At 43.8% G+C, this 144,179-nt stretch overlaps 1 protein-coding gene across 5 annotated transcripts; it reads left to right on the top strand.

The window, feature by feature from the left end:
• The first annotated feature begins 30,964 nt into the window (after window positions 1–30,964).
• Window positions 30,965–128,594, top strand: GAB1 (GRB2 associated binding protein 1). Of its 5 annotated transcripts, XM_044300551.1 has the most exons (13): window positions 30,965–31,489; window positions 58,355–58,543; window positions 91,410–91,704; window positions 95,741–95,951; window positions 99,031–99,108; window positions 102,652–103,244; window positions 105,588–105,667; window positions 105,757–106,060; window positions 117,320–117,409; window positions 121,654–121,741; window positions 122,980–123,103; window positions 124,368–124,490; window positions 125,230–128,594. In XM_044300551.1, exons 2-13 carry the CDS (start codon window positions 58,451–58,453, stop codon window positions 125,386–125,388), a joined length of 2,238 nt encoding a protein of 745 aa, XP_044156486.1. In that variant the 5' UTR covers window positions 30,965–31,489; window positions 58,355–58,450; the 3' UTR covers window positions 125,389–128,594. The 5 variants fall into 5 exon arrangements, with proteins under 5 accessions (XP_044156486.1, XP_044156477.1, XP_044156496.1 ...); XM_044300542.1 differs by lacking the exon at window positions 58,355–58,543; XM_044300561.1 differs by lacking the exons at window positions 58,355–58,543; window positions 99,031–99,108.
• Window positions 128,595–144,179: the final 15,585 nt, after the last annotated feature.

The following is a 144,179-nucleotide window of genomic DNA, read 5'->3' as shown; positions in this document are numbered from 1 at the left end:
CGATCCTCTAGGTCAGTCAATTGATTGTGCGATGTCGCAAACTCTCCCATTTTAGTTTCCACATGCGAAACTCTAGATTCTAGGCCCGCAATAGAAGATTGTAGCGGGGTTATTAGGGAGGAGAAATCAGTATGGAGTGCTGCGCTGAAAGCAATCAGCATTTCTTTCAAGAGGTTCCCCGATGCAGGTTGATCAGAGATGGGGAGCTTGTGTAATATGGCGGTAATAGGATGGGTGTCTGGGCCCTCAGAGCTCACCTCCACATCTGCAGCTGACTGAAGTCTAGGCCTCTGCTTCTCCGGGCTCCTCGTGTCTGAACAAGATGGCGTCTGTGCCCTCGCACCACCTGAGAAGGGAGATGAACTTGCGGAGCCACCTGTTACTGAAGTCCGGTTGTCGGACCAAGATGTTACAGGTAAGCCCAAACTGCTTTTCACAGGCTGTGATGGTTCGCACTGCAGTGCTGGAGAGGGTCTGGAGTCCGTCTCGGTTGTGTGAGGTAAAGATGGAGGTGCCGCTTGACTCGGCTGTGCAGCGTCAGCTTCTTTATCGAAGTAAAAGTCCAACTTGCCCTGTTTGGCATGCACTCTCTTGCTCCGAGGCATCTTATAGAGGTTGTGGGCACTTTGGGGTGGATGGCAACAGATGGTATAGAGTGAATACCGTGCTTTTTCAGTCGCTTTGTGCAGGAGCTGCAAGTTCAAGCGGCCATCTCACTCGGCTGCCAAACCATGCCCCCCCACTTTAGTTTGTTTTAATCTTTCTTGCTGCCTCAACACACTACACTGTACAGATATCCACCGTCTGACTGCGTTACACTCAGTTCTAACCACTTCCTAGGAGGGTGACAACAGGGTGGCCTAGTGATAGTAGCTAAGGCCCATTTACTCCGTATGCACCCAAAAATACATGAAATGCATACATCATCTAAAATCACATTTTCAACCCTTTTGCAGATTACCACTGCTGTAATAGTGGGATGATGCATTATCAAGACCCTTCTTGATGAGCTGCACGCCATTAGGAAGAGGTTATTTCAAACTTCTTCCATTTAAGAACTATGGAGGCCACTGTGTTCTTGGGAACATTCAGTGCAGCAAAAATGTTTGTACCCTTCTCCACATTTGTGCATCCACACAATCCTGTCTCCCAGCTCTACAAGAAGTTCTTTCCTCATGGCTTTTGCTAAGATAGATATCTGTAACTCCAATAAACTATAGGGCTCCTAGGAAATGTTTGCACTCCGTATTCTAAATACCGATTATAACACCTACAGAAAAACATAATTCAGTGCTACACCAATACAAAAGTATATAATCTTTATTAGTTTAAATAAATAATAAAATAGTAAATATCGGTGGTAAACATATACAGACAGATAGAACACACTGTCAGCAAGTAAATTACATATACTACTGGGATGACTATGGCATTAAATATACCCTGAAACTGATGTGTCTCATATAACATAATAAAGTGCATAGTGCAAAAGATAATAACCATAATACAAACCGGATTCCCAAAAAGTTGGGACACTAAACAAATTGTGCATAAAAACTGAATGCAATGATGTGGAGATGGCAAATGTCAATATTTTATTTGTAATAGAACGCAGATGACAGATCAAACGTTTAATCCGAGTAAATGTATCATTTTAAAGAAAAAAATATGTTGATTCAAATTTTCACGGTGTCAACAAATCCCAAAAAAGTTGGGACAAGTAGCAATAAGAGGCTGGAAAAAGTAAATTTGAGCATAACGAAGAGCTGGAAGACCAATTAACACTAATTAGGTCAATTGGCAACATGATTGGGTATAAAAAGAGCTTCTCAGAGTGGCAGTGTCTCTCAGAAGCCAATATGGGTAGAGGATCACCAATTCCCACAATGTTGCGCAGAAAGATAGTGGAGCAATATCAGAAAGGTGTTACCCAGCGAAAAATTGCAAAGACTTTGCATCTATCATCATCAACTGTGCATAACATCATCCGAAGATTCAGAGAATCTGGAACAATCTCTGTGCGTAAGGGTCAAGGCCATAAAACCATACTGGATGCCCGTGATCTCTGGGCCCTTAAACGACACTGCACCACAAACAGGAATGCTACTGTAAAGGAAATCACAGAATGGGCTCAGGAATACTTCCAGAAACCATTGTCAGTGAACACAATCCACCGTGCCATCCGCCGTTGCCAGCTGAAACTCTACAGTGCAAAGAAGAAGCCATTTCTAAGCAAGATCCACAAGCTCAGGCGTTTTCAAAGTTCTTTTTGGAAATCTGGGACGCCATGTCATCCGGACCAAAGAGGACAAGGACAACCCAAGTTTTTATCAACGCTCAGTTCAGAAGCCTGCATCTCTGATGGTATGGGGTTGCATGAGTGCGTGTGGCATTGGCAGCTTGCATGTCTGGAAAGGCACCATCAATGCATAAAAATATATTCAGGTTCTAGAACAACATATGCTCCCATCCAGATGTCATCTCTTTCAGGGAAGACCCTGCATTTTTCAACAAGATAATGCCAGACCACATTCTGCATCAATCACAACATCATGGCTGCGTAGGAGAAGGATCCGGGTACTGAAATGGCCAGTCTGCAGTCCAGATCTTTCACCTATAGAGAACATTTGGCGCATCATAAAGAGGAAGGTGCAACAAAGAAGCCCCAAGACGATTGAACAGTTAGAGGCCTGCATTAGACAAGAATGGGAGAGCATTCCTATTTCTAAACTTGAGAAACTGGTCTCCTCGGTCCCCAGACGTCTGTTGAGTGTTGTAGGAAGAAGGGGAGATGCCACACAGTGGTGAAAATGGCCTTGTCCCAACTTTTTGGGGATTTGTTGACACCATGAAATTCTGATTCAACATATTTTTCCCTTAAAATTGTACATTTTCTCAGTTTAAACTTTTGTTCCGTGATTTATGTTCTATTCTGAATAAAATATTAGAAGTTGGCACCTCCACATCATTGCATCCAGTTTTTATTCACGATTTGTATAGTGTCCCAAATTTTTTGGAATCCGGTTTGTATTACATAAGATCAGGAGAAAGTAACATAGTGACAAAATAATCAAGTAATCCAGTTTAAGATAACATAAAATTAATACCGACCAGTGTGATCATATACCCAGACACGCGTCTCGCATCTCGCTTCTTCAGGGGATAGTGTGCAAATAAACACCTTATATATTTATACCTTAATACTCAGTATAGTCAAGAACAGGTGAATTTTTCTATCAGGAGTCAAAAACATGGCCAAATCCTGTTCCATAGCGTGCGTTCCACGCTGGAACGCATGACATCACTTCCTGTTTCACATGGGAACATCCCAACCCCACTGTCCACATTTTCCTAAATATAATACATTTATCTTAAATTATATTTTATAGTTCAGGATAAACACACTCTGCACATGGCAGAGAAAAGCTCAGTACATATTGTTAAAATATACAAGGCATCCCCGCGATGCGTTCCACTGTGTGCTCAACAGCCCAGACGCATCACAGAGAAGCAAAGGAATAAGGACCACCTCCTTAATGTGGTCACGTGAGGGAGCCCAGAGAAGCGCTCCAGCGTGAAATGCTCTGCACATGCCAGGAAATATAATTGCGCTCGATACTGCAGCGCAACGCATAACAGGGCAGCTGACTGAAGATAAAAAGCCCAAGGGGGGACATAAAAATAATTGCAATTATACAAATGAATAATTAAATACCAGGGCCACGCAATGCTGTCCTTATTACTATGATGGCTACAAACAATTCTATAAGATAAATTAATAAATAACAATAATGTGTAAAACCCACTGTATTATAAATAATTAGTTTAAAAAAAATAGTCAAAAGGTGAAAGCATGCAAAGTGCAAGTGCCACACAGTGAAAAAAGTGCAAGTGTCGAATGTGAAGAAAAGTGCTTTAATAATCAGAATTATTAATCATACCTAACAATAAAATATATATAATATGACAATAATACTTATGTAATACAATGCAAATTTTATAAAGTGATATCCCAATTATAATAAGTCACAATTAATACACATTATACATGAAATATAAACATAAAAAATATACACGTGAAACTCGAAAAATTAGAATATCGTGCAAAGTCCATTTATTCCAGTAATGCAAATTAAAAGGAATTGCATTATTGCAGCTTAAAATTAGAATTTTGTGAGAAAGGTTCAATATTCTAGGCTCAAAGTTTCGCACTCTAGTCAGCTAATTAATCCATACCCCCTGAGCAAAGGGTACCTCAAAATTGTGACTTTGGGGTTTCATAAGCTGTAAGCCATAATCACCCAAGGTATAACAAATAAAGGCTTGAAATATCTCGCTTTGCATGTAATGAGTCTATCTCATATGTTAGTTTCACCTTTTAAGTTGCATTACTGAAATAAATGAACTTTGCGCGATATTCTAATTTATCTAGTTTCACCTGTATATATAAAAATAAAGAAAAAAGAGAGAAAAAGAAACATGTGTCCATAATAGCCCATGGCCCTGGTTTATAAACTTGAAACAGTCCCCCATATGAAGATCTCCCTTCAATAATGGATATTTCTTGACTCCTAGCATATAGAACTACAAAGAAAAGGAAAACAGATTAGAAATAACAATATAAAAAGAACAAGAACCACAGCAAATATATAGTGGGACGAACATCCCTTTAAAATCAATAAAACAAATTTTACCTGTTATAAGTTAATATATAAAACCAAGCACACTAAAAACAACAGCCTTAGAAAAAGGAATGATCATAACTAAATAAGAGGTAAAGATAACTACACTACATACTGTATATGTCATGTAAAAATGACAAATTACAAAAAAGGTGAAAAACTTAAGTTCTCATTCAAGCCGTATGGAGTAACTGTGTCCAACTTGAAAATCCACCTTACTTCCCTCTGTGTCAACAACCGTTTCTAACTGCCACCTCTCTTCCCCACCAAAACCCTGTCTATACCCCTTACCTTTAAGAGGGATACATTACTCTTGTGGTGGGATTTAAAGTGGCGAGGAACAGTCTTCAGTTTCGTAAGGTCCTTTTCTATTTTTGCTGCTTCAATTCCTAGGACATGTTCCCTTACCCGTCTCTTCAGTTCTCTAGAGGTTAAAAAAACAACAACTTACACGGGCAACTGGCCACATACATAACCCCATATGTGTTACACAAAATCATGTGTGTAATTTGATATGTTACGCGGCCAGTATCAGTAAACAATGTTTCTCTCTCGACGTTGGGGCACGCGACACAGTCCCCACAGTGGTGACAGCCCCATTTGGGACCCTTTGATCCAAATGCTCTATTTGGGCCAATACCCTCATAATGGCTGTGTACCAGAATGTCCCGCAAATTCCTCTCTCTTCTATAGGTAATAGATGGACCGGGAGGTAAGTGGTTCTTCAAAGTTCTATCCATTAGCAATATACTCCAATGTTTCTGTAAGATACTCGCCACTTCCCTATGAGATGAATTGAAGGTAATGATAAATCTTACCAAATTCCCTTACCTTCTGTTCCTCAGTGGGTGATATTATAACAGTGCATCCCTTTTGGAATTTTTGGCCGACATGTAACCCTTTCTTAGAGATACATTGTTAAACCTTCTGGCCCGGAAGCGGTCACTTAACTCCCTTGCACGTACCTCAAAGGTATCCTCACGGGAGCACAATCTTCGCAATCTGAGGAATTAGCTTGTTGGAATACCCTCAATGAGTTTTTTGGGGTGTGAAGAACTTGCATGGAGGAGGCTGTTTACCGCCGTTGATTTCCGGAAGATGTCAGTATATATGAAACCTCTTTCGTCAACCTGTAAGAGGATGTTCAAGAAATCCATGTTATTCCTACCTACTTTGTAGATCAATTTGATGTTCATATCATTGTTATTCAATAACTCCATGAAGTGGCCCAGCTCGTTCATCGTCCCCTGCCATATCATTAGAACATTGTTGATGTCCCGCCTCCACATATGTACCTTCTCGACATAATTACATGGCTCGGTGAGAAAGATCTTTCTCTCCCACAGCCCCAGAAACAGATTGGCGTAAGCCGGCGCGCAATCCGCCCCCATAGCTGTTCCCTGGAGCTGCAGGTAAAAGAAGTTCTTAAAAGAGATAAAATGATGGTGCAAAGCGAAATCCAACAGATTAAGTATAAAAGTCCCATACTCACTATCGACGTAGGCCATCCTCATGTCGTATTGAAGTATATAACGATTCCACATTGCATGTTACGATGACCATATCTTCCTCCAGTTGTAACCCTTCAACCTTCCGTATAACAGCACCTGTGTCCTTAAAATACGAGGGGAGGCTTTCAATAGATGGTCTCAGGACACAATCAATAAGTTTACAAATCGTCTCACAAAAATTGTTTGTACCTGATACAATGTGACATCCAGTTGGATTCTTTTCATTTTTGTGGACTTTTGGCAGCATATAGAAAGTCGCTATGGTCGGATTGTCAACCCCTAGGCACTTTAGTAACTTTGAAGAAATCACACCTTCATCACAGGCTTTTTGTAGGATTCTCAACAGTTCACTCTGAAAGTTCACCAATGGATTATATGTCAACTTCTTATAACATTTCTGATCTTTTAGTGGTCGGAAGACTTCCTTTTCATATAATGATGTGGGCCAGATAACAATAATCCCACCTTTGTCGGAGAGTTTGATAACCACTAGTGACAGCTGACTTAATTCCCTTAGGGCCTTCTGTTGTTTCCTATTCAAATTATCTTTTGTAATTCTTCCAGAGATCTTCCTCATATCTTCTGTTACTAATTTAACAAAGATATCAATATTAGAGTATGGTGTCATAGGAGGAAATTTCTTGGACCTAGGTATCAGTGTGGATGGTATTCGGCTTACCTCAATACTTTGTTCCTGCTCATCCAGAAGATCACATAGTATTATATTGCAGTGCATTCATCGTCTGTGTGTGTCTCCAAAACCCTTTCATCCTTATGATAAAATGTCTTAAAAATCTGATTACATGCAAATAAGTTTAGGTCTTTGACCGCTGTAAAAAAATCAAACTTATCTTCAGGAACAAAACTCAGACCTAGACTGAGAACATCTAATTGTGTTTGCGTCAATTTTACATCTGATAAATTGATTACCTGTAGTTGCTGATTTTGAGCTTCCCCTGTTGAAAATGTATTTTGTTTGTAGATTGATATGGGGTATCCTCCTTTCGTTTTCTACCCAATTGAGAGGAATATGGTCTAACATTATCTTCTTGACTCCCTCCTTCAGTATCAGTAGACACATATGAGGAATTTGACACACTCCTGGCTCGTGATTCTTAGGGCCTCGCTTCCATCTGTATACCCGATTTTGCTCAAAGTCATTTAAATCCCTCTGAGATTTCTTGACTTTACGTTCTTTAATCTGTCTTTCCCATATACTACATGAATCATCAATGTCCTTTTTGAAACTTTCAACTTCATTGGCCTCTAATGTCTGATTTAGTTGTACCTCCATAGATGTTATTGCCTTATTTAGTTGATCAAGTGTGCTCTCATTTGCTATTATGAGAAGTTTCATAAAGTTGACTGAGCAGTTGTTACATGTTTCCTCCCGCTTAGTAATAAATTGGTCACTTTCTAGACCAAATGACGGGAAGACTTGAATCCTCAACCCCCGAGGGATTAGATTTTTCAAGATGTATTGTTCCATAGAAGTTTTATTCCACCATATACGTAAACGTTTATGTAGTAGAGATTTCAAAGTACCTTTTAATTCCTTTACTTTCCTATGTTCCATACTCTGTACATGACTATTCCCACCGTTAAAAACTTCTTCAGCCTGTGCTTTCCATGCTGCTTCGCGCCCGAAAATCCATCTTTTCTGGATAAACAAACTTATGCAACAAACAAACAACGTCTTTGCAGGTATAATAACTCCAATAAACTATAGGGATCCTAGGAAATTATTGCACTCCGTATTCTAAATACCAATTATAACACATACAGAAAAACATAACGCACTGCTACGCCAATACAAAAGTATATAATCTTAATTAGTTATAAATATTAAAATAGTAAATAGCGGTGGTAAACATACACAGACAGATAGAACACACTGTCAGCAAGTAAATTACTTGTGCACGCTAGCCAAAAAGCTTTGGTATTGTTATCCCAATAGAGCTATACTTCCCTCCTCACTGTGTAGCTGCCTTATCGCAGCAGAACCGCAACGTAACTGCTGCATTAGAGTATACAATAGAACAAAAAATAACGATGATACCGCGCTATATCTATATGTATATATAGACGGTGGCTGCAATAAAAACCTCCCCTACCCCCTAGTTAGAGAACTCCCCACAGGGCTAAGATCAAGCTTAGTTACTTTGTGGGTCGACTGCACATTCCGCAGGGTCCTGAGACTTTCGTGGGGTGTTGTTTAGGTTACTGCAGGCACAGGTCAGAGCGTCCGGTGGAGCAGCTCCTTTGATTCAATGTTGTTGTTTGCGCTCTCACTACTATGACTACTAGTGATGAGCGGCACTGGTCATATTTGAATTTGCAATATTTCGCAAATATTTTGTAGAAAATTCGTTGAATATTCGTGATTTCGAATATTCATTACATTCTACAATTTTTTTTACTCGAAAAAATTGGCAAGGTAATGATCGTGTAATATGCGAGTTTACGTAATGTGAATTTTTATCGCAAATTTTTAAATTGCCGAGTAAAAACATGATTTCTCCCTGCTTCTTGCTTGTCGGCCAATGAGTCATAGCACTATATCGAATATATTAGCTTTTTCGAATATTCGTAATATTCTAAAATAAGAAAATATAGCAATATAGCGAATATTTGAAAAAAACTAATGTAGAGCATTTTAGCTAATATAGTGCTATAATCTTTTTTTTTAATAGTTGTAATTTTTTTCCAATCTGAGCTTCAGCTAAGAAAAAAATTACAACTATTAGACAAAGAAGATTATAGCACTATATTAGCTAAATTGCTCTATATTCGTTTTTTTTTCTTCGAATATTCGCTATATTGCTATATATTCTTGTTTTAGAATATTAAGAAGGAAGCACATCATGGGTAATGGATACTTTGTTATTGTTTGAATATTATTGCACTTTATTGTTGTTTATTTTGTGAGAACCATCACCCTTTGTGTCTTCCTCTTGTGGATGCCGCCTTTTCCCTGTACTTTCGTGTATGTACTATACTTTTTATATTGTGTCAATAAACTGTATTTATATTTATGTGGTCTGGTATTTCTTTATTAGGTTTTTCAGTATAGTTATCTTACCATAGGCATACTTGTTACCTTCTACATGGTATTTACACATGCAATTTTGCATGATATCTGTATACATGAGTAACTGTTATTGTGTAGTTATATTGGCTCATATTTATTGGAAGGTACTAAAAATGTTTGTTTCGTCTGGCTAATAGAAGTGATGACCACAAATTCTTTGTATTATTTCATTGCTCCTATTAGCTAAATAGCAAACTCTTTTTTGTGCCATTTTGCCCAGTAGGAGTATTTACCTCTAACTTACATAAGCCTTCATATTCAGCTGGCAGATTAGCTATAAATAAAAGGTCATTTTCTGATTATACATTTTCTTTAAAGGTTCACTGAGTTTTCATAAAACTTTTGACATGTCATAGAGACATATAAAACATTCTGGTCAGTGGGGATCTGAGTCCTGAGACCCCCACCGATCGCTAGAACAAGGAGAGAGAAAAGCCAAAAAAGGGGGTCAGTCACCACATACCAAACCGCAGTAGCACATTTCTATGGCAGGGAACAACATTAAAAGACAAAAACATGCAATGCGACAATAAACTGCAATATAGAGTACAAAATTGCATAATAATAACAAGTGCTACACTATAAGTGCGAGATACTTGGCAAATCGTTTTGTACAAAATTATTTGAGCCCGTCTGCCGAGCGTCAAGGCGATCTCTGTTAGACGGGTTCCTACGCTAAATTCTACCTGTTAGGTGCCATGACGGCTACCATACACTTCAGGGAGTGTAGGTTCCACGTACCTGCATTGAATATTACCTGTTAGGTGTCATGACGGCTACCATACACTTCAGGGAGTGCAGGTTACACAGTAGGCCCACTCCACAACACCACCGGCGCCAAACGGCTACCAAGGATTGCAGTGAGAGTCCACAAACTATCTCACTCCTGGTGCCATGGCTTCAGTGAGTGAGGGGGAGCAGGCCTGATTATGTACTAACACTAATTAAAATCAGCCTATAGGGCAGACAGGGTGGTCAGGAGTGCATGACTGAGGAGGCAGCCACACCTCCAGTACAAACTGCAAAGAAAAGCCAAAAAAGGGGGTCAGTCAGCACATACCAAACCGGAGTAGCACATTGCTATGGCAGGGAACAACATTAAAAGACAAAAACATGCAATGTGACAATAAACTGCAATATAGAGTACAAAATTGCATCATAATAACAAGTGCTACACTATAAGTGCAAGATACTTGGCAAATCGTTTTGTACAAAATTATTTGAGCCCGTCTGCCAAGTCTCAAGGCGATCTCTGTTAGACGGGTTCCTACGCTAAGTTCTACCTGTTAGGTGCCATGACGGCTACCATACACTTCAGGGAGTGTAGGTTCCACGTACCTGCATTGAATATTACCTGTTAGGTGTCATGACGGCTACCATACACTTCAGGGAGTGCAGGTTACACAGTAGGCCCACTCCACAACACCACCGGCGCCAAACGGCTACCAAGGATTGCAGTGAGAGTCCACAAACTATCTCACTCCTGGTGCCATGGCTTCAGTGAGTGAGGGGGAGCAGGCCTGATTATGTACTAACACTAATTAAAATCAGCCTATAGGGCAGACAGGGTGGTCAGGAGTGCATGACTGAGGAGGCAGCCACACCTCCAGTACAAACTGCAAAGAAAAGCCAAAAAAGGGGGTCAGTCAGCACATACCAAACCGGAGTAGCACATTGCTATGGCAGGGAACAACATTAAAAGACAAAAACATGCAATGCGACAATAAACTGCAATATAGAGTACAAAATTGCATAATAATAACAAGTGCTACACTATAAGTGCGAGATACTTGGCAAATCGTTTTGTACAAAATTATTTGAGCCCGTCTGCCGAGCGTCAAGGCGATCTCTGTTAGATAGGTTCCTACGCTAAATTCTACCTGTTAGGTGCCATGACGGCTACCATACACTTCAGGGAGTGAGAATAGCTTGCATATCGTGCTCTCTCTCCTTGCTGCAGGCGACAAAATCGAGACAGGCCCATAGAGTTTCTATTAACCACTTCCCATCTGGGCCATTTGCCCCTTTCCTGACCAGGCCTAATTTTGCAAATCTGACATATCTCACTTTATGTGGTAATAACTTTGGAACGCCTTTACTTATCCAAGTCATTCAGAGACTGTTTTCTCGTGACACATTGTACTTTATGATAGTCATTAATTTGAGTCAATATATTTCACCTTTATTTATGGGAAAAAATGAAAAATTTGCAATTTTTCATAAATTTCAATTTCTCTGCTTTTAAAACAGAAAGTGATACCTCATAAAATATTTATTACTTAACATTCCCCATATGTCTACTTTATGTTGGCATCATTTTGTAAATGTCATTTTTTTTTTTTTTTAGGACATTAGAAGGCTTAGAAATTCAGAAGCAATTCTTCACATTTTTTATAAAATTGCCAAAACCCACTTTTAAAGGACCAGTTCAGGTCTGAAGTCACTTTGTGGGGCCTACATAGTTGATACCCCCATAAATGACCCCATTGTAGAAACTACACCCCTCAAGTTACTTAAAACCGATTTTACAAACTTTGTTTACCCTTTAGGCCAGGCATGCTCAACCTGCGGCCCTCCAGCTGTTGTAAAACTACAACTCCCAAAATGCCCTGCTGTAGGCTGATAGCTGTAAGCTGTTTAGGCATGCTGGGAGTTGTAGTTTTGCAACAGCTGGAGGGCCGAAGGTTGAGCATGCCAGCTTTAGGCGTTCCACAAGAATTAAAGGAAAATGGAGATCAAATTTTTAAATTTCACTTTTTTGGCAGATTTTCCATTTTAATCAAATTTTTTCTTTAACACATCGATGGTTAACAGCCAAACAAAACTCAATATTTATTACCCAGATTCAGCGGTTTACAGAAACACCCCACAAGTGGTCATAAACTGCTGTATGGCACACGGCAGGGCGCAGAAGAAAAGAAACTCCACAAGGTTTTTAGATGCCATGTCCCATTTGAAGCGCCCCTGATGCCCCCTTACAGTAGAAACTCCCAAGAAGTGACCCCATTTTGGAAACTAGGGGATAATGTGCCAGTTTTATTGGTACTATTTTTGGGTACATATGATTTTTTAATTATTCATTATAACACTTTATGGGGCAAGTTGACCCAAAAATTGGTTGTTTTAGCACAGTTTTTATTTATTTATATTTACAGCGTTCACCTGAGGGGTTCGGTCAAGTGACATTTTTATAGAGCAGATCGTTATGGATGTGGTGATACCTAATATGTATACTTTTTCTTATTTATTTAAGTTTTACACAATAATAAAAAAATTTAAACAAAAAAATTGTTTTACTGTGTCTATGTTCTGAGAGCTATAGTTTTTTTTTATTTTTGAGAGAGATTTTCTTATGTAGGGGCTCATTTTTTGCAGGATGAGGTGACGGTTTTATTGGTACCATTTTGTGGAACATACGCCTTTTTGATCACTTGGTGTTGCACTTTTTGTGATGGAAGGTGACAAAAATTGCTTGTTTTGACCCCCTTTTTTTTTACGGTGTTCACCCAAGGGGTCAGGTCATGTGATATTTTTATAGAGCTGGTTGTTACGGACGCGGAAATACCTAATATGTATACTTTTTTTTATTTATTTCACTTTTATACAATAATAGCATTTTTGAAACCCAAAAAATTATGTTTTAATGTGTCCATGTTCTTAGAGCAATAGTTTTTTTTTTGAGAGATTTTCTTATGTAGGGGCTCATTTTTTGCAGGGTGAGGTGACATGAGGTGGTACCATTTTGTGGGACATATGCCTTCGCACTTTTTGTGATGTAAGGTGACAAAAATAGCTTTTTTTGACAGTTATATATATTTTTTTTTATGGTGGTCTGCAAAAAATACGGATGACGTCCATGTGCATTCCGTATTTTGCAGAATGGAACAGCTGGCCCCTAATAGAACAGTACTATCCTTGTCCGTTATGCGGACAATAATAGGACAAGTTCTATCTTTTAGCGGAATGGATATACGGAAATGAAATGCACACGGAGTACCTTCTGTTTTTTTGAAAACAGAAGGTACTCATTGAAATGAATGATTCCGCATACGGTTGGCAAAAAAAACGGAACGGACACAATAAGAAAATACGTTCGTGTGCAAGAGGCCTAAGGCTACATTCCCACAACAGTGAAAAACGGATGTAAATATGTAAAAATATAAAAATTTAAATCACCCCCTGTTCCCAAAATAAAAATACATAAACAATGAAAAAAAATATCATGGGCCTCGCTGTGTGTGAAAATGCCCGTACTATTAAAATATAAAAATATTTATCCCATACAGCAAATGGCAAAATGGAAAAAGTCAAAATGACCATTTTTTTTGGTCCCTTCCCCCCCCCCCACAAAATTTTTTAATAAAAAGTGATCAAAAAGTCATACACCCCAAAATGTTATAAATATAAAATAAAGATAGCCCAGCAAAAAAAAAGGTGCCTAAGAAAGCTCAGTACACATAACTACAAAAAAGTTATACAGTAGGAGTCAGAATGGTGATTAGGGATGAGCGAACCCGAACTGTATAGTTCGGGTTCGTACCGAATTTTAGGGTGTCCGTGACACGGACCCGAACCCGGACATTTTCGTAAAAGTCTGGGTTCGGGTTCGGTGTTCGTCGCTTTCTTGGCGCTTTTTGAAAGGCTGCAAAGCAGCCAATCAACAAGCGTCATACTACTTGCCCTAAGAGGCCGTCACAGCCATGCCTACTATTGGCATGGCTGTGATTGGCCAGAGCACCATGTGACCCAGCCTCTATTTAAGCTGGAGTCACATAGCGCCGCCCGTCACTCTGCTCTGATTAGTGTAGGGAGAGGTTGCAGCTGCGACGTTAGGGCGAGATTAGGCTGATTAACTCCTCCAAAAGACTCCATCCAATGATCGATCTGCAGCTGTGGATGATTGAACTGCTGCTATTGAATTGCTCACTGTTTTTAGGCTGCCCAGAGCGTTTTTCAGTCACTTTTTTCTGGGGTGATCGGTGGCCATTTTGTGTCTTGTGGTGCGCCAGCACAAGCTGCCACCAAGTGCATTTAACCCTCAATGGTGTGGTTGTTTTTTGGCTAAATCCTACATCAGGGTGAAGCTGTCACACCAAGTGCATTTAACCAGCAATAGTCTGTTTATTTTTTGGCCATATACTACATCAGGGGCAAGCTGTCACCAAGTGCATTTAACCCTCAATGGTGTGGTTGTTTTTTGGCTAAATCCTACATCAGGGTGAAGCTGTCACACCAAGTGCATTTAACCAGCAATAGTCTGTTTATTTTTTGGCCATATACTACATCAGGGGCAAGCTGCGCCTGTCACCAAGTGTATTTAACCCTCAGTAGTGTGGTTGGTCAAGCTGTCACACCAAGTGCATTTAACCAGCAATAGTCTGTTTATTTTTTGGCCATATACTACATCAGGGGCAAGCTGCGCCTGTCACCAAGTGCATTTAACCCTCAGTAGTGTGGTTGGTCAAGCTGTCACACCAAGTGCATTTAACCATCAATAGTGTGGTTATTTTTTGGCCATATCCCAGTCTAATTCTGTCAGTAAACGTATACCTGTCACCCAGCGCCTAAATACTAGGCCTCAAGTTTATATCCAGCTAAATCTGTCGTTACTGGTGTGGCAGGTCAAGTTATTTAGTGTCCGTCAAAGCACATTTTTTGTTCTGGGTTGAAATACAATTCCCAATTTAGCAATTTCCTAATTTAGTGGTTTCTGCTGTATCAGAGCTATTTGAAATCTATCCCTAAAAGGGTATATCAGAATCAAGGTGCTGATAGGGTCATTCTGAATAACTTCACACACACGCTACTGTGCATTTCCAAGTCTAATTCTGTCAGTAAATCTATACCTGTCACCCAGCGCCTAAATACTAGGCCTCAAATTTATATCCAGCTAAATCTGTCGTTACTGCTGTACTGTTGTGGCTGGGCAAGTTATTTAGTGTCCGTCAAAGCACATTTTTTGTTCTGGGTTGAAATACAATTCCCAATTTAGCAATTTCCTAATTTAGTGGTTTCTGCTGTATCAGAGCTATTTGAAATCTATCCCTAAAAGGGTATATAATATTCAAGGTGCACATAGGGTCATTCTGAATAACTTCACACACATGCTACTGTGCATTTCCAAGTCTAATTCTGTCAGTAAATCTATACCTGTCACCCAGCGCCTAAATACTAGGCCTCAAATTTATATTCAGCTAAATCTGTCGTTACTGCTGTACTGTTGTGGCTGGGCAAGTTATTTAGTGTCCGTCAAAGCACATTTTTTGTTCTGGGTTGAAATACAATTCCCAATTTAGCAATTTCCTAATTTAGTGGTTTCTGCTGTATCAGAGCTATTTGAAATCTATCCCTAAAAGGGTATATAATATTCAAGGTGCAAATAGGGTCATTCTGAATAACTTCACACACACGCTACTGTGCATTTCCAAGTCTAATTCTGTCAGTAAACCTATACCTGTCACCCAGCGCCTAAATACTAGGCCTCAAATTTATATCCAGCTAAATCTGTCGTTACTGCTGTACTGTTGTGTCTGGTCAAGTTATTTAGTGTCCGTCAAAGCACATTTTTTGTTCTGGGTTGAAATACAATTCCCAATTTAGCAATTTCCGAATTTAGTGGTTTCTGCTGTATCAGGCCTACTTTAAATACATCCCTAAAAGGGTATATTAGAATCAAGGTGCTGATAGGGTCATTCTCAATAACTTCACACACACGCTACTGTGCATATCCCAGTCTAATTCTGTCCGTAAAACGTATACCTGTCACCCAGCGCCTAAATACTAGGCCTCAAATTCATAGTCAGCTAAATCTGTGGTTACTGCTGTGCCTGTATTAGTGTAATACGGTACCTAAATAGATAGCCAGATAGTGTTAGGTGTCTGTAAAAAAAGGCTTGAATTTGAATTCAATACATTGGGCCAAATAATATTTTTGTTGTTGTGGTGAACGATAACAATGAGGAAAACATCTAGTAAGGGACGCGGACATGGTCGTGGTGGTGTTAGTGGACCCTCTGGTGCTGGGAGAGGACGTGGCCGTTCTGCCACATCCACACGTCCTAGTGTACCAACTACCTCAGGTCCCAGTAGCCGCCAGAATTTACAGCGATATATGGTGGGGCCCAATGCAGTTCTAAGGATGGTAAGGCCTGAGCAGGTACAGGCATTAGTCAATTGGGTGTCCGACAGTGGATCCAGCACGTTCACATTATCTCCCACCCAGTCTTCTGCAGAAAGCGCACAGATGGCGCCTGAAAACCAACCCCATCAGTCTGTCACATCACCCCCATGCATATCAGGGAAACTGTCTGAGCCTCAAGTTATGCAGCAGTCTCTTATGCTGTTTGAAGACTCCGCTGGCAGGGTTTCTCAAGGGCATCCACCTAGCCCTTCCCCAGCGGTGGAAGACATAGAATGCACTGACGCACAACCACTTATGTTTCCTGATGATGAGGACATGGGAATACCACCTCAGCAAGTCTCTGATGATGACGAAACACAGGTGCCAACTGCTGCGTCTTTCTGCAGTGTGCAGACTGAACAGGAGGTCAGGGATCAAGACTGGGTGGAAGACGATGCAGGGGACGATGAGGTCCTAGACCCCACATGGAATGAAGGTCGTGCCACTGACTTTCACAGTTCGGAGGAAGAGGCAGTGGTGAGACCGAGCCAACAGCGTAGCAAAAGAGGGAGCAGTGGGCAAAAGCAGAACACCCGCCGCCAAGAGACTCCGCCTGCTACTGACCGCCGCCATCTGGACCGAGCACCCCAAAGGCAGCTTCAAGGAGTTCCCTGGCATGGCACTTCTTCAAACAATGTGCTGACGACAAGACCCGAGTGGTTTGCACGCTGTGCCATCAGAGCCTGAAGCGAGGCATTAACGTTCTGAACCTTAGCACAACCTGCATGACCAGGCACCTGCATGCAAAGCATGAACTGCAGTGGAGTAAACACCTTAAAAACAAGGAAGTCACTCAGGCTCCCCCTGCTACCTCTTCTGCTGCTGCCGCCTCGGCCTCTTCTGCTGCTGCCGCCTCGGCCTCTTCTGCTGCTGCCGCCTCGGCCTCTTCCTCCGCCTCTGGAGGAACGTTGGCACCTGCCGCCCAGCAAACAGGGGATGTACCACCAACACCACCACCACCTCCGTCACCAAGCATCTCAACCATGTCACACGGCAGCGTTCAGCTCTCCATCTCACAAACATTTGAGAGAAAGTGTAAATTCCCACCTAGCCACCCTCAATCCCTGGCCCTGAATGCCAGCATTTCTAAACTACTGGCCTATGAAATGCTGTCATTTAGGCTGGTGGACACAGACAGCTTCAAACAGCTCATGTCGCTTGCTGTCCCACAGTATGTTGTTCCTATCCGACACTACTTCTCCAAGAGAGCCGTGCCTTCCCTGCACAACCAAGTATCCGATAAAATCAAGTGTGCACTGCGCAACGCCATCTGTGGCAAGGTCCACCTAACCAGAGATACGTGGACCAGTAAGCACGGCCAGGGACGCTATATCTCCCTAACTGCACACTGGGTAAATGTAGTGGCAGCTGGGCCCCAGGCAGAGAGCTGTTTGGCGCACGTCCTTCCGCCGCCAAGGATCGCAGGGCAACATTCTTTGCCTCCTGTTGCCACCTCCTCCTACTCAGCTTCCTCCTCCTCTTCTTCCACCTGCTCATCCAGTCAGCCACACACCTTCACCACCAACTTCAGCACAGCCCGGGGTAAACGTCAGCAGGGCATTCTGAAACTCATATGTTTGGGGGACAGGCCCCACACCGCACAGGGGTTGTGGCGGGGTACAGAACAACAGACCGACGAGTGGTTGCTGCCGGTGAGCCTCAAGCCCGGCCTGGTGGTGTACGATAATGGGCGAAATCTCGTTGCAGCTCTGGGACTAGCCGGTTTGACGCACATCCCTTGCTTGGCGCATGTGCTGAATTTGGTGGTGCAGAAGTTCATTCACAACTACCCCGACATGTCAGAGCTGCTGCATAAAGTGCGGGCCGTCTGTTCGCGCTTCCGGCGTTCACATCCTGCCGCTGCTCGCCTGTCTGCGCTACAGCGTAACTTCGGCCTTCCCGCTCACCGCCTCATATGCGACGTGCCCACCAGGTGGAACTCCACCTTGCACATGCTGGACAGACTGTGCGAGCAGCAGCAGGCCATAGTGGAGTTTCAGCTGCAGCACGCACGGGTCAGTCGCACTACGGAACAGCACCACTTCACCACCAATGACTGGGCCTCCTTGCGAGACCTGTGTGCCCTGTTGCGCTGTTTCGAGTACTCCACCAACATGGCCAGTGGCGATGACGCCGTTATCAGCGTTACAATACCACTTCTATGTCTCCTTGAGAAAACACTTAGGGCGATGATGGAAGAGGAGGTGGCCCAGGAGGAGGAGGAGGAAGAGGGGTCATTTTTAGCACTTTCAGGCCAGTCTCTTCGAAGTGACTCAGAGGGAGGTTTTTTGCAACAGCAGAGGCCAGGTACAAATGTGGCCAGCCAGGGCCCACTACTGGAGGACGAGGAGGACGAAGATGAGGAGGAGGTGGAGGAGGATGAGGATGAAGTATGGTCACAGCGGGGTGGCACCCAACGCAGCTCGGGCCCATCACTGGTGCGTGGCTGGGGGGAAAGGCAGGACGATGACGATACGCCTCCCACAGAGGACAGCTTGTCCTTACCCCTGGGCAGCCTGGCACACATGAGCGACTACATGCTGCAGTGCCTGCGCAACGACAGCAGAGTTGCCCACATTTTAACGTGTGCGGACTACTGGGTTGCCACCCTGCTGGATCCACGGTACAAAGACAATGTGCCCACCTTACTTCCTGCACTGGAGCGTGATAAGAAGATGCGCGAGTACAAGCGCACGTTGGTAGACGCGCTACTGAGAGCATTCCCAAATGTCACAGGGGAACAAGTGGAAGCCCAAGGCAGAGGAGGAGCAAGAGGTCGCCAAGGCAGCTGTGTCACGGCCAGCTCCTCTGAGGGCAGGGTTAGCATGGCAGAGATGTGGAAAAGTTTTGTCAACACGCCACAGCTAACTGCACCACCACCTGATACGCAACGTGTTAGCAGGAGGCAACATTTCACTAACATGGTGGAACAGTACGTGTGCACACCCCTCCACGTACTGACTGATGGTTCGGCCCCATTCAACTCTGGGTCTCTAAATTGTCCACGTGGCCAGAGCTAGCCTTTTATGCCTTGGAGGTGCTGGCCTGCCCGGCGGCCAGCGTTTTGTCTGAACGTGTATTCAGCACGGCAGGGGGCGTCATTACAGACAAACGCAGCCGCCTGTCTACAGCCAATGTGGACAAGCTTACGTTCATAAAAATGAACCAGGCATGGATCCCACAGGACCTGTCCATCCCTTGTGCAGATTAGACATTAACTACCTCCCCTTAACCATATATTATTGTACTCCAGGGCACTTCCTCATTCAATCCTATTTTTATTTTCATTTTACCATTATATTGCGAGGCTACCCAAAGTTGAATGAACCTCTCCTCTGTCTGGGTGCCGGGGCCTAAATATATGCCAATGGACTGTTCCAATGTTGGGTGACGTGAAGCCTGATTCTCTGCTATGACATGCAGACTGATTCTCTGCTGACATGAAGACAGATTCTCTGTTACGGGACCTCTCTCCTCTGCCTGGGTGCCGGGGCCTAAATATCTGAGAATGGACTGTTCCAGTAGTGGGTGACGTGAAGCCAGATTCTCTGCTATGGGACCTCTCTCCAATTGATATTGGTTAATTTTTATTTATTTTATTTTTATTTTAAATTCATTTCCCTATCCACATTTGTTTTCATGGGATTTACCTACATGTTGCTGCCTTTTGCAGCCCTCTAGCCCTTTCCTGGGCTGTTTTACAGCCTTTTTAGTGCCGAGAAGTTCGGGTCCCTATTGACTTCAATGGGGTTCGGGTTCGGGACGAAGTTCGGATCGGGTTCGGATCCCGAACCCGAACATTTCCGGGAAGTTCGGCCGAACTTCTCGAACCCGAACATCCAGGTGTCCGCTCAACTCTAATGGTGATGAAAAGAAAAAACTATTTTTTTCAAGGTTTTTTATTTTTTTCAGTATTGAAATGTAGGAAAAACAAAACAAATGTGGTATCACTGTAATCATACTGACCAGGAGAATGAAAGTAACAGGTCAGTGTTACCGCATAGCGAACACAGTAAAACAAAACCCATAAAATTATGGCGGAATTGCATTTTTTTTCCAATTCCATCCCATTTATAATTTTTTCCAGCTCCCCACTACATCGTATGCAATATTAAATGGTGCCATTAGAAAGTACAACTTTTTCCGCAAAAAACAAGCCCTCACAGAGCTATTTGAATAAAGTTATGGCCCTGGAAAGGCAGGGAAAAACGTAAAAATGTTCTTGCGGTTCTCACAAGGGACCAATTCGATAGGAACCTGTTTTACCTGTTGAAACCATCATACGCACCTTCTGCCTGCCACTCCATTCCATATTTCTGAGTCCCTGGCTCCCTTCAATGGTAAACCAAGTTCTGTAAAATTCTGGAAGGATTGGGTCACCTGCGTCGCTGCAGCCAAAGACTGGTGTCAGTGGTGACGTATTCCCAAGCAACAAGTGACCCAGCAGTAATGTGCTGCTTGTGGAAACCGCTGAGGCAGTCACTGGCTGAACAAGTGCACTTGACCTGTCTACAGGACGGGGATCAGAAGACTGCTCAGGAAGTCAGGGAGCCAGAACAGATCGGGAGCAGTAGAGTATGATTTATCACCAGGTACAAAAGGCTTCTAGCAAAAGTTTAAAAAAATAAAGTCTAGAAGGCTGGACAACCCCTTTAATGAGACCCTATCTGACAGCACTGTAAAATGGTGACTTGTAGTGATCCCATCGTTTTCTTTAAATCAGTATGGAGCAGCTCCACAGCAAGCCTAGCGCCGGAGTCAGCTGAATAAGGTGCACTAGCTCAGGAGTCTTCATATGTATGTGCTCCCAGCTCTCATCACCTCCAGCCAAAGCACCAACACCGGTGGCAGCTTTTTTCCTATACACAGTGACCCAGCATTTTCATCAGAGTCTCTATCACAAGTTTACGCTGCATTAAATAGGGAAGTATAAACTAATGACAGATTTCCTTTAATACGCTGACACCTCCAGTTCTGTGTAGTCATATTGCTGACATCACAGGCTGAATTGTTAGGAAAGATAACATCTATATATAGTTAATACAAGATCCAATAGGTGATGGCTAGTGTTGGGCGCGAATATTCGAATGGCAAATTTTAATCGCGAATATCGCCACTTCAAGAATTTGCAAAGATTTTTAATATAGTGCTATATACTCATATTCGCGAATATCCTAGATTTTTTTTCCATCAGTAACCTCCCTTCTTGCTCATGGGCCAATGAGAAGGCTGCAATGTCTTTGTTTGAGCTTAGCAACATCCCTAGCAACCAATAGGACAGTTGCCTACCCCATTACTATATAAGAACTTACCCAGCAGCCATTTTCTACAGGCTTTTAAAGTTCTGAGAGAGACAGCAATGTCCTTGCTGTGCTCTGTGCTTTCCACACTACATTAGATGGATAGATAGCTTATATATATAATACAGAAAGTTAGTGGGAGATAGTCAGTGTAGGTTAGATAGTGATATAGTGTAGGTTCTGCTGTCCATACATACATGCTACAGACATAGTGCTGGGATGTCACAACAATACATAGTTCACCAATCAGTAATATGTAGTCAGACCTGCTGAAATGTGAAGTTTCACGTATTGAGCAAATATATGAGCATCATTAATTGCCAATTTGCGCAAACGTGAATATATTGGAGCACTCTATCTGCATATGTTCTGCCGTGCAATTCATTTTCTCCAGTCTCAGGAAACTTCTAGCAGCTTGAAAAATGTAGCAACAGTGACCCACGCCTGTATTGCATGCGCAATACGCACATATTACATTGCTGATTTCCGCAATCGAGTATTTCGAATATTGCCCCTGCTGCTCACAGCCTGTGTATTCCCCCCACAGTCAGTTAGGCACTGTTGTAGAAAAATACCAGAAATCGACATGGCGGCCATTAAGACGACTAGCTGTCTATGTTATATAAGGATGGCTTGAGTCTGCCAGAAAACTAAAACAGGAGACCAGACGAAGCGCAATCTAGCGCGAAATCTTTGCTGTGAACACTGCAACCATATGCTCCTGCCCTGATGTTTTACCAGCATTGGTGAGTGCCACCCTTTCTCTACTCTCCATGTAGTACTAAAACAGGAGAACTAGTTACACTTGTAAAAACATTGACCCACATTTACTGATGCTAAAGATGTGTGGACCTGCACCAGACTTATCACAGGGGCTCAGGCTGGATGCTTGTCTCTGAATCTACAGTTGTGTTCAAAATTATTCAACCCCCACTGAAATTGAGTGTTTTGGCCAGTTTGACATTTATTTTGATCGTTTCAGTCATCTTGTTTACAATTAAATCAAAGAGGCACTTGTAAGTCAGACAAATATAACATAACATTTATAATGAAATAACCACAAATGTCTTTTCTGTGCTCACATCATTATCAGTTTTATTCAACCCCCAAGTGACATTCAGCATAGCTTGACACAAGTGTCTTGCAGCGATCTACGGGTATCTTCGCCCATTCTTCATAGGCAAAAGCCTCCAGTTCAGGCACATTCTTAGGCTTGCGCGCTGCAACTGCTTTCTTTAAGTCCCACCAGAGGTTCTCAATCGGATTTAAGTCTGGTGACTGCGATGGCCACTTCAAAATGTTCCAGCCTTTAATCTGCAACCATGCTCTAGTGGACTTGGAGGTATGCTTGGGATCATTGTCCCGTTGAAAGGTCCAACGTCTCCCAAGCCTCAGGTTTGTGACGGACTGCATCACATTTTCATCCAATATCTCTTGGTACTGAAGAGAATTCATGGTACCTTGCACACGCTGAAGCTTCCCTGTACCTGTAGAAGCAAAACAGCCCCAAAGCATGATTGACCCCCTGCCATGCTTCACAGTAGGCAAGGTGTTCTTTTCTTCATAGGCCTTGTTCTTCCTCCTCCAAACATAGCGTTGATCCATGGGCCCAAACAGTTCTAATTTTGTTTCATCAGTCCACAGAACACTATCCCAAAACTTTTGTGGTTTGTCCACATGACTTTTGGCATACTGCAGTCGACTCTTCTTATTCTTTGGAGACAGCAAGGGGGTGCGCCTGGGAGTTCTGGCATGGAGGCCTTCATTACGCAGTGTGCGCCTTATTGTCTGAGCTGAAACTTCAGTACCCACATCTGACAAATCTTTTTTCAGTTCCTCAGCAGTCACACGGGGACTTTTCTCCACTTTGCGCTTCAGGTAGCGCACAGCAGTCAAAGTCAGCATCTTCTTTCTGCCACGACCAGGTAGCGTTTCAACAGTGCCCTTTTCCTTGAATTTGCGAATGATGCTTCCTATGGTGTCTCTTGGTATGTTTAACATCTTTGTAATCTTCTTATAGCCATTGCCCTTCCTGTGAAGAGAAATCACCTCTTCTCTTGTCTTCCTGGACCATTCTCTTGACTTCACCATGTTTGTAAACACACCAGTAAATGTCTAGAAGGAGCTGAGTATCACAGTCCTTTTAAATCTGCCTAATTGGTGCTTATTATGCTTGATTGCTGCTCCTTGACATCCACAGGTGTTTTCAATACCTGATCGAAAACACTTGAATGAACCTCTTTTCTTAAGAGTGGGAGTCTTTAACCTGCTCACGACCGCCGTACGCAGGATTGCGTCTTCTCGGCGGTCGTGCTCTTCTGGGTGGACGCGCCGGTGCGTCCTCTCGCGAGACGCGAGATTTCCGGGGAAGCCGGCCTGCGCATGCGCATCGCGAGCCGGCAAAATTCAAAGAACAAGTTCGTCATCAACCTGCCAGCCACGATCATTGGCTGGCAGGTTGATGATTTTCAAAAAAACGAATCAGCAGCCAGATAACCCATCATATTAGTAAATATGATGTGGTTATATGGCTGCTGTGCTCCTCTGCTCCTTCTTTTGGTCGGTTGGTTCCAGCAGAGGAGCACACATCACTGTGAGTACCCACTACACCACACTTAGCCCCCAGATCACCTCCCAGCACCCAATTAACCCTTTGATCACCCCTTCTTGCCCCTGTCAATCACTAGTGAAAAGGAAAAAAGTGATCAGTGCAAACTGTCACTTTTTTTTTTTCACTGGTATTGACCGTTAGGTTTTAGGTATAGTTTAGGCCCCTTGGTTAGGTAGTTTAGGGATCAGTTAGCGCCCAGCCCACCGCACCGCAGTCCGTTATTCGCTGATTAGCGTATCGCTAATCAGCATTTGTACTTTTATAGTATCTGAAAGTGATCAAAACTGATCACGGTCAGATCTATAATTGTATTAGTGTCACTTTAGTTCGCCCTCCACCCAAAACGCAGTGTTTGCCCGATCAGACCTGATCGGTCGCCCACACGTGCGTTCGCCCACGCCCGCCCCACCGCAGTGACAAAAAAATAATTTTTTTTTGATCACTGCACATTCACTTTACACGCACTGCGGCGATAAAAAAATCAGTTTTGATATTTTTTATCAACCGCAGCGGCCTCCGGTACTTCGCTAGCCTCCCCTTTGTAAGACAGGCTTGCTTTTTTTTCTTGGGTAGTCTCAGGGAATACCCCTAAATTTAGTTGCCCAAATGTCTAACAGGGGGTATTCTTCTGAAGAGGCCTACAGGCTTCTGACCCAGTCGGATGAGGAATGGGAACCCTCATCTGACGAATCGAGCGGGTCAGAATACGAACCTGTAGAAAGCAGTGGCTCTCTGACCCAAAGTTCGGACGAGGAGGCTGAGGTCCCTGATAGCACCAGGCATACCCGGCCCCGTGTCGCTAGACCGCAGGTTGCGCAGGATCCGCTTCAAGAGCAGCAGAGTGGGGCTGGTGCTGTCGGATTACGTGGTGAGGCATACACCAGCAGCCCAGCCCTTCCTGGACCTAGTACCAGCACTGCCGTACAACCTGGTGAAGTGGCGAGCACCAGAAGGGCAGTTGAAGCTGGTACGGTGGCACGAGCAGTAGTGACCCCGTCGCAGCCACCGCAAAGACGTGCCCGTAGAGCCCCTAGAATCCCTGAGGTGCTGGCAAACCCTGATTGGCAGTCCCCAACTTCAGCCGCACCTGTAGTTTTCCCTTTCACTGCCCAGTCTGGAGTTCGGGTTGAGACAGCTCAGATCGGTTCGGCCCTGGGATTTATTGAGCTGTTCTTGACTGCGGAGCTCTTGGACTTAGTCGTGGCCGAAACAAATCGGTATGCCACACAATTTATATCCGCCAACCCGGGAAGCTCTTATGCCCAGTCTTTCCGGTGGAAACCAGTCCAAGTTTCCGAATTTAAAACTTTTCTGGGCCTCCTCTTCAACATGGGTCTAACTAAAAAGCATGAATTGCGGTCATATTGGTCCACGAACCCAATTCATCACATGCCCATGTTCTCTGCTGCTATGTCCAGGACACGATTTGAGACCATCCTGTGTTTCCTGCACTTTAGTGATAACAGCACCTCCCGTCCCAGAGGCCACCCTGCTTTTGACCGGCTCCACAAAATTCGGCCCCTCATAGACCATTTCAACCTGAAATTTGCAGATTTGTATACCCCTGAGCAAAACATCTGCGTAGACGAGTCCCTGATACATTTTACCGGGCACCTTGGCTTCAAACAATACATCCCAAGCAAGCGCGCCCGGTATGGGGTCAAATTGTATAAGCTCTGTGAAAGGGCCACAGGCAATACCCACAAATTTCGGATCTATGAGGGAAAAGATCAGACCCTGGAGCCGGTCGGTTGCCCTGACTACCTGGGGAGCAGTGGGAAGACAGTTTGGGACTTGGTGTCACCCTTATTCGGCAAGGGGTACCATCTTTATGTGGACAATTTTTACACAAGTGTGGCCCTCTTTAGGCATTTGTTTCTAGAACGGATTGGCACCTGTGGCACCGCGCGAACTAGTCGCGCGGGCTTCCCCCAACGGCTCATTACCACCCGTCTTGCAAGGGGGCAGAGGGCCGCACTGTGTAACGAAGAACTGCTCGCAGTGAAATGGAGAGACAAGCGTGACGTTTACATGCTCTCCTCCATTCACGCAGACACGACAATCCAAATTGAGCGAGCAACCCGTGTCATTGAAAAGCCCCTCTCAGTCCACGACTATAACCTTCACATGGGAGAGGTGGACTTCAATGACCAGACGTTGGCTCCGTATTTAGTGTCCCGCAGAACCAGATGCTGGTATAAGAAGGTGTCTGTATATTTAATTCAATTGGCTCTGTATAATAGTTTTGTTCTCTACAGTAAGGCTGGGAGAACTGGATCCTTCCTCAAATTTCAGGAAGAGATCATCGCGAACCTCCTGTACCCAGGAGGTTCCGTGGCCCCATCCACCAGTGTAGTTAGCCGTCTACACGAGCGACATTTCCCCAGTGTCGTTCCTGGTACCTCAAACTGACCGCCACCCCGAAAAAAATGTCGTGTCTGTAGCAGGAGTGGAATAAGGCGTGACACCCGCTATTTCTGTCCTGACCACCCTGCCCTATGCTTTGGAGAGTGTTTCCGGAAGTACCACTCACAGGTACACTATTAGCATAGGGATCATCTTACCAGGACAGGCACACAGGGCTATTAGGGCCCATTCACTCACACAGCTGCTGCAAACGTCTCCTTTCACCTGGGACAAAGTGCATAACGCACTTCGCCACATCTTTGGGCGATTTGCGCTTTGCACATTGACCCATGGGGAAGGAGAGGTTTGTTCTATAAAGGTAAAAAAAAATAAAAAAAAAACACCAGTAAGCAAAAAGGTTAATGTTTAGTTCAAAAAGTTAAAGTTTATGTATTCTGTTCCAAAGTTAATAAAATTATTGCGTTGTGGCCTGGTTTTTTCTATTTTTTTTTACCTTCCAGGTGGACCAACCGATCTACTAGCTGCAGCACTGATGTGCATTCTGACAGAAGCATTGCGCTGCTGTCAGATTACACGCAAGTCGGTGTATGCGGCGCTGCAAGACGAGATTTCTCCTCTGCAGTAACAGATACGTTTGCCAAGGCATACGAGCTGAGGAGGAGGCGGCGTTCCTATGCTTTGGCAAACACTTTGTATATAAAAATAAAAAAATCCCGGCAATGATTTATTCATCCACATCGATTGATGTGAATGGAGAAATCTGGTTTGCCAGGGCATACGAGCTAAGTGGGTATGGATGTTGGGCGGAGCTCCTATGTCCTGGCAGACGCCTTTCCCCTCCTTTTTTTTTTTTTTGGCAGAGATTTTTTCATCCACATTGATCGATGCGAATGAAGAAATCTGTGCCGTTCATTTTTTTCTTTCAGCCCAGAGGCTGAACGGAAAAAAAAATCTCATTACCTGTATGCTCAATATAAGGAGAATAGCAGAAACTCCTAATGCTGGCCATACATGTAATGATTGCGGAGACCCTCAAATGCCAGGGCAGTACAAACACCCCACAACTGACCCCATTTTGGAAAGAAGACACCCCAAGGTATTCGCTGAGGGGCATATTGAGTCCATGAAAGATTTAAATTTTTGTCCTAAGTTAGCAGAAAGTGAGACTTTGTGAGAAAAAAAAATAAAAATCAATTTCCGCTAACTTATGCCAAAAAAATACATTTCTATGAACTCGCCATGCCCCTCATTGAATACCTTGGGGTGTCTTCTTTCCAAAGTGGGGTCACATGTGGGGTATTTATACTGCCCTGGCTTTTTAGGGGCCGTAAAGCGTGAGAAAAAGTCTGGGATCCAAATGTCTAAAAATGCCCTCCTAAAAGGAATTTGGGCACTTTTGCAGCCTAGATGCGCAAAAGTGTCACACATCTGGTATCGCCATACTCAGGAGAAGCTGGGGAAAGTGTTTTGGGGTGTCATTTTACATATACCCATGCTGGGTGAGATAAATATATTGGTCAAATGCCAACTTTGTATAAAAAAATGGAAAAGTTGTCTTTTGCCAAGATATTTCTCTCACCCAGCATGGGTATATGTAAAATGACACCCCAAAACACATTGCCCAACTTCTCCTGAGTACGGCGATACCAGATGTGTGACACTTTTTTGCAGCCTAGGTGGGCAAAGGGACCCACATTCCAAAGTGCACCTTTTGGATTTCACCGGTCATTTTTTACAGATTTCGATTGCAAACTACTTCTCAAACATATGGGCCCCTAAATTGCCAGGGCAGTATAACTACCCCACAAGTGACCCCATTTTGGAAAGAAGACACCCCAAGGTATTCCGTGAGGGGCATGGCGAGTTCCTAGAATTTTTTATTTTTTTGTCGCAAGTTAGTGGAATATGAGACATTGTAAGGAAAATAAAAAAAAAAATCATCATTTTCCGCTAACTTGTGACAAAAAATAAAAAGTTCTATGAACTCACTATGCCCATCAGCGAATACCTTAGGGTGTTTACTTTCCGAAATGGGGTCATTTGTGGGGTTTTTTCTACTGTTTGGGCATTGTAGAACCTCAGGAATCATGACAGGTGCTCAGAAAGTCAGAGCTGTTTCAAAAAGCGGAAATTCACATTTTTGTACCATAGTGTGTAAACGCTATAACTTTTACCCAAACCATTTTTTTTTTATCAAAGACATGTAGAACAATAAATTTGGCAAAAAAATTATATATGGATGTCGTTTTTTTTTGCAAAATTTTACAGCTGAAAGTGAAAAATGGCATTTTTTTGCAAAAAAATCGTTACATTTTGATTAATAGCAAAAAAAGTTAAAATGTCAGCAGCAATAAAATACCACCAAATGAAAGCTCTATTAGTGAGAAGAAAAGGAGGTAAAATTCATTTGGGTGGTAAGTTGCATGACCGAGCGATAAACGGTGAAAGTAGTGTAGTGCCGAAGTGTAAAAAGTGGCCTGGTCATGAAGGGGGTTTCAGCTAGCGGGGTTGAAGTGGTTAAGGGGTTGAATAATTTTGTCAATGAAGAAATCACAAAAAAAACATTTAATACTGTATTACAAAAACAATTGATTCATTTTTGTTGCATTTGGTTCTTTAAAAAGTCCTTGTAAGATTTCATTCTGTACACAATTACAAATGTACACTAAATTCCCTAGAACCCTTTACAGCATTGGGGGTTGAATAATTTTGAACACAACTGTATACCAACTATTGGTTGTCTAACTGTGATACAGATTGCTAAAACAGAATTGTGCCACAATTTTAATGCAAAATGGCGCATCTTAGATCCTCCCCTTCCATCAAAGCTCTGCCCCCTGTGAAGAGTGTTGGAAAAAAGTAAAGAAACCCTAGCTGCGCCAAATTGCTCCACTTTTTTTAGACAGATTTTTAGGTGCAAACACAATAGTAAATTCTGGGTCAATGTCTACCCTTGCATTTGTAACAACTAGATTAGTTCGTAGTCCACAATCTGCTCCAGTGACAGATTGATCTATCAGTATAAGGCCGCATGCACACGACCGTGGTGTGTTTTGCGGTCCGCAAATCGCAGATCTGCTAAACACGGATGGCGTCCGTGTGCGTTCCGCAATTTGCGTAACGGCACGGACAGCCTTTACATAAAACTGCCTATTCTTGTCTGCAAAGCGCGGGGTCATGAAAACGGAGCAACGGATGCGGACAGCACATGGAGCTCTGTCCATATCTTTTGCGGCCCCATTGAAGTGAATGGGTCCGCATCCGAGCCGCCGTTTTGGTGCGGACCAAAACAATGGCCGTGTGCATGAGGCCTAACAAATATAAGATTATCCACTCTGCACTATGATATTCAGTAAGGCTTCGTGCACACGGCCATATCCATTTTGCAGTCCGTAAACCGTAGATCCGCAAAATACAGATAGCAGGAGTGGGCATGCCTCAAATTTCAGGGCCGCAGCACGGCCACGGGGCGCACACGTTCATGTGCAGGAGGCCTAAGTGAAAAGTAACGTTTTGGAAGGTGTTCTCCGAGGTCTGTTGTGTTTGTCAGGGTTGTTTTGGAGGGTATGTGTCCTCTTTTGGGGGCAGGATTCTCCTAGAAGCAGTGATGGCTAACCTCCAGCATTCCAGCTGTGATGAAACTACGACTCCCAGCATGCACCATTCATTTCAGTGGAGTGTCCGAGGTTCGCCATCACAGCTAGAGCCTTCGGCACTCGAGCTGTTGTAAAACTACAACTCCCAGCATGCAAACATGCTCTGTTGTTCTTCGAACTCCCATAGAAGTGAATTAAGCATTCTGGGAGTAGTAGTCTCCGAACATCTGGCATAGCGGTGGGTGTCCTACTGGAAAGGTCCTGAAGATGTGAACCTCCACTCCAACCTTGCTAATAAAAGGACCTATAAATTCCTTCAAATCTGCGGGTTCAGCCATTTGGAAATCCCTCCTTCCCCATTGACCTGTGAGGGTTTCTTTCACTTGAACCCCTGTGTAATTACATGTATTTCTACTAAACCATTCCTTTTAGGAAAATGGCGGGAATGCTAAGTGATGAGAGGCAATGCAGCATCCCTAGACCCGCAGAACACAGCAGGTAGTTCACACATAGAAGCTGCTGCGGCTCCTGAGGGAAGGAGGCGGGCCAGGACACTGGGAGGGATGGAGGGACGACGCTGACAGCGAGGGGCGGAGGAGGAGCAGGAGGAGGGGGAAAGAAAAGGGAAAGAGGGAGAAGAAGGAGGGAGAAAGAGACAGAGATTCACAGTTGGGGAAGGAAAAAAAAAATGTGTATCTCCCATAATCTATCCCGTGTGAGGTGTGAAGAGGGGACATAGCGCGGCTCCCCCCGTCCAGGATAATTGCACGGCTCTTCCTCCATAGACCAGCCAAGGGGAGAGACCCGTCTACTGTTCTTCAGAAGGGGGAAACTTGTGGCCGAAGGAAGAAGACAAGGCGGAAGAGACCGACCGACCGCCTCCTGTCAGGGAAAGGGGCGCTGGAGAGGAGGGAGGGGAGCGAACGACTCCCGGACCCTGGGAAAATACGAGAGGGGCTAAAAGTTTTCCTGAAGTTCCCCCGTGTGCCGCGGTGAGCGGGGCGGGAGGCTGCCGGAGCCCGGGTCCACCAGGAGGGGACACCCTGAGGAGAGCCAGGATGATGAGCTCCGGAGGAGCGGGCGGCGGCGGGGAGGTGGTGTGCTCCGGCTGGCTCCGGAAATCGCCTCCCGAGAAAAAGTTAAAGCGCTTCGTAAGTATGAAGGAGGGAGTGGGCCCCACTGTGCCGGCTGGAGGCTACCTCTGTGTGCAAGGCTGGGCTCTGCAACCGGTGGCTGGCTAGCTGGAATGGAACTACAACTCCCAGCGTGGCCGGAGGTTCACAGCAGCTGGGAGCTGTAGCTCTGTGCACAGTGGCACTGGACCTGGCTCACAGTCCAAACCTTCGCAGTCCGGTGTGTCTGATCATTCGTAGTAGTTGAGCGAACTTGTGTTTTAAGTTCGGCGTCTAAAGTTCGGGTTATCGAAGAATCGCGTTATGGATTCCGCTACCACGGACCATAACGAAATTTAGAATCCATGACGCGATTCTTCGATAACCCGAACTTAAAACACAAGTTCGCCCAACACTAATCATTTGTCTGCGGTAATCCCAGCGGATAACCGGCCATGTAGGATTGTGCGTGGCTGTGGTATATGTTGACGCCATGTAGAGATGATTTCCCCTCAGACAAGAGGTCTCGTCAATGGCCAGAGTTGGCTTCCTGTGCTGATTGTTGATTTCACTTTGCGTTGTGTTTGTTTCCAGCTTGTATATTAAAGGGGTTAACCTATGGGGTCCTGGTCCCAGTCGCTTTACGTCCATGCAGGATCAGGAGACGGCTTTGTTCCTGTGACCGCTGAGGCCAGTCACAGGCTTCAGTAGTGACAGCAGCTTGAACGGTACCTCACTGCTGTGACATAGCGTTCAAGCCACTGAGACCTGTGATTGACTGCAGTTGTCACGGGACCAAGCTGCTCCCTGGTCCTGGGAGCACCGCTGGCACCACCGACGGGAGAATATGCCATGGCTTGTTGGCTCCGAGGCCGGACAACCCCTTTAAAACCGTTTTCACATGGTCTGTGTCTAGCGGAATAGTGTAGCAAGCTGTCTACTCTTTCCAGGAAAAAAGTTAAACCCGATGAACCCATAACGAGTAAGAAGGGGGCTGATCATGAGGGATCGCTCCGTCATCCATCATGCATGACGCCAGTGTGAACTCAGCCTTACTTCCTTGTGCGTGAGTGTTTATTACGGTTGGTATGTTATTATGATGGTATCTATCATTATCATTCCATGATTATAGTACTGTGGATATGTGGCCCAGTTCCCGCTTTGCATTTCGATGTCGTATTTATATTGTGCACTGGTGGTCTCCCACCCAGTGTAGCGTAGTAATGGGTGGGGGGATGTGCCTGCGTAGTATAGGCCTAACCGGGTATTGTGTAAATTGTAGATGGCTCACCATGTAGGCAATAAAGGGGTACTCTCCTCTCAGCCAATTATGGCTTCCATCAGCATACCTGTCGGTTAGTGGTGGTCAGAGTCATGGACTTGAAAGGGCGCTATGAAAACAGTGCTGCAGACCCCCAACGTGGCCAGAGCCGCAGTGGGAATCGCACGTACATGATCCCTGCTGCTGGGTTCCGGCTCCATCGCTTCCCCTCGCTTGTTGTTGGTCTCCCTGCATGCACATTCAGTTTGACACTGGCTGCAGTGTCACCCATGTGTCACATGACCTAATGACACGACATCGGGATCACGCATCACCTACAGCGGCCACGTGACCCTGATCAAACCGGATGTTGACGCGGAGAGATCTGAGACCTGCAGTGTCCGAGGGGGAATGATGATGGAGCCGGAACCCAGCAGCAGGGATCAGGGACGTATGATTACCGGGGTTGGGGGGGGGGGGGGGGTGTCCGGCCATATTGGTGGAGGGGTCTGCAGAAGAGGTCACCAGGGGTGAACAACCCCTTTAAGGAAAATGTCTGTGTATTGCAGCGTTTTTTTTTTTATTCCCTCTCAGAACGTCTAATATGTCCAGTGCTGGTGAGATGCTTCTAGCTCTTAATAACTAGTGCACCCCTAATGAGTGCCTCCCCCCCCCCCCATATACAAGTGGATCTGGATGGCTCTGAGCGTGTGTGACCACTGATGCTGGACATATTGAAAGGATGTTCTGAGAGGAAGTAAAAACACCAGGGGGCGCCATGACACAAGTATGGTGCAGCAATATCTGGACACGGCAGCATATTTTTACATGAAAAAAGTTCTGTTTTGTGTGATCTAACAGAGTAAAGTAATAGGGGATGTGACATCAGAACACAACCTATTGTATAAATGTACAATCGTTTGGCAGACCGCTATTGCATGTGTATTGGGGACTTAATAATAGGCACCACACTCAAGAAAAGAAAACACACTCAATTCAGGTAACACAGGATACCCCCATTCACAGTAGGTAATATTACAGCTTATCTACCCCCTCCTGACCCCTGTACAGGGCACACACCATGTCTAGAGAACTCTCCCCTAGAAGCCTGTGAGGTCCCCTCCAGACCATTGTGTCTATGGCCCAGGGTGGCTGCTGTAAAGGCAAAGCTCAGGCAAGATGGCAGCTCCCATAATTATGTTCAGGAAATAGAATTTAAAAAATCTGCAATCAGAAAATATGCCACATTCCCTTTAATTGTGGTCCAGGCTCTGTAATGTGTATTGCACACGTGGTTTTCTGTTGATTGCACCGAGTGCCCTAAATAGAACAGCGAGCCATGTATTGCACATTCCTTTCTAAACTCCAGGCGGGATACATGCCACCTCTGCAGGGGGTGGGGTGCTATCTGTGCCAGTTGTTGTTCCTGCAGGGCGGGCGGGCACAGTGTGTGTAGTGTGCAGTTTCACAACAGTCTGCTCCTGCGAGTAGTCGTCTGAGAGGGAATGCTGGCAGCGAGGTCAGGAGCCTCACGTAAGGCCGGCTGCTGAGAGGGCAGATTCCTGCACACTGGAAGGGCTGACGGTATACTGCAGACATGAATACGTACCTGTACCAGGCTTCATAATGGGCTCTGAGGAGCACTGCCGGGCCTATAAGACTCCTCGCGCTGACTAGGCACTCTCCGAAAGGATATACTCTATCCCCCGAATGTTACTATCAGATTAGGAATAACTTGTTTTCTTTTTCAAAGGGGTTGTCTGAGAATTTGGAAAAATCCCTCACAGATCCAGCATGGGCGCTCTGGCTGTCCCCCTCTATTTTTAGTTAACAGGCTGCCAGTGATTATTTGCTTTTAAAGGGGTTGCTTGAGAGAGAGAGCAATGTATTCTACATTATACAGGAAATTTGCCAGGTATACTCTTTCAGTTTTGACGGGGACGGTCATGTAATCTGAGCACTTTGGTGTTTGACGGCTGCAAGACGTCTGTCCATCATGTGATCGCTCCTCCAGCTTGCTCTTCCCCCTTAGGGCCCATTCACACGTCCACATCTGTTTTGCCGTCCGCAAAACACGGACACCGGCCATGTGCGTTCCGCATTTTGCGGACCGCACATGGCTGGCACTATAATAGAAATACCTTTTCTTGTCCGTGACTGCGGACAACAATAGGACATGTTCTATTTATTTTTTGCGGGGCCGCGGAACGGAAATGCGGATGCGAACATCGCACTGTGTGCTGTCCAAATCTTTTGCGGGGCCGTTGAACGGACATACGGATGCAGACAGTTACACGGGTGTGCTTTCCGCTTCTTTTTCAGCCCCATTGAAGTGAATCAGTCTGCATTCGACCAGCAAAAATTGCAGACTGAATGCAGACCAAAAGTACAGTTCCTGCGCATGAGCCCTGACAATATCCTAGTAGAATTGGGCTGACACCTCGGCTGCCCTAGTGGATTTTGATTATTTCCTAATATGCTCTGTTGGCGTGTACTGAATAGAATACCATAGTAATTGTAACTAAAGATGGAGTACATACTCAGTGTGCTCCTATCTTGTACCAGTTGAGCGCCATTTCCGCCTCTTTGTCTGCAGGAATTATTGGAGCCGCATTGTATGATCCCAGGTAGGAAACCTTATAGGAGACCAGACGGTCTGTTTCCTGGAAGTATGGAGCTGGCCATCCCCGTCTGATGATATTAGAGATGTGGTCACAATCACATATTCTACATAGGCTAAAAAGAAACAAAATCCCAGATATTGAGTTATACTTCCCTATGGTGAAAAGTTGAAAACTGTCTTTCGTCTTTGCACATGTACCTTTCCTTGACTGCAGAATTGTTAGGTTTCAAAGTATTATTGCAAAATACCTACAATTTAACATACTGTAATTTTTATTTTTTAATAAATAATGCACCCGTTTCCACCCTGTACATTCAGTGATAAAGCAGACACGGGGAAGGGGGTTAACAAGGGTCAATGGTCACGTAGAGCAGGCTGCTCTCCATCCACATAAGTAACATTAGAAGAAATGGTGAAAATGACACTGATGGGCTGCTGTTCCGACACTGCCCTGGTCCCCGCTGCTCTCCGCTTCCTGGTCACACTGGAAATGCGGCTCAGCCGTGGATACACAATCTATACTGTGTAGTTGCTCCACTGATAAGGAAAGGTACGTCAGCACAATATTAAATACATATATATTGGAAAAGTGTTTACTAAGAAAATTAAAAACTGGCTAAGCCTCCTGCTTTCTTCAGAAGTGTTTTTCAGTCAGTTTACCCGTACAATATATGTGAGCCGCTTAGCCATGTTGTAAGGATGTTCACATTAATGGACTCCAGGACCTCACAATGTCTGTAACTTGATTACGGAGGTTGGAAAGCATTTACACACCCTTTCATGTTTTCAGAGATGGCCATAGATGGACACATGTGAAGGATGCATTCAATGTTTTCAGATGTCAGCAGCACAAATCTAGACCCTGCCCGTGCTCACGCGTCTTCAACCAGAGCAGGAATGGAAACTGAACGTAAGAAAAGTACAAAGGACAGGCATATCTGACAATACGCATGGGGAGATATATAAAGCTGCCTATGCCAACCAATCACATTGCAACTTTCATTTCTTATAGGACTCTTGATAAATGAAAGCTGTGCTGTAATTTGTTTCTATGGGCAAATCATCCAATCATTCACGACACTTGCAGCCAATCACTATTAGTGATGCTTGCATTTATGACGCTTATGTGATATATATAGATATATATATATATATATATATATATATATATATATATATATATATATATCTCTATCTCTTTATATCTCTTTATATTATTTGTATTTTTTATTTATACTATGTCTTGTGCTTGGGCAGCTTTAAGGGAATGTGGCATCATAAAATAACCTATTGCTTAAAAGTTTTTATACCTAACATATTTTTAAAGATTTTTGGTAGTTATTTTCCTTGTCACTAAATCTTAAAATCCTACAGTTTTTGCAATGGCCACTAAGCCTAGTAAGGCTACTTTCACACTAGCATTTTGGCTTTTCGTTTGTGAGATCCGTTCAGGGCTCTTAAGCGGTCCAAAACGGATCAGTTTGCATTCTAATGTATTCTGAATAGAAAAGGATCTGCTCAGAATGCATCAGTTTGCCTCCATTCTGCTCTGGCGGCGCACACCAAAACGCTGCTTTTTGTCTGATGAAACTGAGCCAAACGGAAACGTCCTGACAAACAATGTAAGTTAATGGGGGCGGATCCGTTTTCTATGACACAATCTGGGTCAATAGAAAACGGATTCGTCCCTCATTGACTTTCAATGGTGTTTAAGACAGATCCGTCTTGGCTATGTTAAAGATAATACAAACGGATCCGTTCCGAACTGATGCAGACGGTTGTATTATCTCAGTGTTTCCCAAACAGTGTGCCTCCAGCTGTTGCAAAACTACAACTCCCAGCATGCCTGGACAGCTGGGGGCACACTGGTTGGGAAACACTGTATTATCTGAACGGATCTGTCTGTCTGCAGATCCATGATGGATCCGCACCAAACGCCAGTGTGAAAGTAGCCTAATATGAATTATCTCTTGGCCTGTACAGATCCTTATCTGCTTATCACAGACAAAATTACAATGACAGATATGGCATATGTTTTTGCACTGGCCACTAAGCCTAAGGCCTCTTGCCTACGACCGTATGCCCTCCGAGATATATGGTCCGTGAGCGGGCCATATGTCCCGGAGCGGCATTGATCATATGAGTGCGGGACAATAGTCCCGCATTATTGTAATCTATGATGCTGTGTACTCCCATGCACACGATCAATGCCACTCCGGGACATATGGCCCGCTCACGGACCGCATATCTCGGAGGGCATACGGTCGTGAGCAAGAGGCCTAATAGTAGGTTCCACATCTTTTACAGATCATTTTACTGCAGTTATCTGCTTATCAAATGCGGGATTAGAATGACAGATATCAACTATATATAACACAGGATCCACCATTCACAGTAAGTGATGTCCCAGCTTATCTACTCCCTCCTGCACAGGTCACGCCACGCAACATGCCTAAAAATCTCCCATACAAGTAAATGAGGTCCCCTCCTGTTCATTGTGTCTATGGCCTATGTCACTGATTCAACGCATCCCTCTAAATACTGTTAACAAAGTGCTCAGGGAAGATGGCCACCCACGTAATCATGTTCAGAAAATAGAATTCAAAATCTATAATCGGAAAACGAAAAAATATTGGGCGAAAAAAATGTCACTATCTGGTTTTAGCTGGCAGAAAAAATTATAGGCGACACATTCCCTTTATAATCTCAGCCAACCCCTTCAAATACAGATGCAAAATACTGTTTAAGTATGCAAGTGTGAATGAGGCCTTGGATGTATGAAGGGCCCAGTTGTTTTATTCATATATTTCCAGGAGGCATAACAAAGGATCTGTACACTGTAATAAAGATTCTCCAGTTGTTGGTTCATAGCAAATACAAGCAGTTACTCTCCAGACATCTCAGGGGAGCTAGAGAGATGAGGTAGGGGCTACCATGGTATTATTTTAGGTGTGGACATTACTGTACTTTCACAGAAATCTCATTTCTTTTAGGGTACATTCCCACATAGCGGGACTGCTGTGGATCTTCTGCCGCTGCAAAAACCAGCCCTTTCAGTGGCATCACTGCCGGGATCACAGTCGTTTAACTACTGTTTTTCAACCTTTGTGCAAAAAAGGTTGAAAGCCGCTGGTAAAACCCACAAATTGGGAACCGCAGCAGAAGTCAGTTTACACTGAGATTTCGCCGTGGTCTGTGGATGATAATTCAGAACATGTCATCCACTTTGCTTATGACTTGCGTTGCTTTTCATCGCACATTTCCATTGTGAAAAATTGCAGCAGTTGAACATCCAATCATCTGGTGAACGTTCCTTTCGCAGACTCATTTTAACCCATGTTGCAATTGTTCAAACTGCCCATAAACATTTAATAAAAACCGAGCAATGGACGAAAGATCTTTCATCCATAAACAATCTTCCTTTGAAAGAAATATCTTTTGGCTGATTATTGGATAAAATATTAAACCCTGTCGACTTTTTCAGACCAGCAAACGTCCCTTTTGGTAGACTTCATCCATTCTGATCGGCTTTAAGGTGGCCATACACATTAGTTGGTTGACAGTTGAGCAGCAGTTGAAGAATCATCTGGTGAACGTTCATTACAGACAGTCATACATATTTTGGTTCATATCAGCCATTGCAGTGGTTCATACTGGCCATACATGATCAACAAAACCGGGCGATGGATGAAAGATCTTTCTGGGAATGTTTTTTTCAAAGAAAGATCTTTCGCCCAACTATCGAATGAGAATATTGAAGCAGTCAACTTCTTTTCAAACAATCATTTGTTGCTACATTTCACCTGACGATTATTCATTTCGGTTGAAATCAGCCATTTTGATGAACTTTAGCGTAAAGCCAAGTATAAATGGAAAGAAATGCCTGCCAATAACATTTAGGTATTCGTGAAAAGATGCATAGTAAGTATAGTTGGGCCTTTCACCTGCAGAAGGTAGTGTTCACTTTTTAAGCTGTAATATAAAACTATCCTTTATAGGAGACAAAGGTCATATTTATGCATAAGCAGGCTAAAGGTAATATTCTAGAAAGTTGTATGGTAAACTTACACATTTCCTATGGAATACCATTACCTATATTATAAACTAGCACTATTTCATTTAATGTATGTGTCGTTAAGATATCCACAGTATCCCCCATAACACTGACCCCCCCCCCCCCCCCCACCGTGCCCCGTCCCCTTAAAATGTGGCCTCCTCAGCACCTCACCCGCCCCCTAACTAAGACCTCCACAGCAGACCGCCCCCTTAACGTTGACCTTCACAGCACCCAGCCCCCTTAACTGTGACCTCTACAGCGCCTGCCCCCTTAATAGTGACTACCCTCCCCCCCCCCCCCCCCCATCGCCCCGTCCTTTTAACAGTGACCTCCACAGCACTCCGCCCCCTTAACATTGACCTCCAACGTTCCCCTTAAAGGGGTATTTCAGTAAAGTAACTTAAAGGGTTTCTGTCATGAGAAATAATGTTATGTAGCTGACTGCAATATCAGCAGTACATAACAGTATGCTTTATAACTCCCTGCCTGCCGCCGTTATCTTAAAATAAGACTTTTAAAATATGCTAATGAGCCTCTAGGTGCTATTAGAGCGTTGGTTCAATACCTAGAGGCTCGGTCTTGCCACCCTTTGGCACGCCCAGGTCCAGTTCCGTAAATCCTGTGCTTGCGCTGTCCCGTTTAGTATTCAGCGCAGGCACAGTGAGTGAAGGACGTGCTCCTGCTGCTGGCTTCTTCAACGGTGAATTCCACAGTGACATTCACTGCAACTGCCCCTTTAATAGTGACCTTCACAGTGCCTGACCCTTTAACCCTTTCCTGACCAGCGCCGGGTCTTTATAGATGGCGCCCACTCCTGAATGGAGCCTGCTGTTTCTTATAGCAGACAACAGTGGCTAATGTCCGCAACCTGCAGTAATGCCGATCGCGGACATTTAACCTCAATCCTGACCACGGCATCTAAGCGCATGAAACATTGGAAGCGCGCGCTTCCAGTGATGCTCTGGCACCCTCTTGCAGCGATTGGAGGAGCCCCTGTCTTTGTGAATGACAGGAGGCTGCTGCATAGTATTTCCTACGGAGCCCTTGCGTGTAATAGGGCTCTATAGGAAACTAGCAATTTTCTCATAGACCCCAATGCATTAGCGGAGTCTATGAGACTAGCAATCTAATGATTGCTCGTTATAGTTCGCTGTAAAAAAAAAAAAATTCTAATCACCCCCTTTCCCCAAACTAAAAATAAAAGAACCAATATTATATTTTTTTTTTAAATACACATCATGGGCGTCGCCATGTGCGAAAACACCTATAGTATAAAAATATTCCCCATATGGCAAACAGCAAAACGTAAAAAAGCGTTAAAATGGCCGATTTGCTGTTCCCATTTTCTACAAAAAAATTTAAAACAAATAAATAAAATAAAGTGATCAAAAAGTCATACACACCCCAGAATGTTATCAGTGAAATGTTCAGATCGCCCCGCAAAAAATTAGCCCCCACACAGCTCCGTACACATAATTACAAAAAAGTTATAGGGGTCAAAATATGGCGACGAAAAAATAGAAAAAAATGTGGGGGTTCAGTCTGCACAACCCTATGCAGGTGCACATTGCTATGGCGAAATACAAATACAAAAACACAAATGCAATCGCACTCTGCAAACCAGCACTCTGCTCTGCCTTTATGCTGGATGTTGAATGAGGCATTGGTGTACATTTTGGCCAAAGCGTAATAAGCCACTCGCCACGTCAAGGTCGCCTCCATGAGTGGTCCCTAACACTAGTTCCTACCTGTTATGGGCCATGACAGCCACACAAAGTCCAGTAGCCAATTTGCTCCAGGAGAAGTATATAGTGGGCTCAGCATGCATGTTGGTACTTGCATCCCTGGATCCGATGAAAGCTGTAATGGCACCGGACGGGGTTAAAAGCAGAGTGTGCCTGGCGTGCATGCTGTACCTGCGCTCCCTGGACTTTGTGTGGCTGTCATGGCCCATAACAGGCAGGAACTAGTGTTAGGGACCACTCATGGAGGCGACCTTGACGTGGCTTATTACGCTTTGGCCAAAATGTGCGATTGCATTTGTGTTTTTGACGAAAAAATAGAACCTGTCGTCCCCCCCAACTCTTTTTTTTTTTTTTTAAAAAAATTATTTTTTCACTTTTAAAACGCAAGAAAAACTATACATATAAGGTATTGCAAGATTCGTACTTAACCTATAGAATGAAAGTGATTGGTCAGTTTTATCGAAACGTCGTAAATAAAAAAACTTAAAACTGTGGTGGAATTGCTTTTACCTCCACAGTACCCAGTCTCCTTAACGGTGAATTCCACAATATTCATATTCCAATTCCTTTTCTTACAGAGCCCCCCCCCCCATGTGCTGGGCCCCTCACAGGTAATATAGTTACCTGGGTCGCCCCTCCTGGGCCCTGCCGCTGCTGCTTCTCCCTGTACACGGATAAAATCATCTGGTGTCCGGGGGAGGGGAGCAGCCAATGACAGCCGGGGACGAGCCTCCCTAGCATTGTGGATGACGCTGGGGAGGCTTGTCTCCGTCCCCACCTGCCATCGGCTGCCCCCTTCCTGACACTGGATGTTTTCATCCGTGTACAGGGAGAAGCGGTGGTGCTGGGACCAGGAGTGGCGCCGGGAGTGGGGTAAGTATATTACCTGTGAGGGGCTTGGCACATGGGGCTGTTTGAGAACTTGGACAACCCCTTTAAGGTCATGTGAGTTACATAAGCCTCTACAACAACGTTGGCTAAGCGTCGCAATCGAAATCATATTAACACATAAACTGTCTTGGGCCTCTTTGACACTACAGTATGTTGAATTCAGTGTTTTGCGTTCCGTTTTTCACGGATCCGTTGTTCCTTTTTTTTGCTTCCGTTGTGGTTCCGTTTCCATTCCGTTGTTCCGTATGGCATATACAGTATACAGTAATTACATAGAAAAAATTGGGCTGGGCATAACATTTTCAATAGATGGTTTCGCAAAAAACGGAACGGATACGGAAGACATACGGATGCATTTCTGTATGTGTACCGTTTTTTTTTTGCGGACCCATTGACTTGAATGGTGCCACGGACCGTGATTTGCGGCCAAATATAGGACATGTTCTATCTTTTCAACGAAACGGAAATACGGAAACGGAATGCATACGGAACACATTCCGTTTTTTTGCGGAACCATTGAAATGAATGGTTCCGTATACGGACCGTATACGGAACGCAAAAAACGGACCGCAAAACGAAAAAAAAAACGGTAGTGTGAAAGAGGCCTTATACTAAGAATGTCCTTCGTCGCCTATAGCAACCAATCAGAGCTCATATTAAAGACCTGTAGCAAAATAGAAGCTGGGCTGTGATTGGTTACTATATGCAACCTGATAAATATCCAGGCTAACTGCCACAACAGCCAATGGATCCTGTAGTTTGGCAGTTAGGTTACTAAGCGTATTTTTTGGCTAATAATTGGAAATAGTTGGGTGAAAGTTTCCACTCAAAACAGTCTGACGTTCCCCAAGTCACAGGAGGCGGCTGTGTAAAATTTTGTGATTGTAAATGCGACGGTGCGGATTCCTTTAGCGGAGATACATACACTCGGCTTTATATATTAGATGCCATTTCTCAAAATTATTTCTTTTTCACATAGCTCAGTGGCTGACCTAAAAGCTGGCTCTTATTTAGACCACACACAGGCTGCCATGTCTATAATTTCTGCCTAAATGTGTTGTGGTTGGATTGAAAGGGAATGTCTCCTGCTTAAAAAAAAAAAATGCATTTCTTTTTTTAATATATTGTTAATTAACGAGCAATAGTCTAAGTGTCATTTCTTTCACCCCAGCTCAGTGGCAGTAACACATTCTAAAGTATTTATATACTACAGATCTTGCTCTCATGGGACAAGAGATCAATCTTCCTTATGTAGCTGATTTCCCATGAACTGCATCTTCAGATATTATTTGTCCTATGTAAGAGACCAGGCATGCAGAGGTATAGTAGGTAAGTCTGTATAGTAATTAGCTGAAAAGTTATAAAAGTCCCTGAGTCACACTATCTAGATTATGTGTATATGCTGTGTGCAGAGAGTCCAGTGTATTTGTTTGAGATGCATCTTCACACAGCTCTCCCCTGCCTCCTGCTTTCAGTAAGAGCTAAGAGTTATAAATCTATCAATCACAAGCAGGAGGCAGGGTAGAGCAGTGTGAAGCTGTCTCTCATAGCAGTATACTGAGGCTCTGCAGTGTATATTAGGGGGCAGAATTGTTCTACCACTGATCTATCACTCACTAGGGGAGATTTATCAAGACTGGTGTAAAGGAAAACATGCCTAGTTGTCCATTGCAACCAATCAGATTCCATTTTCCAGATCTTCACAAGGAGCTATGAAAAATGAAATCTGGTTGCTATGGGCAACTAAGACCATTTTCCTTTACACCAGTTTTGATAAATCTCCCCAGTGAGTGATAGAGTAGTGGTAGAACAAGTGCAGTGTGAGACTTCATACCCTCTATTTCTGAAAAACTAGAGGTATAATGGGAATTGTAGGCTGCATTAGGGAAAGTCAGACAAGTATTTAAAAAGGGGGTCATCTCTGCGTTCCCATGCCTGTAGACATGCGTGTACATAAGAGGTTAGATTGTCATCAGTCATATGTGGGTTAATGGCTTCACGTGTTACGATAAGGGTTAATTGCCTGATTTTTGCTGTGATTATTGTAGTTTAACTACCATTAGGTAAAAACAGGTAATTATATTAATTATAGCTAATGCAGGATGTAATTTCTTTGTGGTGTGGTCACTTGATATATAATGTTATGTTTAACCACCTCCGGACCGCCTAACGCACATGTGCGTTCCGGAGGTGGCAGGCTGGCGCACAGTCACGCATATATGCGTCATCTCGCGAGACGCGAGATTTCCTGTGAACGCGCGCACACAGGCACGGAAGGTAAGCGAGTGGATCTCCAGCATGCCAGCGGCGATCGTTCGCTGGCAGGCTGGAGATCCGAATTTTTTAACCCCTAACAGGTATATTAGACGCTGTTTTCATAACAGCGTCTAATATACCTCCTACCTGGTCCTCTGGTGGTCCCTTTTGTTAGGATCGACCACCAGAGGACTCAGGTAGGTCAGTACAGTCGCACCAAACACCACACTACACTACACTACACCCCTCCCGTCACTTATTAACCCCTTATAAACCCCTGATCACCCATGATCACCCCATATAAACTCCCTGATCACCCCCCTGTCATTGATCACCGCCCTGTCATTGATCACCCCCCTGTCAGGCTCCGTTCAGACGTCCGTATGATTTTTACGGATACATGGATCGGATCCGCAAAACGCATACGGACGTCTAAATGGAGCCTTACAGGGGGGTGATCAATGACCGGCGGGTGATCACCCATATACACTCCCTGATCACCCCCTGTCATTGATCACCCCCCTGTAAGGCTCCATTCAGACGTCCGCATGATTTTTACGGATCCATGGATACATGGATCGGATCCGCAAAACACATGCGGACGTCTGAATGGAGCCTTACAGGGGGGTGATCACCCATATACACTCCCTGATCACCCCCTGTCATTGATCACCCCCCTGTAAGGCTCCATTCAGACGTCCGCATGTTTTTTGTGGATCCGATCCATGGATCCGTAAAAAATCATGCGGATGTCTGAATGGAGCCTGACAGGGGGGTGATCACCCTGATCACCGATAACCCCCCTGTAAGGCTCCATTCAGACGTCCGCATGTGTTTTGCGGATCCGATCCATGGATCCGTAAAAATTATACGGACGTCTGAATGGAGCCTTACCAGGGGGGTGATCAATGACAGGGGGGTGATCCGGGAGTCTATATGGGTGATTACCCCCCTGTCATTGATCACCCCCCTGTCATTGATCACCCCCCCCCCCCCCCCCCCCCCCCTCTGTAAGGCTCCATTCAGACATTTTTTTTTGGCACAAGTTAGCTGAAATTTTTTTTTTTGTTTTTGTTTTTTCTTACTAAGTCTCATATTCTACTAACTTGTGTCAAAAAATAAAATCTCCCATGGACGCACCATACCCCTCACGGAATCCAAATGCGTAAACATTTTTAGACATTTATATTCCAGACTTCTTCTCACGCTTTAGGGCCCCTAAAAAGCCAGGGCAGTATAAATACCCCACATGTGACCCCATTTCGGAAAGAAGACACCCCAAGGTATTCGCTGAGGGGCATATTGAGTCCATGAAAGATTGAAATTTTTGTCCTAAGTTAGCGGAAAGTGAGACTTTGTGAGAAAAAAACCAAAAAAATCAATTTCCGCTAACTTATGCAAAAAATAAAAAATTTCTAGGAACTCGCCAGGCCCCTCATTGAATACCTTGGGGTGTCTTCTTTCCAAAGTGGGGTCACATGTGGGGTATTTATACTGCCCTGGCTTTTTAGGGGCCCGAAAGTGTGAGAAGAAGTCTGGGATCCAAATGTCTAAAAATGCCCTCCTAAAAGGAATTTGGGCCCCTTTGCGCATCTAGGCTGCAAAAAAGTGTCACACATCTGGTATCGCCGTACTCAGGAGAAGTTGGGGAATGTGTTTTGGGGTGTCATTTTACATGTACCCATGCTGGGTGAGAGAAATATCTTGGTCAAATGCCAACTTTGTATAAAAAAATAGGAAAAGTTGTCTTTTGCCAAGATATTTCTCTCACCCAGCATGGTTATATGTAAAATGGCACCCCAAAACACATTCCCCAACTTCTCCTGAGTACGGCGATACCAGATGTGTGACACTTTTTTGCAGCCAAGGTGGGCAAAGGGGCACACATTCCAAAGTGCACCTTTCGGATTTCACAGGCCATTCTTTACAGATTTTGATTGCAAGGTACTTCTTACACATTTGGGCCCCTAAATTGCCAGGGCAGTATAACTACGCCACAAGTGACCCCATTTTGGAAAGAAGACACCCCAAGGTATTCCGTGAGGGGCATGGCGAGTTCCTAGAATTTTTTATTTTTTGTCGTAAGTTAGTGGAATATGAGACTTTGTAAGGAAAAAAGAGAAAAAAAAATAAAAATCATCATTTTCCGCTAACTTGTGACAAAAAATAAAAAATTCTAGGAACTCGCCATGCCCCTCACGGAATACCTTGGGGTGTTTTCTTTCCAAAATGGGGTCACTTGTGGCGTAGTTATACTGCCCTGGCAATTTAGGGGCCCAAATGTGTGAGAAGTACCTTGCAATCAAAATGTGTAAAAAATGGCCTGCAAAATCTGAAAGGTGCACTTTGGAATATGTGCCCCTTTGCCCACCTTGGCAGCAAAAAGGTGTGACACATCTGGTATCGCCGTACTCAGGAGAAGTTGGGGAATGTGTTTTGGGGTGCCATTTTACATATACCCATGCTGGATGAGAAAAATATCTTGGCAAAAGACAACTTTTCCCATTTTTTTTTATACAAAGTTGGCATTTGACCAAGATATTTTTCTCACCCAGCATGGGTATATGTAAAATGACACCCCAAAACACATTCCCCAACTTCTCCTGAGTACGGCGATACCAGATGTGTCACACTTTTTTGCTGCCAAGGTGGGCAAAGGGGCACATATTCCAAAGTGCACCTTTTGGATTTCACCGGTCATTTTTTACACATTTTGATTGCAAAGTTCTTCTCACACATTTGGGCCCCTAAATTGCCAGGGCAGTATAACTACGCCACAAGTGACCCCACTTTGGAAAGAAGACACCCCAAGGTATTCCGTGAGGGGCATGGCGAGTTCCTAGAATTTTCTATTTTTTGTCGCAAGTTAGTGGAATATGAGACTTTGTAAGAAAAAATAAAAATAAAATAAATCATCATCATTTTCCGCTAACTTGTGACAAAAAATAAAAAGTTCTATGAACTCACTATGCCCATCAGCGAATACCTTAGGGTGTCTACTTTCCGAAATGGGGTCATTTGTGGGGTTTTTCTACTGTTTGGGCATTGTAGAACCTCAGGAATCATGACAGGTGCTCAGAAAGTCAGAGCTGTTTCAAAAAGCGGAAATTCACATTTTTGTACCATAGTTTGTAAACGCTATAACTTTTACCCAAACCATTTTTTTTTGCCCAAACATTTTTTTTTTTATCAAAGACATGTAGAACAATAAATTTGGCGAAAAATTTATATATGGATGTTGTTTTTTTTTTTGCAAAATTTTACAGCTGAAAGTGAAAAATATAATTTTTTTGCAAAAAAATCGTTACATTTTGATTAATAACAAAAAAAGTAAAAATGTCAGCAGCAATAAAATACCACCAAATGAAAGCTCCATTAGTGAGAAGAAAAGGAGGTAAAATTCATTTGGGTGGTAAGTTGCATGACCGAGCGATAAACGGTGAAAGGAGTGTAGTGCCGAAGTGTAAAAAGTGCTCTGGTCATGAAGGGGGTTTCACCTAGCGGGGCTGAAGTGGTTAAAGGGCTTCTGTCAGCCCACTAAACCTTTTTTTTTTTTTTGGGTTAATAATAATCCCTACACTGCGAGCTCCCTATACATAAGCTAAATATAATTTTTGTTCAGTAGATTTTGTTAAAAAGCAATTTTTATAATATGTAAATTACCTTGCTACCAGCAAGTAGGGCGGCTACTTGCTGGTAGCAGCCGCATCCTCCTCTCATAATGACGCCCCCTCCGCTGTGTGAGTGACAGGGCCAGGGAACGGGATCGTTCTCTGCTGGCCTTGTTTGAATTCAAAATATCGCGCCTGCGCCATACCTGTCTTTAATCGGCGCAGGCGCACTGAGAGGCGGCCGCTCCATCCTCAATGCGCCTGCGCCGATGACGTCACATCTACACCCGGCGCAGGCGCATTGAGGATGGAGCGGCCGCCTCTCAGTGCGCCTGCGCCGATTAAAGACTGGTAGGGCGCAGGCGCGATATTTTGTGGTAAGTTGCATGACCGAGCAATAAACGGTGAAAGTAGTGTAGTGCAGAAGTGTAAAAAGTGGCCTGGTCATTAAGTGGGTTTTAGCTAGCGGGGTTGAAGTGGTTAAGGCCAAATCAGACTTTATAAATATGGTTGATTTTGAAAAAAAATATACATTTTGCACAGTTTTCCAACCCTAAAATGTGGTTAATATCACTTACGGGGAGTCAACATGTCCCCCTAAATACATATTTTTTTTGCAGTGTTTTGTTTACCATTGATACGTGGCGTTTCCAGGCATTGATTCCAACCAAAATTCTCGTCCAGCGCTAGCACCGCCCTCCTTGCTCTCTTACCCAGGCCAGATCACCTTACAGTGCCGTGTTTTTGTTTTGTCTCCACCCCCATTTTTGCCAATTTCTGAGCGCTCATTTCCCGATGACTCTGAGAAGTCTCAGACAAATGTTTCAACTTGCTGCAGCTTTGCCCTAAGACCTGCATGCATGCTATGTAATTGAAACTTGATTTTCTGGTTTGGCTTGCTTTGTGGTAGACCGTCTTGGGCAGGTGATCTGTCATATTCTTCTTAAATGAAAACCTCTCGAGTGCTTTTTCTTGTGGCTACATAAAAACATAGCTTAGACTTCTGAACAGTGAGAATAGAAAACTCAGTTCATGGGTCTCTGTTAATAACTTGTGTCGATGCTAAAGCTTATCCAAAATTTTTAACAATCTGCTGCATCACATATACTGTAGATCTGTTTAGTTTGGCATCTACAGTCAGCCTTGTACTGCAGCATAAATGGCAATTCAACTGGTTGAGGTACTATGGGGGGGGGGGGGGGGGTAGTAAAGATCCTTTTAAGAGCTGACCAGCCAAACAAACTTGCGTACCCAGTTATTTCCAGTGTAAACGTGCCCAACATCCACACGACAAGCGATAAATTGCTCAATATTTTATGTGGGCATTAAAATCTTAATTTGATAGCACCACATATCGTGTAAAGGGGATATGTTTTTGACAAACAATGCAATTCTGTACCTTGTGATCTCCAACAGCCCCATCGTGTTAAATGTAGCGGCAGTGACACTCCATTCAAATGGGGAACGTTTGGTCCCTGTTCTCTTCGACCCCCACTGATCAGACACTTGAAAGGGGTTCTCCGGGAATTAAGAGAATGAAAATACTTAAATATTACCTTATAAATATATTACCAAATACCTTTGATTAGATATAATGCTAGCCATTAGGAGAAATAAAATGGCTGCCGTCCTTTAAGTACACACAAAACCTGTCCTAATCGCACAGGAGGACAAGATACTTCACAGCACTGAGGTAAAGAACTGCCTCCTCCTCCTCCTCCTCCTCTCTACTTGTCAGGGATTATGATCCTGAATACAGCTGATATGATCCTCAGATGAATCTATAGGAATGGAGTTCATTAGGACACTTATGGGGTCATTTATCATACGGGTGTAAAGTAGAACTGGCTTAGTTGCCCATAGAAATCAGATTCTACCTTTCATTTCCCAAAAGAGCTGTTGCAAACGAAAGGTGGAATCTGATTGGTTGCTTTAGGCAACTAAGCCAGTTCTATTTTACACTAGTTTGATAAATGACTCTATTAATTCCCAGATAACCCCTTTAAGAAGGTTATTTCGTACAAACCCCTCCTAATAATTAGCCTGTGAAAATGAATATGGTGTTTGAGGCTCGTTCTTTCATTTGCCCGTGTAAAGGAATGGGACCTATATAATTTTAAATTTATTTATTCCCCCCCCCCCCCCACACTTCTCACTAGGACATGTCTCTTACTAACTTCCTCCATATGACAGCTGAAATACATTAGAGCAGTGTTAATGGCGACTTTTTAACTGCCGACCTATTGTCTAGCATTACTTTTGTGTCGTTTTTCTAATGTGGAAGTGATTTTTATTTTTGTTCTGTCCCTCTTAGGCCTCATGCACACGACCGTATTTTTTAACGTCCCGCAAAACATGGTTCCGTTGTACCGTGATCCGTGCCCGTTTTTTCTTCCGTGGGTCTGCCGTGATTTTTGGAGGATCCACGGACATGAAAAATGAAATAAAATTCTAAGTCAAGTTTACCATTGAAATGATAGGAAAAAACGGACACGGATCACGGACACGGATCACGGACACGGATGACAATCTTGGGTGCATCCGTGATTTTCACGGACCCATTGACTTGAATGGGCCCGTGAACCGTTGGCCGTGAAAAAAATAGGACAGGTCATATTTTTTTCACGGCCTAGAATCACGGGTCACGGGCACGGTGTAAAAACGGTGCACAAGCCGAGTTTTCAACGGCCCCATTGAAAGTCAATGGAGCCGCAGAAAAAAACGGAAAACGGCACAACGGCCACGGGTGCACACAACGGTCGTGTGCATGAGGCCTTAGGGTTGTCACGATACCGAAATTTTGATTAGATTTCGATACCATAAAGTATTGCGATACTCAATACCGTTCGATACCACGCTAATAAAGACCAAAAAAAGCCTCGTGCATTACGCATTTTATGGAACGTCTGGCCCATAATAGAACATGTCTACCGTATTTTTTTTTGGAGGGGGGACAATTTTTTTTTTTCTGTTACTGCATTCACTGCATAGGAGATATTTTTTTAAATTAAATTATTCTGACTTTTTGGGACGTGGCGATGTGTAATATATTTTTTTGTGTTTTTAGATGTAAAATTAGGAAAGGGGGTGATTTTAAAATTATTTTTTTGGGGGGAGGGGGGGTTACCTTTTTTACTTTTTATTTACAAACTATTAGCCCCCTTAGGCGCTAGAACCCTTGTCCTATTCACCCTAATAAAGCTCTATTGGGGTGGATAGAACTTTACACGCTCCCTGCTGCCCTGTCTTTTGTGCATACAGCAGCAGGGAGCTTACCATGGCAGCCAGGGCAGTGGTAATGGATCGGAACCCCAGCTGCCACAGCACCACCAATAGATGAGGGGGGGGCCCTGGGACCACTGCCCCCAGTGACTATAATATTGGGGGGGGGGGGTTAGCACTGCGCCACCAATGGCTATAATACTGGGGGGGGGACCGCAATTAATATAATACTGAGAAGAAGTGGGAGTAGGAGGGGAGGGACTGTGCCCACTGTTCCACCAATGAGGGGTTAATTGTGGAGGATCGCAGCGCGCAGTCATAGAGGCCGGCTATGGGATATGGCCGGCATCCGCAGCCTAAATTTGTATTCAGGCATAAACTTTATTCATTGGTGGCGCAGTGGCCACAGTCCCTCCCCTCCTACTCCTCTCTGTTCTCATTGGTGGCCAGCGGCAGTCGCACACAATGAGGGAGGGACTCCCTCCTTCTCCACAGTGCCAGCTCAGGATAACATGGTACGCGCTGAGAGCGGCGCGCGCCATGTTCTCTGTGATACTAGGCTGCGCAGCCTAGTATCGATAAATAGCAAATCCCTGTATCAAGTTGATAAGGTTACAAAAGTATTGATTGGGTATCGATAATTCGATACCCGTTGCAACCCTAGACCCTCTACCGGTCCAGTGTGAACATAACTTTATTCTGCTTTCACTTGCTGCCTTTTCCTTTCTGGATGCATTGTGAAAATCAGTGCGCTGAGTAGTGTTCCTAACCCCCAGAACCACTTGGTAAACTGCTGGGAGTATGGAAGCACTTTTCAAGGAAACTACTATTTATATCTTACATTTTTCAGTGCAAAGCAACAGTTTTCTCTCAGGAAACATGCAAAGGAAGTGTTTTTTAATAGCAGTTGCAGCTCCAGCTAAATTTAGCTATAAGCACTTGATAACAATGGGCCCCCAAGTACTCGGTCCTCTCAACAACAACAAAAAAAAAGAAAAGTGCTTGGTCTGTCTTCAAGGAGTTGTTGAATGTGGACATTATTACGCCTCGTGCACTCGACCATATTTTCCGTCCGGGTCCAATCTGCATTTTTTGCTGATTGCGTGTGTACTTATTCATTACTATGGGGCCTCACAAAATGCGGACAGTGCTAAGATGTCATCTGTATGCTGTCTGGATCCATGCGGCCATGCTACAAATTATAGAACGTGTCCTATTTTTGTCCATTTTGCAGGCATTTCTACAACGGAGGCGGAGAAAAGTGTGGGATGTACATGGACCACATCCATATTTTGCAGACGGCAAAGAGTATATGGTCGTGTGCAGGAGGCCTTAGTTGTTACTGGCAAGTTTCCCAAACAGGCCTATGTTTTAAAAGCTGTTTTCTCTGGGCACCCTGTGTCCATGTGTATGAGATCTATTTGCATGAACAGTCTCTTTAGGCCCTGTTCACGGTTGCATTTGGAATCCAGTAGCCTGATCTGTGTAATGCCGGATCACTGTTGACTATAACTGGATCCGGCAGAGATTAAGCCGGATAAAACTGCCACACGCAATGGTTTTTGTCTGGCCGATTCCCCCGCATAAATGCCAGAGCGAGAGGCCAGATCCCGTTATAGTCGATGGGGATCCAGCAGTACACAGTTGTATCGGGCAATGCTGGACGTGGTGAGCTCCGGTAGCATGATTCTCAGCCAGATCAGGCTACCGAATTCCAAACCAAACTGTGCAGGTGCTTTTAAAAATAATAGGCCATGGTGATTATTTTAGTTAACTCTGAGAAATCTCCTTTCGAAATGTAGCCCTTTAGGAATGGGTGCAAATCATGACATCTCCTCCATGATGTCCTTATGCCTGAATCACATGGACAGCAGTCTGTGGCCAGCGATTGGCTGCAGTAGTCCTAGGTTTCTATATGGATAATTTTAACTAGAGAACCTCTGTAAGAATTCTGAGACCATAACTTGAGGTATACAGTCTCTGAATACTTTCCATAGTTTGTGTTAAACCAATTGCACAGGACAACACAGGGCCTTTAAAAGATATACAATCTAGTAATTGTGGAAATGTCAATGGCTATATGGCAAGCATGACATGTTATGTATGTACACAAAGAACAGTACATTGTCGAGACCCATTATCATTTCTTAGTACAGTTTAAGAATGCATATAAAAGAAAGAGGTTTGTGTTAAGCGCTGTTCACATATGTTTTTAACAGAAACACCACAGTTTAAGTTTAAAAACTTATCCCTCATGTGAACTTTGACTCTTAAAGGGGGTTGTCCTATTGCGAAGACTTATCGATTATCCACAGTATAGCAGATACTTGTCTGATCAGTGAGTGTGAATAGGGGCTGATCAGACATTATCGTTTATCACAGACATTAGCTCTTGGTGTCTACTGTGGCACCCACTCCGCTTTGGACAGGACACCATCTTTAACCGCCTCCGGACCGCCTAACGCAGGATCGCGTTCCGGAGGCGGCTGTCTCGGGCAGAGTCACGCATCGGGGCGTCATCTCGCTGGCAGGCTGATGATTTTCAAAAAAACGAATCACAAGCCAGTTAACACTTTATATTTATAAATATAAGGTGCTAAATGACTGCTGTGCTCCTCTTTTGGTCGGTTGGTTCCGGCAGAGGAGCACAGTTCAGTGAGTACACCAAACAGCACACTTAGCCCCCAGATCACCCCCCATCACCCCAATTAACCCCTTGATCGCCCCTGTCAATCACCTAGTGAAAGGGGGAAAAAAGTGATCAGTGTAAACTGTCACTTTTTTTTTTTCTCACTGGTATTGACTGTTAGGTTTAGGATAGTTTAGGCCCCTTGGTTAGGTAGTTAGCGATCGTTTAGCACCCACCCCACCGCAGTCGCTGATTAGCGTATCGCTAATCAGCATTTGTACTTTTTATAGTATCTGTAAGTGATCAAAACTGATCAGTCAGATCTATAATAGTATTAGTGTCACCTTAGCTAGCCCTCCACCCAAAACGCAGTGTTTGCCCGATCAGGCCTGATCGGTCGCCCACACGTGCGTTCACCCACGTCCGCCCCGCCGCAGTGACAAAAAATATATATATTTTTTGATCACTGCACAATCACTTTCCAAGCGCTGCGGCGATAAAAAAATCAGTTTTGATATTTATCAATCGCAGCGGACTCCGGTACTTCGCTAGCCTCCCATTTGTAAGACGGGCTTGCTTTTTTTTCTTGGGTTTTCTCAGGGAATACCCCCTAAATTTAGTAGTCCAAATGTCAAACAAGGGGTATTCTTCTAAAGAGGCCTACAGGATTCTGACCCATTCGGATGAGGAATGGGAACCCTCATCTGACAAATCCAGCGGGTCAGAATATGAACCTGTAGAAAGCAGTGGCAGTCTGACCCAAAGTTCGGACGAGGAGGTTGAGGTCCCTGATGGCACCAGGCGTACCCGGCCCCGTGTTGCTACACCACAGGTTGCGCAGGATCCGCTTCAAGGGCAGCAGAGTTGGGCTGGCGCTGTTGGATTACGTGGTGAGGCATACACCAGCAGTGCAGCCCACCCTGGACCTAGTACCAGCACTGCCGTATAACATGGTGAAGTGGCGAGCACCAGAAGGGCAGTTGAAGCTGGTACGGTGGTACGTGCAATAGTTACCCCGTCGCAGCCACCGCACAGACAGGCCCGTAGAGCCCCTAGGGTCCCTGAGGTGCTGGCAAACCCTGATTGGCAGTCCCCAACTTCAGCCGCACCATTAGTTCCCCCTTTCACCGCCCAGTCTGGAGTTCGGGTTGAGACAGCTCAGATCGGTTCGGCACTGGGATTTTTTGAGCTCTTCTTGACTGCGGAGCTCTTGGACTTAGTCGTGGCAGAAACAAATCGGTATGCCACTCAATTTATAGCCGCCAACCCGGGAAGCTATTATGCCCAGCCTTTCCGCTGGAAACCCGTCCAAGTTTCCGAATTAATTTTTTTTTTCTGGGCCTTCTCAACATGGGTCTAACCAAAAAGCATGAATTGCGGTCATATTGGTCCACGAACCCAATTCATCACATGCCCATGTTCTCTGCTGCCATGTCCAGGGCACGATTTGAGGCCATCCTGCATTTCCTGCACTTTAGCGACAACACCACCTCCCGTCCCAGAGGCCACCCAGCTTTTGACCGACTCCACAAAATTCGGCCCCTCATAGACCACTTCAACAACAAATTTGCTGATTTGTATACCCCTGAGCAAAACATCTGCGTAGACGAGTCCCTTATACATGTGCCCCTCTTCAGGCATTTGTTCCTAGAACAGATTGGCTGCTGTGGCACCGCACGACTTAGTCGCCGGGGCTTCCCCCAACGGCTCGTTACCACCCGTCTTGCAAGGGGGGAGAGGGCTGCCTTGTGTAATGAAGAACTGCTCGCGGTGAAATGGAGAGACAAGCGTGACGTTTACATGCTCTCCTCCATTCAGGCAGACACGACAATACAAATAGAACGAGCAACCAGTGTCATTGAAAAGCCCCTCTGTGTCCACGACTATAATTCGCTCATGGGAGGGGTGAATTTCAATGACCAGATGTTGGCTCCTTATTTAGTTTCCCAACGCACCAGACGCTGGTATAAGAAGGTGTCTGTATATTTGATTCAATTGGCTATGTACAATAGTTTTGTTCTCTACAGTAAGGCTGGGAGAACAGGATCCTTCCTCAAATTTCAGGAAGAGATCATCGAGAACCTCCTGTATCCAGGAGGTTCCGTGGCCCCATCCACCAGTGTAGTTAGCCGTCTACACGAGCGACATTTCCCCAATGTCGTTGCTGTTACCTCAACCCAACCGTCACCCCGAAAAAGATGTGTCTGTAGCAGGAGTGGAATAAGGCGTGACACCCGCTATTTCTGTCCTGACTGCCCTGACCACCCTGCCCTATGCTTAGGGGAGTGTTTCCGGAAATACCACACACAGGTACACTTAGCATAGGGATTGCATCTCACAGGACAGGCACACAGGGCTATTAGGGCCCATTCACTCACAGCTGCTGCAAACCTCTCCTTTTACCTGGGACAAAGTGCATAATGTACTTCTCCACATCTTTGGGCGATTTGCGCTTTGCACATTGTCCCATGGGGAAGGAGAGGTTTGTCCTATAAAGATAAAAAAATAAATCACCGGTAAGCAAAAAAGTTAACGTTCTGTTCAAAAAGTTAAATAAAGTTTATATGTTCCGTTCAAATGTTATTATAAAGTTAATAAATTTATTGCGTTGCGGCCTGGTTTTTTTCTTTATTGGTTTTTTTACCTTCCAGGTGGACCAACCGATCGACTAGCTGCAGCACTGATGTGCATTCTGACAGAAGCATTGCGCTGCTGTCAGATTACACAAAAGTCGGTGTATTCGGCGCTGCAAGACGAGATTTCTCCTCTGCAGTAAAAGATACGTTTGCCGAGGCATATGAGCTGAGGGGGCGGCGGTGTTCATATGCTTTGGCAAACACTTTGTATATATAAAAAATAAATAAAAATCCCGGCAATGATTTATTCATCCACATCGATTGATGTGAATGGAGCAATCGGGTTTGCCAGGGCATAGGAGCTAAGTGGGTATGGATGTTGGGCGGAGCTCCTATGTCCTGGCAGACACCTTTCCCCTCTTTTTTTTTTTTTTTTTTTTTTTTTGGCAGAGATTTTTTTCATCCACATTAATCGATGTGAATGAAGAAATCTCTTCTGTTCATTTTTTTTTTCTTTCAGCCCAGAGGCTGAACGGAAAAAAAAATGAATTACCTGTATGCTCAATATAAGGAGAATAGCAGAAACTCCTAATGCTGGCCATACATGTAATGATTGCGGAGACCCTCAAATGCCAGGGCAGTAAAGACACCCCAAGGTATTTCGTGATGGGCATAGTGAGTTCATGGAAGTTTTTATTTTTTGTCACAAGTTAGTGGAATATGAGACTTTGTAAGGAAAAATAATAAATTCATCATTTTCCTCTAACTTGTGACAACAAATAAAGTTCTATGAACTCACTATGCCCATCAGCGAATACCTTAGGGTGTCTACTTTCCGAAATGGGGTTATTTGTGGGGGTTTTCTATTGTCTGGGTATTGTAGAACCTCAGGAAACATGACAGGTGGTCAGAAAGTCAGAGCTGCTTCAAAAAGCGGAAATTCACATTTTTGTACCATAGTTTGTAAACGCTATAACTTATACCCAAACATTTATTTTTTATTTTTATCAAAGACATGTAGAACAATAAATTTAGAGAAAAATTTATATATAGATGTCGTTTAAAAAAAAATAATAATTACAACTGAAAGTGAAAAATGTCTTTTTTTTTTTTTTTTTTGCAAAAATTTTGTTCAATTTCGATTAAAAACAAAAAAGTAAAAATGTCAGCAGCAATGAAAGCTCTATTAGTGAGAAGAAAAGGAGGTAAAATTCATTTGGGTGGTAAGTTGCATGACCGAGCAATAAACGGTGAAAGTAGTGTTGTGCAGAAGTGTAAAAAGTGGTCTGGTCATTATGGGTGTTTTAAGCTAGGGGGGCTGAGGTGGTTAAAGACCAGGTGGTGACATGTACAGCTGAGGTTGAAGAGTCAGTCATCAGGAAATGCAGACTAACGTAATGATGCCTATCAATTTGTGATCTGTTGCTTTAGGCTACATTTATACGAACGTATTTTGTTTACATGTCCGTTCCATTTATTATTTCAATGGGTCCGCAAAAAATGCGGACCGCACACTGTGTGCTGTCCGGATCCGTATGTCCGTTCCGTAGCCCTGCAAAAAATATAGAGCATGTCCTATTTTTGTCTGTTTGGCAGACAAGGATAGGCATTGTTGCAGCAGATCCGCAAAATAACGGATGTCACATGGACGTCATCCGTATTTTTTTGCGGACCGGAAAATACATATGGTCGTGTGAATGTAGCCTTAGGCCTCTTTCACATGACTGTGTGTTTTATTTATTTATTTATTTTTTGTTTACGGGCCGTTTTTTGCATTCCGTATACGGATCCATTAATTTCAACGGTTCCCCGCAAGAAAAAACTAATGTACTCCCTATGCATTGTTTCTGTTCCGTTCAAATATAGAACATTATTATTATTGTCCCTAAATAACGTTCCGAGGCTCAATTCAAGGAAATGGATCCGCAAAATAAAACTGAACACATACGGAAATACATCTGTATGTCTTCCGTATCCATTTGTTTTTTGCCGAACCATCTATATTGATTTTTTTTTTTTTTTTATATTCCCAGCCCAATTTTTTTCCTATGTAATTACTGTATATGCCATATGGAAAAACAACAGAAACAAATAATGGAACAAAGGATCCATGAAAAACGGACCGCAAAATGCTGAAAAAGCCATACGGTTGTGTGAAAGAGGCCTTATTCTGGAGAAAACTACTTTTATTCCACATGGGAGCTGTGGTCCCATCATGGCAGGTACTGCATTTACTGGCTGAAAGAGGAATTGATAAATCTGGCTCCCCTAGAAGTGGAAACGAAGGGGGACATTTATCAAAACTGCAACCAATCAGATTTCACCTTTCATTTTTCTGAGCCCCTTTGTTAAATGAACAGTGGAATTTGGTTGGTGGTAGGGATGAGCGAAATGACTTCGGATGAAACAACGGAAGTTGATTTACATAATTACTTTGTTTATATACTGTACAGCGCAGGATCTCCGTACAGTATTAGAATGTATTGGCTCCTATTCTAATACTTCTAATAATGTATTGGCTCCCTCTCGCGAGACTTTGCATAATAACTTCATAAATCAATTTCTACTGTAAAAAAACATTTCCCGAACTCTGGTTCGGTTCCAAGTGGTACCTGATGTTTCATCCGAAGTCGATTTCCTTATCCCTAGTTGGTGGCTATAGGCTATAAGCTAATTTTCCTTTATAGCGGTAACCCCAGTTCTCATCGGGTTACTGATGTATAATGTACGGTACATAAGGATCCTTTTTGGTTTGCACTTGAAGATCATTGTGAGCATCTTATTTAGATTTGCAGAAGCAGAAAATGGTTGAGTACAGTAGGTTATAATGGGCCTTGCTGCCAGCATCTGCTAAGTGACCACAGATGTATTTTTCAGGGATTGTGTATAATATTGCCTATAACATTAGATGGCTTATTCTAGGTTACTTGTCACTAGAGCACAGGTATTGTATGATGAATAAAGAGCCATAATTGCTTCACATTTACCAAGAGCAAACATTCACCTACTTGTTCCATACAATTAGTAGTGTGTCATGTATTTAATGTTAGATATGCGCTTGTGGGAAAAGACAAGGGAATGAAAAGGCCGTGGCTAGAGGTCTGCACGTTGGCACGTTTCTTTATTGCTGCTAGTCATTGTATTTTTTAGAAAAGCCATTTCTCAGTGCAATATATGAATGGGGTTGAGTGCGATAGCAATCACAGCCGCTATACAATGTACGGCACTGTGCTTGGTAAGCTGTGAGAAGGCTGCGGTGCTCACAAGTAGTGCCTGTGCCTTCTTAGATAGCTGATAGGCGGGGGTTCCGGGTGTCAGACCCCCACCAGTCAGTTTAAAAATCTCAGAAAACTCCTTTAGGGCTTGTTCACACGACCGTGCCGGTTTTTCCAGTCCGGCAAAAAAAGGATGCTGCCCGTGTGCCTTCCGCAATTTGCGGAACGGAACAGGAGGCCCATTATAGAAATGCCTTTTCTTGTCCGCAAAACTTTTTGCGGGGCCACGGTACAGAGCAATGGATACGGACAGCACACAGTGCTGTCCACATCTTTTGCAGACCCATTGAAATGAATGGTTCTGTATACGGACCGTATGCGGAACGCAGAAAACGGCCTGTATACGGAGCACAAAATACATTCATGTGAATGAGCCCTTAAAGGCAATCTGCCCCCAGTGCAACATAAATTAGTGACTGATGCCCTTAGCAGATCGGCGAGGGTACAGCTCAGCTGTAAGAGAAGGCAGCATTCGTGCAAGTGCTGCTTCCACTTGAAAATTTCCTGTGTGCCGCCTTCTTTGCAGCGGTGGCACAGTGTAAGTACAATCCGTTCATGGTACGAACAATTAATTCTGTAAAATGGCATGGAAACAGGAATTTCTTGTAATCTCACATGGATATTCCAGATAGTTGGAAAATGTGTGAGACAGAATTAATGCATACGAGACTGAGAATGGCAAATATGGTGCTGACCCCCCCCCCCCCATATAAGTAAGGTACCCTCACTTCTATGGTTTCTTATGGATATTTTAGGTCAAATCTTCTAAAATAACAATTCATTTTTCCAACCTCTTTCTCTTTTTAGTAAATTAGACTATTCCCTATAATTTGAAAGGGTTATCCCATCTTAAATGTGTAAAAAAATAAAATAATGAAAATTATACATCATCCAGTACATGACGATCACTTTCTAAAAGAATAAAAAGCCAGAACCAGTCATGTACCTCACATGGATCCAGAAATCTCCACATTACTCTGCTAGATTTATATCCAACTGGCAGTTCATGGGCATGGCCTTTCTGCTGCAGTTCAGGGGGCATGTCTCTTCTGCTCTAGCTGTCACAGCACAAAAGGCAGTGGAAGGCTGGAACTGAGCATGTGTGTCCACCTCAGTGAGGTGGACAGAGAAATAAGAAAAATAACATACGGCAGGTGGAGCTGTTCAGATACATTTTAGTGAGCACCTCTGGCTGTACAAAATTTTGAGTTACATGCAATTATAAGTTTTCAGATCCAGGTGCTGGTTTGAAAACTAGGGAATATTTTTCACGTAAGGACCCTTTTAATATTTCAGGATAACCGTTTTTATTTCCCAAGGCTACTTTCACACTAGCGTTTTCAATTCCGCTATTGAGATCCGTCATAGGATCTCAATAGCGGAGGAAAACATTTGTTTTGTCCCCATTCATTGTCAATGGGGACAAAACTGAATGAAACGGAATGCACCAAAATGCATTCCATTCCGTTTGGTTGCACTCCCATCGCGGACAGAATAACGCTGCTGACACAGTAGGAAATGGATCCGTCCCCCATTGACTTTCAATGGGAGTTTAGGACGGATCTGTCTTGGCTATATAAGACCTAATGCAACCGGATCAGTTCGTGACGGATGCATGCGGTTGTATTATGGTAACGGAAACGTTTTTGCAGATCCATGAGGGATCCACAAAAAATGCTAATGTGAAAGTAGCCTAACGCAGTTGTGCTGTTCTTTAGTTATCCTGCTTAGAAATGTTGCGTCCTTACACAGACTGACACTGTTCATCAGTGATGCTGAGCTGTCAATGGGGTGTGACACTTAGTTGGCAATTTATTCAAAATTTTTTAGGCTACATGCACTGTAAAAAACGGACAAGAATAGGAGATGTTTTATTTTTATTTTTTCCGGAGCCGTGGACCGGAAGATCGGGGGCGCACTCTAGAAATGCAGATGCGGAGAGCACACATACATTTAGTCCCCATAGAGCAGGCATGTCCGAACTGTGGCCCTCCAGCTGTTGCAAAACTACAACTCCCAGCATGCCTGGATAGCTTACAGCTATTAGGGCATGCTGGGAGTTGTAGTTTTGCAACAGCTGGAGGGCCGCAGTTTGGACATGCCTGCCATAGAGAATGTATGGGTCTGCACGGGGAACGAATGTGGACCCATTATATGGACATGTGAATAGAGCCTTATTCACACAGCAGTTTTTTTTACAGCAAGTTAATAACAGACATAAAAAAATAGAACATGTTCTATCTTGTCCGTTTTTCACTGACTGCCCCCATAAAATTTAATAGGTCAGTTTTTAACATCCAGTTTTAAAAAAGGCATCAGTGAAAAAAAAGCCAGTTAAAAATGGACCGTTTAGGCTACTTTCACACTCGCGTTTTGTGTGGATCCATTCAGAGAATACAACCGTCTGTATCCGTTCAGAACGGATCCATTTGTATTACCTTTAAGGCTACTTTCACACTTGCGCTTGATCGGATCCGTTCTGAACGGATCCGATCATATTAATGCAGACGGAGGCTCCGTTCAGAACGGATCCGTCTGCATTAATAACTTAGAAAAATTTCTAAGTGCGAAAGTAGCCTGAGCGGATCCGTTCAGACTTTCAATGTAAAGTCAATGGGGGACGGATCCGCTTGAAGATTGAGCCATATGGTGTCATCTTCAAGCGGATCCGTTCCCATTGACTTACATTGTAAGTCTGGACGGATCCGCACGGCCAGGCGGACAGCTGAACGCTGCAAGCAGCGTTCAGCTGTCCGCCTGGCCGTGCGGAGGCGAGCGGAGCGGAGGCTGAACGCCGCCAGACTGATGCAGTCTGAGCGGATCCGCTCCATTCAGACTGCATCAGGGCTGGACGGAAGCATTCTGCTCCGCTCGTGAGCCCCTTCAAACGGAGCTCACGAGCGGACAGCAGAACGCTAGTGTGAAAGTAGCCTAACATAGCTGAGGCTACTTTCACACTAGCGTTCGGGCGGATCCGTTCTGAACGGATCCGCCCATAATAATGCAGACGGAGGCTCCGTTCAGAACGGATCCGTCTGCATTATATTAGCTAAAAAAAGCTAAGTGTGAAAATAGCCTGGGACGGATCCGTCCAGACTTTCAATGTAAAGTCAATGGGGGACGGATCCGCTTGAAGATTGAGCCACATTGTGGCATCTTCAAACGGATCCGTCCCCATTGACTTACATTGTAAGTCTGGACGGATCCGCACGCCTCCGCACGGCCAGGCGGACACCCGAACGCTGCAAGCAGCGTTCAGCTGTCCGCCTGTCCGTGCGGAGGCGAGCGGAGCGGAGGCTGAACGCCGCCAGACTGATGCAGTCTGAGCGGATCCGCCTCCATTCAGACTGCATCAGGGCTGGACGGCTGCGTTCGGGTCCGCTCGTGAGCTCCTTCAAACGGAGCTCACGAACGGAAACCCGAACGCTAGTGTGAAAGCAGCCTAAGACCGATCCGTCTTGAACACCATTGAAAGTCCTAGGAGGATGGATCCGTTTTCTAGTGTGCCAGATTGTGTCAGTGGAAACGGATCCGTCCCCATTGTCTTAAATTGTGTGCCAGGACGGATCCGTTTGGCTCAGTTTCATCAGATGGACACCAAATCGCTGCAGGAGACTGAACTGATGCAAATTGATCGGTTTTGGACCGCTTGTGAGAGCCCTGAACGGATCTTGCAAACGGAAAGCCATAACGCCAGTGTGAAAGTAGCCTTATCCGTTTTTACCGGACCTTTTTGTTTCTCTGTCGTGTGCAGGAAGCCTTAGACTGAATAGCAGAGGAATGGCAAAACACAGAGTTATGAGAAAAAGTGCTCCAGTTTTATCATCTCATGGGGAAAGTAGTCACTGAAACCGGCGAGTCAGAAGAGGTGACGGCTCTGCAAACCTCTTTCCACTCATTGTTCTTGTTAGATAATGCCAGCTGGCAGGCTGTTTTTATATTATTCTTTTTTTTTTTCTTTTTTCAATAAATAAAAGAAACAATGTTAAGTGCATAGTGAGGGATTTAAGTAACCTTGGCTAATATGCTCCCGCTATTAAATGTGAGGAGAGAAAATAGTGAGGCTGCATTATCTTTCTGCAAGGGAGACGTCTCCTACTCCTCCAATCCTCTTACGCCCTGGTAGCCCCATGTGTATTGCTGCATTTGATTTATTAATATACAGTAGTTGAAGCCACTAACTTTGACCAAGGTCAGTCATCCATTGTGGAGCGCAGCTCCTGCAGCCTGACGTGATGCTGGATCGTAGAGGCACCATGGCGAGCAGGTTTGTCTTTTATGTTCAGTATACAGCATATTCTGGGGTGAAGCTAGTTCATTGCACAGGCGGTATGCTTCTTTACACAAGCCTCCACTCTGAGTGAGATACTTCTCTTGCTGGGGTCCATCTTTCTTGAAGTTGTAGAGATACAAGTAAGTGGCAATAGACACTGCTCCTTTTGACAAGGGTTGGTCCTGTCTGTTCAGCCCAGATGTGGAATAACAGATCATTTATGGGTTCTTGTGGGGTTTTCTATAATCTGTAGTGACGAGCGTTGGAAAGGTTGGTCCGGGGTATTGTGTCCCCTAGATGTTCCTTGTACTTTGTTATAGTAGGATCTGTTTATACCTGGAAACCCTCAGTCATGTTCAGTGTTGGTAGCTGAAATGTAATGGTTGTTAGCAGGCAATGTATTTTCTCCTAATGAGGTGACCTTTTGTGAGGCATTGTATAGCTTCTGTGCACAAGTCATTGGATAGAAGGCAGCATACATTGTGTTTTCGCTTGTGGTTGATATTCAATGCACTTTATCTTCTTGGCTGATGAGAATCTTTCAACCTTATGCAATTTTAATGAACGTTAAAACCTTTCAAGCATCTGTAATGGCATTAGAGTGCGTCATGTCAATCATAAAGATGGCTTGCACAGTGGATATATTTGGCAGGAGTAAAATAGCATTCTGTACTTTATTTATTTTTCTTCAGTTTTTCTATGTAGACTTAGGCCCCCTTCACAGAGGCGTTCAGGGTGCATTGCGGGAAACCCGCGCGAGTAGGCACACAATTGCAGTCAGTTTCGTCTGCGGTACGATGTTCAGGTTTTTTTTTCCCCGCGCGAGTGCATGCGTTTTGCACGCGCGTGAGAAAAAACTGAATGTGTTACCCAGACCCGAACCTGGAATTCTTCATTGAAGTTTGGGTTTTGGGTTCCGGGTTCCGTAGATTTAATTATTTTCCATTATAACATGGCGCTTTGCTTATCAAACCCCTCCTCTTTCACTCCTCTGGCCCACCCTTGTATAATCTGATTTCCTCCTCTCCGTCTGAAATCCCATGCCTCCGCTGGCTGGTTCGGGTTGCGCAGGCTGGCGCATGCGCATTGAAAGTCCCTGTTCCTCTGCCCATAATGGGCAATGCAGTGCGCACGCGCCGGGAATGTGTGGAGCGGCGAGGACGTGGGATTTCAGACAGAGAAGGAGGTAATCAGATTAAACAAGGGCGGGCCAGAGGGGTGAAAGAGGAGGGGATTGGTAAGCAAAGCAGCGAGGGGCCTGGGCACCGGCCGCATAAACATGCCGCCCCTGGGCACCTTCAGAACCTAATTACCATATGGTATAAAAGTGTTTTTTGAAGCAAATCGGCAATGGACTGCAATATGAAAGGTACCATAGTAATCTGGGGAAAGTAATGGAGAACCTGATCTCAGTGGTCTGGCATGGTCATATTCAGTGAAAGACTCCCTTTAAACTGTTGAGAAAAAAAATAAAAAAATTCCTCTGCCCCTCTTCCTGTTTTAGCTTGAAGTGGCAGAAAGGCCCATTCAGCCAATCATTGCTCTCTGCTTTAGGGACTATTTTTTTATAAAATTTTCCCCTGAAATAAAACTTTTGAGGACCTGTTACCTCTTCTGTCTGTTTTACTAATTAATTATATCCCACATAAAATGAGAGTTCTGGAGCATTTATTCTTTCAATTCTGTTGGAAGCAATTGCAGACAAGAATAGGCATTTCTATCATAGTGCCAGCCATGTGCAAATTGCAGAAACGCACACAGGCCGGTATCAGTAATTTGCAGACCACAAAACACTACGTCCATCTGAATGAGCCCTTAGGCTATGTTCACATGTCCGTTAAAGGGAACCTGTCATCAACTTTAGGCCTCATGCACACGTCCGCAAAAAGGGGTTCCGTTGTTCCGTGTCCGTTTTTGTTTCCGTGTGTCTTCCTTTATTTTTGGAGGATCTCCAGACATGAAGGAAAGTAAAAAAAAATAAGTTTGCCATGCAAAATGATAGGAAAAAAGTGGACGCGGACGACAATCTTGTGTGCCTCCATGTTTTTTCATGGACCCATTGACTTGAATGGGTCCGCAAACCGTTGTCCGTGAAAAAAACAGGACAGGTCATATTTTTTTCACGGACTGGAAACACTGATCACTGACACGGATGACAAACGGTGCATTAGCAGAGTTTTTCATGGACCCATTGAAAATCACGGAAAACGGAACAACGGACACGGGACACAACAACGGTCGTGTGCATGAGGCCTTATGCTGACCTCACTGAGTGAAAATAGTGACAAAAATGCTGATTTCAGCGGTGTCACTCATGAGCTAAAAGTAAGTGGTTGCCGAGAACCAGCATCATAATCCTTGCAGCACAGGCCTGGAAAGAGTCAAATCTACCCGAGAAGAGTCCTGGTTATTCATTCACTCTTTTCCAGGCTCAGTCTGCAATGATTGTGATGTTGGTTCTCGGCAACCACTAACTTTTAACTTATAAATGACAGACCGCTGAAATCGACTAACCTGTCTCTACTTTATTCTGCCGTTAGTATGGGCAGCATAAAGTTTATGACAGGTTCCCTTTAAGGAGATCCAGCTGACTGATCTGGTGCAAATGTCGGCTGTCAGGCGGACAAATAACTGTTGCGTGCAATGGTTTTTATCCAGCCGAAATCCGCCATTCGAGATGGATTTTTCTGCGACTGTTGCGTCGCAGTCGCAGCATGTCGCAGTGCGACACCATAGACTTCCATTATAAAAATTGTTGCGCGACACTAGTGCAACAAATGTTGCGCCCTATCTGTTGCGCGACAAATGTCGTCGTGTAGACCTAGCCTTATTCTGAAAAGCTGCTGGATCACCGCTGGACCTCGTTGCCATCAATAGGCACTGAATACCCTGCCGGATCTCCTAACGGAGATGTGAACAAGGCCTTACCAGGGCTGAAAGTTGCTCGGATTGATAAAACTTTCCTTGATCCTGAAGTCAAAGATATGATTCTGGGGCCTGGGCACACCGATGACTACAGGGGTGACAAGTATCTGTGACATCTGATAAATAGGATCGATGGTGTATTATAGTGCATCTGAATACTTCTCCATAGACTGTTATCATGGTTCTTTTCTTTCTATTCTGGCAGCTGTCCACAAGGAAGGCAATACTGTCTCTCACTAGTGCTGTAAACAGATTAGTAGATGGCATTGGCTGCATTAGGATGTCTGGGGAGTAAAGTAATGGCTTACCATCAAGGCAGTCCGGTGAAGCGGCACAGTGATTACCTCATCTCATTAGCTGATTGAATCCAGGCTCGCACAATTGATATTAACATCAGAACGATATGCACACACCGCTGCAAAGTTGTGTGGAAACTTATGCAAGGGACAAGTAACCCAAGAGTCCCCGGGACTGTATTCAGATTTTTCAGTCTCGTGAATAACCCATCTCTGACATCCATAATTAAAAGTTTATCGAAAAACATGGCTACCTTGTTCCAGAAGCAGCACCACACCGGTCTATGAAGTGAATGGGTCAGAGCTACACTACCACACACAATCTATCATTAGTTGTGGTGCTGTTATGGGAAGAGAGCAGCAGTGATTTTCTAGTCACCTGCAACCTGTTTAAAGGGGTGGTGTGACCCTAAGGCCCCTTTCACATGAGTGAGTTTTCCGCGCGGCGTGAATGCATCGTACCTGCACTAAATCCTGACCCATTCATTACAATGTCTGTGTACGTGATTGTTTTTTTTTTTTTCACGCCTCAGTTCTGCGTTGCGTGAAAAACGCAGCATGTTTTATATTCTGCAGGTTTTTTTGTGTTTTTTTTTTTTTTACACAGCCCTGGCCCCATGGAAGTGAATAGGACTTCAGTTAAAAAAATGCATTGCAACACACCCGGAGCCAATCCGTCACACTCGTGGCCTAAATGTAACTTGAATGTGGCATCAATGTGGATAATTGTCAGCATATCCTGGGAATGTATCCTCGCTTTGGCAATGCTCACCCTGACCTCCATGACCACCCCCAAAATGCCCAGAAGACACTCATAAATGACACACTTTAAGGACTCTTTCACACAAGTGAGTTTTCTGTCCTGATACGTGTAGTGAACACACAGCATCTAGACTGAATCCTGACCCATTAATTTCAGTCGCTGCGTTCAGGAAAAATCACAGTATGTTCTATATTGTGTTGTTTTTATGCAACCCTGGCTCCATAGAAGAGAATGGTTGCTTGCGCGAAAAACTGAATGCATCCATATGCATTCTCTTTTTCACTGATGTTTGCTAGGACATATAGGTTGTTCTTCAGTTTTTCTTCACATGTATCAAAAACTGATAGCATCTGTGCAGAAAAAAAAAACTTGCTGAGCGCAATCGCAGAAAAACAGAGAAAAAAAACCGAATTGAACTTGCGTGCTAAACCATTAGTTCTTCCCTGAACAGATCCTAACACAATCCATATCCCTTGTGTTAAAAAGCCCTAAAGTGGCTGTCCAGGATTTTATTTTTTTCTTGTAAATGTCACCCTCCCTAACTTGATCTGTGAAGAAGAGCCATACTTATCTGCTTCTTGCAGCTTTGACGTTGTCTTCACCAGACTTCTGGTTCCCCCATATAAACATTCTGCACTAATAGGGTCATGTGCACCACTGCAGCCATTGATTGGCCTCAGAGACCCAACAGAGATGTGCATCTTGGGGAAACATCACCACTTCGGGCCAGTCATTAGCTGCAGCGCTGGGATTAAAGGGGTTGTCCGAGTTATTTTTTTGTTCTTTCTATGTTCCTAACTAGGCAAATGTAACAGCTTTCCAATTAACTCACTTTATGTTCAGTGCCTGGTTTATCAGATTTGACTGAGGGTCACATGACCTTTGATGTCAGCTTCTCTCCCTGCTCTGATAAAGTTCGTTTTGTAAACGAGATGTCACTGTGCTGGCTCTCTCCTAGGATTCTTAACCCCTTAACCCCTTCAGCTGCACAGACTGGCTAGCTGCAGCAGTGAGGAGACAATGCTGGGCACAGGAGCTGACAGACTAGAGAGAGCATTGCGCAAGAAGGTAGGGGGAAGATCCGGTGTGTATTAGCAGTGTCAATATACAACTGGGACCTGTAGTTCTACACTGACAAGATGCTGCGGATTCTCCCAGAACTCAGGGCAGTACTTTTGTTCACTCCCTTAGCAGTGTCATTATACAGCTGGGACTTGTAGTCCTACACATACAGCATGCTGCAGAGTCTCCCAGCAGGCAGACATGTCACTCAGGGCAGCTCTTGTATTCACTCCCTTAGTAGTGTCATTATACAGCTGGGACTTGTAGTCCTACACATACAGCATGCTGCAGAGTCTCCCAGCAGGCAGACATGTCACTCAGGGCAGCTCTTGTATCCACTTCCTTAGCAGTGCAGGGGGAGGGGCAGAGATTTGTTTTTATTGCCTGTAAACAAAGGGCCAGAAGAGAACCAGGGAAATGAGAAAATAGATTTTATTTTTTTGTTTTGCCTGAAACTTGCTTAGCATAGTTATTTATTGCTGCCCATCAGATTTTCAGTGCTATATATATATTTTTTTTCATAACTCTGACAACCCCTTTAAAGCTCCTGCAATCTAGCAGAAGCAGGTCAGGTCCCGGCTTTGAGACAGCGGGCCCCTGAAGAGAAGACAGGAGCGGTTTATTACTGCTTCTGCTTCCTGTGCCTGGAGGATAGCACTGGAGGAGTGCAGGGAGGGGGGAGAGCAGGAAGCGGCAGAGCCGCTTTCTCTTAGTCCCGGCGGTCACGTGACCACTGGGGATGTCTGGGGCAGGAGCAGAGCTTCAAGGTCTTTTAATGACCTCCTGGGGGACATATTATGTGCTAAAAATAAATCAAAATAAAAGTAAAAAAAATATATAAATAAAAAATAAATATATATAAAATATTTATTTAAAAATATGTAAAAATAAAAAATGCAGTTGCTAACAGAAACAGTCACCATAGTGGCTCTGTTCGCTGAAACCTATACATGTTACATATGAAAACGATCGTCACAAAATAGGGAACCCATTGTAATAATTTTGTCAGTTTTAATATTTAAGAAATAAAAAAGCTCTAATTAAACAAAATACTTTTAAATAATAATTAGTTGTTTTCCTCCAAATTAAACCTAAAAAAAGGGGTAAGAAAAATCGCTTAAAAAAACATTCTAATAAGTCCTGAGTGTTAAGTAAAAAAAAAACAAAGTTGCGGTCACTAAACCACAACGTGCACAAAATCGCAAAAAGTTGCCTGGACATTCAGGCCTTTTTTGGGCCCGGTCATGAAAGGGTTAATGAATTTATACAGTTTTACTACACTGCCAGAAAATGAGAAAAAGATCACCTGGAAAACTTTATACCTGGACCATTTCAGTTCGGTCAAATTAAGGGTCCATTCAAACGGCCGTAGGTGTTTTGCGGTTCGCAAATTGCAGATCCGCAAAACACTGACATCGGCAATGTGCGTTGCGCATTTCGCGGACTAGCACATAGGCCGGCACTATAATAGAAAATGCCTTTTCTCGTCTGCAGTCGCGGACAAGAATAGGACATGTTCTATTTTTTTCGGGAACAGAAGTGCGGATCTGGAAATGCGGATGCGGACAGCACATAGAATCTGTTCTGGCACCGTTGAAAATGAATGGGTCTGCAAAATCCGGAACGGATCCAGAAAAAAATTGCGGACATGTTAATGGACCCTTACTGCTAGTGGTGCTTAGTCTATAGTATCACACAACCATGACACTTGAGGGAAGATTTTTCAGACTGGTGTAAAGAAAAACGGGCTTAGTTAACCAATGAAAGGTGGAATCTGATTAGTTGCTTTGAGCAACTAATCCAGTTTTCCTTTACACCAGTTTGATGAATATGCCCCTGGTGTTGGTTTTTGTGTGTCTCTGCGCGATGGCGCTCTCCAGCCTTCCTGCAAACTCTGATGCGGCCATCATTAGTACCAAGGCAGAATCTGCACACTAGTGTTTGCAGGAGAGCTGTCATGAATAGAGATGAGCGAACTTCTGTTTTAAGTTCGGCGTCTAAAGTTCGGGGGCGGGTTACCGGAGAATCCCGATCTGGAACCGGATATGGATTCCGACTTCCGTTGTGGTCCGTGGTAGCGGAATCAATAATGGCCGATTATTGATTCCGCTACCACGGACCACAACGGAAGTCGGAATCCATATCCGGTTCCAGATCGGGATTCTCCGCTAACCCGCCCCCGAACTTTAGACGCCGAACTTAAAACAGAAGTTCGCTCATCTCTAGTCATGAATACTGCAGAGGCACACAGGACCAACACTACCATGGTTGTTCCGGTCTAGTATATATGGAGGAAACCTTGACCACACACTGTCCACACTACACAATGTGCTCCTCACGGTATCCAGCAGCTCCACTGGTCAGCCAGATCACCAGATCTCTCTACTATTGAGTGTCTCAGACTGGATGGGGTGACAGGTCTTCCATGCACAGCAGCCAACAACCACCTTGGCTGAGCTACAGGTTCAAGTGGAAAGAACTTGAAAAAACATACCACAGAAGGATATGCAGCATCTGTGTGACAGTCACCATGCCAGCATGGCAGTCTGTATCTCAGTAAGGCCTCATTCACACGACCATTGTTTCATTCCGTGTCTGTTGTTCAGTTTTTCGTGATTTTCTGCGGACCCATTGACTTTCAATGGGTCCGTTGAAAACTCGGTGTTGGTTTTTGTATTTTCTGGTAGTGTATTTCTCATAGTGGTGCCCCTTTCTCTTGAAACTTTTAAAGACTGCTGGTTCAAATAAAAATGCATAATGTCTCCTGCCATGTAAATGGAATTTAGTTTGGCAGACCATGACCGCTTTTAATATTTTCCTGGCATCCTTGACCTGTCTGCTTCATCAGATGCATGTATTTTTCTTTAAATAATTTAGGATATTTTTTCTTACAACTATGAATGCTGCTGTTCCACATTTATTCCATTTGAAAATGTATGTATAAATTGACAAATGGGTCTAACCATTCCCCTTGCCAAAAGTATTTGGGGGTAATTTTCAAAGACCAGTGTTTTACGGCAGTGTTTGATTCCCTCCTGAGGCATAAATTGGGTGCACTTTCGGTAGTCTGTGCATCTACAGTCAAAACTAAGTGTGGCATCCGTTTGTATTCAGCCCTCTCTACTCTGATCCCCCAAAATAAAATCCAGTGTGCCCAATTGCCTTCAGAAGTCACCTAATTATTAAATAGAGTCCATCGGTGTGTAATTTAGGCTCCATTCAAAAGTCCGTAATTTAGTTCCGCACTTCCGTTCCGCCAAAAAATAGAACGTGTCCTATTCTTGTCCGTTCACTCTGACCGAGACATACCCCAAAAGACTGCAACTGCAGTGAAAGGTGGTCCTACAAAGTATTGATTCAGTGGGGTTGAATACAAATGCGCTCTACACTTTCCAAAACCATGCATCATTTTCGTTTCACTTCCCACATACTTGCTACTTTGTGTTGGTCTAGCATATAAAATCCCCAAACTGGTGTAACGAAAAACTGGCTTATTTTCCCATAGCAAACAATCAGATTCCACCTTTCATTTTTCAGAGGTGAAAGGTGGAATCTTGATTGGTTGCTCTAGGCAACTATTTTGTGCCACTTTTTATAAATCTCCCCCCCCCCCCCCCCCATTTGTGTGTGTGTGTGTGTGTGTGTATATATATGTATGTATATATATATATACACATACATACATACATACATATACAGAGAAAAGATTCAGTGGCAGCACCGTCAATGAAAAATGTGGGTGCAGCTGGCCCAGATACGGATAAAAGCCAATCCAAATAGATAAAATGACAAAAGAGGGCAGCACTCCATCAAGTAAAAAAATGAAAATACTTTAATTACCCATATGGGACAAGCGACGTTTCGGCTCAATGTGTGAGCCTTTCTCAAGCAATGTATATATATATTTCTCTTAGACCTCCCTTTTAATGCCAGTCTGTGAAGCAGACCGTGATGAGGCTCTAGCTCTCACCTCCCAGTCACCTGTTTTTAAAGCAGATTTATTAGGGAGAAGCGCTGGTTTCGCTTTCTTCACCCCTCAGCTGCGAGAGGGAGGCAGCCCCCCACCTCTCATGCATGAACTCATGCTGGATGATTGCAGCCACTGTTATTTCCACTTCCATTGTGTCTGCTTCCTGTTGGTCAAAGGTTATAGGGATGGGGGACTGCATGGAGATGGAAAGCTTACAGGAAAGAGATCCTCCGCTGCATGTTTAAACTCTCTTCCCTCACAAGCCTGTGCATCATTTTGGTTTTCTGCCGGGAAGACAAAGGTAATTTGCTGTCCCCTCTGTGCTGCCACTTTGCTTTCAGGAGCAGTGTTGACTATGAGGCTGTCTCTGCTGCTGTGTCAAATGCGAGTTTTGGATGAGCATTGCCAATGTCCTGTGGCGTGGATGAAGGCTGCTTTTCTTCTGTCCACTCATTAACTCCCTAGTTGCCGGAGTGGCCGTGGTGCTTTACCACTGAAGACCTCCACCAGCTTCCTTTTGCTAAGAGTCGAAGCTGTGTCTGCATTACACACCAGGAGCTGATGGTACAGGGGACAATTGAATGGACTCCACCCTTGCTTTGTATTTCTCACTCTGCCGTATTTCAATATTGTGCTGTGCGGTAGGTTTTCTTGTTGTTGTCGTTTTATTGCTCTTTTAGTTGATGATTGCTGTGTGTTTCTTTGGTCACACATGCTTATGTGATGGGGATAGCATTTTTTTTTTTTTTGAGCAAAGGAATCTGAAAGCCACTGAACTTTTAGTATCGTGACACACATTCATCAGTAGAGTCCGTCGGACTCGGTCTATACAGGTACATATGCACACAGCATCTGACTATCCTATGTGCTTTAGAGCATTACTATATGGGATGAGCTTATTTTTTTGTTTTTATAGCCTAATAGGATAAAATATCAAATCTTGTCTCTAATTTTGTATTTAGTTTACCTACGTAATAAGGCTCTTTAAATAAACTGCAGAACCCCTTTAATTTTTTTTTTAAACTGATTATCTTTCCTCTGGATAGATCATCAGAATCTCATCGGCGGGGGTCCGACACCCAGGCCCCCTGCCGATCAGCTGTTTGAGAAGGCAGCGGCGCTCCAGCAGCGCCACAGCCTTCTCGCTGTTTACCGCCGGCCCATTGACATCACGACTAGTATCAACTGGCCTGGGCAGGGCTAAGCTCCATTCAAGTGAACAGAGCTAAGCCCCGCCCAGGCCAGTTGATACTAGTCGTGACGTCACTGGGCCGGCGGTAAACGGCAAGAAGGCTGCGGCGCTACTGGAGCGCCGCTGCCTTCTCTAACAGTTGATCGGCGCGGGTCCTGGGTATCTGACCCCCGCCGATCAGATGCTGATGATTTATCCAGAGGATAGATCATCAGTTTAAACAAACTGCAGAGCCCCTTTAAATAAGTAATTTGTATCTCGGAATCTAGTCGGTCTGCATTGTAATGGCTGTGCGGTTTTGCCGATGTTGCACGTACATTAACAATGAAGACCGAGTAAATGGTGCTGTCCTATTCAATTAATGGAGCCCGCTGTAGATTGAAGCACTTGACAAGGATGTGTCAAAACTGCACCAAGGCCTCAAGCATTTGACGAGTGGTTTTTATTTATTTTTAAATGGATACCTATAAAAAGGTCCTAGAGGAGAGAACTATCGGGAGAATGGGGCTCATCACTTCAATTTCCCAAATATTCTTTTGCTTTTTGCCATTACAGCAAAATGGAGAATTTGGCCCCTCTCCATTAGTCATGGGCACTAGAGAAAAAGTCAAGCAAACGCCTATAGAGGTAGATTTATCAAAACTTGCTTAGTTGCCCATAGCAACCAGATTCCAACTTTAATTTTTGAGAGCTCCTTTGGAAAATGGTAGCTATTGACGACCACCGTAGAGTGAACGCTTTTGGGCCACTTTAAGTTCCCAGTCCGCCCCTTTATCTGTCCCTCCTTAGAGGTGTGGGTTCCACCTATGTGATCGGTAAGGATCCCAGATTTACCCTGTTGTTATGCCATAAGTGTATGAGGTAGAAACGCTGAATGGGCATGGTCACTTACGGAACCAGTTCTTTTCCTCTTTTGCATCTGAAATGCATGCTCCATCACATGTATTTCTTCTGTCATTGGTAGCTTAGCAAAAAGCAAGCAGGTGGTAGCGAGTAGCTCATGACTAGGAGTAGGATCAGACTATACCTATGGTTTGTTTGTAGTTTTGGAGACTTATTGACCTACATAGGGACTGAAGTTTAAAAAAAAAACTGCACATATAGACCCTTGTGGTATCATTTTCTTGGCTCATCCATGTGCTTTCAAACATAGTGTTATTATTTTATAATAAGAGTCCTACATTCCTCTGATGTCACTGTATTTAGCCTTGGGAACAGAGGAATACATTATCCCTGACCTACTACCTCTGAATCTCCAACTGTTACATGCTGGAACCTGCAGTTTAACCTCTTAATGACCACAGAGAATAGTGATTGTGGAAGGCAAGGATGTGCGAAGCGCAAGACGATTTTGCTGACAATCAGCCAGGAAGAAAACCACCAGCTAAATATTGTATTTAGAGTCTGGTTCGGAAATGACATCAAACTGGCTCTGTTGCAAATATGAAGAGACCATGGCCTCCATAGATCAGGGGGCTGAAACTGTGCATGAAATTAAGCAGTGGATTGCAAGTAGCCTCAAACAGCACAAAAAAAAAATTATAATGCAAATTTACCGGTATTCATATCAGTAAAAAAGAAAGTTATGACACTCCTTAAAGGCTATGCACACCTTCAGAGGCATTTTTTTTTTTTTTTATTATTGCATGTTACTCATTTTTATCTGAAAATCATTTTTTCAATTGCCCTTTATTAAAAATATTGAGCCGTTCTGTCACAAAGAGTTAACAGTTTTTCTAGCTGTGTGACTGGTACTTTCACTTTGTGCCAGTCATCTAATAAATCTTATCTCTAAACTACTGAGAGGTCATAAAAGCTTATTTAAGCCACATTCTTATCAGTAAAGATAAGAACTGAGCTATGAGTGTTTAGAAGGTCAAAGAGCAGAGATAAGGAGTCCATCAGTTCCTGGTCTTATGGAAAAGACAGAAAATCCAAAGGGTGCTACTACAGCATGTCATCTCTGTACATAAAAAAAGGATGGCAAATTCTTAAGGCTACTTTCACTCACGTTTTGTGTGGATCCGTCATGGACTGATCCGTTCAGATAATACAGCCGTCTGCATCTGCTCAGAACTGATCAGTCTTTAAAGGGAACCTGTCACCGGGATTTTTTGTATAGAGCTGAGGACATGGGCTGCTAGATGGCCGCTAGCACATCTGCAATACCCAGTCCCCATAGCTCTGTGTGCTTTTATTGTGGAAAAAAAACGATTTGATACATATGCAAATTAACCCGAGATGAGTCCTGTCCCTGACTCATGTCATGTACAGGACTCACCTCGGGTTAATTTGCATATGTATCAAATAGTTTTTTTTACACAATAAAAGCACACAGAGCTATGGGGACTGGGTATTGCGGATGTGCTAGCGGTGATCTAGCAACCCATGTCCTCAGCTCTATACCCAAAATCCTGGTGAAAATCGCACCGCATCCATACTTGCTTGCGGATGCTATGCGATTTTCACGCTTCCCATTCACTTCTATGGGGCCTGCGCCGCGTGAAAATCGGACAATATAGAGCATGCTGCGATTTTTCACTCAACGCACAAGTGATGCGTGAAAATCACCGCTCATGTGCACAGCCCCATAGAAATGAATGGGTCAGGATTCAGTGCGGGTGTAATACGTTCACCGCACGCATCGCACCCGCACGGAAAACTCGCCCGTGTGAAAGGGGCCAAATAAATAAAGTATACATATTAGGTATCGCCGCATCTGTGACAACCTGGTCTATAAAAATATCACATGATCTAACCTGTCAGATGAATGTTGTAAATAACAAAAAATAACTGTGCCAAAACAGCTATTTCTCGTTATCTTGCCTCACAAAAAGTGTAATATAGAGCAACCAAAAATCATATGTACCCTAAACTAGTACCAACAATAATGCCACCCTATCCCGTAGTTTCTAAAATGGGGCCACTTTTTTGGAGTTTCTACTCTAGGGGTGCATCAGGGGGGCTTCAAATGGGACATGGTGTCAAAAAAAAAACAGTCCATCAAAACCTGCCTTCCAAAAACCATATGGCATTCCTTTCCTTCTGTGCCCTGCCGTGTGCCCGTACAGCGGTTTACGACCACATATGGGGTGTTTCTGTAAACTACAGAATCAAGGCCATAAATATTGAGTTTGGTTTGTCTGTTAACCCTTGTTTTGTAACCGGAAAACAAATTCTTAAAATGGAAAATCTCCCAGAAAAGTGAAATTTTGAAATTGTATCTCTATTTTCCATTAATTCTTGTGGAACACCTAAAGGGTTAACAAAGTTTGTAAAATCAGTTTTGAATACCTTGAGGGGTGTAGTTTATAGAATGAGGTCATTTTTGGGTGGTTTCTATTATGTAAGCCTTGCAAAGTGACTTCAGACCTGAACTGGTCCCTAAAAATTGGGTTTTTGAAAATTTCTGAAAAATTTCAAGATTTGCTTCTAAACTACTTAGCCTTGTAACATCCCCAAAAAATAAAATATCATTCCCAAAATGATTCAAGCATTAAGTAGACATATGGGGAATGTAAAGTAATAACTATTTTTGAAAGTATTACTATGTATTATAGAAGTAGAGAAATTGAAACTTGGAAATTTGCAATTTTTCCTTTTTTTTTTTTTGGTATTTTTTATAAATAAAAATGTTTTGTTTTTTTTTTTTTTACTTAATTTTACCAGTGTCAGAATGGCCTGGATAAGTCAAAGCGTTTTAAAGTTGACACTGGTCAGATTTGCAAAAAATGGCCTGGTCCTTAAGGTGAAATAGGGCTGTGTCCTTAAGGAGTTGTACAGGTTCAGAGCTGAACCTGGACATACAGGTCCTTCTCAAAATATTAGCATATTGTGATAAAGTTCATTATTTTCTGTAATGTACTGATACACATTAGACTTTCATATATTTTAGATTCATTACACACCAACTGAAGCAGTTCAAGCTTTTTATTGTTTTAATATTGATGATTTTGGCATACAGCTCATGAAAACCCCAAATTCCTATCTAAAAAAATTAGCATATTTCATCCGACCAATAAAAGAAAAGTGTTTTTAATACAAAAAAAGTCAACCTTCAAATAATTATGTTCAGTTATCACTCAATACTTGGTCGGGAATCCTTTTGCAGAAATGACTGCTTCAATGCGGCGTGGCATAGAGGCAATCAGCCTGTGGCACTGCTGAGGTGTTATGGAGGCCCAGGATGCTTCGATAGCGGCCTTAAGCTCATCCAGAGTGTTGGGTCTTGCGTCTCTCAACTTTCTCTTCCCAATATCCCACAGATTCTCTATGGGGTTCAGGTCAGGAGAGTTGGCAGGCCAATTGAGCACAGTAATACCATGGTCAGTAAACCATTTACCAGTGGTTTTGGCACTGTGAGCAGGTGCCAGGTCGTGCTGAAAAATGAAATCTTCATCTCCATAAAGCTTTTCAGCAGATGGAAGCATGAAGTGCTCCAAAATCTCCTGATAGCTAGCTGCATTGACCCTGCCCTTGATAAAACACAGTGGACCAACACCAGCAGCTGACATGGCACCCCAGACCATCACTGACTGTGGGTACTTGACACTGGACTTCAGGCATTTTGGCATTTCCCTCTCCCCAGTCTTCCTCCAGATTCTGGCACCTTGATTTCCGAATGACATGCAACAGTCCAGTGCTGCTTCTCTGTAGCCCAGGTCAGGCGCTTCTGCCGCTGTTTCTGGTTCAAAAGTGGCTTGACCTGGGGAATGCGGCACCTGTAGCCTATTTCCTGCACACGCCTGTACACGGTGGCTCTGGATGTTTCTACTCCAGACTCAGTCCACTGCTTCCGCAGGTCCCCCAAGTTCTGGAATCGGTCCTTCTCCACAATCTTCCTCAGGGTCCGGTCACCTCTTCTCGTTGTGCAGCGTTTTCTGCCACACTTTTTCCTTTCCACAGACTTCCCACTGAGGTGCCTTGATACAGCACTCTGGGAACAGCCTATTCATTCAGAAATTTCTTTCTGTGTCCTACCCTCTTGCTTGAGGGTTTCAATGATGGCCTTCTGGACAGCAGTCAGGTCGGCAGTCTTACCCATGATTGCGGTTTTGAGTAATGAACCAGGCTGGGAGTTTTTAAAAGCCTCAGGAATCTTTTGCAGGTGTTTAGAGTTAATTAGTTGATTCAGATGATTAGGTTAATAGCTCATTTAGAGAACCTTTTCATGATATGCTAATTTTTTGAGATAGGAATTTTGGGTTTTCATGAGCTGTATGACAAAATCATCAATATTAAAACAATAAAAGGCTTGAACTACTTCAGTTGGTGTGTAATGAATCTAAAATATATGAAAGTCTAATGTTTATCAGTACATTACAGAAAATACTGAACTTTATCACATTATGCTAATTTTTTGAGAAGGACCTGTATACCCCGATTATCACCCAGACAGCCCCCCTGACTTGAGCATCTGAGCAGTTCATGCTCCAATGCTCTTCTTTGCCCTGCGCTAAATTGCGCAGGGCAAAGGCATTTTCCGGAGTTCCATTGAAGAATCGGGCTCTCCATGGGGCTGCCAGGAAGCCCGGTGATGTCACCCGCCCAAAGAGCAGGTAACGTCACCGAACACGCTGCTTCCACCCGGTAGTGTGTTATGATAAGCAAGAGCCCGTGCCCTGCGCGATCTAGTGCAGGGCAAGGGAGATGCTAGCCTCAGGGGTGCTGCCTGGGTGAAAATAAGCGCATGTCCAGGTTCAGCTCTGAACCCTGACAACCCCTTTTAACCACCTCAGCTCCCCTAGCTTAACCCCCCTTAACCACCTCCGGACCGCCTAACGCAGATGTGCGGTCCGGAGGTGGCAGCCCTGCGCACGACGACGCATATACGCGTCATCTCGCGAGGGCCGGGATTTCCTGTGAACGCGCGCACACAGGCGCGCGCGCTCACAGGAACGGAAGGTAAGCGAGTGGATCTCCAGCCTGCCAGCGGCGATCGCTCGCTGGCAGGCTGGAGATCCGAATTTTTTAACCCCTAACAGGTATATTAGACGCTGTTTTCATAACAGCGTCTAATATACCTCCTACCTGGTCCTCTGGTGGTCCCTTTTGTTAGGATCGACCACCAGAGGACTCAGGTAGGTCAGTACAGTCGCACCAAACACCACACTACACTACACTACACCCCCCCACCCCCCCCCCCGTCACTTATTAACCCCTTATAAACCCCTGATCACCCATGATCACCCCATATAAACTCCCTGATCACCCCCCTGTCATTGATCACCGCCCTGTCATTGATCACCCCCCTGTCAGGCTCCGTTCAGACGTCCGCATGATTTTTACGGATCCGATCCATGTATCCGTAAAAATCATGCGGACGTCTGAATGGAGCCTTACAGGGGGGTGATCAATGACAGGCGGGTGATCACCCATATACACTCCCTGATCACCCCCTGTCATTGATCACCCCCGTCATTGATCACCCCCGTGTAAGGCACCATTCAGACGTCCGCATGATTTTTACGGATACATGGATCGGATCCGCAAAACACATGCGGACGTCTGAATGGAGCCTTACAGGGGGTGATCAATGACAGGCGGGTGATCACCCATATACACTCCCTGATCACCCCCTGTCATTGATAACCCCCCTGTAAGGCTCCATTCAGACGTCCGCATGCATTTTGTGGATCCGATCCATGTATCCATGGATCCGTAAAAAATCATGCGGATGTCTGAATGGAGCCTTACAGGGGGGGTGATCAGTGACAGGGGGGTGATCACCCTGATTACCCTGATCACCCCCTGTCATTGATAACCCCCCTGTAAGGCTCCATTCAGACGTCCGCATGCATTTTGTGGATCCGATCCATGTATCCATGGATCCGTAAAAAATCATGCGGATGTCTGAATGGAGCCTTACAGGGGGGGTGATCAGTGACAGGGGGGTGATCACCCTGATTACCCTGATCACCCCCTGTCATTGATAACCCCCCTGTAAGGCTCCATTCAGACGTCCGCATGCGTTCTGTGGATCCGATCCATGTATCCATGGATCCGTAAAAAATCATGCGGATGTCTGAATGGAGCCTTACAGGGGGGGTGATCAGTGACAGGGGGGTGATCACCCTGATTACCCTGATCACCCCCTGTCATTGATAACCCCCCTGTAAGGCTCCATTCAGACGTCCGCATGCATTTTGTGGATCCGATCCATGTATCCATGGATCCGTAAAAAATCATGCGGATGTCTGAATGGAGCCTTACAGGGGGGGTGGTCAGTGACAGGGGGGTGATTACCCTGATCACCCCCTGTCATTGATCACCCCCCTGTAAGGCTCCATTCAGACGTCCGCATGCGTTCTGTGGATCCGATCCATGTATCCATGGATCCGTAAAAAATCATGCGGATGTCTGAATGGAGCCTTACAGGGGGGGTGATCAATGACAGGGGGGTGTTCAGGGAGTCTATATGGGTGATCACCCCCCTGTCATTGATCACCCCCCTGTCATTGATCACTCCCCCCCCCCCCCCCTGGTAAGGCTCCAATTCAGCCATTTTTTTTGGCCCAAGTTAGCGGAAATTTTTTGTTTGTTTTTGTTTTTGTTTTTTCTTACTAAGTCTCATATTCCACTAACTTGTGTCAAAAAATAAAATCTCACATGGACGCACCATACCCCTCACGGAATCCAAATGCGTAAACATTTTTAGACATTTATATTCCAGACTTCTTCTCACGCTTTAGGGCCCCTAAAAAGCCAGGGCAGTATAAATACCCCACATGTGACCCCCATTTCGGAAAGAAGACACCCCAAGATATTCCGTGAGGGGCATATTGAGTCCATGAAAGATTGAAATTTTTGTCCTAAGTTAGCGGAAAGTGAGACTTTGTGAGAAATAAACAAAAAAAATCAATATCCGCTAACTTATGCAAAAAAAAAATAAATTCTAGGAACTCGCCAGGCCCCTCATTGAATACCTTGGGGTGTCTTCTTTCCAAAGTGGGGTCACATGTGGGGTATTTATACTGCCCTGGCTTTTTAGGGGCCCTAAAGCATGAGAAGAAGTCTGGGATCCAAATGTCTAAAAATGCCCTCCTAAAAGGAATTTGGGCCCCTTTGCGCATCTAGGCTGCAAAAAAGTGTCACACATGTGGTATCGCCGTACTCAGGAGAAGTTGGGGAATGTGTTTTGGGGTGTCATTTTACATATACCCATGCTGGGTGAGAAAAATATCTTGGTCAAATGCCAACTTTGTATAAAAAAATGGGAAAAGTTGTCTTTTGCCAAGATATTTCTCTCACCCAGCATGGGTATATGTAAAATGACCCCCCAAAACACATTGCCCAACTTCTCCTGAGTACGGCGATACCACATGTGTGACACTTTTTTGCAGCCAAGGTGGGCAAAGGGGCACCTTTCGGATTTCGCAGGCCATTTTTTACACATTTTGATTGCAAGGTACTTCTTACACATTTGGGCCCCTAAATTGCCAGGGCAGTATAACTACGCCACAAGTGACCCCATTTTGGAAAGAAGACACCCCAAGGTATTCCGTGGGGGGCACGGCGAGTTCCTAGAATTTTTTATTTTTTGTCACAATTTAGCGGAAAATGATGATTTTTCTTTTTTTTTCTTTTTTCCTTACAAAGTCTCATATTCCACTAACTTGCGACAAAAAATTAAAAATTCTAGGAACTCACCATGCCCCTCACGGAATACCTTGGGGTGTCTTCTTTCCAAAATGGGGTCACTTGTGGGGTAGTTATACTGCCCTGGCAATTTAGGGGCCCAAATGTGTGAGAAGAACTTTGCAATCAAAATGTGTAAAAAATGCCCTGCAAAATCCGAAAGGTGCACTTTGGAATATGTGCCCCTTTGCCCACCTTGGCAGCAAAAAAGTGTGACACATCTGGTATCGCCGTACTCAGGAGAAGTTGGGCAATGTGTTTTGGGGTGTCATTTTACATATACCCATGCTGGGTGAGAAAAATATCTTGGTCAAATGCCAACTTTGTATAAAAAAATGGGAAAAGTTGTCCTTTGCCAAGATATTTCTCTCACCCAGCATGGGTATATGTAAAATGACACCCCAAAACACATTCCCCAACTTCTCCTGAGTACGGCGATACCAGATGTGTGACACTTTTTTTGATGCCAAGGTGGGCAAAGGGGCACATATTCCAAAGTGCACCTTTCGGATTTCACCGGTCATTTTTTACAGATTTTGATTGCAAAGTACTTCTCACACATATGGGCCCCTAAATTGCCAGGGCAGTATAACTACGCCACAAGTGACCCCATTTTGGAAAGAAGACACCCCAAGGTATTCCGTGAGGGGCATGGCGAGTTCCTAGAATTTTTTATTTTTTGTCGCAAGTTAGTGAAATATGAGACTTTGTAAGGAAAAAAGAGAAAAAAAAAAAATCATCATTTTCCGCTAACTTGTGACAAAAAATAAAAAATTCTAGGAACTCGCCATGCCCCTCACGGAATACCTTGGGGTGTCTTCTTTCCAAAATGGGGTCACTTGTGGCGTAGTTATACTGCCCTGGCAATTTAGGGGCCCAAATGTGTGAGAAGAACTTTGCAATCAAAATGTGTAAAAAATGGCCTGCAAAATCTGAAAGGTGCACTTTGGAATATGCGCCCCTTTGCCCACCTTGGCTGCAAAAAAGTGTGACACATCTGGTATCGCCGTACTCAGGAGAAGTTGGGGAATGTGTTTTGGGGTGTCATTTTACATATACCCATGCTGGGTGAGAGAAATATCTTGGCAAAAGACAACTTTTCCCATTTTTTTATACAAAGTTGGCATTTGACCAAGATATTTTTCTCACCCAGCATGGGTATATGTAAAATGACACCCCAAAACACATTGCCCAACTTCTCCTGAGTACGGCGATACCAGATGTGTCACACTTTTTTGCTGCCAAGGTGGGCAAAGGGGCGCATATTCCAAAGTGCACCTTTTGGATTTCACCGGTCATTTTTTACACATTTTGATTGCAAGGTACTTCTCACACATTTGGGCCCCTAAATTGCCAGGGCAGTATAACTACCCCACAAGTGACCCCATTTTGGAAAGAAGACACCCCAAGGTATTCTGTGAGGGGCATGGTGAGTTCCTAGAATTTTTTATTTTTTGTCGCAAGTTAGTGGAATATGAGACTTTGTAAGAAAAAAATAAAAAATAAAAATCATCATCATTTTCCGCTAACTTGTGACAAAAAATAAAAAGTTCTATGAACTCACTATGCCCATCAGCGAATACCTTAGGGTGTCTACTTTCCGAAATGGGGTCATTTGTGGGGGTTTTCTACTGTTTGGGCATTGTAGAACCTCAGGAAACATGACAGGTGCTCAGAAAGTCAGAGCCGTTTCAAAAAGCGGAAATTCAAATTTTTGTACCATAGTTTGTAAATGCTATAACTTTTACCCAAACCATTTTTTTTTTGCCCAAACATTTTTTTTTTATCAAAGACATGTAGAACTATAAATTTAGCGAAAAATTTATATATGGATGTCGTTTTTTTTTGCAAAATTTCACAGCTGAAAGTGAAAAATGTCATTTTTTTGCAAAAAAATCGTTACATTTTGATTAATAACAAAAAAAGTAAAAATGTCAGCAGCAATAAAATACCACCAAATGAAAGCTCCATTAGTGAGAAGAAAAGGAGGTAAAATTCATTTGGGTGGTAAGTTGCATGACCGAGCGATAAACGGTGAAAGTAGTGTAGTGCCGAAGTGTAAAAAGTGCTCTGGTCATGAAGGGGGTTTCACCTAGCGGGGCTGAAGTGGTTAATGACCAGATGACTTTTTACAATTCTGCACTACACTACTTTCACGGTTTATTGCTCGGTCATACAACTTACCACCCATATGAATTTTACCTCCTTTTCTTCTCACTAATGGAGCTTTCATTTGGTGGTATTTCATTGCTGTAGACATTTTTACTTTTTTTTAATATTATTTGAAAATGACAAAGTTTTGCAAAAAAATGACATTTTTCACTTTCTGTTGTAAAATTTTTGAAATAAAACTACATTTCTATATAAAATTTTCTCTAAATTTATTGTTCTACATGTCTTTGCTTAAAAAAAAAAAAATGCAATAAGTGTATATATTGGTTTGGGTAAAAGTTATAGTGTTTACAAACTATGGTGCAAAAAAATTAATTTATGCACTTGTCATGTTTCCTGAGGTTCTACAATGCCCAAACAGTATAGAAACACCCCACAAATGACTCCATTTCGGAAAGTAGACACCCTGAGGTATTCACTAATGGGCATAGTGAGTTCATGGAAGTTTTTATTTTTTGTCACAAGTTAGCGGAAATGTAATTATTATTTTTTTTTTTCTTACAACGTCTCATATTCCACTAACTTGTGACAAAAAATAAAATTTTACATGAACTCGCCATACCCCTCACGGAATACCTTGGGGTATCTTCTTTCCAAAATAGGGGCACATGTGGGGTATTTATACTGCCCTTGAATTTTAGGGGCCGTAAAGCGTGAGAAGTAGTTTGGAATCCAAATGCGTAAAAATGCCCTGTGAAATTCTAAAGGTACTCATTGGAATTTGGGCCCCTTTGCGCACTTAGGCTGCAAGAAAGTGTCACACATGTGGTATCGCCGTACTCGGGAGAAGTAGGGCAATGTGTTTTGGGGTGTATTTTTACATGTGAGAAATATCTCTGTAAATGACAAGTTTAAAAAAAAAATTATACAAAGTTGTCAATTTACAGAGATATTTCGCTCACCCAGCATGGGTATATGTAAAAATACACCCCAAACCACATTGCCCTACTTCTTCCACATGTGTGACACTTTTTTGCAGCCAAGATGCGCAAAGGGGCCCAAATTCCAATGAGTACCTTTCACAGGGCATTTTTACGCATTTGGATTCCGTGAGGGGTATGGTGAGTTTATGTAAGATTCTTTTTTTATTTTATTTTTTTTGTCACAAGTTAGCGGAATATGAGACTTTGTAAGAAAAAACTAAAAATTTCCGCTAACTTGTCCCCCCAAAAAAATCTTCTATGAACTCGCCATGCCCCTCAAAAGTGATCTTTATAGCGCCGCAGCGATTTTACAGTGTTTTTGCAGTGATCAGAAAAAAAATACATTTCGGTCACTGCGGTGGGGCGGACTGAACACAAGTCTGCGCACAAGATCAGGCCTGATCGGGCGAACACTGCGTTTTTTGTATATCCTATAGAACATGTCCTATTCTTGTCCACAATTGCGGACAAGAAAAGGCATTTTCTATATAGTTCTGGCAATTTGCGGATCCGCAAAACACATACGGACGTCTGAATGGAGCCTTACAGGGGGGGGTGATCAATGACAAGGGGGGGGGGGGTGATCAGGGAGTCTATATGGGGTGATCAGGGGTTAATAAGTGATGGGGGGGGGGGTGTAGTGTGGTGATTGGTGCTACTTACAGAGAGCTGCCTGTGTTTCCTGGTGGTCGATCCTAGCAAAAGGGACCACCAGAGGACCAGGTAGCAGGTATATTAGACGCTGTTATCAAAACAGCATCTAATATACCTTTTTGGGTTTTTGGGGTTTAAAAAAATCGCATCTACAGCCTGCCAGCGAATGATTGCTGCCGGCAGGCTGTAGATCAACTTCTCAGCCGCGCGTCCCGGAGGAATAACCCGGCCGCCCGCAGGACGCATCCCTGCGTTAGGCGGTCGGGAGGAGGCTAAGCACGGTGAAGCATAAATTCAGAGTTTTGGCCCTGACAACTTTTTTTGTACGCCCAGCATTTGCTCTGGATCTGGCAGATGGATCTCTGAAGCAGAGATGTGAACGAGGCCTTAAGGGCTGTTTCACACGAGCGGATGCCGTGCGTGGCATTCGCTCCGTGAAAGAGTGCCAAGACCCGATGCAGACTGCAGAGACACGGAGCATTAACATGACTGATAATGCTCCGTGCCTCTGCAGTCCGCATCGGGTCTTGGCACTCTTTCACGGAGCGGATGCCACGCACGGCATCCGCTCGTGTGAAACAGCCCTAACAGCAGTAAAATGACTGACCGTGCAAAAGGGCACAGATTTATTGTCAAGATGGAGAGGTTGCTGTATTTATGGATTAAAGAAAAGCGAATGAAGGGAACACTGTTCCTGGAAGCATCTTCTGGGAACTTGCAAAATGCATTTTTGAAGAACTGAAAGCAAAGGCAGAGTGGCGACACTATTGGTACAAGTCGTTGTGAAATGTTTAGAGTCAGCAATGGTTGATTTTAACGCTGCAAGCAAAAAGATGTGAGGTGAAGAATTTTGTGCGACATTGTGATGAAGCCAGTTCAAATCACTAAACAGCTGATTCCTTTAAGCTGGAAATTCAGCTCATCTGGAGATGCCCCTTCCAGTTTATGAAGACAAGGTGCTGAGCCGCTTCAAGAAAATAATGCCACAGACAAACTACTTTGGACATTCACTAATCAGTGAGTCAAACCAGGAAAAGAGGCTTCAATTTTCTAGGGAGCATAAAGATTGGACTCTGGAGCAATGGAAGAAGGTGATGTGGTCTGATGAGCCCAGATTTACCCTGTTCCAGAGTGATGGGCGCATCAGGGTAAGAAGAGGCAGACGAAGTGATGCAGCATGGTCACTTCCAACTGGAGAGAACGTTTTTAGTCCACTTCAAGCAATTTATCTAGAGAAAATAAACTTTACCTTTAACTAATGTGCAGAAATCCTTATTTTTAGTGCGTTTGGATGTTTACACAGCTCAGCTAAAGTTAGAAGCAACAGCAAAAAAAACTAGCTAGTGGTGACAATAGTTCAAAAACAGGAAATGTTATCCAAATGTGCATGCGGAACAGATGATGAGGATGGTGGTCACTGGAGTGGAAACTTCCATTCAGCCTGTTTTTTCCTTATTTGTTCACTTCTATATCAGTTTTACTTCCTGGACAACAATTTCCTAAAGTGCTAATTAACATGCATTTCATTTATTTGCATTTGCCTCGTCAACAATCCTCCAGTCTTGGCTTACTACTCGCGGTTGCTACCTCAAGGTCCTACAAATCATATTCATGTTTTCATTACATAAGTTCCATAAATCATAGTCTTGGCTTACATTACCTGAAATAGGAACATACGCTGATAGATTTACTGGTTTCCAAGTGTATGTATGTTCTGAGATGGGTCATCCAGGGCGAGAGCGGCTCTTATTCTCTCCTGTGGGTAAGCCAGAAAATTGGAGGATGCTTTTCGTATTCTGGAGGTAACGTTCTGTAGAAGTATTTAGGTCAATGGGTCATTAGAAACCACGGACTGCAACACAGATGTGGTTTCTTTTCCACTGATCCGTAGAATAGAAAATTGATATATATATATTTATTATTTTTTTGTGGATTCGAGAACCACGTGTATTTATACATAACGGCCTTTGTTTTAAAACAGGTTATGCCATAAATGTCTACTAGGTGCAGGTCCCACCCCTGTCTCGCTCCTCCAGGCATGAAGGGGTAGAAGCGGTTGCAGAGCTCTCTCCATTCCCTTCAGTAGGACTTTGGATAATAGCTGCATGTACTTACTTGGCTGTTTCCAGAGCATCATAGCCACTTGTCCATTCTCAGCACCTCTGATGTATGCTGTAAATGTCCAGATGGGCAAACCCCATTAGGACTTGGGTTACACACACACTTTGTTTCGTTCTCAGCCGTTGCAGGACAACTTGCATGCTCTTTATTTATTCTCCTGATTATTAGCTTGTGTAATGACTGCTGGTCCCTGTATAAATCCAGCTTTTCTAAATGTGCAGTGTAACTTGTTTTCTAGGCAAAGTCATCATTTTCTAGTTTTGCTTTCAGATGTTAGTTGTTGTTTTATTTTTTATTTTTTTATTATAAGTAAAAACTAAACCAGACAGGCAAGATCAGTACTGCAGTCCTGAATATGTTACATCCAAAAATAGAAGCGTCGTAAGAATGCGAGATATTCTTCAGTTACAAAGAGTAATTTATGTGGAGTTTTGTGCAATCTGACAAAAACAAAGGCACTTTTGTACTATGATTAGCATGGGTGCTGATGTCAGTTTGCTTGTCTGGCATCACGCTTTATGCTACTACTAAACTCTTCTTTGTACTAGCAGCCAGAAGACCTTTGTATATGCCCTATTAAAGTGCACAGTTAGTAATTTGCTTCCCCCCCCCCCCCATCATTCTCGTCTAATCTGTGTCAGTCCCAATGAGTGACTCATTTATCAAAAGGAACCAACATAAAGAGTAGCAGGTGCTTATATACTAAAGTTAGCGGTTTAGTTATGTACAGCGCAAAGCAATTAGACATCAGAGGGAAGCACAACTCTGGAAAGAGTCATTTTGATGAGTAATCCAAACAATTCAGACTTTTTCCCCTCCCCACTGAAAATAAATAAATAGAGGATGTAGTGAAAAGGATGACTATTTGTAACGAGGTGACGTTTGGCCTCTGACACCAATTCAGAACCTCTCTCTCGTAAAGTTTGAGTTTCGTGTCACCAAATGAATATACAGTATTAAAATGTCCAACTGGAATTCACTTTCTGAAGCATTCATGTTTTTGTGCTGTGTGTTGGGAAGTATTCATTGTAATACCTCTCCCTCAAATGTAAAATTCCCTCTGGCAAAAGTGAGCTGTGTTCTCACCTTGCAGCTGCAATGTGACCTAAAACCCGTCTCTGTGTGGTTTTATGTGTTGCACTGTGGCTGCAGCGTATAAGCTCAGCTTAAAGGGAACCTGTCATCAACGTTATGCTGACCTCACTAAGGGCAGAATAAAATAGTGACAAATGCTGATTTCAGTGGTGTGTCACTCATGAGCTAAAAGAAAATGGTTGCTGAGAACCAGCATCATAATCATTGCAGCCTGGGCCTAGAAAAGAGTCAAATCTACCTGAGAAGAGTCCTGGCTATTCATAATCTCCTGCTCTCCCGCCCATCTGCTGATGATTGGCAGTTCTCTCCTAGAGAGAAAACTAGGTAGAAGCCTGTCAGTCATCAGCAAGGATAGCAGGAATTCATGAATAACCAGGACTCTTCTCAGGTGGCCATAACTCTTTTCCAGGCTTAGTCTGCAATGATTGTGATGTTGGTTCTTGGCAACCACTTTTACCTTTTTATATATGACAGACCGCTGAAATCAACTAACCTTTCTCTACTTTATTCTGCTGTTAGTATGGGCGGCATAAAGTTGATGACAGGTTCCCTTTTAAAATATGTTCCACAAATGATTTTTTTAGCTCCTAAGCCACAGATGCTCCTCAGATTGCCAGTCACAGATGCTTCCTAGTACCAAGTCCACACCAAGGTTGCCAGCCGTCTTCAAATTCCTATACAGGTCATCAATTTTTTTTTCCCGGTGTCCTCCAATAACTTGGAGTTTGTACAGGTTATGATGGTAATAGTCATCATTTGTGAGATTACAGTGGGTGCTCCTGATGTGTTCATATTGGTATGATCACCTATAGCAGGGATCAGCAGCCTTCAGCACTCCAGCTGCTGTGAAACTACAATTCCCAACATACAGACTTACTGCTTTTGTAAATATCATAGAAGTGAAACTGAGGATTCTGGGAGTTGTAGTTTGAGAACAGTTGGAGTGCCAGAGGTTGCTGATCCCTGACCTATAGGCTTATATAATGTTTGATTTGTTGAAGGGGTTTTCCAGGCTACAGATATTGATGATCTGTCCTCAGGATAGGTCATACATAACAGATCGGTGAGGGTCCCACACTACACTGTCCCCGTAAAGCTATTTAAGGCCGCCGTGCCGCAGGGACACTACACTGTGTAGTTTCCAGTGCTGGCATACCAAAGCTTAGCTCCTATGGGAGCTGAGCTGCAGTACCCTAGCATGGCCACTACACGGTGTATAAAGCTGTCTGCCTCCAGCTCCATACACAGCATAGTTTGCTGCACTGACAGCTAATCGTGGTCGTGGGGGTGCCAGGTGTTGTACCTCCACAGATCGGGTATTGATGATCTATTCGGACAGATCAATATGTATAGCCCAGACATTACATAGGCCGTCCAGAAAAAAAATCTGTTAGCAACTCTGGCCAGCGCTTCTTTACTGGGGTTGCCCTATGGCTTATGTGGCATTTGTGTTTCTCTTCACTGATATCCTCATGATGGCTGTAGAACAGTTGGGGTCTAACGTCTAGTATGTTACAATTTATCCTGATTTAGCATTTGTATGTTTTTAACTTGACAGGTAAGTTCAGGAAATCTGGGAGTATTGGCTTACGTCTGAAGTAGCAATGATGGGTGCAAAATATTTTTCTAGTCTTTGACCTATGGGAAAAATATTTTATTTGCATCTTTAGCAATGTGTCCTGGTTGAGGATGTGTATAGGTGATTTACAACTGTCTTCATTCTCTTGTAGGCATGGAAGCGGAGGTGGTTTGTCCTTCGCAGTGGACGTTTGACAGGCGATCCCGATGTGCTAGAATACTACAAGAATGACCATGCTAAGAAGCCTATTCGTATTATTGACTTGAACCTTTGTGAGCAAGTTGATGCTGGACTGGTTTTCCCCAAAAAAGAATTTGAACATAGTTATATTTTTGATATCAAAACAATCGACCGAATATTTTATTTAGTGGCCGAAAGTGAAGAGGAAATGAATCGGTGGGTTCGAAGCATATGTGATATCTGTGGATTTAATCCCACTGAAGAAGGTAAGGATAATGATTATGAATTGAAGCCATTTCTTGATCATCTCTAGGAATGCACACTTTGGAAGGGGAGAACTAGTATAGATGGTGTCTCTTGCCATGTGCCTTTCTGCCTATTGTGCTAATAACATAGAAACATAGAATGTGTCGGCAGATAAGAACCATTTGGCCCATCTAGTCTGCCCAATCTACTACCCCCTTAGATGACCCGATTGGAAGTGAGGCGGCTTTGCTGCCACTTTTGCCAATGAAATGGCAAACAGGTATGACGAGATAGATCTGATCAGTGCTCATTTTAAAGGGGTTGTCTAGGATAGGCCATCACGATCTGATCAGCAGGGGTCCCTCTGATCAACTGTCCTGCAGCTGGAACTACACAGCTCCAACCACTGCACTCCATTCGGCAGCACATCCCCTGTTGACATGTGGCAAACAAACAAGTTTTATGCGCACGTAAGTTTCAATCTGTCACGAAATGAGTGTTTGTCAGCTGATCGTTGGCCACCTTTTTTTGGAGCAGGTTAGACCAGGACTTCTCCTAGATTTTTATTTTTTGATGTTGTAGCGCTACAAAATTGATTTTTAGCTATCAGTCTTCAGCTGCAGCCTGTAGTAGACTGAGTTGTATGCAATTTTGTTACTGCAATCGTCACTTGATTTCTCGAGTTAAAGGGGTTTTCTGGTATTTCCGTATTAATGGCCTATCCTCAGGAGCCCAACTCCCAGCACCATCAATCAGCTGTATAAAGAGGCTACGGCAGTCCATGAGGGCTTAGACCTCTTCCTAGGCTAGGTGACATCACTTTCATCCCTCACATGGCATAGGTATAGCTCAGTCCCATTCAAGTGAATGGGCCGAGCTGCGATACCAAACACCGTCGCTATCCAATAGACAGCAGTATTCTTGGTAAGCTGCGGCCTCCTCAAACAGTTGATGGGAGAGGGTCTTATATTGATAACCTATCCTTTTTGAGGAAGGTGCGGCGCTCACTGGATCTCTGGTGAGTGCCACGGCCATGGCCTTGCAGCTTATCAAGCATAGCTCTGTCCATTGGATATTGGCTGTGCTTGGAATTGCAGCTCAGCCCCAATCACTTGAATGGGACTGAGCTGCATATTGGCTATGTGACTACTGAATGTGAGGTCACAAACCTAGGAAGAGGCCACAGCGCTCACTGGAGACTGTCCTGTCAATCAAGCTGAGTTGGGCAAGGAAAATCTGGAAGAGAGCTACCCACTGGACAGTTCCCTCCGTGCCCAGATCTTTTTCAAACTTTGAGGCAGATTTATGAAATTGTGTGAAACAGAAACTTTGTTGCCCTACAGAAACTTTGTTGCCCTAACAGGTTACCACATTACAAAGAACAATGGAGGAGATTTATCAAATCTAGTGCAAAACAAAATAGTCTTTGTTGTCCATAACAACCAATCACAGGGCAGCTTTCATTTTTCAAGAACAAACTATAAAATGAGTGGATAAGTGACTGGGTGCCAATGGTCCCACCAATAATAATAATTCTATCCATGAATGCCTTCATTGGTAATAGTTCTCCTTGCAGTAATAATGCTCCCTGAGAGTAGACCTTTTAGTAGTAGTGCCCTCCATATAATTCTCCCTCTCCTTGCTGCAAAAGATGGAATCGAGACAGGCCCACAGACTTTCTGTTGAGCCCATCTCCTGCAGCAAGGAGAGACCTTGCACTATGTGAGCGCCTCTTTTGCCTTCGTTCAAGTGATTGGTGAGGATCTCAGCACTCAGACCCCCACCGATCAAAACTTTTTTTAATGTCACTGTGACGCATCAAAAGTTACACACCATTTGTGCAGGCAGTAAATCCATTTAAGCACAGCCTGAGGAGATCCTTGAGGCCTAGTAGTCTGGGTTTTAGAATCCTTGTAATCCGATTTTAATTTATATTTTCTTTTTCTGGTAAAGCAAACGGAATAAGGCCTCATGCACACGAAAGTAAATAATGGCCTTGTGACGGCCGTCTAAGGCCATTTGTAGCACCAATAAAAGTCTATGGGGCCAGTGAATAGCGTCCGTCCAAAAATAGTACGTCCTATTTTTGGCCGTTTTCACGGTCAGGAGCGCACATTGAAATCAATGGGACCGTTTTTAACAGCCGATTTGACAGGAGTGCACCCGTCTAACGGCCGTTAAAAACGGGTACACCTTACCCAGGCCATTTAGCTGTTGAAAAAATAACTCAACTCATCTCATCCACTTGCTTGCAGAGTGGCAGTCTCTTCTCTCTTTATTGAGCAGGACCTGCCGAAGGACCTGCGATACTGCGTGGAGACGTAACCACGTAGGAGCGCGCAGTGACATCATCGCGCACCTTTGGCAGGTCCCGTTCTGTGAAGAGAGAAAAGACTGCTGCAGCGCGAGCAAGTGAATAAGGTGAGGTTTTTGTTTTTGGCTGTGGGACACTATGGGGGCATTATTTAAGATGGGGCTGTAAAAAAATAAATAAAAAATTCACACACTATGGGGGACGTTTATTTTACCAAGGGGCCTACATGGGGGGGACATTATTAAAGGGAACCTGTCACCGGGATTTTGGGTATAGAGCTGAGGACATGGGTTGCTAGATGGCCGCTAGCACATCCTCAATACCCAGTCCCCATAGCTCTGTGTGCTTTTATTGTGTAAAAAAAAACTATTTGATACATATGCAAATTAACATAAACGAGTCATATCTTACTTGTGTGACCAGAGAAGAGTCATATTTTCAAGCTCTGACTCATCTCAGGTTAATTTGCATATGTATCAAATTGATTTTTATACACCATAAAAGCTCACAGAGCTATGGGGACTGGGTTTTGCTGGGGGAAGTAAAAAAAAAAAAAATTATATATTTATATATTTATTTATTTATTTATTTTTTTTCTTCTTTCACGTGTGCGTGTAGCCTAATGGAGGCATTAAGTAGATGTCCGCAAAATTCTCTGCTTCATACACATGGTTAACACAGAAAAAAAACAACAACATTTGTGCAGTCTTTATTCTTTGTCACCGCCATTTTTTGACATGTGTGAAGCAAATGGTTAGTGCTGGCAGGATACAATTATCACCATGAAAGCAACAATCTCGCCTTTGTCATATATGCATTTAAAGGGCCAGCACACTGCTAATATGTACTTGAAAAGACTGTGTATAACTAGGGTATTCTCTCCACTGCACCATCCGTGCCAGCCACTGACTTGTTTTAGGAATCTGTACCAGTCTCTCTGGACAGTCACTTGTTTGTATGTGCAATAGACGGTATAAAAAGCTGCCTCTAGGCGGACTCTGTGGTCCTTTTGTCTTTCGTACATTATTTTTGCGTAGGAAAGCTTCAGCAGTGCACCGCTACTAAAGACCTGAAATGTCAATTATATAGAAGTAAGGGGGAGTTCACATCACTGATCCGTCAGAAGAACGGAAATAAAAAACAGGATCCTGGATCCACTGTCGGAGATGTGCTGTTTTTTTTTTTTTTTCTTTTTTTAAGTCGGTGGTGGTGGTGGTGGGGGTGGCGGGGGGGGGGGGGGGGAAGAGTACGGAAATGGCTCAAACTGATGCCAAATGTGCATAACAACCTTCACAGACCAACTGAGAGTGACAAGTCATTCAGAAAATGTCGATATGAAATCTCTGTGTATGGCAAGCCGTAGGCCTAGTTTGCCCAGGGCAGATTTAGTCTAGTTCTCACATGCCTATAATCCAGGGCTGGGGCCATAAAAAGAGGCAGAGTCCACTCCTGATCTGGTTTGGAAAAAGCATACATAACAGAGCTCTCCATATCTGCAGTGTGGAGAAGAAGGCCTTGATAAATGTGTCATTACAAAGGTAAAGGTAAGCTCTGGATGTGTACAGTTGTAAGGCAAACATCCTTTCTATTGTGGAGAAATGAAAGGCTGCATTCCTGGACCTTTCTCGCTGGCAAAAGCTCCAGCAGCATCCTATTATAACACGCCGCTGTCTAGCTGCTTGTCAGAACATGCTGTCTATGGGAACTTGCTGTTCATAGTTATTTTTTGTTTGCTTCTGTAGATGTGAAACCTCCCAATGTTCCTGCGCAAGCCCCCATCGAGATTCCTATGACTGCAGGTTTAGAAGTCAACACTCACTCACACCATGGTCAACTCCCCCAGCCCTACCAACTTCTCAACGTACCACCCTTAGAATCTGCGAACAGCCACGAGGACCCTCCAGACTATTTACTGCTAATCAACTGCCAAAGCAAGAAACCAGAGCCATCAAGGTAAATGTTTCTCTCTTAAGGATCAGCAGGACAACTGGGATGAGCCATGCATCTCCAATAGGCTTCCATTTCAAGAACATGGCCCCAAGATGAATGGAAAGCAAGCTGTGCATGTGCTGCCATCCCTCCATGGGACTTCAGCTATTTTCAGAATTCCTGTAGCAGTGAATGGAGAGGATGCGTGCGGGGCCCTAGTCTTGTGAGGACCTGCACCTATCAAACATTTATGGCATAACCTATATATATGCCATAAATATTGAGATGGGAAAACCCTTTTCATTCATACAGATAGATATCGAAGTAGACATTTCTAAAGGTGACAGAGGGGTTCAAATATCTGAAGTAACCTACATTTTTAGGCTGTGCTTGTATTTACGTTGGAGGCTACATCCATCACAGATTCCATCAAAAATGCTGGCCAAAATAGCGCAGCATGGAGCACTATTTTGTCCGGTAAAATGATAAACCCCAATATAATCAATGTGGTCCACTGGTCGCTGTTCCTTTTGTGATGAATCCGGCACGTGTGACTGAGCAGAACAAAGAAATGAACAGTGCAGTTGTGAGCCTAGCATTGTAATGCTGACCTGGCCACAGTTTGGCGATTAGGAAGCAATTTTTGGTTTGTTGATGACCAAAAGATTTGACATTTCTTCTGTTGGTCCATGAAGTCGGAGTTGCTAGAGGTTATAGGTGATAGATATGATGCATGGGAAATGTTCACAGCTGTTCCGTACTCATTAGATGTTGACAGATCCCATCAGATTGTCAGAACCCACAGCAGGGACTCAATTCAAGTAAGTATGGGGTGTAATGTGGGTGTATTTTAGTGTCCATATTATGGTGGAAAGTCCTGCCTTGACTGTTGGTCTCATGAGTCAAACTTGCAGCATCCTAGGACTATTACAGACACTAATATATGCACACATTAAAGACATCAGACATTCACCTAAAGCTGGCCATGCACTTAAGAAAAATATTTGCTGAGCCTGCTAATTTCGGTTGCACCAAACGACCATCTAATGTGTATGGAAGCCTCCTGACTCCCTAACCACAGATGTCAAGGGATATAAATCCATGTCCAACAAGCCTACCTTTATCATTGCATATCGTGTCAGCATTTTTCCAGCATATTTGTAAGATGGACTCCTGGTGCACTCCATATGTTAGTGTACTACATGGACAGTTATACATCTGAATGGCCACCATTTAATACTGCATGGCTCGTTGATGGTAGTGTTCTCCATTATGGGTTGCTAGAAGACAGCAAGTTTTATTCTAGGAATGGGATAGTTGTAAGGGTTCTCCGTGAGGGCATCATGTTTTTTTTTGTTTTGTTTTTTCATTTGTGGGATTCCACCGTGGAACTCCCCCAATCGCGAGACCAGAGACCTTGCACACCTTGTGGCTTCACAAAATGAATGGAGCAGCAGGTTGGACATGTTCACTGCTGCTCCGTTTATCTCTGAGAGTTCTGGAGACAGCGGAGTACACCTGTTTCCAGAACTCCCATCCAGATGAATGGAGCAGCAGTGCACATGTCTGGGCTGTCGCATCCCCTAGGGGTGCGGTGTCTTCCCTTCTCATGATTAGTGGGGGTCCAGTTAGGATCTCATGGATCTAATAGTTAGCCTCTATGCTATGGATCGGGGATAACTTGTCACAACTGGAATACCATTTACCTAAATGTGGACCACTATATTAGCACCTCATTAAAGGACACAATTATTCACTGAAATCTTTGTGAAAGTTAATACATTATAAACCACTGAAATTCTGGAGACATTGAGAGCTTGATTGTCCTCCCCTTTACACGGGCTTAGGATCAGGGAACAAATGTTTGCAGGAGTGCTTGTTCCCAATAATTGCCCCACTTTAAAGGGATTCTGTCACCAGGTTTCACCCCTGTCAGCTAAACATATGCTGATGTTCAGGGCCTCATCAGGATTCCTAATGTGGGCTTCTAAATGTGATCCGTAGCCTTATTTTGCTAAAAAACAGGTTTTACTAACCTGTCACTCGAAGAAATAAGGTGCCCAAGGGGATGTCAAGGGATGCAAGCCTTTCCAGACTTCTGCACCGCCTCCTAATCCTCTGTGCCGCCTCTCGCTCTCCCTCCCCCTCCTCCTGTTGTAAGATCTTGCATGTGCGCACAGGGCTCTGAGAGGCTGGCTCCAGGGTGCAGGTCATACCTGGGTTGAGCGAAGTGCCGGCGCATGCGCACTTCGCTTTAAGAAGCCAAATCGAGAAGTCCGCACGGGCGCATCAGGCAGAGCCCTGTGCGCACGCGCAAGATCTTACAGCAGGAGGAGGGGGGGAGGGAGGGAGAGCGAGAGGCGGCACAGAGGATTAGGAGGCGGTGCAGAAGTCTGGAAAGGTGGCGCTGGGCACGAACGGCGGTGGGTGCGGACGGCACCTTGCATCCCTTGACATCCCCTTGGGCACCTTATTTCTTTGAGTGACAGGTTAGTAAAACCTGTTTTTTAGCAAAATAAGGCTACGGATCACATTTAGAAGCCCACATTAGGAATCCTGATGAGGCCCTGAATATCAGCATATGTTTAGCTGACAGGGGTGAAACCTGGTGACAGAATCCCTTTAAGGTTCTGTCGATCGTGGCACATAAAATAATTGCTGGCTGTACATTGTCCTGTGTAAATAGGGATGTGCTGCCAGCAAACAATAAATCTGTGCAGGATCAAATGATCACAGTAACGATTGTTTTTTCCAGTACAGAAGTGCAGCTATCTCCTCGGCTCAGGAAACAGGCAATTATTGGGAATGTGTGGTTGGTTCCTGATACTTGCCTGTGCAGTGGCCCTGGTATAAAAGGGCCTTTAGCGTATTCTTCCATTGCTGGTACAGTTACCTCATGGTGTCCATACACTTGCAATAGCTTTTTTTTTACCAGATGCTGGACTATCAGCCAGTCATACCAAAATGGTGGGATCGGCTGACCGTATTATAATGTGATTCATGGCTTTAGTTACAGATAAGAGGGCCACAGCAATACATATCTTATACAAGAAGAAATTTATGGTGTTCTTTTCATTCCTATGCCATTTTGTTAATAAATCAGACGTGGGTCGTCATCTCTTGCATCAGAGGAGGATTATCTACTTCTTGAAGATTTTGAAAGCAAAAAGATGTCACGGCAGTGAGTGTGTGGTTCATGTAATGCCAAATGCACTTTGCATGGTATTGTGATTGACTCGCACAAATATTTTGGATTGAAAATGTAACCCTGGACTTTGCAGACATGACATGTCTTGCTGTGGATGTGTGTGGTTTTCAGAAATCCGGTTATTGAAATGCATCACCCTTTACGTTTATTACTCACTGTTGCTTCATTGGTCTTTAAGGGCATGCAATATATAGGGCTATGTTTTATGTTTATTATGTTGGATGTTTTTGATCATTTACATTGGGCATCTAACAATATAATGACATCTAAAGCCACTGGCCTTAAAATATTTAACCTGATAATTTAACCTCTCACAAGAAAATACTAAGAAATAACTTAAATATATAAGAATGGTGCTTATACACTAATTGACAAAAAAATAATGCACCAGTGACTGCAATGGATCCATGAACCGCCTTTTGTATCATTTGCGGAACTGACACACAGATGCATTATGGAAAGATAGAACATTTCCTATACTTGCAGTTCACAGGACTCAATGCATAAGTCATCTGTATTTTGCAGACTGTAAAAGACATGGCTGTGTCAGTGTATCCTAACTTGTATTGTATTCATTGGTGGTCTTCGTATAAGTGTGTATACAGCGAGAGCTGTCACTACTGCCAATGGAATCCTAAGCTGAGAATGAGGAAGAATACACAAAATACAAGTTCTATCAGTGTGTTCTGTGACACGCTGCTGGAAGGTCAGATTCAGCCTGCATATTCAGTGTGAAATGTTCCCTTTAAGGGCATTTATACACCATTAGAAATATTTGTTATTAAAAGAAAAATAACCTTTTTTCCTCTATTGTATATGGTTTTCCGGCTCCTTTGAGCGGCGGTAATGTAAACAATGGAATATCTTCATAATGGTCACCATAACCAAGACCAGGGATGCACATATGTAACCCTAAAGTATTAATATTTTGATACAACGTAGCATAAAAGGTTATATAGAATAGATGTCATGGACACTAGGTTACCGCTATGTCTAGTAAACACTAGGAAGACCTTGATCCTGTATTCCAGACATTATTAATCTATTTACCATTGTGGACACCAGATTTTAACTAGTGAAGCTGCCCGTACACAAGGCGGTTCACAGCGGCATAGACATACGTTTCGCCTCTATTGGCTAGGCCGCTCCTGTAATTTCCAGGTGTGACCCGGCAGTTAGCAGTGATCCGTGTGCGTAGTCCACTGCTGGACCATATCGTGTACAGGCAGCTGAAATCTGCTTGTACTAACATGTTTGTCTAATTACCTAAAATATATAGCATCATATTAATAATCCTCATACGTATTTTTTTCTTCTGTGCTGTCTCCTTACTGAATTAGATTAAAAAAATCTATTTTATATTAATGAAGCCAGTGATATGCCAGATATTTCTGTGTCTGGGGCAGATTGTGCTCTGACCCACTTTAAAGAGGATCTATCGTTAAATAGAAAACAGTATCCAAAAGGAGACCTTCTTCCGCCTGCCACATAGAAGTTGGTTTTTGTTTCAGGTATAAATTGCCAGCTGTATTTAAAATGCCAGTGTGAATTGCGTCTAATTAGTGCTCGTTCTGTCTTATTTTATATTTTTTCGTTATTGAAGTAAAGCCATGGCCTAATAGCACTTTGTTCCAGCAATAGATGTGTTTTTTTTATCCTCTGAAAATCCAGTTTATTTGGTATGCAAATGAGCCAGTAAGGTGCCCAGAGGGGCGTCACTCTTGCAAGAAGGAGCCCAGACACGCCCGCTGCTAGTGCCAAAGCCCACCCTCATGCTGGAAGCAGGGAAAAGGGGGGCAGAGTTATGGCTTGGGTGTGATGTAGGAGGGGTGGGTGGACACATTGTGCCTGGGCTCCTTCCTGCAGGAGTGACGTCCCTCTGGGCACCTTACTGGCTCATTTGCATACCACATAAACTGGATTTTCAGAGGATAAAAAAACATTGACCCGTCATGGCCAAGTTAAAGATAATACTACCAGATCCATTCATAACGGATGCAGACGTTTGTATTATCGGTAACGGAAGCATTTTTGCAGAACCCTGCCGGATCCAGCAAAACCACTAGTATAAAACTAGCCTAAGTGCTATTAGGCCATGGCTTTACTTCAGTAGCGATTATCCTGGTGACAGATTTCCTTTAAATGAATGACAAGGCACTTTTTAAGTGCCATTGTGGTGTGTTTTTTTTTTTTACTTAACATGCAGTGTTTGTGTATGTATGCTTTTTTTTTTTTTTATGGCTTTTTTTTTCTACAGTCTTTTTTGACATTTTATTTTTGCTGGCATTTTTAAAAATTACAAATTGTGTGATTCAACTTTAATCTTCAAACAACGTGATTTTTAAAGCGAAAAACTGCACTAAAACACATTGCAATTTCACACTATGGAAGCAAAATGCTCATAAAAATTCAATTGTTTGAGCATGTTGTGTTTTGGGGATGAAAAAAAAACACATAAACATAATACAGTGTGCATACAAAGCATTTTTATTTAAATATACATTTTATAGTAACCGCCTATGGTGCAAATCAAAAATGCCACTTTAAAAAATAAAAAATGCCGTCCCTATAAAACCAGGTTAAGCTCTCCTAAAGTAAGCTTTGTTCACAGGTCTGTTTTGCAAGCGAATATATACTTGTTGGAATCTGAAAATAAAACTGCAAGGAATTCATGTTTTCTGCCTATTTTCTCTGTTTGGATTTCTGGCAGTGAAATTGAGGGACATACAATCTATGATTAGGAAACTACTGTTCTCAAGTTCACTGATATTTTTCATTTGGTGACCCAGATATGGCAGTAGTTAGGACCCTGCAACTTTTCTCAACATACCGTAAGTGAAATGCGGAAAATGCACTGAACTGATTCTCAGAAATGTTCTGTGGATCTTAAGGAATAAAGCAGAAGGTTTCTTTTAATTGGACACAGCACATCAGAAATTGGGTTCATACGTACTAACTTGTAATGTCTCATCAGTTTTGGATTCAGGATAGTTATGGTGTTCTCCTATTCCGCTCAAAGGCTATGGACACCTTCTGGCAATTTTTTTTTAAAATGATTGTATTTTACCTATTTTGTTATCGTTTTTTATTATTTTCAATTTATCTTTTAAATTAAAAATGTTCAGCCTTTTCTGAGATAAGAGGATTAAAAATCATTCTGTTTGGAAGCTGTTAGTCTGTTTTATTTGAATCCCATCATCTGACGGCTCATGTATAGCTCTTAATCTCTGATCTCCTGACCTCATAAACACTTATTATAGCTCAGTTCTTATCAAATTGATAAGATTATGACTTTAAGAGGTCAGTAGACCAGATTCAAAGAAAAACAGTCTGACAGCTTGCAAACAGACTGATTTTTAACCCTTGCATCTCAGAAACTTTTGAACATTTTTAATAAAGTTTTAGACCAAAATGGGTAAAATACAATCATAAAAAGTGCCGCCGAAGGTGTCCATAGCCTTTAAAACACTTTTGGAGATGATTGTAAATAATTGACTTTATCTGTTCCCCATTTAGATGTCACCCAGAATCTGCAAAATCGGTACCATCTGAAACAGACTGCAATGACAACGTTGCTACTCATAAGAGCTCTTCAGCACACAAGCACACCTTGAATGGATATTTCCAGCAATCTAGTGTATATGACTCTCCATCCCGTGCTGGATCCTGCTCCGACTCTAGTAGTTTGTATAACCTGCCAAGAAGCTATTCCCAAGATGTATTACCAAAAGCAGTGTCTCCTTCTGGTACAGATGTGGATGGGGATCAGAGTGTTTTTAATATGTCCGGAGCATCCCTCTTGGAATCCCAGCTAAGGCATATGTCCGTAAGCTATGATATTCCTCCCAGCTCAGGAAGCACTTATCAGATACCCCGGACTGTACATGAAAACTCTTTAGGGCAGTCTACATCAAAGTTAGAGACTATTGCAGACGTCCCTCCACCAAGACCACCAAAGCCTTATTATTCTTCTGAACGCTCCCCAGCAGAGCACAGTTTAACCCGCACTGCCTCAGAGACTGACAGCAACTACTGTGTCCCTACAGGAGGAATGGGCACATCTCGTAGTAATACGGTTTCTAGTTTAGAATTACATAAATATAGGAAAGGTAAGATTTATGTGTTTTGTTTAAATGAAGAAATGTAACCTTTAGTCTGGAACACTGTAAGCTTTGTGTGTGGCTGTGCTTTGAAGCAACATTTATGGCTCAAAAATAGATAGAAGGGATACATTTATTTTCTTTCATAACCAGGTATGATACATTTATCCCCTGCGCGGGTGCAATGCGTGATGTGAACTCCTTGCGCCCGCACTGAATCTGGACCCATTCATTTTAATGGGGCTGTGTACATGAGCGTTTTTTTTTTGTTTTTTTTTCACGCATCTCTTGTGCGTTGTGTGAAAATCGCAGCGTGTTCTATATTCTGAAGTGAATGGGGCTGCTTGAAAATCACATTTGCAAGCAAGTGCAGGTGCAAAGTGTTTTTCACGGATGGTTGCTAAGAGATGTTTGTATACCTTCAGTTTTTTTATCACGCGTGTGAAAAACACATCAATGCACATTTCACCCACGCGATAAAAACTGAATGCAATCGCAGGCAAAACTGAATGAACTTGCTTGCGAAAACGCACATTTTTAACAGAAAGCATACGGACCTAATAGTTATCGCTCGTCTGCAAGGTGCCTTATGCTTTCTCTACAAATTCTGCATCTCAGATACACTAGATGTATGACCAGAAGCCACTCTCCACCAACAGCAATGACAGGCTGATGGCCTCTGTCACACTTTTCTAAGCGAGCAAACAATGTCCCGGGTTATAACAGACGATATATCTTTCAACATATCAAGTTTGGAAAAGTCCCCCTGTTCTTAAAAAGACAAACTTCATGCATTTATACTTGGCTCCGTTTGATCACCCATCAGTAATTTAATATTACCATGTTTCTATGAAAGTTTATGAAAATCACTGTCGCATGCTTGGTTTTTGTCCCGACGCGTGTGCCCTTGTGTCAGACTGCATTTCTTCTTCATAGCAACCAATAGGGGCATTATCTAAAGCATGTCAGTATGTCTCTAAAGCATGTCAGTATGTCTTGTGGGGGGATCTGGGATTTCACCCCCTATATTTTAGTATTTAAAAGGAGAAAAAAAAATAATAAAAAAAAATATATCTATATCTATCAGTGTAGAATGCCACCATATTGCCCAACATGGGAGTTCTTAGATCAGTTGCACCAAGTGTCATCCCCCCCCCCCCCCCCCCAAATGTCTTGGGTGAATGGTTGTCCCCTGCCCATCAGAGAGCCAACAGTGTGAATACCCTATTTTTAGATGCCATTTCCAATAGGGATCGACCGATTATCGGATTTACCGATATTATCGGCTGATATTCAGGATTTTGACCGCTATTGGTATCGGCATCTATTTTGCCGATATTCCGATAGCGTATGGGGAACACAGATCGTGCTGCTCTCAGCGCTCTCCGTGTTCCCTCAGCAGCACAGGGGAGAAGGAAGCAGTGTCTCCCTACACCCTGTGCTGCTGCTGCCGCCAATTAGAGGAGAGAGGACAAGAGAAGGGGATGGGCTGTGGCCACTGTGCCACCAATGAAGATAACACTCTCATTAATTCATATACAGGAGGCGGGAGCTGGCTGCAGGATCACATAGCCGGCTCCCGACCTCTATGAGCGGTAGCTGCAATCCGCGGTAGTTAACCCCTCAGGTGCCGCGGATCGCAGCTACCGCTCATAGAGGCCGGGAGCCGGCTATGTCATTCTGCAGCCAGCTCCCGCCTCCTGTATATGAATGAATGAGAGATTTATCTTCATTGGTGGCACAATGCGCCCCCCACCCCAGTATTAAAAACATTGGTGGCGCAGTGCACCCCCCCAGTATTAATCATTCGTGGCAGTGGCCACAGGATCCCCTCTCCCCTCCTCCTCCGATCGGAGCCCCATCAGTGTAATCCTGGGGCTACTGAAGCCCTGGATGCCATGGTAAGCTCCATGCTGCTGTGTGCACAAAGCACAGAGCAGCAGGGACAGTGTGAGCTCCTATTCACCCTGATAGATCTATATCAGGGTGAATAGGACAAGGGTTCTAGTCTCTAAGGGGTATAAAAAAAGTATAAAATGAAAGATTTACAAAAAATTTAAATAAACTACACATTAACAATAAACATTAATCTTCAGCAGATTTGTGTAGGAATTTATTTATTTTTTTCAAAAATGAAAATACCCAGAATATCGGTATAAATTATCGGCTATCGGCCTGAAAGTTCACAAATTATCGGTATCGGCCCTAAAAAAATTATATTGGTCGATCCCTAATTTCAAATACTATATCAATGGACTTTGCCAGTCAACCATCTACACCACTGAGGTAATAATTTTTCCCTATTTCTTCATATAAAACAATATAACCAATTTCGTATATCTGTATTTCTAGATATGAGCTCTCAGGAGTTGTATGATGTTCCACGTCCTTTCCCCAGCGATAGATCCAACTCACTTGAGGGCTTTCATTTTGTAAGTAGCTGCATTCTCCATAGTGGACACCACATGCTGTAAGTATGCTTTAAAGTGTCGTCATTCAATGTTTTACCTTATTCTTTTAGAAAAGCAGAAGCATCTTGACGATGGGAAGTTACTCCACAGAGGAATTAGATGAAAACTATGTTCCTATGAACCCCAATTCTCCTCCTCGGCAGCATTCCAACAGCTGCACAGAACCTATCCAAGAAACCAACTATGTCCCCATGACGCCAGGCACGTTTGATTTCTCCGCATTTGGGATGCAAGTTCCACCTCCAGCTCACATGGGGTTTAGATCCAGTCCGCAGACCCCACCGAGGAGGTCTGTACCCTCCACGGACTGTGAGCCTCCACCTGTGGATAGAAATCTGAAACCTCACAGAAAAGGTAGGTTGGGATTACAGCACGAACTGCTGCTTACTGCCGCCTCTAATGAGCAATATTACCAAATGTTGCTAAAAGTTTAACCTGCTTTCTTAAGAGCAACTAAAGACTGGTGCTGATGGTCTGGTGTGTAAAGGTGCTACTGGAATCTAATGCAGAAAGTCTAGAAACTAACAACATTTTTGTTGGTCATTTTCTAGTGTGATACAGTTGGGTCCACAGTAACCCCTCATTCTTGTAAAGTACTGTACCCTCATGGGAAGCTATGTGTTTGTGCTGATATACCTGACTGTTTAAAGGCATCCTTTTATTTTTTAGTTTCCTATATGTCATTTTAGCCATACGGGATTGGATCTGTTCCTCATAATATAATTAACCACATTCTAGTTCTACTATAGTCTATAAATGTCATAAAATAGTAAATGCACAAAATCATAGCTTATTGAAAATGGGATATCGACCGACCCCTTTTAAATTTACAGTCACCCATGCCTGGGTATAATGCTTTAAGTTGCATCAATAGAGCGGTCAAAAAGAGATCCCCAAAAACAATCATCCTTGTTTGGGTTTCCCTATAGTATCTCTCATTTTATGCAAAATCTTTTGGTTCTTGCAGTTTGACTTTGCTAAAAGTTTATGTAATGGTAACATGATCCAACAGTCTAGAGGAGCGGAGAGCGAGCCATTGTGTGCCTTCCTCTGTTTGACCCACTGACATGATAAATGAGGAACCTCAGGATGCTTCAGTTGACTTTATCACAGGATGAGATAACTGTAACCCATCTGTATATCCTACTAATTCTGTATCTTCCTTCATAAAACTCGTGTGTCTGTCTGCATTGCTCAAGAAAGTTGTTTGAAACACAAGCTGCTCCTTTCTAGAGGTAATCTGGTAACATGCTAACATATATCCCATGTGTATAGGCCATTTGCCTTATCCTAGCTAAACTGGTTAAGGCTTCATGCACACGACCATGTCCGTATTTTGATTTGTAAACCACGGACCCACAAATTATGGATACCTTCCATGTGCATTCCATATTTCTATCACTTCCATCAAGAGAAAATTACTATTCTGGCCCACAATCTGGACAAGAATAGGACATGTCTGCTATCCACAATTATCCGAATATCGCAGCTGTGAGGTGCCGTACATTTGTCTTCATTCAGAAATTTCATGGCGATGAGGCAAGGTCAGCGGGCTAGGCAGATTTTTAACTGCATTTGTTTTCTGACCCATAGAGTTGCATTGCAACACCGCACTGTAGCCTTTGCCATTAAAATCTGTTGCTACCATTTCCTGTTCCTATGTGGATGCTTTTTGTGTCAGTAACTGAATATAGCCATAGAAACTCTACTGATGCTTTGACAATAATTATTTATCCTTATTTTAAATAAAAGGGGTGAGATAAGTGATGAAAAGTTAAAGGGGTTGTCTGCTCTGTGTATATTGATGACCTATCCTCAGGAAAAGTCATCAATGGCAGATCAGTGGAGATCCAACACCCGGTTTCAATCACGGCCTTCTATTCACTGTTTACCTGTTCGCCGTCACAACCGCAGCAGTGATCAGATGTAATTACAACTCGGATGTGCCATTCACTTCAACGGGACAGCTCCTTCCTATTTAAGTGAATACTACAGAGCCGTACCCATAGAAGTGAAAGAGACGGCTTAGTTTTTGGACCCAGCCAATCTAATATTGCTAAGCTAAGGAAAGGTCGTCAATATAAATAAAGCGGACAACCCCTTTAGCTTGGAAAAACAACCACCTGTCAGATTCTGGCAGGTGTACAAGGAATGTATAATTAGGCCTTCATGCGTTCCTATACATAATCAGTCCCATTAGACGACTTCAGTGGAAATGTGAGATTGCACTCATTCCCTTCCTCCTCTCTAGATCTGTTTTATGCTCATTCTTAGGGCTCATGCACACGAACGTATGCCCTCCGAGACATACGGTCTGTGAGCGGGCCATATGTCCCGGAGCGGCATACATTGTGCGCACTGGAGTACAAAGCATCATAGGTTACTATGATACTGCGTGCATCGGGCTGCCCGCGGGGCTATTGTCCCCACACTCATATGATCATATGAGTGCAGGACAGTAGTCCGACAAGCAGCCTGATGTGCACAGCATCATAGTAACCTATGATGCTTTGTACTCCAGTGCGCACGATGTATGCCGCTCCGGGACATATGGCCCGCTCACAGACTATGTATGCCCTCCGAGACATAGTCGCGTGCATGAGCCCTTACTCAGATTCGTCTTTTGGATTGAAGCAGCTTGTGTTCTTCACATTGACTTGTCAGAACACGTGTTTTATGGAAGGAAAGCGCCCTGCTTAGTCTGTTATACCTGCAGTTGTATTGTACTAGTAAAGCTTGTGTGTTACTTCCATGTTCATGTTGTGGTTTAAATTGGGTGAGCGTGCTTTGCTTCCCATTTGCACAACATTTATTTTGCTTGCGTGTGAAAAGAAAACTGAAACAATGGGCTTTGTGTATAGACCATGCAGCAGGACTTATAAGCCAGGGCAGTTCTAATATTTAGGGGGGTTAATACAATCTGTACCATTATGTAAAGGTTGGGTCCTGCTTAATGACACACCGTCTAGTCATAAACCCCATTGTTTAACCTGCTTTGCTGCTGCTTTCATGTCCTACAGTTCCTTTACATACATCAGACTACAGGGAGGATAGAAACCAAATGACTTGAATAGAATTTATTTAAAAAAATTGAAAGGATGTTTTATGCCTTGTTGCTCCGATGCCGACGGTATAGCCGATGTGACAATGTACAATGTGTGGCTACTTTGAAGTATTTGAATTTCAGAAACCAAGTTGATCCATCTGACACAGATAACCCATATCGGTCGGGTTTGTTTGAACACTGTTTAGATATGTGTCCTTTTTGTTTTTTCGTTTACTGTTTCTAATTCTGTAAGATTTGATTTTGTTCAGAAAATCCAGTTTGCTTTGTACATATGAACCGATTGTCCTGAAGTAAAATAAAACCTATACTCCCCAAGATTGACAGTCGATACTTGATATTTATTTTTTCCTCTGTGCGGTTTTTATCTAGTAATAACGCTATCCCTTTTTGTATATCTGAAAGACCACTTGTACCTGGGTAGGTATCTGTATGTGGATGTTGGACCTATGTCTGAATTAAAGGGGTTGTCCAGGATTTAAAATTTTATTATATTTTTTTTTATATATATATGATCAGTGGGGGTCCAACACAAAAGACCCCTGCCGATCAGTTGTTTGAGGAGGCACAGGCACTACTGTGAGCGCCACAGCTTTCTCGCAGCCTACCAAACACAGCGCCGTACATTGTATAGCGGATTTGCTTGGTATTGCAGCTCATTCTCATTCACCTCTAAGGATAGGTCATCAATAAGAAAATCAAATCTAGGAAAAGCTCTTTAAATATTGATGACGTAACCCCAGGATAAGTCATCTATATCAGATAGCCGCCCCCCTCCAGCTATCAGCTGTTTGAAGAGACAGTTGTGCTCTGATGAGTGTTGCGGCCTTTTCATAGTATACCAAGCAAGGTACAGTACATTGTATAGTAGTGTTGCTTGGTGTTCGCTTGAATGGTACCTAGGTGAAAATTGACCATGTTGACTCATGGATGTGATGGCCAAAGAAGGGGGTCTTGGCACCGTTTTGAGAAGGTACAATTTGTTTCTGTGAGTGCCGCTGCCTTCTCATAGCTTACCAAGCACATTGCCGTACATTGTGTATAGCAGCTGTGCTTGGCATTGCAGCTCGGCCCCATTCACTTGATTGGGGCTGAGCTGCGCCTAGGGCATGCGACTGATGAACGTGTTGTCTCTGGCCTAGGAAAACCTGAGAGAAGGCTGCGGTGCCTGCTCAAACAGCTGATCGATGGGTTCCCGGGTGTCGGACCCTTCCTGATTGGATACTGATGACCTGTCCTGAGGTTAGATCATCAGTATAAAAATCTCGGAAAACCCCTTTAAGTCCTAAGCAACCCTTTTAAACAGTGTGACCTGGGGGTAATTAATACCTTTCTTAATGATTTTTAGTCCTGGTTCCTACATGTGGGATTGTTATGCCTTCTGGAAAGATGTAGTGTTTATATATATCTTCCAGCTTTGGTTCTGTCCACTCCACTGTACTTAGGCTACTTTCACACTAGTAGCAGCCTTCTCCGGCAGGCTGTTCCGGCGGGTGAACAGCCTGCCGGATCCGTGCTGCCGCTAGTGCACTGTGCCGCCGGAAGTCCGTGAAACTACCCTTAGTCAATCTCTATGTATTCCTATGGTGAAAGGAATTGCCACCTTCTAGGATCGTCACATGGGTGAGATGCTAAACGGTTTGAACTGGTAGCAATCCAGATAATATATATAAGCTTCACAGTTCTGTTTGCTGACATAATGAAATCAGTCTATTACAATATATATATGATTTTTTAGAACATGATTGCTACCACATTGTATATGTAGCCATCTGCTGCAGATTTAAGATACCAATAATACACTAAAACAAGATATTACACCCCCCGTATCATCCTACTCTTATTGTCAGGACCACTCTTCATAATGTGTTCATATTTCACAAGGGCATCATACACACATGTAATAATAATACGTCCATATCGTAGAAACATTTCTATGACTTTACAGAATGTCACCACCAGCCCACCCTCATCAGGTGTTAAAGTATGTTAAGATGTGGCAAGTTTTATGCAGAAATTTGTGACTGCTCCATACATCTGAATAGGGTTTGTAAATATCAGTGCTCCTGCTACAGAAACCATCCCATTCAGATGTATGGAACAGACTTTCCGTTTCAGAAATTTCAGCAGCCGATCTGCCGCATGTGAACACAACACAAACATACAAATATTCAGTGCAAAGTTTCATTCCACCCATTTACAGATCCCAATTACCAGGACAAACACATGAATTACAAGCAGGATCTTTCTTTTTGTCATTAATTATAATTAAGGATAGGGAGTGCTTCCATTCAAGTGCCAGTGGGAGGGTGACAGTACTGTTTTGTGGGATATATGGGTTTATTTAAATGAATAACCATGCCACATATATGAGGACATTTTCAGGTTGAGATAGTGGGAAGGGATCGGGAACAAACGTATCATTGCCCTCTTATTAGCTTAGCACCACAATGTGCACCAGCACCAGCAGAGAGGTGAGTCCGGTGCTGCTCACTGTCCCCCGTCCTCCATTTCCGCCATATGGTGATTCACAGGTTTCCTTTCTATGTGCAACAGGAAAGAAACCTGTCAATCATCATGTGGAGCGCCGCGCCAGGGAGCAGCATCAGACTCATCTCTCCTACAGCCCTGGCACTTGCTGCATGCCTCGGCAGGTCAGAACTCTTAAAGCACTGACTCCTATAGCAGCAGGGACAGACCACTGAAATCGGTGCATCTGTCGGTACTCCATGCTGCCCTCATTGAGCATATTTCTACTGACCGGTTTCCTTTAAATTCTGCAGCTACCAGGACTGTTTAATTTGTTTGCATGGTATGTGTGTAGGTAGACGTGGCCTCTGAGATCTAATCTTGGGACCAAATTTTTAAAGGGCATCTGTTAGCAGGATTAACCCTATTAAACCATGCATAATGCCTGTTAGAGCTCACCCTGCTAATGAAAAGCCATACCTGTGTTATGCACATATTTAAAGTGTAACTGCTGTTTTATTTTTTGGTATAATGGTAAAGTACACCCTGCTGTATAAATGCTTTTATGCTTTATAATTTAATCTTTTTCAGTTTCACCTCATAACACCCAGAAATGTGTGTCACTTTCACATTGAGCAGCCCTCTTCTCACAGCGTGTCATGTGCATGCCATCTCCTCTCTGATCTAAACAAGATACGGGAGAGCACTGGGAGGAGGAGCACAGCCCTGAGTGCTGGGGCGAGCACTGGGAGGAGGAGCACAGCCCTGAGTGCTGGGGCGAGCACTGGGAGGAGGAGCACAGCCCTGAGTGCTGGAGCGAGCACTGGGAGGAGGAGCACAGCCCTGAGTGCTGGGGCGAGCACTGGGAGGAGGAGCACAGCCCTGAGTGCTGGGGCGAGCACTGGGAGGAGGAGCACAGCCCTGAGTGCTGGGGCGAGCACTGGGAGGAGGAGCACAGCCCTGAGTGCTGGGGCGAGCACTGGGAGGAGGAGCACAGCCCTGAGTGCTGGGGCGAGCACTGGGAGGAGGAGCACAGCCCTGAGTGCTGGGGCGAGCACTGGGAGGAGGAGCACAGCCCTGAGTGCTGGGGCGAGCACTGGGAGGAGGAGCACAGCCCTGAGTGCTGGGGCGAGCACTGGGAGGAGGAGCACAGCCCTGCTTTAGATGCCGATTTTTCCTGAATGGTAGCAGCTACAAACATGCAACTGGTCTTGTTTTTAAAGCTGACAGTCCAGGCTTTCATACAAGACCAGAATGACAGCTAAAGTCCAAGCAACAGAAGAGAAATCACTCTTATAAATTGAGTCGGGAATAATCGGGGGTAAAGCCTGCATTTACTTTGACTTTCAGCTGCATTCACTGCATCCCGATTTCTATCAGTGATATCTTTCCATTTACTGAACATATTGCTGTCATTCTGGTATTGTCTGAAAGCTTGGAATGTCAGCTTTCAAACAATACAAAGCTGGTACCAAACCATATATATAAGCAGATAAAGCAGCCCATCCCCTCCCTGTCGGTGTGAAGGAGAATGAGGGAGCAGCTGCAGAGCTGACAGGAAGAGAAAAAAAAAAGGAAAAATATAGAGAAATGTGCTTACTGATTTCATGTAATGCAGAGCTTGTCTGTCTCTGGTTAGCTGTATGTGAGCAGATACACACTGCTTTAGGGAAGTGGGGGAAGTTATTTGCATTCTGATTGGTCTTGTCTGTCTCTGGTTAGCTGTATGTGAGAGGACATACACTGCTCTGGGGAAGTTATCTGCATTCTGATTGGTCCTGCTAGTTCATGTGAGGAGAGCAAGGGGTTATGGGAAGTGAGGAAAATACAGGATGGCCTCAAGAACATGGCAAACATCACAGGAAATGCTGCAGAGGCCATCTTAGGTAGATGCTGAAATAGAGACACAGAGAAATAGGGCTGCTTAAGGGCTGAATACAAACAGCAGAAAGGTAAAATTAGCTGAAAAATAAAGCTTCATGAATACCTTCACTTCAGCATCACATATGTTAGGAATTTAATTTTTGGTAGTGAAATGGTAGTTACACTTTAAGTTCCCCAAGGGCGGGCCTCATTGTGCACCCTCGCTTCTTCTGCTAGACCCTCTCTCTCCATAATTAACAGGGCTAATTTTCTTTATAGAAAGGAGGGGGTGGCAGGAGAAGCAAGGGTGCATAGTGTCTGCCCCCCCCTCGGTGCACTTAAAGGGGTTATGACATGATTCATGTTAAAAATAAAAATCAAATGTCATATAGTACATGACAATGCTAGAACCAACCCTGTACCTCATATGGGTCCAGAGATCTCCACCTTCACTGCTAGATTATCTTCAGCCTGGCAGCTCAGGGGCATGTCCCTTCTGCTGCAGATCTCTCCCTGTAACTGTCACAGCTTCTAACAGAACATATGGCTGGTGGCAGTTGAAGATTTAAACTGAGCATGTTTGACCAGCTCAGTGAAACTGATTTAAAAAAAAAAAAAAAAAAAGGAAAAGAACAGCAGGTGGCGCTGTACAGATGCATTTTATTGAATAGCTGAATGGCTATACTACATTTTTAAAGACATGCAATTACAAAAGCATTCAGGTCCATGTGCTGGTTTGAAAATTGTAGAATATGTTTCATGACACAACCCCTTTAACTGCTCATTTATTAAATTTTTTAAGCAACCGATCTGTATTACAAACATATGGCCAGGCCTATCAGGCCTTATGCCTGGTTTAATAGGATTAATCCTGCTGACAGTTGCCCTTAAAGGGAGTCTTTCACTGAATAGGACCATTACAGACCACTCGGATCAGGTTCTCCATTACTTCCCCCAGATTACTATGGTACCTTTTCATATTGCAGTCCATCGCCGATTTGCTCCAAAAAACACTTTAATACCATATGGTAATTGGGTTCTGAAGGTGCCCAGGGGCGGCGTTCATGCGGCCGGAGCCCAGGCCCCTCTGCGCTTTGCTTACCAAACCCCTCCTCTTGCACCCATCTGGCCCGCCCTTGTTTAATCTGATTACCTCCTCCTCTCTGTCTGAAATCCCGCGTCCTCGCCGCTCCACACATTCCCGGCGCGTGCGCACTGCATTGCCCATTATGGGCAGAGGAACAGGGACTTTAAATGCGCATGCGCCATGCGTGCGATCCAGCCAGCGGAGGCACGGGATTTCAGATGGAGAGGAGGAGGTAATCAGATTAAACAAGGGCGGGCCAGAGGGGTGAAAGAGGAGGGGTTTGATAAGCAAAGCGCCCAGGGGCCTGGGCACCGGCCGCATGAACGCCGCACCTGGGCACCTTCAGAACCTAATTACCATATGGTACAAAAGTGTTTTTTGGAGCAAATCGGCGATGGACTGCAATATGAAAGGTACCATAGTAATCTTGGGAAAGTAATGGAGAACCTGATCTGAGTGGTCTGTAATGGTCATATTCAGTGAAAGACTCCCTTTAAAATATATTTCAAAGAGGCAGCACTTTCTGATCTATGTGAGGCTGTATGGATTGCCTTTCACAATGTGATTGTGATTCTATTCCTTTCAATTCTTATTTAATGTGCATTGGTGTAAATGATTAGTGATGCTTCATTCACAAATGTATGATTTTATGAAATATTTGCCGAGTGTGCTAAATCTGAGGGAGGTTCCCTGAGTCATACAGTTTTCATACCGTCACTTAGCTGTAGGTCGTGCTGATTCCACATACATAGCTCTCCTTGTGAATTACATCCTGAATACATCATTTAGGTGCTTGAATGCTATTGATTTGTTATAGAAATGCAAATGTACCTGACTAAATGATAGCACTGAAATATGGTGACGAGCATTGTATTCTGATTTGCTGTGCTACGCCTCCAAAGAATAGTGGTGTTATTGTTAAAGGGGTTGACCACTTTCTGGTTATTGTTGACGAATGGATTTGTGAGCTATATATGAGTATATGACACTTGCTAGTATAGCATTTGTAGAAATTTTGCTCCATTTTCTATATTTCATAAGTTATTCCCCTTAAATGGCTTTTATGAGATGCACACCCCTCCCCCCACCCCAAAAAAGAAAAACTAAAATTCACTGAATCCTTACCTGCGAGAACCCTTGCCATTCCAGCAGTGCCACTCCGGTGCTCACTTCTGGCACTGCACTGGTGACGTGGAGTAGTGGGCATTTCACCTGTATTGCTGACCTTAGTTGTGACATTGATACCAGCAAAGCAGCGATGATGCGTTCGACTTCCCCTACGATTGGCTGCAGAGGTTATGTGAACCCATCACACGTGAGTGTACTGAGCAAAAGCTGCAGGGTGCATTGGCGCTGGAACAGAGGGTATTTCAGCATGTATGTTTGTTTGCATTACCTCAGAGGGTCTGAGAAAACGCCTTTAATAGGTTGTCTCACTTCAGCAAATGGCATTTAGAATGTAGGCAAAGTTAAAACAAGCAATTTACTAATATATTGTGATTGTTCATAGTCCCTGGGTTGATTCATTTTTCCATCAATTATATACTGCTTGTTTCCAGGGGTTACGTCCACCCTGCAGTCCAGCAGTGGTGGTCGTGCTTGTACACTATAGGAAAAGGCGCCTCTGGTAGCCAGGACCGCAGGAACACACATAGACATGCCTACGCAGCAGCTCCCAGCCACCTCGTATCTGTGCTGCAGGGTGGTCGTAACCATGGAAACTGACAGTGTATCATGTGATGGAAAAATGAATCCAGGAGGCAATATGGACAATCACAATACATTAGTAAGTGCCTTGTATTAACTTTCTCTACATGATAAATTACATTTGCTGAACTAAGACAATCCCTTCAAGGAACAGCCCAATGAGGGTCTTTCCTACCATAGCCTACCCCATGTACTCTTCATTGTACAGTTAAAAACACAATTGCTTTGTAATTGCAGTGAGCAGGGGCAGTTTTCTTTGAGAAATGATGGGAGTGGAAATGCTGGTGGCATTTATTCCATTTGCATCGTAGCAGGGAGGAGAATGGTAGCGGACTGCACTGGTTTTCAGTAGAGACCAGTGTAGTCACCTTCTAACTGTAGCTCCTGTTGCTAGGCGACAGTCTGAGCCTATTCTGGTGGTATCTAGAAAACCCTACATATTCATTAGGAAGCTAAAGGACTCTGTACACTTCTCTAAAAGTTGTATGAAGGCAGCCTGTCATGTTACTAATGCAGCCCATGTTACAGAGCAGGAGGAGTTGCTCATTCTCTGCATAGTAGCCTGGCAGCTTGTCCTATTTAAAGGGATTGTCCAGCTTTTGGGGATGTTTTTTTTATTTTTTTTCATCAACCCTCCTAGAAAGTCATACTCTCCAGTTTCCTGCCGCTCTGACTCCCTGGCTTCCTCCAGCAGTTTTCCAATCCCAGTTCTGTCTACTTCCAGAAGGAAGGGGTCTCATGTGCTGCAGAAGCTAATGACTGGCCTTAGCAGGGACATGTCCTCAATCGGTTTGTCATGTGCTGCTTGGAGATCCACCACTACTGAGGCCAGTCATTGGCTGCAGCGGTGCCCATCATCCCGGAAGTTTACACGAAGGGAGCAGTGCCTCATAAGTATTAGAAAGGCAGAGGTGTGAATGAATAAATCACAAATTATTCAGAATATTTTCCTATAGGACTATATCAATCTGCTCAGCTCCTCCGGCTCTATAACCTGCCCACTGCCGATTGAATCTCATTTTTAAGGTGACAGGTTCCTTTTATTTAAGTGACATGACTGCATTTAGCTGAAGTCTTATTATACTTTGCTGCCGTACAGTAGTACATGATTACATGATATGACTCCTAGGTGAGTATTTGTTCATGCGGTGTTGATGTGGGTTGGTAGTGAGGAGAATTGTCTCTTTTCTGAATTCTTTAATTGTGCTGGCTTCAGAAGGCTTCTGGCATGTGGCATTATTTTTCTTTCCAATTTAGTGCTTCCGATTTTAGCATGAAAGCAGATCGGCTGTGAAACTTCTCTGGACAGGGTTGCTTTGCTGATTAGATTAACCCTGCTGTGTCGCCTGGATTCCGCTGCTTTCCATGCAGAACTCCATTTTTGTTCCTCCTTTATTAAGAGAGTCTTCTTTTTGCCAATTAGGTCAAAGCCCTAAAATTTTAAGACCTAAACCTCACGGTTTAGAGCGAACTGATTCACAAACCATAGGTGAATTTCCCCGAAGAACCAAGGGTATGTATTTAGTTTTCCACCGTGTCCTGTTTTCAGTTGTATAGCCATGCAGAAATCTGTAGACTATGGTAAGACCCGAGTGCCCTTACCTTGTGGCCAAATAAAGACCTGTTAGTGCCTAGAAATGTACATATTTTGTGTTGCCTGTATAGCCTTAGTCTTAATGGATAAAAATGTAGACTGTTAACGTGTTAAAGGGGTTGTCTGCGCTACAGATATTGATGATCTATCCTCGGGGCAGGTCATCAATATCAGATCTTCTGGGGTTGACTCCCAGCACCCCTACCGATTGGCTGTTTAAAGGGGCTGTGGTCCCTTACAGCTTCCTCTCCCATTTACTTGAATGGGACGAACAGCTGTAATTACGCTGCACCATCGACGGGGGGTGCTGGGAGTCGGATCCCGCCGATCTGATATTGATGAACTATCCTCAGGACTAGTTATCAATATCTATAGCTCAGACAGCCCCTTTAAAAGGGATAGAGAAAAAGCTAAACTACTCTGATTTTAAATATTTGGGGAATATCAGCAATTGATCAACATTTATGATCTAAATTGTTTGTGATTTATAAATTTGTTGTGTTTTTGTATAAAATTTTTATATCGAGAAACATTATCAGGTCATGATGTTTTTATGAATTGAATGATGCCCAGTACACATGCGATAAGCAAAGGGCAGGTTGCAGAGATGGTCTATGGTAGGGGTGCACACCTGTGGCCCACAATTCCATTCTGTGCAGCCCCCAGTTAAGTATCTCCTCTCTGTTCAGTAGTCCAGTAAGGAGCTTGCGCAAGTATGTGGCTCTCTCCATAGTAGTCTATGGTGTTGCAAAACACTTGACTGTTTCCAAAAATCCCAGTAAAGGGCATCTGCAGATTTGCACCAATAAAACTGGCTGCCCTGTTACATGTGCACTTGGCAGCTGAAGGCATCTGTGTTGGTCCCATGTTCATATGTGCCCGCACTGCTGAGAAAAATGATGTTTTAATATATGCAAATTTTTTTTTTTTTAGGAGCAATGGGGGTGTTGCTGTTACGCCTAAAGAGTCTGCTGCACCCCTTGCACTTTGACAGGACCAGGCAGTGAGAACATCATAATGGCTGGCCCTGTCCATCAAAGTGCAGAGGGTGCAGCAGTTGCAGAGAGAGCTGAGCCTCTAGGTGTAACAGCAACACCTCCTTTGCTCCTAGAGGCTCATTTACATATATTAAAGCTTCATTTTTCTCAGCAATGTGGGCACATATAAAAATGGGACCAACGCAGATGCCTTCAGATGCCAAGCACACATACAACAGGTCAGTCAGTGTCATAGGTACAAATCTGCTGACAGATGCCCTTTAAAAAGTGTCTGCTGCTCTAAAGCTGGGCATAGACTTTAGATGGCTGTTCCCCCTGTTTCCACCCTGACCATCCATACGCATGGACACTTGGCTTTGCTGAGTGTACTTCAGTTCTCAATGGGCTGTAGGAAATAAGCTACTTCCAGAAACCTCTGGCAGTGGCTTATCTTCTCTGAGAACCAAAAAGATCAGGTCTGTTGAACTCCAACAGCCCGACTCTTTCCTTTGACATCTGCTGTTTGGGGGAAGTTGGGACACCCTGACGCTTGGTTCAGACCTGAGCGTTCGCGATGGAGCGCTCTGTATGTGTGATTGTACGGGCGTTTGCAATCGCGCATACAGAGACAAGCGAACGCCCATTGTCGCGCGTTCCCGCTGAAGTCTATATGTACGGGAACGCGCGACAAGACGCCCCAAAGAAGCTCATGTACTTCTTGGGGCGTCGGGCGTTTTACAGCGCGATCGTACGCTCTGTAAAACGCTCAGGTGAGAACCATTCCCATAGGGAATCATTGGTTCTTGCCTGTTGCGCGTTTTACAGCGCGTAGGAACGCGCTGTAAAACGCTCAGGTGTGAACCCAGCCTTAAGCCTCTTTGAACACTAACGTATGCCCTCCGAGATATACAGTCCGTGGCGGGCCATATGTCCAGGAGCGGCATTGATCGTGCACACGGGAGTACACAGCATCATAGATTACAATGCTGTGCAAGTCAAACCGCCTGCGGGATTCATTAGATCTTATGAGAGAAGGACAATAGTCCCGCGGGCAGCCCGACGGTGCTGTGTGCTCCTGCGCGCACGATCAATGCTGCTCCTGGACATATGGCCCGCTCACAGACTGTATATTTCGGCGGGCAAACATTCGTGTGTAAGAGGCCTTATACAGATTAGATGGATGGCCCAGTCTTATGAAATATGCGGATTCGGCGTGGACTGTGTATGAGCACCTCTAAGCTAGCCATTGACCTGAGCTAAAGGTCAAAACCTTGATAAGTCAGGTTAATTTCATTCAGCCGGTAGTTGCCTATAATCTGAAGCGTACAAAATGATTGGCTGATTTCCAGCTGATCAGACATTGTAAATGAGGTGCATTATTTCAGATTTTCTCCCCTACAGCAAGCATCTGGTGCTTCTAGAGTCTGTGCGTGGTTTGCAATGCTATCTGCTTAGATCAGTTAGGTCTATATCTCCTGTCCATGGTCCGCTTTAAATGAATCTCATAATTAAACAGTATTTTGTATCCTAAAAATGTATTTGGGTCTTCGTTTTTCTGGCACATGGCTGCAAATCACCTGTATAGACTGGTGCAGCCACCTCTAGAGGGCGCTTACTGTATGCTGTTAAAATGGTGAACGCCTGAGCGCTTCCTATGGTGTTAAAAAGTGGATGTTCACTTAAGGCTTGAAATAAGTCACATCAGTTGTCTTTTTGCTTGCCATTAGAGAGGGTACAGGACCTCTTTGCAGACCTACTATACCTCTGATGCCTCTTTGTAGAAATCTATTTGAATGCTATATTATGCAGGCATTCCCTAGAAGTATTTGAAACATGGCACAGGATGCCCTTTAGTACATATCAGCAGGGATTCCTGGTCCATCCATACATTAGACAGTTATTCCTGTTTGAAAGGAAGGTTTTTCCTTTGTGTTCTTTTCCAAATCAAGGGCACTAATGTCTGCTGGCGTTGGCCCTTTTTGCCATGTTGACGTTCCCGAACATAATTCGAAGGGTTGCCCACCTTATCTATTTTCTTTCCAAAAGTGCTGAAAACATACTCCCAGGCTATTATTAGATGATCAGATATTTTTTCATTAAAGGAGTTGTCCCATCTCGCCATCCAGCCCTAGTCTGCTGGTTTACGAAAACAGTAGGCCGGCGCTTGCTTTGCTCTGCTGTGTACATAGTTTCCATTCACTACAATGAATGTTACAGAAACAGCAGAGTGCCAGCAGTTTTCATAAGCCTGACCACTTGGGGCCGGCTTTTATTCCCCCATAGTGACATGGGTCAACCCCCTTAATGAGCGGCAATCAACGGTTGAGCGAGTAATTTGCATAAAAAACATTTAATAACATGAAGCAATAATCATTGCTGCTCATTCACCCCTTTTCCATTTACACTACTGACGCCTGGCAGATCTCTCATTAGACGAGGGGATGTACCAGCCACAAACAATAATATTTCAGTCAAGTAGATCTGTCCAATCTACAGAAAGTGAACGATTTATCACCCGTCTTTAATCATTTCCCGCTATTCCATCTGACAATAATTGCTCAAATCTGAACGGTTATACGAAAATTCAAGCGATAATTGCTCAGTCTAATAGAAACTTAAGTGACTTGCTGCACTTACTCAGTACAGTCTCTTCACTGTCTGCACAGCGCTTCTATCTAGAACATGGCTGCAGATGGAGGAACCTGTGACCAGACGTCCACCTCAGCGGCCTGTGCCCACATGGGCATGGCACTGTGCATGCGCCATTTTCTAACCCCGTATTAAGTGTTATTCCACTGAAGCTGCTGGTGGACAGGTCTGGTCAGGTGCGCCTCCATCAGCGGCCAGGTTCTGGATGGGAGCGCCATACAGTCAGTGAAGAGACTGTACTGAAACAAGGGGACATCCAATAAGAGGTCATTTCATATTCATAAGTCGTTTATAGTGCTCTTCGGGAAACACCTTTAGGGGCTGGAAGCATTGCTGGGTCAGTGCTACAAAAGAAAAAAGGCATGCCTATAAGAGTTGGCCAGGGATGGTGGAGAAAAAAAACATGGAGATCCACATGTAGCTAATGGGTTACTTATGGACAGTTCTGTTATTATTTATGACCAGAAATTGTCCCGCCTATTCGCCTAGTTGTTAACGTGAAAACCATTGTCCTGTTCTGTTTTTTCCTTTGTTCAGTAAAGCCAGCGCCGCTAGAAATCAAGCCTCTCCCTGAGTGGGTAGAGTTACCTGTGCGCTCTCCAGTAACCAGAAGCTTTACACGAGAGTGAGTATTTGTTTCCTATATATCATGCTAGATATACATACAATATTTTGTTTTTCTGCCTTTTATTGGTTGGCTAGTAAAAAAATGGCTAGTCTACATAAATGGAGATCAGGCGGTGTGACCTGCAAGGTAAAGTGCTTGTGCAGGCATTTCCACTTCTGTGTTCAATTGCCAAAGCGCACCTAATAGAAGAAGAGGCTGCTGAAATTGTGTTGCATACATTGCAGCTAGATCATCTGCTCCATATAGATTAAAGGTACATGCCACACGTCCGTAGTGCATTGTGGATCCTCAATACACCCGGCCAGCACCCCCATAGAAATGCCTATTCTTGTTTGCAATTGCGGACAAGAATAGGACATGCTCTATTTTCTTGCAGAGTTGCAGACCAGAAGATGGGGGGTGCGCCCCAGAAATGCGGATGCGGAGAGCACATAGTTTGCTCTCCGCATCTCTTCTGGTTCCATAGAGAATGAATGGGTCCGCACCCGTTCTGGATAATTGCGAAACGGATGTGGACTCATTCTACGGACATGTGAACGGAACCTAAAAAGGAACTGTCCACTCTCCTATTTATTTTACTCACTTATGTAGCTCCATTATGCAGCACTTTACAGACATTATCATTACTCTACTCTCTGTCCCCAATGGGGCTCACAATCTAAGTTCTCTATTAGTCTTTGGAGTGTGGGAGGAAACCAGAGCGCCCGGAGGAAACCCACGCAAACCCGGGGAGAACCTACAAACTCCATGCAGAGGTTGTCCTCAGATGGACCAGAATCTAGTTCCCCAGCACTGCAAGCCATCAGTACTAACCACTGGTCCTCCGTGCTTCCCTGACCTTTCTATCTTTGGAATGATTATATTCCCTGTAAAATAACAATTCCGGAGCATCTTTTCTTTGATCTGTACATTGTAACATCCCTCTTTTACCCCTCCTAGAAATGTATGAATAAAATGATAATTGGGGGTTGTACCCTGACACATTCTGACATTGACCAATCAGTGCTGCCAGTCAGAGTGTGTACAGACACATTTCTTTGAAAAGGGAAATATGAACAGTCAGTTGTCAACTTATTCATTTGTAATTTCTAGGAAGAATAAAAGAGGATCAGCCCAGCCACATATATACTAAGACAGGTTAGGAGTGGTGACAGGTCATCTTTAAACCCTTGTGGCTGTTCACTTAATATGAAGTATATTTGGTGTAGTCATGTCTCATAGATTGTGTCCTTCAGTTCTTCCAGGTTCCCTATGCCTCCCAGACCAGACTCTGTTCATAGCACAGCTTCAAGCAGTGACTCACAGGACAGTGAAGAAAACTACGTACCGATGAACCCAAATCTATCCACAGACGTACCAGTATGTAAATCCTTTATACAGGATGTGTGTCTAACTGGCAGTAGGTTATGATGTTTGAATGCATCTTGATGGTTATGTATTTTACTGCTGGAGTAGTGCTGCCATGGAGAACAGGTAGCTGTGGTCATGGGAAAATAATTAGGATCTGGTAGCCAAGTTAATTAGGGTGGTAAGATTGAGGGAGCTGTAGAGGATACAGGGAAATATTAGCACAGTATGGTGGTACCTATCTCAAATGTATGGAGTTGTCTTGATGCTCCTCTGACGGCACATGTCAGGGTACAGAAGGGTCTGTAGTGAAAAATCTAAGGAGAATAAGCTGCTGTCAGACACCTCTCCTCTTTGAGGACACATGAGCAGAGGCAAGGCAGGGTGTCAAATTAGTGTTCAGCCTACAGATGTCTGAGGCTAATTTCAGACGTGCGTGTCCACTGCGGAAAAGTCACCCAGCGTGTCCCGTTATGGACACTGCTCATTTCACAGGACCACACAGCATTATAATGATTTATAATGCTGTGTGTCTCTGCCCGACCTTGGATCTAATTAACTATACTGACACCATTATGCGAGTTCAATTCAGTAGATGCAAGGTCAGTCAGAGACGCACAACTTTTTAAATCATTATAAGGCCTCCTGCACACGACCGTTTTTTCCCCCCCGTTTACTGGCCGTTTTTTACGGTCCGTATACAGAACCATTAATTTCAATGGTTCCGCCAAAAAAACGGAATGTACTCCGTATGCATTCCGTTTCCGTTTTTCCGTTCCGTTTAAAGATAGAACTTGTCCTATTATTGCCCGCAAATCATGTTCCGTGGCTCCATTCAAGTCAACGGGTCTGGCAAAAAAAACAGAACACATACGGAAATGCATCCGTATGTCTTCCGTTTCCATTCCGTTTTTTGCGGAACCATCTATTGAAAATGTTATGCCCAGCCCATTTTATCTATGTAATTACTGTATATGCCAAACGGAACAACGGATCCGTGAAAAATGGACTGCAAAACACTGAAAAAGCCATACGGTCGTGTGCAGGAGGCCATGCTTGTGGTCCATAGGAAATCACGCTCCCAGACAGTGTGCTTTGTGTAGTGGACACACTTGTCTGAAATTGGCCTAAGATCTAAAACCAGCTTTAGATCTCACCTGCTTATTTTTATGTATGTGAAAGACAACATCTAAAGCAGTAGATGTGTGCTTTTTGTGCATAGATGTATAATATTTCCCCATGTAACTTATATCATGTACTATATTTAACATTCTAGTGCCTATTTGAGAGCAACAGTCTTGATGAAGGCAACAGCCCCATGGTGAAACCAAAGGGTGACAAACAAGTGGAATATCTAGACTTGGATCTCGACTCTGGCAAGTCAACCCCTCCAAGAAAAGTATGTGAAATGACTAATCAGATAAGAAATGGTCCATTCTGACATAGTCTAACTCTGTGTTCCCCAACCTGTGGCTCTCCAGCTGTTGTAAAGCTACCACTCTCATCATGTCCAGGCATGATGGGAATTGTAGCTTGCAACAGCTGGGGAGCCACAGGTTGGAGATCATTGGTCTTACTGTTGTTTTTTTGTGTACTGTATGTTCACATCTATGTCCTATTGATTTGATGTAAATAATAGCTCTGTATGCAGTACTATTTTATATTTGTATGGTAGTGGGGGTCAGTCTGCCTACCTTTTATAAGTATTACCGTTTTGCATGGCATGACTTAAATGATTTATCAATCGGATAAGAGATGAGCGAATTTCTTAAAATTTGTAGGGGTCTGATTTTGCCGAATTTTGGAAAAAAATTTATCCAGACACAAATCGCTTTTATCCAAATCAAAAGTGCTCCAGTTGCCCCGAAAATTGGTATATAACACTCTCTGGTACTTCTAGGACTCATATTTTAAATATTCTAAAAATAAAGTATAAAATGATTAGAAAAAGAATTGGTTCTAAAAGAAAAAACGCCCCAAAGTTCCAGCAAAAAAAAAAAATACAATTCTAGCTGTTAAACAAATGTATAATAATTGTCCTGAAGAGTGAAATTACCCTGAGCCCAAACTAATTAATGAGAATAAGTTTGATGCTATGATGTTTGCGCATCTGATGTTTTTTTTTTTTTTTCTTCTAGAAAAAGAGCACTGGGTCTGGGAGCAGCGCGGCAGAAGAGAAGGTGGATTATGTGGTTGTTGACAAGGAAAAAACCCTGGCACTGACAAATACCAGGAAAGCATGGACTGATGAAAGACAGTCTACCGAATCCGAAACCCCAACTAAGAGCGTCAAGTGAATGTTTCTAGAGCCGAGAATCGTATTTCATCCTGACACGCTAGCCAAGTTTTATATGGTGCAACATTATGTCATCTGAAGTCAATGGAACTTTTTAGAAACCTTTCAGATGACTCTGTAAGACAAAGACTGAATTGTGCACTGTGCAGTCTGTATGTAAATACACAATGATGGAGCAAGGACCATGCGTTTGACACATTTAGCCATGTTTTGTAGTATTACTATGTTTTATGCACTTTGTGTGTTTGAAACAATGGTTCTTGTGGCTAACCCTTGTTTTGCCATTAACACTGCTAATGTCTCTATTGCTTCTATTTCATATACTAATATAACTAAAAGCTATATGAAACCTGAAACCGGGTGACAGGCAGACCCCCCCCCCCCCTTCCCCCCCAATGCATTGCAGTGCATAGTAAATGCATAATACAGGCCTTCTATCATCTTCCGTTTTTATGCTTGTTTTATGTTGACATGAACATTTGCTTGTCAATTTTTTTTTAATGTGTTTTGTTTTGTATTGTATAGTTCCAGATTTCAGATGATGATATTGTCCATACCTGCAGAATCATGTGCCCCCCCCCCAAAAAAAAAAAACCCTGTTTTTATTAGCTATCATGAATGTAAAAAAATATGTTTTATCCAATGTCATTTTATTTTGCCACCTCACAGTAAATGATGAGCTATTGCTCTGTGTAGAAGCCATATATTTAGTGGTAGACAGGATGAGATCATCATGGGAGGGCAGAAAAACCTTTAACGTAATCATGTTTTTTTTGTTTTGTGTTTCTTCTTTTTAAAGGAGTTGTTCACATTTGCACAGCACACATCTCTTCATACAAGTCATAGCCAATATTGATGAACTGGCACTGACAGCCTACAATTAAAGGAACGTTACAACCAGTAACATCCATGGACCGCTCACGCTGTGTAACCCCCCCCCCCCCCCCCCACAGAGCTGTATGGAGCAGCAGCCTGCATGCCTCACCACCAGACCCCACCTATTCCTGTGAATAGTTATCAGTGTTACAGTCAATAACACCTTTTCAAGTATCATTGGTGTTATGTATGAAAGTAGTGATTGGGAGGGAAGCTGCATTATTTGGTGGTGGCGAATGTTTTTGGCTACCATTTTGAAATCTGCCATATTGAATTCAGCTCAGGTTTGATATATCAGGTTTGATATATCAGTCTTGGCTAGCATTTAGTCCGAAACACACTGGAAGTTTCCGTTTTGACACGTCTTTATCTGTTTGAGTTGTGAGGTGAACGTTGCCTAAAGTGTTTGTGTGTCCACCATTCTGTCGGATGCACATGGTTAAAGGTCTAATCTAGTTTTCTTAAACGCGATAAAGAACCGCAGGAGCTACTTCACAGCACTGTAGGATTTGCCATTTCATGTGAACCATATTGCACGATTCCACCACCAAATAATCCAGCCTTTGCCCCCCAATTAATACTTTCTACAAATGACACCAGTTAAAAGGGTGTCCAGATTTTAGCCTCACCCTGTGTATGTATATATTTATTCAGTCTCTTCAGAATCTCTTGACTATTCTGATGCCATTTTCTGTTCCGATATTAGTATTTGGGGGCCTATGTATACTTGTAATCTGTATCTATAATATGTAAAGCAGCTCTGATTACATTATGGTAGTCTGTCAGTTATGCGGAGCGTTTCTTCCAGTACAGTAATGTATTTTAATTTACATAGTCTATGTCCGTTTGGTGGAGATTCTGCAGGGTAGGATCTTACACTGAGAAATGGCAAAATAATTGACATGATATGGGCTGTGCTCATCACATTTGGTGTCTGCAGTCAAGTTATTTTTAAGTAGCATTTTTTTATGTGGAATACAGAAGGCGGACTTTTAATCAGGTACTTAGACGGCACAGCGGTGCTAATGCAGTGATCAGGTTGCTAGAGTGAAATTGAAGCTTGTAAGATAGTTCTGATACTGTAATGTTCTCTGGAGACAGCTGCCATTAACTTTTCTAGCGCAAGTACTATACTGTGATTTGTGTTCATAAGCCAAGTGTACAATGTTTTAACACCACTGTGCCCTTTGCATTGGCGGTTTTAAATTAACACCTGCTTTGCCTTATATTTAAATTTTCTATGCAACTTGTTTTATATAAGCCCACTTATTTACCGGTTTTTAACGTATTATTGAATAATTCCTATCATTTGCTGTGACCTCTTACCAGTTGATGGCCTGGCACGCTTAAAATAAAAGCAGTGTAAGGGCTTCATGAATGTCCTTTTAGAGTGTGGTGATAAATACCATTTTCAAATAAACCTGATCTTTTAAAGGGACACTATCACAAAGAAATTAACATCCGTGCGGCTTCCGCAGACTGATACAGACCCATTCAACTTGAATGGGTCCATGCTCCATCCGCACCGCAAACAAAATAGAACATGCTCTATTAATTTGCAGTTTGGAGGCACGGAGAGAGCCCACGAAAGCACCCCGTAATGCTTACGTGGGGTTCCGCACCGGACCTTCCGGATAGCAGACCCATTCAAGTGAATGGGTCTGCATCCGTGATGCAGGGTGCACACATATTGCGGGCCGCAATACGAGCATGGCCGGGCAATGGTCGTGTGCATGAGCCCTAAATGTAAGATGGCTAGGAAGCTGTCTTGCATTTAGAAGCGGTGGTGGCTCCGCCTCCATTTATAGGGAATATTAAGACTGGTGTCTAAAACGTCAATCTTCATAAATGACCCCCTTACATGTATTTCTGAAGACTACCCCCTTTGTTTGCCAAATCTTTTCTAACCGTTGGTGATGAGCCGTTATTTCGGGGTGAAGCCACATCAGTCTGTAAATTTTCCCTGCAATGGATGGGCATAGGCCCTAATAGGGTTTATAGAGTGATTGCTTACAGGATTCAATAGAGGCTGCAGCCTGGCAAGTGCATTAACATCATCAGCTCCTCTCATGTGAGCCCACATCCGCTTTCTTCATTGTGTTTCTTATCTGAACTATCATTCTGTGCACTAGTGATAATGACTGCTGACAAAAGCTGGCCATACAAATTGAATGTGTATGGCCAAACAATCCAGTGTCGACCATCTACGCCAGGCATCTTCAAACTGTGGCCCTCCAGCTGTTGCAAAACTACAACTCCCAGCTTGCCCGAACAGCCTACAGGTATCAGCCTACAGCAGGGTATTGTGGGAGTTGTAGTTTTACAACAGCTGGAGGGCTGCAGTTTGAGGATGCCTGATCTAAGGCTACTTTCACACTCGCGTTTTGGCTTTCTGTTTCTGAGATCCACCATGGGCTCTCACAAGTGGTCCAAAACAGATCAGTTTTGCCCTAAAGCAATCTGAATGGAAAAAGATCTGCTCAGAATGCATCAGTTTGCCTCCGATCAGTCTCCATTCCGCTTTTGGAGGCGAACACCAAAAATCTGCCTGCAGCGGATCCGTCCTGGCACACAATGTAAGTCAATGGAGACGGATCAGTTTTCTATGACGCAATAGAAAACTGATCCGTCTCCCATTGACTTTCAATGGAGTTCATGACTGATCCGTCTTGGCTATGTTACAGATAATACAAACAGATCCGTTCATGATGGATGCATGCGGTTGTATTTTTGTAACTGATCCGTTTTTGCAGATCCATGATGGATCCGCCCAAAACGCGAGTGTGAAAGTAGCCTAATGTGTACACTGGCCTCCTGAAGCTAACATTGGGGATGATGGGGTTTGGGCATGTTCGATTTCAAGCCTGAGCCTCTCATCCATGGGCTATAAGCCACCACCAGAGGTTTCTCATAGAGGCTTGCTCCCCTTCACTACATATGCACACTTGACCATATATGTTGGGGAGGATCGGGAGAAAAAGCTGTTGCTAGAACCAGTGTACAGGTGACAACTGTCTTGTGTAAGGCCGGTTTTAGTATCAATTACAGCCCTGAATGGTATAAAAGTCATTGGAGTTTGTTAATGTGCCTTGCTACATGATGCCCAGCAAAGTGAAAGAGGCATGAGCAATCATTATGTTTGATGCCACATGCAGTCATCTCATTGTTTAGGTGATGGGTGACACATTTACATGGGCCAATTATCAGGTGTAAAAAGGGCCCCTAGGCTGGCCATATGCATTAAATAGTTGTTGGCCAAATGCCATTACCCTTTCCTCCCCCCCCCCCCCCCTCTATACACTCGCACACTTGACTTGATAGCTATGTTCTCAATAGGGAGAGTGGAGTAAGGGCCCAAATTACATGGGTCAAATCTGCCCATGTACATAGGCCCTAAACCACTGCCAGACTCTCTGGCCGCAGGTTATTACCAGAGAACAAAAGGATTGGGCACGTTGAAATTTAGTTTCCCGATCCTTATCTCACCCTACATCTGCGATCAAGGGCATGTTAAGCCTCCCCCATATATATTAGATGGTCAGACCGGTCTGCCAAACGCACTTCTCTTTTCTAGAGCCAGCCTTTAAAGGGTTGTTCCAGTGTTCAGTACTGATCGCCTGTCCTCAGGATTGACCGTATCTGATTGTTGAGGTTCGCAAGCATCTTGGCCTCCTCGCAAATTAAAAAGCATGGTGCTGTTCGCTGAATCGCAGCTGTGCTTGGTATTGCAGCTCTGCCCCATTCACTTGAATGGGACTGAGCTGTGGCTAGCTTATGTGACCGATGAACTTGACATAACTAGCCCAGGAAGTGGCTGTGGTCTCTTTAAACAGCTGGGATGCCAGAAGTCAGACCCCTACCGATTAAGATATTGATGACCTATCCTGAGGATAGTAGATCATCCTTATTAAACTCTCCTCAGACAACCCCTTAAAGGCTGAGTCATGCTAAAATCTGAAAAATGCTATATTTTTTTTCTTTTTTCCATTTTTTTTTGTACAGTTGCAGACATAGGGATGATAAAAAGCGGAATAAATGCGCACGCGTGAACACCGAAAATACTAAACATGAATTTTTTAATTCAACTCCATGTTGAAAAACATGTGCATTAAAAAATGCACATAGAAATAAAACAAAAGCCATTAAAATAAACTATTGTAAATGCATTTCCAATGTTTTCTTAAATTCAAATAATACAAAATAATAGGGATCTGTAAGACAAAGGGTATGAATGAGCTTATAGGTTGTAATATATTCTCTTTATGACCAGTTTGCAGAATAGCCTATATGGACTCTGTCGGCATGTGTGAAAACTGAATTGTTTCATAATTTATAAATGGAAGGATTGAAATGTACACTACCAAAAAGCTTTCACTAGTAATCGTTTCTTTTTACGATGATAGTGTCCCTTTAAACAGGATTTACTATTTTATTTTTTTGTGGCCACGTTATAGCTATATGAAATACGGTATGTAATCCAAAGTTACAAAGACCATTTTTTTAATTCTGTTTAAAAGTGCAAAATACTACTGTTACAGCATGCAAATTCTCTTTGCATGTACTGTAATGACATTCATCAGTTGGTCACCAATAAAATGACAATATGGAATGGCATTCACCCTGACTGCAAATGATTCTTGTAAATGTTTAATATACCTGTACCACAGCGTAGTATTCACAAATGAATGTGCTTCCTTTGGGCCCGTACACATGGAAGAGTCTCTGTGCCCATGTTTTGTTCAGTCTGAGTTGTCCTCATCCAGTCATAGAGTTGGCCAGAAATGTCTCAAACACTGACTGCACCTCAGGCTGTATGTGCAATGGGAACAGGGAAAGTGTCCACAGCTACAAGCTGTAACACAAGCTAATGACCTGGTACTTTGATTTCATATGGAAGAGCGTTAGAAATGTTTATTTTATCCATGTGATTTCCGAATGTGTCTTATTGTTTTAGTGTGTTAAACTGGTACTTACTGTCACTGATGGCAGTGCAGGAGCTAACGAACACGCACCAACATCTACAGAAATAAACCTCTTTTGCTCACTGTATATTTTTCTGCCTCTTGAATCGACTCCTATTTGTCTGAGATTTTGGGGAAGCTGGAGTGCCAATTTAAAAAAAAACACACAAAAAAAAAACATTGAGTTGGTGAGTAAATACATGGTAATTTAAAGGGACTATAAGGTTGAACATGGTGTCTGAGCGGTAGGCAGCATGTTATAGAGCAGAAGGAGTTGAGCAGATGGATTATATCGTTTTATGGGCATCAGTAAAACTCTTTACGCATTCAAATTCCAGCTCGTTCTGGGCTTTGAGACACATCTATTGGTGATCCTTAGCCTTCCTTCTGACTGCGTATATAGAAAAAGCTGTCAATTAGGCCTCATGCACACGTCCGTTGTTCTGGTCCGCATCCGAGCCGCAGTTTTTGTGGCTTGGGTACGGACCCATTCACTTCAATGGGGCCGCAAAATATGTGGACAGCACTCAGTGTGCTGTCCGCATCCGTTGCTCCGTTCCCTGGCCCCGCAAAAAAAAATAAACCATGTCCTATTCTTGTTCGTTTTGCGGACAAGAATAGGCATGTCTACAATAGGCCACCTGTTCCGTTCCGCAAATTGCGGAAGGCACATAGGTGGCTTCTGTGTTTTGCGGATCCGCAATTTTCGGACCTCAAAAAACGGAACGGTCATGTGCATGAGGCCTTAGTGATGAGCGAAGTACTGAAAAATTAGTTTCAGCTGCTTCGGCGAATTTTATTTTAAAAAAAATTTGCTTCCTGATGAATTACTTTGTCACGCTGTGCATTTCTTTGTAAGTAGTGGGTGGAATGACGGGGAGTGGCAATCGCGCCACTAACTGTCATTGTACCCCTCAGATGCTGCCATCATAGCTGATTGCGGCATCAGACAGCAATATTACAGTGTAAAATCATACTTGCACTCATCTATTTGATCTCGAAGAGCCGCACCTCCCCCCCCCCCCCCCGCCATCTTGATTGTAGATCCAGTGCAAAATCTCATGCGGCCCGCGAGGAAGTCATCACGTCAGCCGGCGCTGTGATGTCATTCGTCGCCGCACACAGGATTTCGTGCAGGATCTTCAATCAAGATGGGGGCGGCCGGCTTTTCACGCTCAAACAGATGAGGCAAGTATACACTTTTTGGAGTTGGAATCGCTCAACATACTGCTAGTCACTGATAGGACCGTCTCCTTGTCTTCAAAGCCCAGAATGAGCAGGAATTCAAATAAATGAAACGTGTTTTTTTTCTGAATCTTCTCCCATAAAACTATATATTGTTCTATTTAGCTCCTGCTTTATAACACGCTTACATTATATTTTCACAGTGACAAAATAATAGACCTGCTGTAGATATAAAAATCCCTGAATGCTCTGAATTTGGCACAAAGCTTTTCTCCACTCTATGTATGGTGGGGGGTGAAAAACTCATTGACGCATTTATGGTACTATAATTTGTTTCACATTTTCTCTGCCAAATATGCTCCAAAAGTCTACCACCAATCTGCCACATCTCAAAAAGGAACTAGAACAGCCCAGGTCAATATTTATAAAAAAAATAATAATAATTATACGGGTATTAGAGCTCCACAATGGCACAGCCGGAGTAAGCGTCACATTCTTGCTTTCAGCTTATTAATAGTCTGTCTGGTCTGGAGGAACACTCCCCAGCATAGGGTCTCAACATTCAGAACTTTACTTAGGTTTTATTTTGTAAGAATTGGTTGCAAATTGGATCCGGAAAGCTTATTTGCATAAATATAGAGAATCCAGTGTGTAAGACAAGTTGATCTACTTTACTTTGACAGCATTAAAATATGTAAGGTGTGTGCTGCAAACCCTCCCGTGTACACAGCACATACTGAAAAGTGATCTCTATTGTGAGAACTCAGTCCTCAGTGTGACCTAGCAAGGTACTTACAGGGCTTATCCCGTTACAATAACGTATTCCCTATGCATAGGATAGGGGTCTGATCGCTGGGGCCCCCACAGGTCACTAGAATGGGAGCCCATGTTCCCCTGTTTGAATGGAGCAGCTGACAGGCATGCTTGCTGCTGCGTCATTTAAATCTATGGGACGGACATAGATAGCTGAGTAATAGCTCTGTTCTAGTGATCAGTACAGGACCTAGTGGCCAGACTCCTCTGGCTGTTAGGAGACAAGTTGTTGTAATAGGACAAACCCTTTAATTCTTTTTGCTGCCGGGGGGGTGTTTGGACATCTTGCACCTCTGGTAGCGAGGAAAATTTTTGCAGTTTTGACATGTACAAATAAAACCTTAATTTCAAAATAAAAAAATTGTATTAGTACCCCATACATTATCTGAAAGTAGACAACTGGCATCTTGATCAAATGCCACTCAGCACATTTTACTCAGACACCTTCATATCATTTTGCGTCAAAATGTAATTTTTCATAAAAACTGTGTAAAAGTTGATATTGGTGGGTAAAAGTGTGACTCGAGCAGAAAGTTTTATATGTACCACACCTCCTAAAAATAAAAGTTTACCGTGCAGAGTTTATACATACAACTTAGGCTTAGGGCTCATGCACACGACCGTAGCCATTGCACCTAAAACTCAAAGCAAAGGTTTACACATAAAACAATGTAAAAGTAATGTATTGCGGTGTGCAGAGCTCATATGTACCACAAGTGCGTACATCAACAAGAGCTTGTGCTTTTAAAAACGCTGAAACAGAAGCCATATAATATTTGTCGTCCACAAATGCATGAAAAATGTATTCTATACACGGCAAACAGCTGCCATGATTCCAAATGCTACATCTGAGAGCGTACAGTACAGTGTACAGTGTATAAAATTATGACCTAATAATTAATACAACTACCTTCATGCAACAGTGGCTATATAAAAAGAATTTGGTGAAAATTCAAGTTTTGCAACTAAAATGCGTAGCGGAGTCATTATGATAAATATATTTTGCAAAAAACCTAAGATTTAAAAAGTTAATACATACCATACGTCTATAGTCAATGCTGCTTGTGTTAAAGGAATGCACCAATCAACTTTTGCAAACAAGTATTGGGAATTATATAGGTACCGGTATATGATTTTCCATCCTTTATACAAACTGTAATCCTAATTAAAAATGATAAATTTCAGGCTTCTTTCTGACTGGTATAATATGGGTGCTTTATTACTCCTGTACCATGGATCCACAGTTCATCAGAAAACAAACTAGTGCGCCATTGGTTCTTCTGAACCGTGGGAGTTCAGGGTGTTGACTCCATAATATGGGACCAAAAAATCCTCTGTATTAGGCTACATGCACGCGACTGTACAGTCGTGGCCAAAAGTTTTGAGAATGACACAAATATTAGTTTTCACAAAGTTTGCTGCTAAACTGCTTTTAGATCTTTGTTTCAGTTGTTTCTGTGCTGTAGTGAAATATAATTACACGCACTTCATACGTTTCAAAGGCTTTTATCGACAATTACATGACATTTATGCAGAGTCAGTATTTGCAGTGTTGGCCCTTCTATTTCAGGACCTCTGCAATTCGACTGGGCATGCTCTCAATCAACTTCTGGGCCAATTCCTGACTGATAGCAACTCATTCTTTCATAATCACTTCTTGGCGTTTGTCAGAATTAGTGGGTTTTTGTTTGTCCACCCGCCTCTTGAGGATTGACCACAAGTTCTCAATGGAATTAAGATCTGAGGAGTTTCCAGGCCAAAATGTCAACGTTTTGGTCCCCGAGCCACTTAGTTATCACTTTTGCCTTATGGCACGGTGCTCCATCGTGCTGGAAAATGCATTGTTCTTCACCAAACTGTTGTTGGATTGTTGGAAGAAGTTGCTGTTGGAGGGTATTTTGGTACCATTCTTCATGGCTGTGTTTTTGGGCAAAATTGAGAGTGAGCCCACTCCCTTGGATGAGAAGCAACCCCACAAATGAATGGTCTCAGGATGCTTTACTGTTGGCATGACACAGGACTGATGGTAGCGCTCACCTTTTCTTCTCCGGACAAGCCTTTTTCCTGATGCCCCAAACAATCGGAAAGAGGCTTCATCTGAGAATATGACTTTGCCCCAGTCCTCAGCAGTCCATTCACCATATTTTTTGCAGAAGATCAATCTGTCCCTGATAGGTTTTTTTGGAGAGAAGTGGCTTCTTTGCTGCCCTTCTTGACAACAGGCCATCTTCCAAAAGTCTTCACCTCACTGTGCGTGCAGTTGCGCTCACACCTGCCTGCCGCCATTCCTGAGCAAGCTCTGCACTGGTGGCACTCCGATCCCGCAGCTGATTCCTCTTTAGGAGACGATCCTGGCACTTGCTGGACTTTCTTGGACGCCCTGAAGCCTTCTTAACAAGAATTGAACCTCTTTCCTTGAAGTTCTTGATGATCCTATAAATTGTTGATTGAGGTGCAATCTTATTAGCCACAATATCCTTGCCTGTGAAGCCATTTTTATGCAACGCAATGATGGCTGCAAACGTTTCTTTGCAGGTCACCATGGTTAACAATGGAAGAACAATGATTTCAAGCATCACCCTCCTTTTAACAGGTCAAGTCTGCCATTTTAACCCAATCAGCCTGACATAATGATCTCCAGCCTTGTGCTCGTTAACAAGATGATTACTGAAATGATCTCAGCAGGTCCTTTAATGACAGCAATGAAATGCGGTGGAAAGTTTTTTTGGGGATTAAGTTAATTTTCATGGCAAAGAAGGACTATGCAATTCATCTTATCACTCTTCATAACATTCTGGAGTATATGCAAATTGCTATTCTAAAAACTTAAGCAGCAACTTTTCCAATTTTCAACATTTATGTAATTCTCAAAACTTTTGGCCACGACTGTATGTGTTTTGCATCCGCAAAAAAAAAAATGGAAGACATCCGTATTCCATCCGTTTTTTTTTTGGCATATCAATTGTAACTATACCTAAAACGGACAAGAAAAGGACATGTTCTATTTTTTTTGCGGGGCTACGGAACGGACATACTGATGCAGACAGCACACAGTTTTGAATGGGTCCGCATCCTATCCGCAAAAAAAACGGAATGGGCACGGAAAAATACAACGTTTGTATGCACGTAGCCTTATACCCATCTGAAAAGCGTCTGATTACTATCATCTATGGTGACAGTTACCATCTGTCAGACGTATTAGATATTGTAGTCAATCATTATCACTACTGCAACATGTAACTGGTATCACTAGCGAAGCAGCCTGTATATTTTACTCTAAAAACTGGATATAAGCAAGATAGAGAAAGTGTAAATGGTAAAGTTTATTGATGCTTTTGTGTTTGGTGCAAGATATTTGGTACACCCAGGTCATGGCGTCAGAAAGTTGCCTAATTAGGCACGGAGGCATGTGTCAGACACAGATATGCATAGAGGGGTGATTAAATGAATGAGCGCTTATCCTCTCAATCCTTCTTTGTGAAAATCAGAGGGCAAGTATACTCTCTGATGGGTGAAGGGGATAGATAAACATGCACTGAAATACTGCCTCTCTAAAACCAACATTGTAAAACCACAATCTGCTAAATAAATCAATGCCACACAACAGCCAAGTGTGACCAAGTAGATAATACCACTGTGTGTCTAATTATAAATGTATCTAAATAAATGGCAAAGTAGAGAGAGTAGTCAAAACAACAGTCACCATGATGTAATTTCATATCCGGTAAACCCACCACCATAAGATGCATTTATTCACAAAAGCCAATCCCAGGCAATGAGTATAAGGGCTTATTCGCATGACTGCATGGTCGCCGTGCCCGTGTTGCGGACTGCAAATAGTGGTCTGCAATGCAAGGGTACCAGCCGTGTGAATCCCGTATTGCGGTGGGCTTCCGTCCCTAGCCTCTGCACCGCAAAAGATAGGCCAAGTCCTATCTTTTGCCATATCTTGCGGATCCATCTAAGTCAATGGGTCTGCCTCTGCAGCACGGAGTTCATGTGGCCGGTGCCCATGTATTGCGGACCGCAATACTGGCACCACGGCCATACAGTCACGTGAATGAGCCCTAAATGTCATCACTGTTCACAAAGGGTAAAATGCTTAAAACAGATCTGGTGATCATTAGTGGTGAAATGCATCCATATACAGTGTCTTGCAAAAGTATTCACCCACCTTGACTTTTTTCATATTTTGGTGCCTCACAACCTGGAATTAACATGGATTGTTTGAGGATTTGCATCAATTAATTTACAGAACATGCCCACAACTTTGAAGATGTTTTTTTTTCTTTTCATTGTGAAGCAAACATCAAATAGGACAAAATAACAGGAAAAAGTCAATGTGCATAACTAATCACCCCCCTAAAGTCAATACTTTGTAGAGCCACCTTTTGCGGCAATCACAGCTCCAAGTTGCTTTCGATAAGTGTCTGTGAGTTGCTACATCTTACCACTGGGATTTTTGCCCATTCCTCCTTACAAAACTGCTCCAGCTCCTTCAAGTTGGATGGTTTGCGCTTGTGAACAGCAATCTTCAAGTCTGATCAAAGATTTTCTATGGGATTGAGAACTGGGCTTTGACTAGGCCATTCCAACACATTGTAGGAAGGCGCAAAGGGCCGTCATTGATGGAAGGTATATGTCACTGAGATTCCTGGCCTTGGTGAGGTAAGAGCCGGTAGTTTTAAGTGTCAGGGGCAGCTAGTGCTGACAGACACTGTAATGTTAATATGGCTGTAAAGCCGATCCGGGCCGGCTCTTACTGGGAGTAGCCAAAGTGCTGGGTGGGTGGCTTCTCTCCACGCTCCAGGCCTGGTCTTTTTTGGCCTGTATAAAACCCAGCCAGCAGTCTCAGCTGGGTGTGGTTTATCCTCCATGTGACTGAGAAGCTGAGTCTGTGTTTTGGTACCTGTGAATTTGTGCCCTGCTAAAGGGCTGGAAGCTGCATGCGGGGAAACAGGCCTCTAAGGCCTGCTGTGGACTGCGGGTGGAAAACTGCTAACCAGGTGAAGATTTTGTTCTATGGACATTGCATGGTGTGAACAAACACCAAGACTGTGAACGGTCATTTAGTTTTTTACTTTTATGTGAATAAACACCGAACTGTTTAAGTTAAAGACTTTGTGATTGCCTCTGTACTGCTTCCGCTAGCCCAGTGATAGGCAAACTGCGGCTCTCCAGCTGTTGCAGAACTACAACTCCCAGCATGCAAAGACTGCCTACAGCATTCAGCCTACAGCAGGGCATGGGGGGAGTTGTAGTTTTGCAACAGCTGGAGAGCCGCAGTTTGCCTATCACTGCGCTAGCCTATCTACCAGAGAAAAACCCCACAATTGGTGGAGGATGCGTGCAAACACAGTGAGGCAGGCCTGTTTTTCCCAGGCACAAGTGCATGTCCTATATTAAGCCGGCAAGGCAGGGCACGACCCGTGTCCCCGGATAAAATGGAGGCGGTCGTGAAAGCCCTCGTGGAGGCTAACTTGCAGCAGCAGGAGGCTAACCAGCTGCTATTACATGTAATTGCATTGCAAGCGGCCGGAGCGTCCCAGAACATCCACGATGCTTGGAAAGCTGTCCGTGCGGCGATCCCTAAGATGTCCCCCTCGGATGACGTTGAGACCTATCTTGCGATGTTCGAAAAAGTGGCCGTGAGGGAGAAGTTACCCGAGACCAGTGGGCTGAGGTCGTTGGTCCGTTCCTGGCGTCTGGATCCCAGCAAGTGATCTCCCCAATGATCAAGCGGCCTACTACCCGACCGTGAAAGGTGAGATCCTGGCGAGACGGGGGGGTGAATGTATTGGTCCGGACTCAGCTGGTGCACCAGTGGGAATTTAAAACAGCTGAACCCGCCAGACCACAATATTATGACCTGCTACACCAGTTGCAGAAATGGCTGCAGCCTGACATATTGACTCCCACTGCTATGCTGAACCGTCTGTTGGCGTATGTGTTTTGGAGGGCTTTACCATACCCTTTCCAGCACTGGATCGCCAGGTGTCTCCTGGTTATGCCTTAGACATGGTTGACCTGGTGGAGCGCTACGAGGCTACCAGAAATCTGCAAGGGGGTTATTTTGGGAGGGGGATAGTCAAACCCCGGAAATCTCCACCCCAGACCCAGCCCCGGTGGTTTGCTGGTGGTGTCACAAGCCTAGACACATAAGGGCCAACTGTCCCCATCGGGGTGAACCCATGGATACCAACTATGGCTACAGACACTCATTGTATGCCAGAAAGCTGTGTGCCACAGGTACCTCCGAGACTGTAGACAATAGCCACTTTTGCTAGGTGGAAGTGGGGGACACTCTGGCGGTGGCACTGCTGGATTCAGGGAGCCTGGTGTCCCTGGTAAGAGGTGCCCTGGTGCGGCCCGTCAAGTATACTAGCCGAAGGGTCGGCATTGTGTGCAACAATGGGGACTTAAAGGACTATGCCGCCGACCTGGTCTCTATCTCAACGGTGGCCGGCAGGTGGACTAATGAGGTGGCCATCGCCACAAAATTACCATATGAACTAATAATTGGGAGAGACTACCCCGGCACTATGGCCGGACATGAAAGTTACTGATACCCGTGAGACAGATGTGACCCTAGCAGAGTGTCCCGGCTCAGGGGGGAGACCAGAACCCTGGGAACCTGAGTCCGAAGAGCCAGCGGTAGGGGTGACCAGCTGTGAGGTAAATCCATTGAACAGTTGGTGGTGCCCCAGGCTTATCGCAAACTCGTGTTAGAGTTAGGCTCTATTCACACGTCCGCAAAACTTTTTTTGCGGAACAATTTTGCGGAAAGGGTGCGGACCCATTCATTCTCTATGGGGACGGAATGTGCTGTCCGCATCCACATTTGCGGATCCGCACTTCCGCATCCGTGCTTCCGTTTCCGCCAAAAAATAGAACATGTCCTATTCTTGTCCGCAATTGCGGACAAGAACAGGCATATTCTATTATGTAGGCAATGTGCGGTCCGCAAAATGCGTAACGCAAATTTGCCGCTTTCCGTGTTTTGCGGATCCGTGTCTCTGTGTATCCGCAAAACACATTGCGGACGTGTGAATGGAGCCTTAGTCCACCACCAGGTTCTCGGGGGCCATCTGGGAATGCAAAAAACGCAGGACCGGATTCTACAGCGGTTTTACTGGCCCAGTGTGTTCAGAGAGGTAGAAGAATATTGTAAGTCTTGCCCAATCTGCCCGATAACGAGCCCCCAGCCACATTTCCATAGTCCCCTGGTACCCCTCCTGATTATCGAGTTCCCGTTCGAGCGAATCGCTATGGATCTCGTAGGCCCGGTACCGAAGTCTGCTAGAGAACACCAACACATCTTGGTTGACTTTGACTATACTACTCGATACCCGGAGGCGTTGCCACTGCGGCATACATCAGCCAAATTTATAGCTAAGGAGTTAATGGAGATGTTTTCTTGCGTGGGTCTAAGGAGGTTCTGACTGACCAAGGGACCCCATTTATGTCCAAGGTCATGAGAGAATTCTGTAAGTTGCTCCACATAATACAGCTACGGACGTCCATGTATCATCCGCAAACTGATGGCCTGGTAGAGAGGTTTAATCAAATATTAAAAAATATGCTAAAAGAGTGGTCTCTAAGGATGGGAGGGACTGGGACCTTCTGCTGCCCTATCTCATGTTCGCAGTGCGAGAGGTGCCCCAGGCCTCTACTGGGTTCTCGCCCTTCGAACTGCTATACGGCAGACACCCAAGCGGTTTGTTGGATGTGGCCAAAGAGGCATGGGAACAGCAACCCACATCGCACAGAAGTGTTGTTGAGTACGTCACCCAGATGCAAGGATGGAAACTGTTTTACCTCTGGTTAGGGAGCATATGGAGGCAGCGCAGCAAGCCCAGAGTAGGATCTACAGTCAGGTCCATGAATATTGGGACATCGACACAATTCTAACATTTCTGGCTCTATACACCACCACAAAGGATTTGAAATGAAACAAACTAGATGTGCTTTAACTGCAGACTGTCAGCTTTAATTTGAGGGTATTTACATCCAAATCAGGTGAACATTGTAGGAATTACAACAGTTTGCATATGTGCCTCCCGCCTTGTTAAGGGACCAAAAGTAATGGGACAAATGGCTTCTCAGCTGTTCCACGGCCAGGTGTGTGTTATTCCCTCATTATCCCAATTACAATGAGCAGATAAAAGGTCCAGAGTTCATTTCAAATGTGCTATTTGCATTTGGAATCTATTTCTGTCAACTCTCAAGATGAGATCCAAAGAGCTGTCACTCACAGTGAAGCAAGCCATCGTTAGGCTGAAAAAACAAAACAAACCCATTAGAGAGATAGCAAAAACATTAGGCGTGGCTAAAACAACTGTTTGGAACACCAAAAGACCCGGAAGACCACGGAATACAACTGTGGTGGATGACCGAACAATTCTTTCCCTGGTGAAGAAAACACCCTTTACAACAGTTGGTCAGATGAAGAACACTCTCCAGGCGGTAGGTGTATGTGTGTCAAAGTCAACAATCAAGAGAAGACTTCACAGAGGGTTCACCACAAGATGTAAACCATTGATGAGCCTCAAAAACAGGAAGGCCAGATTAGAGTTTGCCAAACGACATCTAAATAAACCTTCACAGTTCTGGAATAACATCCTATGGACAGATGAGACCAAGATCAACTTGCACCAGAGAGATGGGAAAAGAAAAGTATGGAGAAGGAAAGGAACTGCTCATGATCCTAAGCATACCACCTCATCAGTGAAGCATGGTGGTGGTAGTGTCATGACGTAGGCATGTATGGCTGCCAATGGAACTGGTTCTCTTGTATTTATTGATGATGTGACTGCTGACAAAATGTCACGACCCTTGGTCATGGTCGTGACTCCTTGGGAGCCGCATGCAGTTACCCGCGGTTTGGTGTTGTGTCAACCGCAGCTGGGGGCACTTTGTGGTTTGCCTCAGGTGCGGTTGCCGCGGACAACAGGCATGCGAGCGGTTGCCCTTGGCAACGTGTTTTATGTGCACTCCCTTTGTCTGTTTGTGGTGCACGAGGTCATGTTTTGTATGCACGTAGACACCTTCCTTCACCTGCGGTTGTCCGCGGCAACGTCTGTTGTTGTATGCATGTGGTGGCAGGGTCTCGGCCTGCTGGCTGTTCCCCAGAACATGGTTGCCACGCATGCCGTTGCTGGCGGTAACAGGTGAGTGTGTTGGTGTGTTTTATGGATTGTGTGTACTTCCCCTTTTAGTTGGTGTTTTCCCTTTCCTGTGGTGCTGGAAGGGTTAATTCTCTTCTCAGTGTGTGTGATGTCACTGGGTGTGTTCTGACCGGTGGGTGTGGCCACTTAGGCCTATAAAGCCTCGTTCTCTGGCTGGGCTCAGTAGGTTGCTTTCAGCCAGGCATAGCTGGAGCAGCCTCCTGTACATTACCATCTACCAGTGGGGGCCTCCCTTCTGGTCATAAAACTATGTTTCACAGTGTTATGAAGGTGTGTGTGGGGTTTACTTATTATTGCAGCTTATGGTCCTGGGTTCCTGTGTGATGTCTGGTGTGTGCTGTGTCCGTTGGTGTTCACGACTGCAGCACCTGCACATGGGTTCCAGGGTTTGTTGTCTGTGGCAGATGAGTGATGTGTTGGTTCCATTTGCCTGTCACTGCCATAAGGTGTTTCTGTTCCCTTTGTAGCTTGGCCACATTAGACTCCTGTTTCTCCGTCTCCAGGAGGACCGGGCTGTCTACCCTGTTCTCTAGTTCAGGGCCGACTTGAGGGCTTGTAGGGACTATAGGTTCCAGCGTATGAGCCCTCCTACCATCAAGGTCGGCTCATACTGACAGGAGACAGGGTCAGTGTTAGGGACGCAACAGGAGGTGACCTGCTCCCTAATTCTGTGTTTCTGGCCAAGTGGTAACCCTACCTGCTCCTGGCACCGCACGGCTGGGGGTTTCCCCCACCGCCAGCCGTGACAGTATGACCAGAATTGCTCCTCACCTGGTCTCCTCGAAAGAGGGTGTAGCATGCATCGCCATAGGCCGATGGGGTGCATGCGCGTTCTCCGGAGGGAGAGCGTTATGGGGTTCACCGTTAACGGCGCGGTTGGTGGCTTTTCCCCGCCACCTTGCTAACCGTGTCCGTGTTGGTGACCCCTCGTCCCTCTCAGGGTTCCTATCTCTGGTCGTCTGCTGGCAGCATTCCTTTGGTGTTCCGGCAGGTGTGCTGGTTGGGGAGTGTCTGCTGGCAGCGACCTGGAGTAAGAACGTCCTCCTAAGTTGTTCCTCCTCCAGACTGCTTTGTTGGCTGGCGACCTGGGACTGTTGTGTACGGTCCAGGTCTGTTGGCGGCAGTTCTGGGGGGAGATACGGGCATCTGTCTGGCAGTGCCTCCAGTGTTCTCTCTTCCAGTCTGCTTTGTTGGCTGGCGACCTGGGACTGTTGTGTACGGTCCAGGTTTGTTGGCGGCAGCTCTGGAGGGAGACACTGGTGGTTATCAGGCATTGGATGTTGTTTGGTCCCACCAGCTTCCCTTTTCGGTTGGGGGGGGCTTTGAGGGGAGGGAGTGTCACGACCCTTGGTCATGGTCGTGACTCCTTGGGAGCCGCATGCAGTTACCCGCGGTTTGGTGTTGTGTCAACCGCAGCTGGGGGCACTTTGTGGTTTGCCTCAGGTGCGGTTGCCGCGGACAACAGGCATGCGAGCGGTTGCCCTTGGCAACGTGTTTTATGTGCACTCCCTTTGTCTGTTTGTGGTGCACGAGGTCATGTTTTGTATGCACGTAGACACCTTCCTTCACCTGCGGTTGTCCGCGGCAACGTCTGTTGTTGTATGCATGTGGTGGCAGGGTCTCAGCCTGCTGGCTGTTCCCCAGAACATGGTTGCCACGCATGCCGTTGCTGGCGGTAACAGGTGAGTGTGTTGGTGTGTTTTATGGATTGTGTGTACTTCCCCTTTTAGTTGGTGTTTTCCCTTTCCTGTGGTGCTGGAAGGGTTAAT

This window comes from Bufo gargarizans, chromosome 1, assembly GCF_014858855.1.
Source record: "Bufo gargarizans isolate SCDJY-AF-19 chromosome 1, ASM1485885v1, whole genome shotgun sequence".
In the NCBI taxonomy this organism is placed as follows: Eukaryota; Metazoa; Chordata; class Amphibia; order Anura; family Bufonidae; genus Bufo; species Bufo gargarizans.
This window is presented reverse-complemented; position numbering and strand designations above follow the sequence as displayed.

Excerpts from the sequence above, each read along its gene's own strand:
- GAB1 (XM_044300542.1), top strand. The coding sequence starts at position 31,397 with ATGATGAGCTCCGGAGGAGCGGGCGGCGGCGGGGAGGTGGTGTGCTCC. Across the intron at positions 99,109-102,651 it reads AGCAAAAAGATGTCACGGCA|ATGTCACCCAGAATCTGCAA; the intron begins GTGAGTGTGTGG and ends TTCCCCATTTAG. Across the intron at positions 117,410-121,653 it reads ATTTCCCCGAAGAACCAAGG|TAAAGCCAGCGCCGCTAGAA; the intron begins GTATGTATTTAG and ends TCCTTTGTTCAG.